The sequence below is a fragment of the Aptenodytes patagonicus genome, chromosome 12 (assembly GCF_965638725.1).
Source record: "Aptenodytes patagonicus chromosome 12, bAptPat1.pri.cur, whole genome shotgun sequence".
NCBI classification, from domain to species: Eukaryota; Metazoa; Chordata; class Aves; order Sphenisciformes; family Spheniscidae; genus Aptenodytes; species Aptenodytes patagonicus.
This window is the reverse complement of record NC_134960.1, coordinates 10,443,326-10,576,539: the sequence shown is the minus strand read 5'-3', so window position 1 is coordinate 10,576,539 and position 133,214 is coordinate 10,443,326. Positions and strand designations below refer to the sequence as shown.

At 60.1% G+C, this 133,214-nt stretch overlaps 10 protein-coding genes across 17 annotated transcripts in view; 5 read left to right on the top strand and 5 right to left on the bottom strand.

The window, feature by feature from the left end:
• Positions 1-7,023, bottom strand: part of FGFR4 (fibroblast growth factor receptor 4) — a 22,078-nt gene extending 15,055 nt beyond the window's left edge. The window contains exons 1-5 of the mRNA XM_076350364.1: positions 6,962-7,023; positions 6,759-6,862; positions 6,581-6,676; positions 5,391-5,541; positions 3,528-3,767 (exon numbers count right to left, since the gene is read on the bottom strand). Of these exons, the coding sequence (XP_076206479.1) occupies positions 3,528-3,767; positions 5,391-5,541; positions 6,581-6,676; positions 6,759-6,862; positions 6,962-7,022 (652 nt within the window). The 5' untranslated portion in view covers position 7,023. The remainder of the gene's footprint in view (positions 1-3,527; positions 3,768-5,390; positions 5,542-6,580; positions 6,677-6,758; positions 6,863-6,961) is intronic.
• Positions 7,024-7,712: 689 nt separating this feature from the next.
• UIMC1 (ubiquitin interaction motif containing 1) lies at positions 7,713-46,964 on the top strand. 3 transcript variants are annotated; one of them, XM_076350361.1, is made up of 13 exons: positions 7,713-7,763; positions 12,043-12,200; positions 19,242-19,329; positions 24,518-24,642; positions 24,970-26,127; positions 29,698-29,762; positions 32,310-32,398; positions 33,332-33,411; positions 36,715-36,883; positions 42,432-42,510; positions 44,044-44,164; positions 45,953-46,016; positions 46,472-46,964. In XM_076350361.1, exons 2-13 carry the CDS (start codon positions 12,051-12,053, stop codon positions 46,723-46,725), a joined length of 2,442 nt encoding a protein of 813 aa, XP_076206476.1. In that variant the 5' UTR covers positions 7,713-7,763; positions 12,043-12,050; the 3' UTR covers positions 46,726-46,964. The 3 variants fall into 3 exon arrangements, with proteins under 3 accessions (XP_076206476.1, XP_076206475.1, XP_076206477.1); XM_076350360.1 differs by having other exon boundaries at positions 19,239-19,329; XM_076350362.1 differs by lacking the exon at positions 44,044-44,164 and having other exon boundaries at positions 19,239-19,329; positions 46,472-46,578.
• A 1,591-nt stretch (positions 46,965-48,555) lies between these two features.
• On the top strand, positions 48,556-53,344 carry HK3 (hexokinase 3). The gene is made up of 17 exons (XM_076349620.1): positions 48,556-48,733; positions 49,059-49,207; positions 49,367-49,486; positions 49,604-49,699; positions 49,785-49,884; positions 49,966-50,149; positions 50,331-50,486; positions 50,602-50,835; positions 50,922-51,226; positions 51,303-51,442; positions 51,590-51,709; positions 51,796-51,891; positions 52,015-52,114; positions 52,242-52,425; positions 52,510-52,665; positions 52,813-53,046; positions 53,173-53,344. Exons 1-17 carry the CDS (start codon positions 48,556-48,558, stop codon positions 53,333-53,335), a joined length of 2,715 nt encoding a protein of 904 aa, XP_076205735.1. The 3' UTR covers positions 53,336-53,344.
• A 76-nt stretch (positions 53,345-53,420) lies between these two features.
• UNC5A (unc-5 netrin receptor A) lies at positions 53,421-66,988 on the bottom strand. The gene is made up of 16 exons (XM_076350177.1): positions 66,880-66,988; positions 58,284-58,505; positions 57,996-58,139; positions 57,820-57,923; positions 57,515-57,695; positions 57,233-57,400; positions 56,881-57,045; positions 56,608-56,796; positions 55,769-56,068; positions 55,586-55,673; positions 55,329-55,497; positions 55,009-55,242; positions 54,742-54,891; positions 54,493-54,657; positions 54,237-54,415; positions 53,421-54,025 (listed from the first exon to the last, which is right to left on the bottom strand). Exons 1-16 carry the CDS (start codon positions 66,986-66,988, stop codon positions 53,860-53,862), a joined length of 2,733 nt encoding a protein of 910 aa, XP_076206292.1. The 3' UTR covers positions 53,421-53,859.
• Positions 66,989-76,944: 9,956 nt separating this feature from the next.
• EIF4E1B (eukaryotic translation initiation factor 4E family member 1B) lies at positions 76,945-78,484 on the bottom strand. Of its 2 annotated transcripts, XM_076349908.1 has the most exons (7): positions 78,416-78,484; positions 78,153-78,241; positions 77,947-78,042; positions 77,747-77,810; positions 77,431-77,544; positions 77,180-77,319; positions 76,945-77,059 (listed from the first exon to the last, which is right to left on the bottom strand). In XM_076349908.1, the coding sequence occupies exons 1-7, from the start codon at positions 78,431-78,433 to the stop codon at positions 76,945-76,947; spliced, it is 636 nt and encodes a 211-aa protein (XP_076206023.1). In that variant the 5' UTR covers positions 78,434-78,484. The 2 variants fall into 2 exon arrangements, with proteins under 2 accessions (XP_076206023.1, XP_076206022.1); XM_076349907.1 differs by having other exon boundaries at positions 77,180-77,544.
• A 971-nt stretch (positions 78,485-79,455) lies between these two features.
• SNCB (synuclein beta) lies at positions 79,456-83,696 on the top strand. The gene is made up of 6 exons (XM_076349789.1): positions 79,456-79,515; positions 79,654-79,781; positions 81,277-81,315; positions 81,666-81,784; positions 82,624-82,713; positions 82,950-83,696. Exons 2-6 carry the CDS (start codon positions 79,661-79,663, stop codon positions 82,980-82,982), a joined length of 402 nt encoding a protein of 133 aa, XP_076205904.1. The 5' UTR covers positions 79,456-79,515; positions 79,654-79,660; the 3' UTR covers positions 82,983-83,696.
• Positions 83,697-84,959: 1,263 nt separating this feature from the next.
• Positions 84,960-92,090, bottom strand: LOC143165920 (glutamate dehydrogenase 1, mitochondrial-like). The gene is made up of 11 exons (XM_076349786.1): positions 92,033-92,090; positions 91,486-91,541; positions 90,924-90,987; positions 90,246-90,340; positions 89,860-90,039; positions 88,129-88,266; positions 87,818-87,955; positions 87,033-87,113; positions 86,297-86,512; positions 85,854-85,916; positions 84,960-85,219 (listed from the first exon to the last, which is right to left on the bottom strand). The coding sequence occupies exons 1-11, from the start codon at positions 92,055-92,057 to the stop codon at positions 85,103-85,105; spliced, it is 1,173 nt and encodes a 390-aa protein (XP_076205901.1). The 5' UTR covers positions 92,058-92,090; the 3' UTR covers positions 84,960-85,102.
• A 4,060-nt stretch (positions 92,091-96,150) lies between these two features.
• On the top strand, positions 96,151-100,198 carry GPRIN1 (G protein regulated inducer of neurite outgrowth 1). Its single transcript, XM_076350429.1, has 3 exons — positions 96,151-96,249; positions 97,459-97,553; positions 97,756-100,198. Exons 1-3 carry the CDS (start codon positions 96,151-96,153, stop codon positions 99,173-99,175), a joined length of 1,614 nt encoding a protein of 537 aa, XP_076206544.1. The 3' UTR covers positions 99,176-100,198.
• A 1,106-nt stretch (positions 100,199-101,304) lies between these two features.
• On the bottom strand, positions 101,305-111,780 carry CDHR2 (cadherin related family member 2). The gene is made up of 32 exons (XM_076350090.1): positions 111,739-111,780; positions 111,210-111,268; positions 110,715-110,780; positions 110,485-110,624; positions 110,163-110,216; positions 109,832-109,921; positions 109,112-109,201; positions 108,425-108,547; positions 108,204-108,347; positions 107,986-108,061; positions 107,676-107,782; positions 107,366-107,596; positions 107,119-107,274; positions 106,744-106,911; positions 106,410-106,471; positions 106,076-106,316; positions 105,733-105,969; positions 105,385-105,454; positions 104,683-105,297; positions 104,332-104,403; positions 104,005-104,054; positions 103,752-103,903; positions 103,437-103,539; positions 103,268-103,356; positions 102,958-103,032; positions 102,760-102,837; positions 102,614-102,674; positions 102,383-102,507; positions 102,138-102,251; positions 101,891-101,968; positions 101,725-101,785; positions 101,305-101,522 (listed from the first exon to the last, which is right to left on the bottom strand). The coding sequence occupies exons 2-32, from the start codon at positions 111,253-111,255 to the stop codon at positions 101,403-101,405; spliced, it is 3,894 nt and encodes a 1,297-aa protein (XP_076206205.1). The 5' UTR covers positions 111,256-111,268; positions 111,739-111,780; the 3' UTR covers positions 101,305-101,402.
• A 1,231-nt stretch (positions 111,781-113,011) lies between these two features.
• Positions 113,012-130,858, top strand: RNF44 (ring finger protein 44). Of its 5 annotated transcripts, none has more exons than XM_076350263.1 (11): positions 113,012-113,107; positions 125,904-126,083; positions 126,481-126,697; positions 127,220-127,387; positions 127,593-127,769; positions 127,972-128,133; positions 128,212-128,336; positions 128,503-128,590; positions 128,726-128,847; positions 128,948-129,047; positions 129,322-130,858. In XM_076350263.1, the coding sequence occupies exons 2-11, from the start codon at positions 125,977-125,979 to the stop codon at positions 129,382-129,384; spliced, it is 1,329 nt and encodes a 442-aa protein (XP_076206378.1). In that variant the 5' UTR covers positions 113,012-113,107; positions 125,904-125,976; the 3' UTR covers positions 129,385-130,858. The 5 variants fall into 5 exon arrangements, with proteins under 5 accessions (XP_076206378.1, XP_076206380.1, XP_076206379.1 ...); XM_076350265.1 differs by lacking the exon at positions 113,012-113,107 and adding an exon at positions 113,232-113,252; XM_076350264.1 differs by lacking the exon at positions 113,012-113,107 and adding an exon at positions 118,993-119,014.
• The last annotated feature ends 2,356 nt before the right edge of the window (positions 130,859-133,214 follow it).

Below are 133,214 nucleotides of genomic sequence, written 5' to 3'. Positions count from 1 at the left end.
GTCCTTAAAGGGAACATTTATGCGCATGTGTTGGGAACATCCTCAGTGTTATCTATCTAGAACGGGATACTTGCTATTCACTGATCCGGTTGCGCCATTCAAGAGCCGAAACTTTCCTGGGATGACAGATGGAGCATGTGTCTTCCAATCAAGTACTCCAGAGAGCCAAGGGATCATGGGGCTGTTATTCCACAGACGGGCAACAAGAGATCCCAGTTTTCCTCCTGCCCTCCCTGGCAAATTTGGCTAGGAGTCTGTCCTCACTTCAGGCAGGGTTTCCTAATACCTCTCTCTTGTAAGAAGCTCTCTAACCAACCCAGGCTCATTACCGATCCTCCTTTAGCAAAGGCTTTGAAATTAGAGATCTGAACTTTGACAGTGTCCATAACAAGTATTTTTGCTATTTTTAGATAGCAAAATTTTAGCCTAAATTTTTTAGATTAGTAATATATGCAGGGGATGCCATTATTTAACTCACCAGCTGTTAGGGCGAGTTCAGGAATATAGTCTAGGTTTCTGGAGCGTGCTGACTACATGCCAAATTTTAAGACAAGCAACCCCAAGAGAGATTAGAATGGCAAGCAGATCTCCACTGAGCCAGTCTTTAATTAAATTAAAATCTCAGTTGTTAGAGAAACGGTGTTTAATGGGTGTTAGGCATTGAGCTGAACCATCAAGAACCAAAAGCAACTGCAGGGCACTTCTACTTCAGCAGCATCCCAGAGCTGTCTGCAGAGGGAGCTGCCGAAGTGTGTCGGCTTCAGGACAAACAGAGCAAGCTTGCACAAACCCTGTTGTTCCACTTGCAAGTCAGCTGGAAGTACGCATTCAAAACTACATTTTAAGTTATATTTAAGCCATTGATTTGAGCAGCGAGGCTGGAAACACACTTAGACAAGAATGTTACTTACTGATTCTTGTGTTTGAAGCCACTGATGTGAGCTTGGTACTGCTCTATGGAGTTCAGTACTATGTTACATGTGCTGCAGGGGTACCCCTTCCCAGCTGAAACAGACATCAATGTTAGCACACACAGCTAGCCAACAACTTGGTGCCTGAGGTAGAAACAAGTGAGATAATCAATCACTTGATGTGTTAAACAACGGCTAAACAAAGACAAATAGCAAGTCAATAGCCTGACCAGGCGGGGAGGTCACAGAATCCCACTACCCCACCATGTATTGGCCAGTCACTGCGAGGGAGTCACTTAGCCAGAAAAGCTCTCCTGGTCAGAATATGGGTTTGTTTATCTATACAAACAGACGCATTTCCTAGAAACAGTTCACAATATCAGACATAGTAAAAGTCTCAGCGTTAGGACATCAAACCTGATGCTGTACTGCCTTTGCAACTCCATTTCTCTCCCAAATTCCCACTTCTCCTGACGTGTACATCTCATAACAGAAAATGAGGGAGATACTTAATTTGTAAACTTAAAGTGTTTCAATAAAAAAAGGCAGCCAGAGGAGATTACACACAATGTCCAGTTCCACAATGCAGCATTCTGCTAAGCCTTGCTGAGGTGCCAACTGAGAATATTGAGCTCTATCCTCAAGCAGTTTGGTTACAGTCAGCGTACCAGTTAACTGCAAAAAAAAAAAAGTTTCCAACAATAGTTGTACTAGACAGATCAATGGTTTTGTGTAACATGACAACTCCAGCTGCAATGAAAGTTCGCGAGGTCACAGATACCAAACAGGCAAGCATGGCAGCACAGCTCAGCACAGGAGTCTCTAACAGGGGAAAGTCCTGGCAGTTGTCCTCAAGACATTAAGCGCTCCTGAATTTTGGCTCACTGGGGAAGGGCTCTGCCTGGGAGTCTCACAAAGAAAACACTTCCTTAAGGTGAAAGAGGAGACTCACCCCAGAGGTGCAGAGCAGCGTTATCACTGAGTGAGAGGCACAACACATGATATAGCAGACATCTCCCCACCTGGCTGCTGCACCTCAGAGAGATTTCAGACTCTAGTAGGCCATTCAGCTCTCAAAACAGGGCTGGACCTGGGCAGGAAAGGGCAGAGGAGCAGTTACAGCCCTCACGTCTGCCTCCCTGCACGACTGAGGTCAAGATCTCTCTGTTGCAAATCTGGCAAACAGGCGTGTGTACAAAGTTGTCTAAACTGCACTCCTGCACCCCAAACTGGTGGTTCCTAGAGGAACTTTAAGCAGACACACACCTCGGTGTTGCACTGCAAAGAACACATCTTTACCTGCTGCCAGCCAGATCTCAGCAGAGAGAAATTTAGGGACAGGCATGGCTGTTAGCACACAGAGACAGGCAAAGAGAGCAGGAGAAAACATCCCTGACTGCAGTCCATCGCATCCGAGCAGCCCCCGATTACAGCCAGGCTCCAAAACCTTGCCTGAACGGGTTAAGCGCCATGGAGATGTGGATGTAGGCACTCCGGTTCTGCCGGCACTTCACAGGAGACATCACTCACACAGGCAAGAGCACTGCCCACCTACCCAGCCTGCCTGGGCTGGGGCTCCTGCCACTGTCAGTGCCCGAGTCACACTACAGTGGAACCATTCATCAGGCCCTGCTAATTAGGTAAAGAGCAGATGGGTAATGCTAGATACCAAGCACCTTTTCCATCTCCCACATGACTATGCAATGTGGGAGAGAATATTACTTGGATAATTGAGCCTCATTTCTCATAAGCGCTATCGGTATCTAAAGGTGGCCTGCAAAGAATAGAATAATTAATCTTCTGCTTGTGTGGGTTTTTACGATAGAGAAAGAAGCCCTTGAAGAAGATTTTAAGATGATTTGTCTGCTTATTATTTACCTCAAGCATCCAGCAGGTACTAGACTTCCTGGTCCAACAGAAGGCTGCTGGGAGGAACAAGGGAGTTTGCTGTGAGCTCCTAATGCTTTCACTGGACTCCAAGGGCTTTCATCACATAGAAGTACTCATAAGCAGCAGATCATAAACCAAATGAGTTTTAACTGTCTGCCTAAAGTTCCTCCTTAATAGCTCTCCCCCCCCCGATTCCTGCTTCCTCCAGAGAGAGTTGCATTAGTTCATCAGATGGAAGTGCCCACACAGATGCAGGAAGGCATTCAGGGAGAAATCCCTCTGGCTTTCATGTGCTTTGAAGCAGCAGGTGCAGCTAAACCTATTTCTTCCATCTTTGGCTAGTCCCCTCCGAAGACCTTTTTTTAAGCATCAAATGCCACTTTTACCTTTCCATTTTGGATGCAATCCACCTACCTAGAAACAGTACTGGCCAAAATCCCTGGATTAGCCACACAGAGAATAAAAAGGACACGTCCCCGATTAGACAACATTGCAAAACACAACCCAAAGCTTGTCACGAGTAGCTACAGTCTAAAACCTCTTTTGCTGCCAGGGGGTTACATCAACCAAATCAATCTTATGGTGTATAATCAAGATCCCTGTCACGAGCAATTCTCCCCTGTTCCCTCTGCACAGACTCTCTCTTCCAAAGACCTGTCAGACACATACTGTCGCTCTCCCACCCTGCTCTTCAGCTATTTATTAGCCTGCCTGCTGAGAACTCACCCATGAAGGACGATGCCGGTGCATCAGGGGTTCGGCCATAATGTGCCATCAGCTTGTGTTTGGTCTCCTGTTTTCTGTGCTTCTTGCCTACATAATGCTGTTTTGCCATAAGGGGGTTGTTGAAAGTGGCATGACAGAGGCTACAGAACTTGTCTGGGTCAGTAATGTCCTTGTTCTCTTCATTAGAAGACACGGTAGAGGTGGGGAGGGTAGCAGGATGTTTCTGGGGGGGCACCGCTTCTGTAGGGTGAATCCAAACTCTTGGTCAGTCACAGAAGTCAGAGGTAAAAAACAGTCACTTTATTTCCCCAAAACCCACATTAAAAAAAATAACCCACTACACCTAAAACCCAAACCTAGACAGAGAATGTAAGACATCTAGATAAATTCATGTTGCTCCTACCTCTTCCCTTAACACTGCAGAATTGAAAGGTGAGGAGTAAGACAAGTCAGAGTAGGCCAGAAAAACTTTCAGTGTTAAAAAAAAAACCACAACAGATTTGCATATTTCTCCTTAGTGGAGTTAACATAAGCATGGCCGTATTCATGCAAGAAACACTGGACATGAATGAGCTTCCATCTACTACTGTCACCACCCAGCTAGAACATGGGTACAAGCCCCTGTGCAGCAAAGGTGAGCGGGTTTCTGGAAACACTGTGCAGCTACAGGACTTGATCCTGAACCCAAGTCATGAGGAGTCTTGCCTGAGAAATAGCATGAACGGGACTATGAACATAGGTCCAATGGAGTGAATCCACACACAGAAGCAGCTCTCCCGTCTGATGGAGAAACCTGCACCCTCTCATTATGGGGTACCAAAGACCAGAGTGAGGAACCTTCTAAGGACCAGAGAGCTCCTCTCACGCTGAAACAGCAGGTACGCACCAGACCCTTTGTGCGTACATCCACCCCTTCCTGAAGGCTCCTCTCATACTCAAAAGCAAGGGCTTCAAAGAACAAAAACATCCCATGGGCCACCCTGACCCCAGAGGTGCCTCCGCTGTGTGCACACAACCCAGCAAAGCCATGAAGACACCCCGGGACGGACAGTGTCTGCCTGGAAGATCCCAGCTCGGTGCTAGCACAAGCTGCCATCCTCAGGTGCACCCAAAGGCTGCGTTTTCCCTCTGTCCTGACCAGCTACAGCACCCCAGGCTCTTGGCTGCCCCTACTTGCCCTGGACAGAGGGTCTCTCTCTCCACCCACTGGGCCTTTCCGTCTGCTAGCAAAGGGATGGGACACACAGGCAGCTGCACGGGGTCAGACCCGAGGTCTACCTGGACTGTATCCCATCATGAGAGCAGTCAACAGCAGGTGCCATGGGAAAAGCAAAAGGTCAGGACAAGTACATACTGATGCTTCCTAGCTATACTCTCCCAGTCCCCAGCCATCTGCAGCTCACAAGTCCCTGAACCTCAGAGGCTACATCTTTGTAGCTGAGCAGCCCTGACGAATTTGCCATATCGGAGTTTCACCATGGAGTTTCACTTCAGTCTCTGTAAGCTTTTAGCGAGCGTCGTATCCTGTGACAGGCATTTCTACAGCTTAACATCATGCTCCCTGAAGAGCAGCTCTCTCCTGGTCCCTGCACACAGGGATGGGTACAACGCTGCTGCAAGCTGTATTTCTCCCAAACAAAGCAAAACAAAAAAACAGGCAACTTTTAGCCAATGCCAACCCACCAAGCAAGCTGCTGAGAGAGGCCGCGTCTCTGGAGGTGCACTGCTGGCTTACTCTGTTTCACAGTAAAGAGTACACACCTCCTCACAAGAGCTTACACTTGGGGTCCAATTAACCTCTCAACTTTTTTATTGCTTGAACAGCCCCTCGGTACAACATGAAGGCGCTGCAGACAGTCATACCTTCCACTTTGGGGGACTGCTGCTTCATGTTCTTGGCATGAGTCTTGCCCAAGTAGTGAGACGTTGCAACGGCCGGAGAGGAAAAGGTCATGTTGCAGATGGGACAACACTTGTTCCTGTCTTCCCCACTGCTGCCTTCCTGCTTGCTGTCCTGGGCACACAGAATCGCAGAGTGGCTGAGGTTGGGAGGGACCTCTGCAGGTCACCTCGTCCAACCTTCTTGTTAGGAGAAGAAACGCTAAGGCTTGGGGGTCTAAGAAAAGAAGGTAATCAGAGACATTTGGGTGTTCAGTTGAAGAAGTGTGACTAAGCAGGACTTCCGTGATGCAGCATCATCCTCTCCTTCATTGGAGAGTGTTCTTGCACCAGATTACTTTTTTTAATCTGTTAGTGAACCGCTCCAGGCAGAGGGGCAGCCCTGGCCTGTGTGGGTTAAGGACAAGGTTAAGCGTGTGGCTGCCAGAATTGGACCAGACAGCCTTTTACTCTGCAAGGTGTGAACTGAGCAACACAAACATCGTTATCAGCTGGGTCATCTGCAACACGATGCCAGCAGAGCAGGCAGCAGCAGTCATTTCTAAGCCTAACCCCACGTGCGAAGGCATCCGCCTTTATCCCCCACCCCCCCCGCCGCAAATGTTGGAGAGTTAGGGATTAAAGCTGAAGCAATCATAAAAGTAGGATCTGTTTCCCAAATGAGTCATGGGGCAGACAGATGGCCAAGTGGAACGTGGTGCCTTTACTGACCAACAGGCTCCAGCTACTGGCCGAAGAAACCTAAATAAGTAAAAAAAGGATCGCTCTGGAAAGAGAATTCCAGTAGACAGTCAACCCAACGTGCTCTCTGTGACAGTAAAGGTTACACAACGATAGTCCTGACAAGTTGTCCCTCCTATTCACTTTCCCCTGTCCTTTCAAGCAAGACTATCAATAAAAGGCAACATGCATTTGTTTAGATGGGGAAGACATACTCACGGAGGCTGTTTAAATGGGAAGGGCAGCAGGAACTGTGCTCGCTGAGACAAGGCCTGGTGACACACCTGCCATCGAGCTCTTCAATTCTTGCAACGCCCTTTCCGAGTGTTTTCTTCATTTATTCATAAAGGCGCCCAGGCCACACAACAGCCTCTAGCCCAGCAGGTCCCGCTCGGCAGTATTTAGGCCTGAAGGGCTCTACGCTCTCCTCTCACCTGCTTCGCATCCAGCCTCATCTTCTTCCCGTGGGCCAGCTCCTCTCCGCCGTGGATGGACAGGTACCGCCTCACCTTGTTGGCGTGCTTCTTGCTCTGGAGAAAGCAGAGAGAAACCCGCCTGCCCTGCTGCTCAGCACCCCGCGGCGCCCGGCGGCGGCGGCTCCCCGCTCCCTACCTGGTAGTGGGCCAGCCTCTGGGACTCGGAGATGAGCAGGGCGCTGCACACCTTGCACTGGGCCTCGGTGAAGATGTGCCCGTTCTCCCGGATCAGGCGGTCCACTGCGGGGGGCACAACCGGGGCGTCAGCGGCCCGACCAGGCCGCACTGCACCTCACGGGGCCCGGCCGCCCCCCCCCCCCCTTACCCCCGGCTCCTCACCTGCCTCCTTGCCCACCGGCAGCCCCGCGGCGTCCCCGTTGCTACCCGCCCCGTCCGCCATCGCCGCCGCCGCCAGCCCCGCCCCCCCTCCGCCTCCCGCCGCTCTCGCGAGAGCCGCCCGCGCGCCCCCTTGCGCCTAGCAACGGCGGAGCGGCCTCCCGCGAGAGCGCCGCGCGTCCTCACGTGCCCGCGAAGGGAGGCGGCGGCGGCCATGTCGGTTGTGGGCAGGGCGGCGGGGGCCGGCGGCTCCTCAGGCCCGCTCGTCCGCTGGCCCTGCGGGGCCTGGTCTTTGCGGGCATGTAAACGACACGGCGGTTGCTGCGGCGACAGCGTTAAGCGTAACTTTTGAGGCGCTGAGGCTTCGCAGGCAGGGGGTTGAAGACTCCCCCCCCCCCGCGCTCGCCTCCTCCCGGGAAACCGGCGCCTGCTGCCCTGCCCGCAGTGCCCGGCACAGGGCTGAGAAAACGGCGGCAGCACCGGCACCTGCCGCTGCGCCTCAGGACGAGGCGTCGGGGCCCACAGGCCCCTCAGCGCCGGGCCCGCCGCCCGCCCGCGATATGGCGCCGCCCGCTTCGCCGCCCCGCCGGCCACGTGATGCTCCGCGAAGCCGCCGCCGCCATCTTGGGTGAGGGCAATGAGGCCTCCGCCGCCAACTTGAGTGCGGGTGAGAGACCCGCCGACCAGGGCCGGCGCGGCGGGGCAGCCCGGCGGGGAGGCAGCGGCGCCGCCGCCGCCGCCTGTCGCCGCGCAACGGGGCGGCCCGGCGGGGGCAGGGCGCCGGCCCGCGGGAGGCCCGGGCCCGGTGAGTACCTGTACCCCGCGGGGCCTGCCGCACCGCTCCGCGCCGGGCCCGCCGCCCCGGGGCTCGCCCGGGGCCCATCCGCCGCGGGGCTCCCGAGGCCGGGCGCCGAACCCCTCCGGCCTGGTGCCGTCTCTTCCCCCCGGGGGGATCCCGGGACTGACCCCCGGGACCATTCCCCGGCCCCTTCCCCCGGGGCGGCTCCAGGGCTGACCCCCCCAGGCATGCCCACCCGCCTCCGGCCCGGGTGATCCGGGGACCGGCCCCCCGGCGCCAGCCCTGTCCCGTGGGGGGGAAGGGACACCCAGTATCATTCTCCTCAAGGGCTGTTCCCAGTCCCTTGCCCTGGAGGGGACCCTGGTACTGTGCCTCTTCCCCTGGGCACACCCTGGAACTCCTTTCCCAGAGCAGTCCCCTGGGGAGGGCACCCCAAAACCGACCTCCCAGCGCTCTGCCCTGGCCCCATCCCCTGAGGCATCCCCCCAGGCTAGGCCCTGGGGCCAGCTCCTGCCCCTTCTGTTTCCCCCTGCCAGTGCTGGCTCCCTCCTCTTCTCCTGGGGCAGCCCCAGCACGCTCCCCTTGATTTACCCCACCTATGGCTGATCCTCTTCCTCCCAAGCTCACCCCCCCATCCCGCCTGTGACCCCCCATGCTTCCTCCCCAGGGTGATGCTTGTTGAGTAGCCCTGACCCTGCCCTTGTCAGTCTCCCTGCAGAGCCCTCCGTGCCCGAGGGCAGCGGGTTGGGAAGGGGACAGGAGGACCTCGGATGGGTGCTGGGGAGAGGGTTGCTCTCCCCCCACCATGCAGGGCCTGTCCTTGGAGGAGGGAGAGGTGTTGTGTGCGGGACTTGCTTAGGCTGGGCTAGAGGGAAGCTGAGCAGTTAGCATCTCCCGTGGAGCTCAGCGGCGTTTGCGGATGCACAGTGCCTGGGTGTGCGTGACCTCTGCAGTGCCTGTGTCCCTTCTTGTGAAGAACCAGCTCTATAAATGGGTAAATCCTGTAAACAGTTCCTCTCCCCCCGGGGCGCTGTGAGCCCTCGTGTCCTGCTGGTTGCAGAGCATCAGCTGGGCCCTGCGTGCCAGGTCAAGCCGAGGGTCTGGGGATGATATTTCCAAGGAGGTTTGCGGTGCTGACCTGCCTGAACACAGAGCCGCTTTGCGGTGCTGCCGGGGAGCGTCGTGCCTCTTCTTCCTGAGGTGGGGGGAGTTGTTTACAAAGCGACAGTCTGTGTCTCAAACGGCTCAGAAACTCATCCGGGGATGAGAGTCATTCATTTTTGGCTTCATTTTCAAGCATTTTTCAAGCTGTCACAGCTTGGCAGGTCTGTAGCTGCAGTGTCAAGATTTAGAATTATTCTGTCGGTAATTGCTTTCTGATTCATCAGAATGATAGATGAGAGGGAAAATGACAAATAATCATAAGTTGGGGGATCTTCAAGGATATCCCTAAAAATGTGACTGGAGAAGTGTGGCATGTGCGAGTCCCTTGTCAGGAGGTCACCTTTGCTGTCAGAGCATTTACGAAGAAATTTTCTTAAATTCAGAGTTAGAAAAAAATCTGGATAACTGGAAAACGAGTCTGTGAGCCAACCTGCAAAGGTAGTTTTAGATAATTCAGTCTTTGGCCTTTTTTGCTGAGCCTGAAAGCAGGTATCGTCACCTCAGGTACTAGCAACTCTCCTTTCTAAGAGTGCTAAAAGCAAAATACAGCTTCTGTGCTTAACTTCCCTACCTGAAGAGGGGGGGTGCACTCTGATGCGTGTTTTCTTCCCTCAGCTATACCAGCTTGTCTAATAAAAGCTATTACCGCTCTCCTACTCATAGCCTCAGACTAGCATAGCTACGAGTGATCTCTTACTTGTCTTGTTCCCTTAGTTACATTTACAGGGACTCTCTTTGCCACAAGTCCCTTCATTTTCAGAAGCGTTGTGGGAGTTGTGTGGTTACATCTCTTACATCTTTTTTTTTTTCTTTCCTTTGAATGTTGAAGGTAGGTGACTCATCATAACTCCAGCTGATATTTCTCAGTGATCTCTTATTTAGCACAGTGCATCAAGCAGAAGATGTATCGCAGAGTCAGAGGAGAGCTGGTGATACCAGCATGGATTTAAAAAAAAAAAAAAAAAAAAAAGAAAGACAGCGTGGCAGTTGCTTGTTGCTGTTTGCTTTTGTTTCGGTGGTAAAAAGGTTTACAGGCTGTCTCTCCAAAACCAGAGTGACCCTGCATAGGCTCATGTACTGGAGGCGCGGGCCTCTCCAGTGCTCCTCCCCATTGTCATGCCAAAGTGCCTAAGTGTTTTTTCTTCCGATAAGGGAGTGTTCCCCACCGCGACGGACGCCCTTTGTGGGGGCATTTCTCAGCAGTTGGGTGTGAGGCTTGGCTCATCTCTCTAGGCAGAGGGCAAAGACACCATTTGGAGCAAAAGATAAAAAATGGAGAAAGTATAATGAGGGTATTCCAACAAGAGCTGAGTTCTGCTCCAGCTGAGCTGAACAGCTTTGTTTTGCAAGAGCCAATGCTTTTCCAAAAGCAGTGCTTGTCTTTATTTCCCCTTCCTAAACAGGCAAACATTTGTGGACTGCAGTGGTGGTTGCAGTTGCTTCTGGAGCTGTGCATGCCATTAGTACAATATTCTGTCTTCAGAGGGCTCAGCAAACCTTCAGTGCAATTCATGACTCACCAGGATAATCATCTTTTGTCTCTAGGCATGTGTGTGCATGTATTTGCAGAGGAAGGGAGGCAGACAGGCTAAGGGAGCTTTCGAAGGCTGCAGATAGTAGGAAGGGAATGTATGTATTCCTCTTTCAGCCTCACCTTGCTGCCTCGGACTGTAGATGGAGCAGCGCGCTGCTGTTCTTAGCGCTGATGGGGATTTTGAACTTGCTCATTAGTATTTCTACACACAGTGGCTGTTTGCAATTTTGTGGTGTAACACAGGAGGGTTTGGCTCTATATTGGGTAATGTAGGGTCTTTGTTGCATCTTCTCTTACTCTTATTTTAGACCTAAGCAGCACATTTGAGCTATTTCAGTGATCTTGAAGGAAGGCAGAATGATCCTGTGGAAGGACACTGTTCTGGGAACTGGCCAACTTGACTTGCATTTCCAGCTCTGCCGTTCTCTGGTGTGTAACGAGGGGCTTGTTGCTGAACCGCTCCGCACATGTTTAATTCTAACTTAAACAGAGCTGATCGTGCTCAGCCTGCTTTGTAAAGCTCTTTTAGATCACAGTTCAGGAAGCACCAAATGTTTCTGTCGAGTTATTTGCCGAATGACAAATGTAGACAGGAAAGGTTGGTCTAACTCTGTGTGCTGTCCTACTGCTCTCATTCGCTGAGATCTCTTCCTGATCCTCTCGTCTGAGTCCTTTTTGATCAAAGCAGCTAATGCTTGCTGTGCATCTCTCTCCAACAGTCTATGGGCTGGCAAGGAAAGGAGATGCTGAAGTACTAGCTTGCATTGTGTGGGCACCTGCCCTCAATTGTGCTGTTCATAGAGCACTCAGGTTTGCACTAATAACGCTCAGCAGGTTCCTCCCTGCTTGTCAAGTGCCTTCTTTAATACGAATGGTTCGGGCATGTCTGTGCAGAGGACTTCCGGAGGCTGATGCTCATTGAGAAATCCAGGCTGCGAGATAAACCTGTTGTCTTGTTTCCAACCTGCCTACTGCCACTGCCTGTGTTTTCCCTTTTCGTAGTGCTGGTGCAGCCTTCCACGGAGCTGCTGTGCTGAAAGCAAAACCGCATCCTTTGAGGAACATGCCTTTCCCCCTTGTTTTCTTGAATATAAAAGCTGACAAATGGCTGTGCTGCGGTGGCTTCTTGTTCTGGCATGCAAGTTTCCACCTGATCCACTACCACAGCCTGGTTTGTTCTGCACCAGGACGGTGAGGGTGTGGGCTGAGGAGGGGAAGTCTGGGGTTGTCTTGGAGGGTGGGAGACCTGCTGTGAAGTGATGCTTTGGAGCAGTTTGCTGAAGAGCTTTAACAGGAGAAGCTAAGAGGAAAGCCTCATTGCTTTGGAGCAAGGGCATTCAGAGTGGCTTTGGTCTGTGTTGCTGTTCCCCTGAAACCCCTTTTTAGCATCAGCTATAATAAAGTATTCTTAACTAGATGAGCGGTGACTAGTACATGTGGCTCCCAGTAATGCTAAATCCACCACGCTTTGTAATAAGGTTCTAATGCCTGGGGTATTTTGCCTAAAAATAGCAAAAAAAGGATGGCTGTTAGGGGAAATCTAAATCGGAAGGAAACAAATGGCTTTAATCTTTCCCTCTGTTTCAGAGTGAAGGATGCCGAGGAAGAAGAAGCCCACAGAGGGCCTGGACTCTCGAGGTCAGGATGGGGACGAAGAGGAGGAAGAGAAGAGGAACCCAGCCAATGCCAAGAAGAAGCGCAGTTTTGTGGATGCGTTTATTGTTATATCTGACAGCGATGGAGAGGTCAGTGATCGGCTTGTGGTGTCCAGAGCCTGTGCTGGGCCTGCTGTTGCAGGAGAGTGCCTGAGCATCCCACGCTGTATGTGCCGGGGTCAGGCTTTGCACAGAGGGTATAGTGCCGTTCCTTTTCTTACATATGAGATGAATCAAATCCTATTTGACTAGGAAATGAATGGTGTGCTTCGTGAGGGTGAGTTATGAGTCTGGGATTTGATAACCAAATCCTCTCAGAACTGAATTTGAAACGTAATTTAAAAGTAACCTTTTCTCAATCCCTTTACAAATCTTTTTTTCATAATTTTTATTTGATTGATTTCCAGCTAAACCATAGAAACATGATTCTGTATTATGTGCAAATAGATAAGAAAATGATTCAGAACACAGGCTTGCGAATAGCTCAGACACAGCTGGTGTCTGATAAACTGATCCTGAATTACAGAAGCCTGAGTTTTTAACCCACTTCCATAGGGTGTAAAGGTGAACTGTGGTGTGGGTGTGCCTGGCTAAGACATAAAGGCTCAGATCAGTGATCCCTAGCGTCGTCTTACAAACATCAGCCTTACCCTAAAAGATTGAAATGTCTGTGTCTGTTACACTGGCATTGGGATGAGTGCAGGAACTCCTGCCTGGGGGAAACCCAGAGCCCTGAGAATCTGTCCTCAACTTAGTGAGGTACATGAGAGGAAATTATTAGAATCAATTTTTTTATGTATGACTGTTAAGGCTTTGCTCTGTCTTGCCAGTGGCTGGGGATCCTAAGCTGCTTTTTGTAATTCCACCATTTTCAAAAGCATTTCAGTTCACTTTCAAGCTGTAGATCTTAAATCTTTTGCTCCCACATCTGCAGCGTGCTTCTCTACAATAAGGTGATTATCATGTGAGGAGAGGAAAAGCACTAGAAATAAACAGTAAGAAGCTGTAGGGCAAATGATATTGGATGTTTTTTCTTCACATTATCTGAGTTCTTTCCCATTGGGAAATTCCCTGAAAGAAATGGAACATATGGCAGTAATAGTTCAGTGGGGTTAAACCCTTAGCTCTGCAATATGCTAAGTTAACTTCAGATGTCTGCTGCATCACTGGCCTTTATTGTGAAACCTATAAGGAAAAAAGAAATCAGCAGCTATAAGAGCTGCTGCAGTACATAAAAGATCAGGACCTGTTATTGTCTGCAATTATTCATCTCAATGTGCATGTATCTGAAAAAGAGGAAACAAACGTCTCTTAAAACACATCTATAAAAAGGTTAGGCTCCCTGACTGTTCTGTAAGTTTGTCTATAAACAATAAATTCTGATGGCATAATCGGTCATATTACAGAAAAGGATATGCTCAGAGAGGCCGTTAAAGAGCCAATTAGGTTCTGTTTAAGTGACAACAGTTCAGTCAGTTGAATGAGTGGATTTATTCAGTTCAGTCTCTTTCTTTCTGTGAGTCATCAGCTTCCAGATCCAGTGCCACAGTCTCTTGTCGTGTTGTTTTCTGCAAAATCAAACCCAAAACTGTGATTTACTTGGGATCTCAAAAAAATAACTGTCTGGCTTCTGTAACTGTCTCAGCTCTTCAGTGTACATCAAGTTGAATTTCAATTTCGAACCTTGTAACTGCTGTTCTTGCTCTAGTAAGACCTTGTTATGTGTTCGAGAAGAGATGTGGGAAGCTCAGATCAATAGCAATTTTAGAGAACAATACATTCTCAATTAATCTTGCATCTGTTAGGACATGGTTCCTTATGAATCAAAAGCTACAAGGACAATTTGGGCATCACTGATTCGATGGCTTTCTTCCTTGGCAGTCTCTTGGCAGGTATCTATAGAACAAGTCCCTGGTTCTGCTTCCAGACCAGCAGATCTTGTAGCAGCTGCACCTGGAAAGCCTCCAGCTTCTCACTTTTGATGATCTTTGGCAGACTGCCTCTCCCAGGAATTTTTCAGTCATGCTGGATTATCAAGCTCATCCATGTTATTTTGCCAAGCTTTCTTTCTTTGCTCATGTCTATGCTGTGGCATCTGCAGAGCTGCATCAGAAGGAAGTTTTCTGGACATGGGGCTTTTTGATCTCTGCTATATATAATCCTGGATTCAGGAAACACTTCTCTCTTTTTTTGGGAAGGGTCAAACAAAATAAGAACAGTCTCTCTGGCTTTGTGGAAACAAGAGGATATGACCTTCTTTGTGCAGACCGTGTCTCTGAAACACAGACATGACGAATGGACAAAGTGGTTCCTGTCTCCCCTGACTGTTTAAATCCTGCGGGGAATTAGTTGCCCACGCCAGAAGATGGGTGGTTATTCACAAATACACAATATTTCAAATAGTGCCCAAGAAAGTGCTTTCCAAGCATAGCAACTCCTGGTCTGTCTCATGAGCCTCCTTCTTGAATTGGGCTGTTGATAAAGACTCTTTGATCCCCAAGGTTTTCTGAAGCCATGTCTGAAAGGTGATTGTCACCCAGCAGGAGGCCTGGCCAGGAGTGAGCATTGAGCACAGCCAGAGGCCCAGTAGTTGTGCTAACCTGTTTGACTGATCTGCAGCCTTCAGTGCAGTTGATCCCAAAATGCTGCTGATCTGCTGTGGGACCTTTCAGAAGGGTCTGTTTTTCCTGGGTAGATCCTTTGGGAGCTTTGAGAGTACCTGCCTCCACTCGTAGAGTTTGCATGAAGTCTCACAGGCTCTTTCTGCCAGATTCATCAGCTCTGCCAGCCCTTGGGGAGCATGACAAGACTCCAGGGTGACATTGCCATCTATTTCTGCATGGCATCCAGGGTCTGTCTTCCCTTTGGTGTGGAACATCCCTTTGCCTGAGTATTCCTGTGTTTGGAGATACTTGCAGTCTGGGTAAATAGCAGCGTGTGTCAATGTTCCAGATCAGATGCTGGTTTTTGGTAGGAAGAGGGAGGTGTGTTTGGGCATTGGCTGGAATACCTGGCCACCGCCCTGTCCTGTTCTCCATCAATTGTGGCAGTGGGCACTCGTCTCGGGACCAGGCATGGCCTGAGGGGCATCTTGCTATGGAGAAGATCGTGCTGGAAACGTCGCAGCTAGGGTGGCAGTGCCCACCTCACACCGCTGACCATCCGAGTGAAGCAGAGCCACATGGGAATATCGTTGCAGCACCCTGCTGTCCCCACGGGCTCTGCCGTGGTACCGAGGGACCCGGTGCCTCCAGTTCCCAGAGGAGAAGGTAGTACGAGTGTGCTCCCAAGGAGGCTCGGCGGCTCTGCTGTGCTCACTCCTCGGAAATCAGATTAGTCTGAATCCAGGCTCCTTGCAGCCTAGTAAAAGCCCTTTTTTCTACAGAGGCCTCCCTCCCGTGTGTCAGGAACTACACATCTGGCATGAGCTCCGTTGTGTCTCGTTGTTCAAGTCTCCACTTCCAGCAGGTTTGTTCTAATGAGCTAAAAGACAGAGCAGAGCTGAAACAGATTCTGAACTGAAGTCAGAGACTAATAAAGTAGGGTGTGATATTAATTTCAGCAGCAGCCTTGGCTAGGGCCAAACGTGGCACTTCCAACATCTAATTGGCTTTTAAAAATAAATTAGTCTGGTTTTCATCTGTGTATTTCCCATGCAGGACGTGTGGTGTTTGGCTGTGCCCTATTGTTAAATGGTCCCAACTGCTGTTGAGCAGTAAAATTACCCAGACCTTTTGACTTCGCAGTCTGCACTGTTAGCTATGGAGACATTCTTCTGTAGCCTTTCCTTCCCTGAGTCAGTAGCAGCTGATTTCTGTGGTTTATGATGTGGATTCGAGGGAGCAGGATGTGGGAGGCTGGCTACTGGCTTCCATTTACGGGCTTTTAGAAGTGAGTAGAGCTGTATCTGTTTCTGCTGGCAGAGTCAGGTTTTCTTAAGTATGTGCAAAAGCATTTTTAAAATGGGAATTTGATTTCCTGCTGTCTGGTGAAACCAAGCAGGTTAAAAAAACAAGGAAGAATAGTGGCTGCCTTCCACTAGATGTGTAGGGAACTTTGGAAACCCGTCTTTTTCTTGATCTGTGTACAATACTGACAGTGAAATTGCTCATAAGAGAGCATCATAAATTAAACTGCAGAGCCTGACACACAGGAAGAGAATTTGGATTCCTTCTGGCCATTATGCTTTAAATTGACGGCAAAGGAGGAGAGACGCTATCCAGGCTGGCACTGAGCAGAGGTGCGCAGTTCCCACCTCGCCTCCGTTATAATAATTAGTTTCCCCTGGAAGTTGTGTGTTGGAGATGACCTTGTAACTAAGAGTATTGGCTGCAGTTTGGGAATATTTTAATTGATTAAGATTATTTTTGGACTAGTGATCTTATTAGAAAGGCAGTTGGTTGAGTGGCCCCCTGAGTTCCTATTATCCTTGTAGACAGATGAGCATTAAAAGGTTGGGTCAGAAAGAGCAAGCCCTGTTGCCTTCTCTGAATTTTCTTGGCCCCTTCTGTTTCCACCATCCATGCCTGCATTTATGGAGAGCATTCCGGGGCCTGCGGGGCGCTCTCCCAGCAGAGGTACAAACAGCCATAAATCCTAATTAAAAGGTATGTTTTATTTTCTGGGTTTAAAAATAAAGAAGATTTAAGAATTCTTGGGACTGAGATGTGTGTGTATATTTTGGCCCATCAGGATTAATTGGATTTGCTTCAGCGGTTCGCTGTACCGTGGCTGTTTGGTAGAATGCTGTTAAGCAATTTAAACATCTTTCTCAAATGTATCAGGTTCATACAACACATGTCCTGCAATAATTTTGCTCCTGCCAGTGTTGTAAATGTCGAGATTCTTCAGGACCCAGCACAGGGAACCGAGGCATGTGCTCAGCTGCATGCTGAAACCGGGCAGCCCGCTTCCCCTCCAAGCCCCGGCGGCATTTGAACCCTGTCTTGTCCTGTGGTGCATATTGTAAACGTGTGTCTCTCTGCACAGAGCAGACACTGGCAGCCGTGGAAAGTTTGATGTGCTCGTAAATCACATCCGTGCCCTGGAAGAGAGCTGCAGATGGGAGTGTCAGGGTTGACCTTCCGGCAAGTGCAAGAGTGATGAGGGGAAGATTGATGCCTAGAGAGAAGAGCTGGGGATTTACAGAGCCTGCTAGGATTAAGTTGCCCCTGTCTTAAGCTGGAGTAGGTTTAGCACTGTTAGACAGGGCTTTGGGGGAGAGCGGGAGACCTATTGCTTAACCTCATCCAGCATATAATCCTAGCATGATCCTGATACGATCCCACAAACTGTTCCCCGCTCCCTTAGGTGTGAGCTGACCGCAAGGTCAGCGTGGGGCTGCTGCTGCAGACCAAGGCAGGGCAACTCGGAGTAGGAGTACCTGTGGCTTATGGAAAACTGGAGAAGGGCAACATGTGAGGGCCCTGGAAGAGAGAGGATTTCACCTGCTAGGCGTGAGCTAGGCAGGCTCAGAAATAGAGAGCATCCATCTTCTAGCAAGAGAGAATCTGGCTGTGAAGCAGCATTTTGGAGACACGGGGGCAGATCTTAGAAACGGGGTACCGAAACTAGGTTGGGTGGGGAAGGGAAGGAATCAGTCAAAGGAAGAAACCCTTAGGTGTGAGCATGAGTGTGGGGGGGGGACTTGCTGACCGTGATTGCTGCCTTATTGTGAGCTGATTCTTAAATCAGTGGAAGTGAGGAATGCCATAGATATTAGGGCATGTAAAAGCTGTAATGTATTAGGGTTTCAGGAAACCACTTAATAGTATGTCTTGCAAAATCTTAGCTGGATAAATAATTCAATTTGGTCTAGATAGCAGGATTTCAATCCAGGAATGTTACTAAAAGACTGTCAGCAAAAGCTGGTGATGAACAGAAGAGAGGCTCATTTGGGGGAGATGTAAAGCTGAGGCCAAGAGGATCAATATTAGGTCTGTGTGTGTTTTAACATCCTCATTAATGATCTGTAAGAGGGAGCAAGTGGTGTATATACATTAATAAAATTTACAGATAACACTAAAGGTGGAGATGTCTTGAACAAAACTCAGCATAGAGGTGCAGTCCAAAAGACTTCAGAGGTTCAGAAACACAGGCAATAGACAGCAGAAATAGATTACACTTGAAAATAAGCAGGGTATCCATTTGCATTAAAGTAGCCCAAGCCACGTGCCCCATCTTGAAGCCCCCCTCCTGGCACAGGAGGTGGTGTGAGGCCCAAGCATGTGGCCAGTTCGCCGTGAGTCTCATGGACAGCAAACACAACCGCAGCTGCAGACAGAGCTGTGCGAACCCCCTTCCTGGCCAGGCGTGGGTCTCTGCCTGAAGCACGGGGTTTGATTCTAATCCTACCTGATCTAGAGAGACAAATTGGAAGGGGTCCAGTGCCAGCCTTTGGTGATGTGTACGCCCTCGCTTAAGCCGTTAGGACAGTAACTTGCATAAATGTGTGCTAATTAAGCCTGTGACCATGCTTGTTGCAGTCAGTATGCTTAAAGCAGCAAGCATTTAGGTTGTTCATGTGGGTATTATTCCGGGAGGCCTTGAGTCGACAAATTTCTGAAGTATTCAGGCTTCAAAAATGAAACACTGTGGCAATATAATGAGAGAATAGCACCAGGAGTAAATACAGCTGGCTCTCCTGCTCTCGAGGTACATTAGTGTGGATCCCCAAAAACAGTTAGGATTCTAGTTTTGGTCACCTAAAATTGTCTGGGCAGAGTACAGAAGCTGCGTGGCAGGAAACAGTCCTGGCTTACAGGTGTGCGATGTTCAGTTATAAAAGGGTTTTGTTTTTCTGTTTCGAGTGCTTACAAATACCAATGTTTTAGCAAGGCCAAACAAATTCTCTCTAAAATCATGGGCAGCAGGTGCAGCGCATGGTGGTGACTGGCATGAAGTCTATTGTCTCTCCTATTTCTCTGTTTATGTCAGTCTGTAACTCTTTTTGCTCGTTATGCTTATCACACAGCTTTTAATAGTTACAGAATGTGCTTGAATTATGTTTGAAATTCAAATTTCACACAAATAGAGGCTTGTTCTTGAACCAGTGTTTGTGTCTGAGTAGTTGGGGGGGAGGGGGCTGGTACATATTGTATGCACTCACCATATTTTTTTCTATTACAGCAGGAGTCAAAGGAGGAGAGTGGATTGCAAAAGAAGAGAACAAAACAGCAGCTGGATAGAACGAAGTTTGCTGCTAAGAGAAAAATTGCACGTAGGTCTCGAGGGTGGGGCTGGGGAAGTAGACTGGTGCTGAGCAGCTTCTGCTGTTTGTGTTAGAGGTTATTTCCCTGGCAGAAAGCCTGTGATGTGGCTGGGGATGCACAGTTTTCAGAGAAGACCCTTCTCAGGGGTAAAATTTGCCTTTCTGAATAGGCAGACTGTCACCTGTTTGCCCCCCAGGCAGTATGTGCACAGATGGGTGCACTTCCAATATAAGTGTGTGAGGGTGTCGGTACCTCACCGGGTTTCAAAATTGGTTGAAGCCAATCCGAAAGCACTGTCACTCACAAACTGCTTTCCTGTTCAGGCCCCTCTGCTGCTGTCTTTCCCTGAAATGTCATGATGCTCTGACCCGGCAGTCGCAGCTCAGGAAAGATCTGAGTCGCAGCTGACAGTTCTCTGAAATCATCATCTTGTGGCGCAGGGGCAGCTGGAGGAGCCAGCAACATTGGGCATCATAAGGAAGGGTGTTAAGAACAAGAGATTTGTTTTACGTCATTTTGCTGTTATATAAAGCATGGGTGCACCCACATCAACAGTGGTGTGTGCAGTTCTGGTCTCTGCATCTCAGGGACACGGTGGAGTTAGGGGACATCTGGAGAAGGGCAACCCAAGCCATGAAGGGGAGGGAGCAGCTGCCTTACGAGGAGCGACTGGAAAGCCTGGGGCTGCTCTGTTAGGAGAGGAAGGTGGGATCATAGTTCACATCAGGAAGGCAGTGCCTCAGCTGAACACAGAGCTGTTGTTTACCAGCTCCTAAAGCCAGGGTGCAGTTGGTGGAAATAGCAGGAGATAGATAGGTTTAAAACGGGTGAAGGAAAGTAATGCTTCACACAGCATGTAGTGAACTCCTGGAAGTTTTTGTCACAGGAGGTTGTGGAGGGGTCAGTACCAGCAGCTTTAATAAGGGATTAAATGCGTTCATGGACTATAGGTCTATAAACAGATGCTAAAGGGAACAGGCTGGGATGTTCCCGCTCATATTCTGCAAACAGCATTTCTGAATGCTGGGGATGTGCAAGCAGAAGGGACCACTGAGCGTGGCCAGGCTTGCCTGTACTCCCTGTACAGCACCACTTGTTACAGCAGCCAGGCAGGTGGACCATTGCTCTGCCCCAGTGGATCCACTCTCCCGTTCTTGCGCTCTGCAAGGCAGTGGTCCATCTAGGATGTTAAATTCAGAATGTTTTAAAATGGGAGAGATGTTGTCTCCTGCAAAACCCAAAGAACAAAGTGGAGCACGCCAGTGCTCCACAAGCAGCAGCAGTTGGGCTTGTCAGTCCTCAGAGGGCTTGTGTGAATTAAATTGTTTTTAATAGAGGCCTAAGGCCATAGCATGAAACAGCCTGGCTCTTTGTGGCAGTTGAAACCCACCGTGCACGTCCTGTGTTGAACAAGTAAGATAGCAAAGTCAGAGATGGGGGAAGAGTTCATTTTGGTTTTTTTTCTCCCAAAAGAAACGGAACACAAAATACAAGCTGAACCCCCCTTGGAGATGCTGTTAAAATGTGACCAAACATATGGCTAAGAACAGGGAGTTGCTGAAGTTGGATGTCCTCATTGCATCGTTGAGCACGCCGGGTTTCAGGAGCTGGTGCTGTGAGAAAGGTGTTTGGTGTGCTCCAGAAAACCCATGGGAGACAGGGCTGGCTCTCTAGCCATTGTATAATGGAGGAGTTTTGCTGCATTTCTAGATATTGAAATTCTTGATAATAGTTTTTCTCTTCCTGGGGCAAAAGCTGCCTTTTTTTTAAGTGTGCGCGTCTGCCTCCTTGAAGCGCAGGAGGCTGGGGTTGCCCGGCGCTGCTCGATCAGAGAGTGGTCGCTTGTTTAAGCCCATGTGATGGTGGGTCTGTCCTCTCATTTATGGAAAGCTAAAATTAGACTTTTGGTGTTTGCTTTTAGGCAAATTAAGATTTGAAGTAGTAATTATTTTTCTCAGTGCCTTTAAATAAATTCTTTGAATTGCGAAGCAAATTGGTCTTTTGTAAAGATTCAGTGCTTCTGGGTAGAGCAAGTTCTTTCTCCTCAAAACTGGAAAATTTCAGATATTTGCAGGCTCTGGTTATAAAGCATATCCTCCCATTTTTGCTTTGTTGTGGTTTTATTCATTTTAACCTAAAGCCATAACTAAAATATATCTGTGACGTTTCATCCTGACAGGATAAATGGAAATACAAACCCTAAAGAAGTCTCTCTCTCTTTTTCTGGAGGAAGTCAGTGCTTTAAAGCACATTTGAATGTTTTTACTGTAATTGCACTTTGGATATGTGGAAATACTGAGATCCCGCATTTCCATTATTTTTGAGTAAATCTCTTATTAGTAAGTGTTAGAACTACAACTAGTGGGGTTTTGCATTTAATTCACTTTGCAAATGTCAAAATGGAACATAAATCGCTTAGCAAATTGCTGTATTAGCATTTAAAAAGGCTCTGAAATGGTTTAATTTGTTTAGGGCTGCAATGTCTTAAAAACAGTTTCTCCCTGACCCCTCCTTCCCATCTGTGGGTTTCTTGGATGCCCTGGTCCCCGGAGAGGCACTGGGGTTCCGTGCTGCGTTGGGATGGACGTGTGGCGAGTGGATATTGGAGTGCGAGACACAGAATTCCCAGCCGGAGGTGCCAGCGCTTCCCCACACGGCAGCGGGGACGGGCTTCTGCGAGGCATGCGATGTGTGTGAGCTGAGTGTAACCGAGTGTGTCTGTCCTGACGGAGAGGGGTCGTTCCTCCCAAGGGCTGCGGGAGCCCCTGCCCTGCCGGCATGCTCCAGGATCATGGCTCGCCTCCGCTGTGCGCTCAGTGCTCGCTCCTGAAGCGCTCCAGAGGTCTGTTTGCACACACTGGTTGGGGGCTAACACAACACTTTGGATTTCTAATCATCATAAATTATGACTGGTGCAATCAACATCAAGTTTAGTAAAATGCATGGTGCTGAGAAATGATCAGACGTGGAGCACAAAATACCGTCAGCTCCCGACCGCTCGGCTTAAAGCAGGTCAGGTCTCCCAGAAGGCATGAGCAGAGCTGCTCTTTGCTCTCCCCAGTGTAATGCCAGGTGGATTTAAGCTCGAGATTTCCTCGTCTCTGGAGCACCTACTCAACTGGAACGTGCACTAAGTGCATTTTGTTTGTCGCTGGTTTCTTTGTGAGAGGCAGCATTTGTCTGGCACATTCCCTGTCCCCAGAGGGGAAATTGCTGTGCCAGGAAGGGAGAAGAAAACAAAATGTACAGTAGTAACTCGCCAGAAAATGTTTCTTTTTATTAAGCTTCATGGATGTTGATAGCCTGAACTGGTGAACACTCAGGCCCCCGTTTTAATTTAGGCATGTGGAAAGTCTTGTGTTGTGGGACACTGATCATGTGCACTGGTTTTCTTGCACATGTCAGAGTTTGCAGGACCTGGCCTGATTGCTGTGATGGTTTGGGCAGGGAAACAAATCAACACGCCCTTACTTGAATGCTTGGAAGATGTTTGCTATTGAGGAAATGCTGCGTATTACTGCTGTTCTTCGGGACGGGAGCCGCCTTCATGCACTGGGCTGTCGTGTGCTTTCCATTAAAGGATGCGGGTTTTTTTGTCCCTGATCCCTCCTGTCTGTAACATCATAGTGTGACTTTGTCCAAGGACAAAAGATCCCCACGAGCCTTGAGCGCGCTGCAGTCTGCCTTCACTTCAACCTCTTTCTTAATTTTTAAAGAAATTAAAAAAAACCCACCCAACCTAAAGTTAAGTGCTGATTTAGTAGGACATGTAAAGGAATCTACGGCTGGTAATCAGAACAGTCCAAAAATGCTTCAAATCCTGCTTGAGTGGGGGAGAACCAGCCTGCCATTAGCAATGAGCTGGGGGAAGGGCAAAGCAAAGCCTGCTGCTGTGTGGATGCACCTCAATGCAGTCGTGCTGTGGTGATGCACAGGCTGTGCTAAGACCAGTGCAATCCCAGGCTGCTTCAAGGGAGGCTTGCTGCTGTATTTTGGTGGCAGCTGGTAGGAAGAGGATGGGTTAGAAAATGGGAGCCTGCAACTTCTGAATGCATCTTTATCTAGGGAAACGTCTGTTTCTCAAACTGGCTGCAGTGAAGGCATGTTTTGTGCTTGGGCGGCCTTCCTGTTCAAATCGTGTCTCTTAAAGCTCTTCTGGCCCATCAGAGAGCAAGCCTTTTGGTTCATGCATGAGATGGCACGTGCAGGATTCTGCCTGAAGGAGGGAGCGGGTTTTGAAGGAAATCTGTCAATTTGTTTCGAGTGAGAAGATGTATTTTTCAGCTCCTGAGAGTGCTGTTGAGTTGTTTTCCAAGCTGCACTCTATTCTGCAGGCATTGTATATTTTAAGCATAGTGAAAGTGTTGGATTGAGTCTAAGTAAATAAGTGTTTTTCAAAGTAACTAACTGCTTTGTTTCTGAACAGCCAGTCTCGACTTCTGGTTTGCTCTGAGTGAGGAATATTTCAGGAAGAAATTTTCTGCTGAAATAGTGGTTACAACTGTAGGAAGCCTGTTTCCTATGCATGACTGACTGAGTGATGCAGTGGAGTGGTGATGTGAGCAGAAGTGGGATGTATGCATGTGAAAGATCCTCCATAATACCACCAAGCAAGTAACATTATCCTCCACAGAGCTTTCCACCTGCAGCTCGGGATGAACAAGATGTAGCTCTTTTGCTCTTGGGTAGGTCTCCTGTGGTATTGCAGGTATCTGCATGTCAGAAGGCAGTGAGACATGCTATTTGGCTAGTAAAAAAGTGTATTAAATAAAGAAGATGTGTTCTTTATCCTGCCTTGCTGCTGAGCCTGTCTGATATAAAAATGAGCACGCTTTAGAAATCTGTCCTTTTCCTCTCTCCTTGAACATGCGTTCTGCAGCTGTAGAGTGTGGTGTTTGATGAGGGCAAATAAAATGTCCTGTTGCAGTTAATATACCCAGGGAGTCGGAGTTTAGATTGCTGTAGAAACCCTAACTGAAGTTCCTGACTTGGGTTACTTTTTCCATTTAGTGTTGCCTGCTCTGGTTTTGGTAACACTTTTTCAGGAAAGCTGAGGTTTAGATGTTTTGCTCTGCGTTCCTCCTGGGGAGGTGGGACCCTTGGACATCTCTCCCAACATGTTGGATATATGTTGGGTGTTTACATACACCTGCAGCTGTGACTTGACATTATCCTTTTTTTTTTTTTCTGCTGTAGAGATGACTGAAGAGGAACAGTTTGCACTGGCCCTGAAAATGAGTGAGCAAGAAGCCAGACAAGTGAACTGTCAGGAAGAGGAAGAGGAGGAGCTCTTGAGGAAGGCCATTGCTGAGAGCCTTAACGTAAGTGTGCTTCTGTGAAGAGGCTTGCTAGGGTTCTTCAGCAACATTGCTTTCTGTGCTTGCTTTGCCACACTGCACAAGATAGCTAGGCGGCCTAGCTATCTCCAGTGCAAGCTGGAACTACAGCAGTCACAGAGTAGTTGTTTTGTACCATTCCTAGTGAGAGGCATAGGAAGCCTAACCTCAGCTGTCCCCTGTTTTGAGGTACACAGTTCTGATCTGGGGGGTTGTTCTGCAGTCTGGGTGATGGCTGCCTGTTTGCCGGGGGAGCCCTTGCTCTGCTGATAAAGAATGTGCCTCTCGGAGAATCAACCTTTTGTTTTCCAGAGCTGTCAGCCCTCGGACTCCTCTGATGCAACCCCTCAGTTGTCTGCAGAAGCACTGGGTGTGCGAAGCCAAAGCCATCCCGCCGAGAAAGAAGGTGCTGAGATCCTGGGAGGTCTGGCGCTTTGCCCTGACACCCCTTGCTCTGGGTGCAGCTCCCACTCACAGAGCGCCAGAGCTGATGGGAACGGACAGATGGATGTTGCCTGGAGCCCCCTGGTAGTGTTGAGGAGGTTAAGCCAGGAAATCGTTGAAAGCTCACTAGTATCCAGCATAATCGTGTCTCCGGGGAAGGGCCAGCCTGTGACAAGGTCAAGTGAAAAGCCTTCCTCACCAGCAAAAAGTGATTCTAGTAACATGTTACCCAGCACTCTCGGAGATGACCTCATCTCTTTGAGTCCCACCTTTGGCAGGGTGGCTTCAGGCTCCCGGCGACTGACACCTCGGAGACTGTTCACAAGCCCCTTCAGCTCTTCCGAAGCAACAGGCCACGAACCAAAAGAGCAGCCCCTGCCCTGCACTGGCCATTCTGCGGGAGAAGCTGGTGCCGGGAGCTCAGCCACGCCCTGGAAGAGCTGGACCGCAGAACGGTGTAGCAGCCCCAGCAGGAGTAGTGGAGGAGCAGGTACCAGGCACACATCACAGCCCGGGCACGCCGCCGAAGTCTGTGTTTCCACAGAGCAAGCAGAGCAGAATGAGGTGCCCGACAGTACCCCTGAGCTTTGCGTGCTGAATGCAGCGGAGGAGAAGCACAAGCAGGAGGAGGCGAGAGACACAGTGCACTATTACTGGGGCATCCCCTTCTGCCCCAAAGGGGTGGACCCCAACCAGTACACCAAAGTCATCTTGTGTCAGCTGGAGGTTTACCAGAAGAGCCTGAAGCAGGCTCAGAGGCAGCTATTGCATAAGAAGGAGTTTGGTAACCCAGTTGTGCCCAGTTCTTCCTTGAGCCAAAACGAGCTTGGGAAAGGAGAGCAGATAAGCAGGGAGAACGGGGTTGCTGATGATACAGAAGATGGAGACCCAGATGGGCAGAAGGAGTCTGAGAGCATCACCTGGCTCCTCCCTTCAAAGAGAAGGGAAGCAGAGAGTCCAGGGCACAGCATGGAAGAAGAGAAGAACTCCACTTCCGATGATGAACCGACCACCAGCTACTGCCAGGTAAGACCTTTGTCACTGAGCAGAGGTTGAACAGTCCCGCTCTTCTGTCCATTTTAGGATTCAGTCCCTTCTGCAAAGCAGGCACTGCTGTTTAATGCTCCTGTTAAATTTAGGGACTTCCTCCCCTAGCCACACAGCTTACTGTGAAAGGGAGAGGAAAAGTGTACAGGCTGATACCCAGCTCACAAATGGTAGGGACCATCATGCAGCCTGGCAGTTGACCATTAATGCACCACTGAGATAAAGACTTCCAGCTGACTTGTCCTTCTCAAAAGAGTGTAGCCTGGCAGCGTGTCAGGGTAGGGAGCACAGAGATGATGCTGACCACCGCCAGCTCTGGCAAACCAGCTTATAAACCCATGGCCGTGTGGGGAGCTCTGCGTTTCCCTTTGCAGACAGAAGTGTGGCTTTTGTCCTTGCAGCACAGCCTCTCCTTTTTGCACCTATATGTTCATCCGCGTCTGTACGTGCTTCATCATTGCAAGTGCTCTTTTCCCTCGTGGTCCTGCGGTTGTGGCCAGGAGAGGCTCTGCATGGTCTTCTGCCTGCCCAGAGTGATCTGTCATCACAGCAGTGCTCACTGTCCTTGTTCTGGTGGTTGGGCACCTTCTCTCCGGCTTGCTTGTTGGGTCTGCTAGACGCTAGGTGTCAGCCTCTGTCTCCGTCAGGGCTCTCTTGTTGGAGCGGAAGGCAGCTTTCTGTCACTGCTAAGTTTAAACAGATTGCTAGTCAGATGAAGTATTTATTACTGCTGTATTTTAGGTTTGTGTCAGCCTTTTCCAACCCTCATTTTTCATAATGACTTCACTCCCGGATCATTGTATAACTTTATCTTCTCTATGACTGAAGCTTCAGCTCTGTTGTTCCTGTTTTCAAGTGTATTTGATCATTTACCCTGGTGTTAGAAAGATACTTAACTTGTTTTGTGATATTTATATTCTGTCTTGTAATATTGAACACTTAGGAAAAACAACATGTCTGCATTTTCTGGTTGCAGCAAAAGTGCAGAGCAGCCTGTGCTGAAATGTGACTTTTCATGACAGTGCTTTGGCTTGGGTTTAGCAGATACAGATTTAAACAAGCCTTAAAGGTGACCTGCAGAGGAAAGAAACTGACTTGTGCCCTTTTTAATTTCTTTAGGATAGATACAAAAGACCTGAAAGGATCTTAAGGCAAACTGCTTTTTTTCTTCTGTGTCTTTTCCTTTGGAAATGGAGGTGTCATTAATCTGGAAGATTGGGGTGACTGCAGGTCTATGGAGGTGTACGCTAAAGCCCTTGGAAAGCTACAGCAGCTAGGAAGGGTGTGAACTTTTAATCAGTATTGAAAATTGTGGGGTATTTTTTTTTATATTTTCCGTTTAATGCTAACACCTAAATAATTCTTGGGGAGAAAGGAGGTTTCAGTGGTGCTGAGTGTGAACTTGTAATGTACTCATCCTGACCACAAGAGCTGTCTCAGAGAGCCATAACGTGTATGTAGATGTAGCCTTTCTGATATTTTTTAAGGTGAAAAAATAAGGAAGGAGGAGGGGGAGCAGGCTTTAAAATTTCAATCCTAGCCCAAAATTTGCCAGTCTTTTATTTACTTGAGAGAAAATAATTTCTAAATGCCCTTTCATCTGCCTTATCACTCCCAGCTTGAGAGGTTGCTCCCTTCTCTCGCCTCTCTGTGCAGTCGCACACTGAGGCCAGTGCAGGTGACTTACTTGCAAGATTGATGTGTTTGATGTTTGCTTGTGCCTTGTCTCCATTTTTTTCCTTCTATCAAATACAATTCCACCAGCAGTGACAAAGGAGAGGCCCAGAGCAGTCGTGTCCCTGGTGTGCTGCATCGCTTGGAGACCCCTGCTGCCTGTACTGCCCTGGGGCTCCCCCCGTGCCACCAGGGCTGCTTTGCTGGTGAGGACGGTGGGAGATGTTAGGCTGTGCCAAGGCTAGAAACCATCCATGGGGACTCAAAACTGTCCTCAAAAAGGCCCTGTGCCTTGTGTTGTACCAGTGAAATGAAGGTGCAAATGCTGTGCTCGAGGGAGCCTGCCTGTACCCCTGCTTTGAAACCCTCACCTGGAGTGGGCAGAGACCTTCCACCATGGCAGTGGCCAACTGCTGCGACTGTTGCCCGCAGCCATGGGATGTTTGCACAGAGCAAATCCTGGTTGTCAGATCTCATAGCCTGTGAACCTGCACTAACGAACTTCAGTGCTAATAGAATCAATTCCTTCATAGCCTTTCAAATAAGGTTAGGGGGGACTCTTGGTCTTTAAAAGATTCAGAGGGAAAAGACCCAAATCTGGAGAGTTAGAATCTGGTGACCTGAATTAATGCCATACCTTATAACATATGTACTAGGAGAAACAGAAACATGGCCCAGTATTCGTGACCAGGGCAGAGGCATTAAGATATGTACAGTTCAGGAAAAAGAGAAATAAAAATAAAGGAGGAAGTGTGGTATTTTATGTTAATGATGAGTTAGGCTGTGAAGAAATAAAGAACAGTGTAGATAAAACAGAATATTTGTGGGGGTTGGAGTCACTTTAGGGAAATCTGGCAGGAGGCTTTGTTTTGGGGCTTGCTGGGGAAGTATATCAGCCATCCAGGAGTGGAGCTGATCGAAGTTGAAACCTATGGTGGAAATCAAACTCGGAGGGTTTAATAGACTCGAGGAAGAGGGAGGAAAACCCCTTGGATTTCTTTGAGAACTAGCATGAGAAATCGCGGGCCTGACAGCAAGGACTGCTAATAAACCGTTGTAATTCCACCTGATTAGAGAATGGCAAGTGTAACGTGTACACTGAAGAAGAAGAAAGGGATCTGGGTAATGACTGGCATGTTAGCCTGACCTCAGCAGTGCATAAGGCTTTTGAACAAATTTTAAAGGAAAGAATAGGTGGAGTCGTAGAGCTAAATGAAACATGGGATAAAATGCACACGGATTTACCAGCTGTTGATTGTGCAGGTTAATCTGTTCCCACTCTTTGATGGGACAGCTGATTTCCCAGTCAAGAAAAATGCAACAGATCTTATCTGTACGAAATTTCAGAAAAGTACTTCTCATGGTCAAACATCAGCTGTACCAGCTGATCAGGTCATCCCGGCTCAGGCAAATAGATTTTAAACTGGAGTAGGCGAGGGCTGCTGGGGTGCTTGAGGGGAGTGCAAGGGTACTCTAAAAACCTTGGATTGTTTAGCCCAGCACGAATGGAGATGGAGAAGAGCTATGGTTGCTGCCTACAAGTACATCAGGGTAGATGCTAGGAACAGGCAGAGGGTGTGGAAGGTGATGGACAAGGTTGGCATGAATGAATGGCCACGGACTGTCCAGGAACATGTCTAGGCAGCAAGGTAGCAAAAAGTACTGCCAGGCATTATTGCAGGCAGCTGCTGAAACACCTTACCAAAAGGAGTGATGGAGGCAAAAAGCTGACTAGTTCAGGATGGATACTTAGCCATTTCCAGAAAAAAATACATAACAGATTGGGTGCAATGCCGTGGACAGAATCTGATGACCCAGCAGATCCCAGTTAGCTGTGTATGATGTTTTATGTAATATCAGAATTTTCCTTTCCAGGCCTCCCAGGTGCTGCCTGCAGAGGATGTGTGTGGAGACGGGGAACCCATGCAAATTGCACAGAGGTGAGGAGGATGATATCAGAGCGTGGGGGCCACGGGCTCGCTCTGCTGACGTGGGCTCTTCCAGTCTCCTTGGAGCATTTTGGGGCACAGTCTCACCAGGGCTCGCTGCTGGGCCTGGCAGCAGGGCTTGCTGGAAAGGCTGTCTGCAGTTGCTGCTGTTAGGTGTCCCTGGAAATGCATGGCTTTGGAGCAGCGTGGGAGAGAGGTGGGACACAACTGGGGAGAAGAGATCAGTTACTCTTGTTACTCTATAAAATGTGCAAGGTGCACCCTAGTACAAGGACTTGATCCTTGCCCTCTGAAGCTAATGTGACATGGTGCAGTTAAGCTGTGGAGATGGGTAGTTGAGCTGGAGGTGAGTTATAGCAATGTCATCACGTGGTCTGTCTGGGAAGGCACATAGGCAGCATGGTGGAGGGTTTACTGAATTTCTCTGTGTATTTTTATGTTCTTGCCTTACTGCTGAAGAGGAAAGAAGGGAGGAGGAAGCCAGACGGCACTGCCTATCAGCCAAAGATAGAATGCAGTGCTCCAGAAAAGCCACTTCAGCAGATGACAAGTGTGGGACAAGTCAACATGATTTTCTTCAGATTTAAGCCTACTCCTCTTTTCCTTTTTTTCTTGTCCTTCCTGTGGGATGCAATTCTGCAGCAAAGGCTCTGGGAAAAGAAGGGCAAATGGGAGAGGATTCAAGGAGCAAGTTACAAGAGAGGGCAGATAATGTCATGTCTTTAATTTGCTGGGTTTTATAGTTTAAACCTGCTTTGGAACAAAACTGCCAACTTTCCTCTGATCTAACAGCATTTGGCCTGAGCAGTTAATATCAATATGCAGAGTATGAAAATCCCTCTTGCTTGCACCTTTCTAAAAAGCTTAAAGCTCGCCTTGGGGAGCAGGAGGAACCTGCAGATGCCGTTGCTGCCGAGGCTGATGAGTCTGTGACAGCTGAGGTCGGAGCTTGTGTGTTTGCATAGAAGGCACGAGGTGTGCGCTCCGCAGCGCTGGCCTCCCGCCTGCTTAAGGCAGAAGAGGCCAGAGCTGAATATGAAAAGAGTGGGACCTCTTCCCTTTGGTGTAGCTGATGGGGTTAGTTTGGGACATTCCCCAAGCAGCCCAGGAGCTCCTGGCTGTCCCCCTTGGCGCCGGGACGCACCTGGGTGCTGCGGCCCCTCCTTGAGCAGCTGGCACATCTGCAGCAAGGCAAGAAATGGCTGCAGTCTTTGTAGTTTTGTGCACATTAAGTGTTGCCATCTGGCTCCTGGTAATTTGCCAAGTGCAGTACTCTCTCGGGTAAGGCTCAGGCACCCTGACTGGCTGGCCTCAGCAGCACTTAATAGGAAAACACAGCTCTGAGCTGTCTGGAGGCAGTGAAGCAGTTTTGGAAGCGGCAGCAGTGAGAGGAGGCTGCTTTGCTTTCTGCGGGCCGCTATGCCCGATTGTTTTATGCTTTGTGCGGAGCACGGTAGGTTGGGGTTTTAATAAATGATTATAGGCTTTGTTACCAGGAGATAGTTGGTGTAGCAAGAAATGTGGTTTGACTTCAAATTGATTAGCCCATTTTATAAATGTCATAGCAAGTTGTTTTGTGTGAGTTCTTTTGAAGTGATCCCTGATGTTAGACACAGAGTAAAACACGCTAAGCCTGGATTCATAACAAATGCTTTGAGATGCTTTATTTAGAGAGAAAAGCCACTTGTGATTTCCTATCAGAATTTTGTTATTTATCATAAATCAGCAGTGGCTGTTCTCTCCTCTCTAAGGTCTGTGGTTGAGCTTGATAAATCTTCTATTTGTCAATATGGGGATTCATGTTTTTAAAGTGTGTTCTTGCATACTTGATCAGACTAATCAGAAAGCCACGCAAAGCGCGGAGCGTGTCAGCATGGGTGCCAGACTTACTCAGCAATGCCTGCCTGTTTCAGAAAGACACTGTGCAGTGTGGGGGGAGGAAAAAAAAGGAGGAATCCGAAGGTCAAAACGAGAGGAGCGGGGCTCAGTGCTGCTTGGAGGAACTGCCACGCTAATGTTGTTAGGACTTCGCTGCAGGGAAACCTTGCCTGGTGTTGCATCTGTGCTGCTTCTGGCTGCCATGCACAGCGATAAGGAAGAAAATTAGCAGTATGAGGAGGGAGAGGGTAATGCGGGTTAAAGCAAGTCTGTGTCTTTCCTCTCTGAGGATTTCCTTCCCCAGACAGAAAGAACCACGGTGCTGGTACCTGCACAGCTCCCAAATTTTCTAAGAGTAGAAAGAATCAAGATAGTACCACAGTTGTGAGAAGGTATTTTTGCTCCCCTGACAGGAGGTAGTGACCCTTCGTGCCTTTTTGTCAAGGGCTTCTAGAAGAAAAACTGTTCCGTTTGGGGTTTTTGCTTAGGGCAGCATTTTATACCCATATTTTGCTGTTATCCTGGTCATTTCTGGCTAACAGATATTGACCACTTGGAGATTATGGCATTGTCTGCTGTTCTGAACTGCGTGAGACAGGAGGGTGTGTGCTGTCACACCTACTGGATTGGAGATTTATATTATATTTATATTTTGAACAGCATCTCCGTGTTGACCCCACTTGGCAGTAAAAGGAGCCCAGATGTTGCCACAGAAAACTCTGCTGAAGAAGAGATCTCTGTTTGCCCGGGTAAGAGGCACTTGAGAATGTTCTGAATTTTGCACCAAAAGTTACACGCTTATAAAATTCAGAGAAAAGAAGAAAATTTTCAAGTTGTTTGAACAAAATGAGATTTGTTTCTCAGCTCTGTTTTGTCAGGGCTGAAATTATCCAGGTAATTTAGTTTGATTCCCTGTTTTTGGACCCATTTCCTCTAAGACAGTTCTGTGACCAGAGATTGCTGGGGACTTGCTGCTGAAGAGACACCAGGATGTACATCGGTACAGAGGGATCACTCAAAACAAGGTGTCAGGAGTGGTCTCTTCAATGCAATCAAGAAATTTTCAGATTTTTCAGTGTCAGGATATGTGTAAAGCATAAGAGCTGAAATAATTTTTATCTTACGTTAATTAAACATGTGTGGGACCAACGAGTTTTTCTTCCTTGGTCTCTCTTACCATGTTTGAGATTTTCCAGTCCAGGGTTTTAAGTGAGAAAATTAATGAAGGGACTGCTGCTGTTCACGAGCAGCTGTAGAGAGAGACGTCATGGTGGTGCTTGGAGGCATATTTTGTTGCTACGGAAGATGTGGAGGTCTAAAGAAGGTGCGGCTGTGAGGCAGACCGCAGAACGGGGGCTCTGTTTGTCTCAATGCAAGGGAGAGCTCTGTTCTTGCTTTGTCTCCATCCCAGCAAGTGTCCCACGCACTTTTCCCGGTGTCTAGTCTCACTCCCCATGAAGCTGCAAAGCTGCGGTGGCTTTGTCCTCACACCACCGTGCTGTGACTTTTAACCCCTAATCTGGCTGTGTTGTTGCACATTGTCTGATAACATTTGTGGCAAGTCTAAAAAATGTTTTGAAACTGTGAAAACGCTGTTAAGAAACGGGCTAAGTTACATCAACAAGTGAGGAGATAGTTTGGGGGCTGTAAACCTGTACTGACATGGAGGTGTTTTTCTGCAGAGACCCAGCCAAATCCACTGGAAGCTATTGAGGTGGAGAGAGAAGAGCTCTGCTCGGGCAGCAGAGATGCACCTATGCAGGTAAAAGAGCCTGAAGTTGGGGAAGGGTCCTGTTTCCAGTCCTGCCTTCTAGACCTTGGTTCAGCTGGGCTGTGCTAGCGTTTCCCCTTGGGTAGCTGGGAGCTTGGGCTTCTGCTGTTGGGATCCTCACAATCGGTTCTCTCTTCACTTTTCTCCGCTGCTTCATAACTCCAGTCCCTTTTGGCTGGGGGCTGCGTGCAGCTGGTTCTGGAGCCTTTCAGTCCTGTAGCTGGAGAGTTGTTATCAATTCCAGCTTGTTCTTTTATACCATGTGCACTGCTGTGCTGGAGGATGCCGTCAGTGTGGACGGCAGTGCTGTTGCTTGCCCATGCTCAGAGGTATAGTGCTGTGATGGTTAGCGATGCAGAGGGACCCCAGGAGCTGTGAGGGGAGTCCTAGTAAACCTCAGTCACTCGTGTTCTGACATGCTTTTCCCTATTACAGGCCTCTGAACTTCAGTGTTTGTTCTCCACAGACCATCTCCAAGAGACTAAGAGGAGAGGTTCATCCAGAGACTGGGCTGGGATAAAGATGACATTGAAGTGTTGAGGGCTGGTGGTGGTTTGCAGTCCAAGGAGAGTGACCTGAGCCCGGGAATCTTAATTTCTGTGCAGTAATAGTTAATAGCAATAGTAAGTCTGTGGCAGGGCCATCCTCTTACCTCCCGATGCAGATGTGTGCTGTTGTGCGGCTCCTTTCCCTGTGTTGTCACACCTGCGCAGCAATTGCTTTGCAGCTGTCGCTGTACTGACATCTGACTTCAGTTCCTGCTTCTGATAAAACTCCCTTTGTCTATTAATTTAGAGAGCGATATCAAAGGGGTTGCCAAGTACTCCTCTGGCAGGGTACATGAATACAGAATCATGCAGCTCTTGACAAGAGGATTCATTTGTGGAAAGCTCATTTTGGGAGTCTGCAGCTTGTATAGTGCGTCTGCAGCTCCAGTGTCTCATTGTCACAGGCCTCTTAATAAACCAGCTTCTGCTCTCATGTGCCTTTCATTCTGCAGGTATATCAAAGCACTGCTCGGTCAATTAGAGACTGCAGCAGGGAGAGGCGGCGGTCCTGTGCCGAGCTGGGTAGCCGCAGCCACCAAAACACATTCATGACCCATTTGGCTGTGGCCAGGACACTGCCCTGTCCCTCGTGCTTTGCAGAGGGTTCCCTGGGACTCACACCTCCGCCTAGGCGGCACAAGGTGGTCAGCACAGCATTTGGGAGCGGTGCTGTGGGGCTTCCTGGGGATTGTTTGACAACATTATCGCTGGCAGCAGGTACCGGTCCAGAGCCTGCAGCCCTCCAGGAAGACGACAGAAACAGCTACCTTGTGCATCAGCAGTTAGCATGAAGTGAGCACAGACACCGCTGGGACTGACTTCTTCCTAGCAGATGCTGAGCCAGGACACAGGAGTCTTGTTGTTGAGCTCAGCCTCTAGCGTTGCTCTTGGCTGGCTGTTGGCTGGAAGTACTATGTCTTGTAGGCAATTTCCTCTGCTAAAGAGGAGAGGCAACAGCCTCTGCCTCTGACAGCGGTGATTGGTTCTGCAGTTTAGGTTTTCCAGACTGTTACAGCAAGGTTTTGTACAAGCAGTTTTGGGACCATGGCGTCTTTTGCTACAGAATGTTGCATTTCCATTTAAAATTAGTAATTTACCACCGAATGTAGGTGGGCAGGGTGGGCAGAATTGGTGATCTCCTAAGATTGCTTTAAAAATGGCAGCTAGAAGGAGCAGTGCCTGCTGTTTTTCCCATCATATTTTTTCATGTGTGTTGTCTGACTAGGATAATGCAGGTTTGATCTGATCATTCATATTTGACACATCTTGTTTTTTACAACTCTTCTGTGTGACGCCCCACGGTGAGGACTTTGCAAGAGGTAGTGACACTGAGATGTGAGAGCAGGGTACGAGTGCTAATGCTGTAAGTGATGTACTTCAACAGCCTGTGTTCAGGTGGAGGAACTCTTGTGGCAACTCTTTTGCAGAAATCCAGGGCAGAGAGCCTCCCTGGAAATGAGAGGTGTTCCTGGGGCTCGGTGCCGTGGCCTTTCAGCCGGTGTCTGGGAGAAATGCGTTTTGTGAGTTGGATTCTCAGTTTAAGGCCCAGTCCTGCAATTTTTTGCATAGCTCCTCTGAGTCAACAAAGCACCCTCCTTCCCTTTAGGACATAAAAATCAGGATCAGACCCTCATTTGGAAAAGCAAGTAATAAACCAAGTAATAGGCAAAGTGCTCCAGTGGCACTGAGCATCTTGCTGACCCCAATTACTGCTTCCCTAAAATTATACCGTTGGAGGGAAGCAGAGAGTAGTTTTGCTGCATACTGTCTACATGTCACTGCTTAGCCCTAAGAACAGAAAACTCTCCTGTATTATTTTCCTATGGGTTTCTTCTACGTGGTTAATATTTAAATAACTTTTTTTAATCATTGTGGGGGGAAGGTTCTTTCTTAAATGTGGAGAAATCTTGTAGCAGGCCTGACTAGGCAGACATCTAGTTATGAGTGAGATGGCAGCAGTCTGCTGTGTCTTGGGAACGTCAATAGTGTAGGGAGAATGCTGTATCTCCACGGGTGGGTAGTGGAGCACCTTTGCAGCTGTGTAACCAATGCAAAAAGGGAGTATTGGTAAGTGGTAATGGCACCTGGAGAACAAACACGGGCTGTGACATTTTGCCCTGGTGAAAAGCCACTGCTAGTAATTTTGTGACATGGATTTTTAATGGTATTGCCTCTCTCCTTGATCTGTGTCCCCTCTGATGACTGCTCCAGCCACCTCCTCTGGAGAGGAGGAGCTTCCCAGTGATCTCTCTGGACTCCCTAAGACCACAGCAGCCTCCTTTCATCCTGGGGGAAGCTGTGTTCCCAGACAGTGCTGCCTGTGTAGCGTGGATCATGTCCAGAAACTGATGAGCACAAGTCAGGTGGTGAACTCTTGCTTTGCCCCATGAATTTTCCATCAGTTTCACTTCTGAGCTTTCCTGATTAATGGCAGCTTTGCCATTTTTCCACGATAGTACAGGTGATGTTTGCCTTAAATGGTGTACATGGCTGTGCAGGGAGGTTTCACCATGATTCAGCAGGACATGTTGCCTTTGGAAGAAGAATTAGTTATTAGTGCTGCACAGTTTACTCAGCCAGTGGTGTTATTTCTGACTGGTATGTGGTGAAGGGAGAATAAAACTTTCCAAGAAAAACTGGGTCTATGGGAGGGTGAGTAGCTACCAGACAACACGGAGCTCTGCACCTAGCAAAAAAAGAGAAATGGCACAATTAACTGTCTGGCTAATTTTTTCTTCTTCCTTAGGCTGGTGGAGATGAAGATGCTGGCAGGACTGTGTCTGAGTGCAGTCCTACAGCTGCTGACCGTGTGTCGTGCCCGCTGTGTGACCAAGGCTTTCCAGCTACGGAGATCGAGCTGCATGCCATGTACTGCAACGGCATCATGGGAGAGGAGGCTGGCGAGGACAGTCCAGGTCTGCCAAGCACTGCTTCTGTGTGTTTGCTCTTTGTGCTCGTCCCCCTTTCCTGTTAGTTGCGGCCAGGTGCTGCAGTCTTGTCCCTCTCGGGATACTTGGTGCATGCTGTGGCATGTAGGGAGGTTTGTTCACTCTGCTTTGTTCCATCTCCGAGCCAGCCAGGAGAGTGGCATCAGAGGCTCCTATGTTTCCAGCACCTCCTGCACAGAGACATCTTCTCTCTGAGTTTGTAATTCATCACATTATTAGTCCCTTGGAAAGTGTATAAGCTGAATATTACCCCAGGATCTAGCCCTGGATGCTTCAAGCAGTACTTATAAGCCACCTCTATTGTGTGTTTTGTGAGGACCTGCAGAGCATCTGCCAGTGGTAGAAAATGGCAGACTCCTGAGCCACACAGGTGAGCGTCCTTCAGGGCTCTCGAGAAGGGATAATGTTCTGTACCACCCCAAGCATGGCCTGCGCTCTGCAATGAGTTTGACATTTGTATGTGCAAAAATGGCTTGTTCAGCTGCAAGAGATTGCAGAAAAGTTTCCTTCTTGTTCCTCTAAAATTGCAAAATGATAGCTATCGATCTGGGAGCTTGGATTTTTCTCCTTCATGTGAAGAGTGAGGCATAGAAGCATGGTCAGAATGCCCATATTAATCCTCTTTGCAGTCTTCTCCCTATCACTTTTCCATAGCCAACCTTTGTAGAGCTTAAGTGAACAAATACACCAGTTCGTTATCAACATATTCAATAAGTTATGTTTTAGCTGCTGCTTGAAATGTAAAGTCTGTGTTAGCACAATGTCAGGTAATATCAAAGTAGTAGCTTTTAATAAGATTAACTTTTCAGGTTGTGAATATATAATTTTCAGTTACATACTGGATTATTAAATGCAACCTAAATCTATGATGTTTAAGCAATTTGAGCAAATCGGAGCTAGTACAAGAACCACAACTTCTGCATTCCTCTGGCAGGAGGAAGTTTCACCATGTCATCTTAATGCAGAGTCGATGTAGTTTTAAAATACAACGTCCCTGTTATACTAAATCTTTGGGGATATGACATGGGTCCTGTCAAGATATCAGCCGCTACTCTGGCTCCTGTTACTGCTTGGTGCTGAATTTTGGTGGGGAGTTCTCTCTGCAGGCACAAACCAGCTACTAATGCAAAGTGTTCAGCTCAGGCAAATCACAAATTATCACAGTTCCTCTCCCATCCTCAACACTGATAAAGGTCTTATCTGTGCTACAAAATGGAGCACAATTTTTAGTATGCCTTTTAGCAGGTATGTCTTTGGCCCTGTGGTAATCGGGTCCCTGATGTGGCTGGACTGTGAGTATATCCATTGATCCTGGGGAATCCTGACTGTGATCAGGAAAAGGCTTTGAATTCTTTGGCAGTGCGAGGGAATTTGTTCTTTCCTTTGGTGTTGGCTTTCAGCAGGACAGAGTTCAAGGCTGGCCTCTCCACTCTGCTTCCAGACTGGTCTCCTTGGGGATGTTTGTAAGAGTAGTTATTTTGGAATTGCTACTCTGCTGTTCTGGCTTGTTCAGAACAATCCCCCCGTAAGAAAACTAGCCTGGAATAAAAGGGATTTTGGTCTACAATAATGGGTCTAAGCGGAGCAATGGTTTTGGGACAATATCACAGTAATTTGGGTTTTCTATTGCTGGTTATTCTAGTATTTTCCCTGTAGAGACCAGGCTTTATTAGCCGTAACAGTCTGTGACACCTGTGTTATTTGCACCAAGACTCTTTGCAGGACCGTGGGCTTCCTGGACTTAGAGCAGCATGTAACGCAGGGCAGGATCCTGCCTGCCTGCTGGGGCTCTGGCTTGCGGGGCACCACTTCCCGGCGGCTGTACAAAGGCAGCGGTCACCCGGAGAGGTCTCAGCTGATGGGCTGGTCGGTGGGGTTTGGGTTGAATAGGCAGGGATGATGTTTAGCTCTGAGCAGAGGCCAGACAGTAGCCTGGCACAGCTGTGCGGGTACAAAAGGACTCTGTTTCCAGGGCTGTTACCTTGGCATCCATCACTAGCACAAAATCCATAGGTAAAGCTAATGCATGGGGAGAAAAAAGAGGTGGGAGAATTGTCTTCTGAAGCAAACACCAACTCCTGTGTGGGTCCAGAAGCTGTTCTGTACTGCTGCAGCACTGTGTGCTCTTGGCTGGCTGCTGGCTTCCTCGAGAGCACAGCAACAGCGTTGTGTGAGAGAAAATCAAAGTTCTGCCCTCTAAGCCATGTCCTGATCTATTAAGAAAAGACGGCTTCAGTTGTCCTTTGGTGCACTGGGTCAGGGGTTCCTGGTCTGTCTTCGGACTTGTTAATTGGATTTACTCCTGATGTCTCTAGAATTGCAGATTATGCAGTCCTGCAGACTATAGCTGTCAGTGTTTTTTGTTTTAAAATTACAAAAGGATGGGTTCTTGCTGGTTTTACTTCTCTTCTTCCCTCTTCTAATCATGCACCGAAGTCTTTCAGTGTTATACATCAGGAGGCCAGCTCAGTCTGGCTGATATTTAAGGACAGGTTTTCAAATGAGTTAGCTGGGCAAGATGAGTTACAGTTGCTTCCCCTATGTATGTACATGGTTGCCCTGGCTGAATGCCCAGACCACCACATACCTGGGCAGTATGAAAATCTGATCATTAATTTCCATTTTCCTGTGGTCTGAGTAAATAAAAAAGAAGAGCCTGCTGTTGTGTTAGATACTGTACCAGGCTGGGAAAGGTTCAGGTCTTGGGTTTCCAGTTCAGTGACTGCTGTTAATTCCGAGTGAATGAGTGGAGCCATACAAGTGCTGTGCCAGCTCCCTCTTCCTTCATGCACTCAGCTGAAGGGCTCGCTTGTGTGAGAGGGGCTCTCTGCTGGGGTCACCACATCCATCGCCCACTGCTGCTGCCAACGCAGAAATCCGCTGGTCTCAGTCTGGAAGCGAGTCTTGGCCGCTGCTGAGTACAGCAAATAGTCTCAAGCTTTGGGACATACTCTATTCCTCTTGCCTTCCATCTACATGCTCCCAACCTCTCAGTTCCCAAGTGAGCCCAGGAAAATGAGGATTTGGTATATCCCTTCCTCCCAAAGCCTCAAATGCAACCCGATGCAGCTGTCAGTCTTCAGCAGCAGCACTAGTGCTGTTAAAAAGCTCCTGACATCAATAGAAGTGGCACTGATACCAGCAGAAAGAGTAATGGAACGGGTGCAGAGGAAAGCTTCATCGCTTCTGAGAAAGGACAAGATGATGGTGAGCCTGCCACTAATAGGATCCTGCACAAAAAGTGGTATGGCTGGTAGTGACAATGGGGAGGAAGCTGGTGGGTCGAACCGCAGGTGGGTCGTGCAGCGAGGCAAGGAGCTTGGTGACTGTGGCCTCACAGCTCCATGTGCTGAGCTGACCTGGCAGCCCCAGGAGATGCCTTGGGTGGGTGTGGTGATAATGGGGCTGTGCTGTGGAGGGTTTGCTCCTCTTCCCCAGGGTGTGAGCTGGAGCCAAGCAGGCCAAGGATGACTTGTCACCCAGAAGAAATGCCGAGCCAGGGAAAAGGTAGTTCTCGGGCTGCAGAGTGTGTCTGACCCAGCGAAGAGGATCACATCTGGGAGAGTTACAAGGCTCCTGTCAGTGCAGCGGGTCAGCACTGTTCTGTGGTGGGGATTTTCCCCATGGCAAGTGTTTTCCCGTGTTCTGAACCCCTTCCTGTGGGCGGCCAGTGTGTTTTGGCAGGGATCATACCTCACCAGCTGGGCCTGTTCTCTCTTTTGTGCCTCTGCTTCCAGCAGCACAGCTGGGGGTCTTCCCCTGGGCAGCTGCAGAGCTGGTCCCAGACATCTCTAATGGTCCCATTATGCCAGATGTGTTCACTGCTTTTGGAAGAAAATAGAACTGGTTAACACCTGAGCTGGTGCATGAGGCTCCCAAGATGGTGTTAAAGGAATATTAACGAGTGCACGCTGGTTTGGAGAGTAGCTTTCACCACGCTGTCAAATGCACGTGTTAGTTGGATTGTTGGGAGGCTGGATGGCCTGGGGGGTGGCCGTGGTTATCAGTCCTCCTCGTCAGGCTGCCACTTCAAATCTGGGCCAGGCTAAGTTAAAGAGAGACGTCCGCTTCAGGGCCTGTGAGAAATGAGCTGTTGGTATCAGTCATCGCCTACAAGACAATACCCATGTCCTAGGAAACGCTCGAGCTTATTTCTTCAGTGTGGATGTCTCCTGTCGGCCCCAACAGCTCCTGAGCATCTCGCAGTGCATTTGCTGGTCATGGCTGCAGATCAGTGATTGCTACTAAGGAAAAGGCCGTGTTGTATCACCATTGTGGATAGATACTGGGGTTGCCTAACACTCTGGAAATGGGGTTTTGCTAAAACTCTGAAGGATTCCCTTTGTTCCGCACAAAATTTTGTGCGTCCTTTTCTTTATCACAGATGATGTGCCAACAAGAACAGGTTTGTCATGCCTGTACCTTGGATTCAGGCCTTTCTCTTAAAGAGAGTATGGGAAGCAATGTTACTGGGCTGTAAAACAGCTCCCTGCATTGTCCCCTTAGCCAGCTTACTGTGACATCTGTTCTGGAGCTGGAGTCTTGAACGTCCCTGGTGAAGCAAGCTAAGCTATCGGATATGTTCCCCGAGGATCTTCGCTGGTGGCATGTCAATAGGAATACGCTGAGAGGAATTTGACTGAAAGCAACAACACTCTGACATGCTCCCTGCAGATGCCTGGAGAGCAGATTTGGAAAGGCTGCTGGGGCTTGCTGAAGGAACAGAAACTGTTGGACCCGTCATCAGCGTGCTGGTCAGCCGGGATCTCGCTAGCTACCCGCGTGTGTTGGAGCTGGCCCTTCCCTGCTGCCACTGGAGAGCAGCACCACTGATGCTTAGCCCTGGCAGAGATCTTCATCCAGAGGCCCCACAGAGCTGTACGTGGACAACAGTACAGATCACCCCCTGTTCACATGGGCAGTGGAAAAAGCAGTGAGTGTAGGCTAATTGTTGTAACCTTCCCTTTCCAGCGTGAGCTGTATCCTTCCCCAGCAGGGCTCGCTTTTCTTACCACATCTGCAGAAGGGCTGGTGCCTCTGCACAGCGCCCACCTCAGCTCTCCTTCCCCTCGAGCTCACAGTTACCACGCTCCCTCCCCTGCAGTAGACACGGGTGCTTAGTTTGGCAGGGAGCGGTGCTGTGCTGCTGGAGCAGCTGTGTAACTCTTCTCCCAGGCTGTTGCGCTGCTGTGCCTCAGCTTTAAAATTACTGTAAACTGCATACTGTTGATCCAGCTGTTTCTGGCAGAAGACAAGTTACAGTGTGAAATGGCTAGCTGGCTTCTGAGTCCAGGGAAGGTAACTTCTTCAGTATCCCCCCAGAAAAAAAGGAGAATTGGCCAGCTACCTCTTCTGCAGGAAAGAAGACCCTGCCCGATCCAGTCCAGTATTTCTTTGCCTCTACCATCACTTCTGCTGCAGCCTTGAGTGGAAGAGGTTGAAACGTATTGCATTTGGACATGATGTAGGGATGCTTTTGGGGTGGATGGCAGGTAACCCTTTGTTTTTCCTCCAGTGCTCACCCGGCGTCAGAGAGAGGCAAGAAGTAAAGCTGCCAGTGGTGAAAGCGGCCCAACATCCTTAGACATTGACAAGTAAGTAGGTATGCTTGCTCCTCCCAGATTGTTTCTGTGCTTCAGTTCTAGCTTGCCTGTGGATGTCTTTATTCCTGTATAAATGCTGGCTGTTGGCCTTACAGCAATGTTTCCCTAAGAAATTGCCTTCTCTCAGTGCCTCTTGTTGCAGTGCTGGCTATATTTATACTGAAGCAAGAGTAATTTGCTGTTCTCAGACTATTTTTGCACTAATTTCCTTTCAGCCCAATCCATGGTGGGTCAGGGATGTGTGGTCTCTGGCCGCTGTGGGGGGAACTGTAGCTAAAATGGTGCTAACTCAGCCAGTTTCTAATGGGAGATTTGAGCTTGGTAACCCTGGGAAAAGAAGAGGCTAGGACAGGGAGGCTGTCAATATGGCACCTTTAGTGATATTCTTAATTAAATTAGACTTTCAGAATAGCAGTGGCTTTGTTTAATCTCTTCCCATGCAGCCCCTCCTCCTGCCACCCACACAAAGCATCATAAGAGAGGATCTGACAGTAAAATCCCTGCTATGGAAGCAATTTTGCTGTTACAAACAGTGGATGGCAACATCACTAATGGAATTAGGCTAATTATAGAGAGGACAGCTTCTGTTTAGACACATTATCTGGGTAATCAGCACTGACTGGAAAGAAAATACGGGAAAAGTACTGCAGAGTTTTTCTCGATGGGGGCTCTCCATACACATTTTAGAGCCTGGGGTGAGTTTTACTAGGAGAGTACTGCTTATCAAACTGAACACAATGCTGCTGGGGCTGGTCCCTGGGGGCTCATCTCTCCTTGGAGATGGTCCATTCCTGAATAGCTCTCCGGGTGGATGCTCCCCTCTTGAAGAACCAGTGCCCTCTTCTGCACGGTTCGGTCCCCGCCGGGAGCTGGTGTGGAAGCAAGTGTAGCTGTGTAAAATACATGCCTGACCTTCATCTCCTTTCACCCAGGATAATTTTCTTCCCAAGCACACTCAGTTGTCCTGCGTGAGCCTGGGCATCTTCTACACAAATGAGGGGGTTTGAGGAACATGCTGTGCCAGCCCCCCAGCAGGAGCGCGTGCTCTGCATTCCTCTCCCAAGATGGCATGATGTAAAATGGAGACAGTGCAGAGAAAGACTTGATTTACTAGTCAGACAAGTTCATCCAGCCCTGGTAAAATGTCTCTCTGATTTAACACACTTCGTTTGCTTTTCAGGCAGAATTTAACTCCCCTTTGCAAAGCCCTCACACTTCATTTCTGTGGATTTTGACAGGGTGCTTTATGTCTGGGGAGAAATCAGCGGTGTTTGAGATAGTTAGATGAGCAGATTTGATTACCGTCCCGCTGCTGCAGCAGCAGGATACAGAGGAGCAGGCAGGGAAAACTGATAATCACTCAGTCTTTGCGACTGGTGCCGGCCTGACCCCACTGAGCGAGACCTGATCTGGTGACATGCCTTCTCTGTGGCGTGGCCTGGAGGAGGAAAGTCACCACTGGTGGCTGGGAGCCCGGTGCAGGGCGAATCCTAATGCAGTGCTCTGTCCTTTGCTGCCTGGCAGGTGTGAGAAGTGCTACCTCTGTAAGTCACTGGTGCCACTGCTGCAGTATCAGAGGCACGTGGACAGCTGCCTTCAGGCTGCTAGGCAAGCTCAGGGAACCAGGAGGCTGCGAAGCACCAAGGTGAGGGGCGACCCTGCAGACCGTCTCCTTTGCTTTGCACTGGGTTTGGGGCTGGGTTGGCAGCAGGAGCAGTTTCCCTGGTTGACGGGGTGAGCTGACCTGGTGTAGGATTGCCTGTCCCTGTGGGCTGCCGTGGCCAGAGAACTCGTTGCCCTCCTTCCCACGATGCTCTGCGAGAGCATGGACCGGTCCCAGGGGTGAGCTAATCCAGCGGAGCTGCCAGTAACCTCTCCAGCAGGCCGGCAGCCAGGGCTGTCCCGCTGCCAGACAGCACGCCTCAGTCCTGCAGGCTTCCTCGGCTGAATATAGATGGAGTGGAGGGCAGTGTCAGGGTGACAAGCGTATCTGACTCTATCCACAAGCCCTTTCCCATGGGGAAGGCTTTAGAGCTGGAGCAGGGAGAACCGCTCGGTGCTGGGAGCAAACTACAGCATCCCGGGAGAAACGTGGGGGAGCGACTGTGGTAGAGGTGTGCCGGGTGTGAGGGATGTGCCTTGCTAGGGGAGGTGGGAGGCAGGAGCGTGGGTAGCAGCTGGCTCGCAGTCACTTGCCAGGTGTTGGCCCCCACCGTGCTTTTTCCTGCCCGTGGTGGTCCCAGGAGAGCGCAGAGAGGGTCCTTCTGGGCCTTCCTGCTGGTTCCTGCGGGCAAAGCTTTGCCTGCGCTCAGAAATGTGATTCTCAGCATGAAGATGCAACATGATGTCTTAGTTTTGTATAATCCCTTTAATCCATCACAGGCCTCAGCCCTTTGGGGATTCAGATGCAAATGATGAGATTTCTGGTTGATTTTGGCTGGGATACAGCCAAGTGCTGTGTGGTTCAGAGTACTGCAGGGCGTGGCTGCTCCTGCATGTGACCGGCTCCGTGGGGGCTGTTTGACTCTGTCCCTGCGCCCCACAGCTGGTGGGCGTGCGGGGTCCTGCATGCAGACACGGGCACAGGGCAGGGGGGAAAGGTGCTGGAGCCAGGCAGCCCTTTGGTACGGCGCGGCAGGGCTCTGTGTTTCCTCTGGCCCTGCCTTGTGCTGAGGTAGCAGCTCACCGGGGGGAGCAGGCCATGCCTGGGCATGGGCTGGTCTGTTGGAAAGTTTCCTAGTGGCACTGTTGGGCTTGCGGGTTCCTGTCACGGCCCATTTTGGGGTGCTTTGCAGCTCTAACCCTGCAGCCGGGATGCTAGTGCCTTCTAGAACAGTTCTTGGGGCAGGGCAGCAGTCAGGAGAGGGGACTTTGTTGGGCCAGCAAGGCTCAAAGCAGCCAGGCCAAGTGGTCTTCCCTTAGCCTGCGTGACCAGCGTGGCTGCATCTTCCCGGGGGCTGAGAGGGGACACGAGATGTGCATTCTTCATCTGGCTGTGCCCTGGAGGAAGGCCCTTCCCTCCAGCACCAAGGCTCTGTGCCCTCGGACAGAGCAGGACAGGGCCTGCCCTCGGAGGCGCAGTGCTGGGGGATGTGCCCGAGCCGTGGCAGAGCCCCTGGTGCCCAGATTTCTCTGTTGCAGGCCCGTACTCAGTGGCTGGGCTTGGGGATGGCTTCCCGCACCCTGGCCTCCCTTCTTACTGGGCTCTGCTTTATCAACTGCTCTCAGCTGCCTCTGCTCGGGCACCGGTCAGGCTGGCACGGAGCAGTGCCCATCTCGTTGGTGGCTGGCCGTGCTCAGCTGGAGGCCCTGGAAATGCAGCACTGCCACTTGTGCCCAGCCTGACCCCATGGGCTGGGCGAACATGGGGCCACCCTGGCTATGGGGGTGCCTCATGGCAGCGCTGTGACGGTGGTTCTCCTCTCCTTGGCAGGACATTGGAAGGCAGGAGAGGGGACTCCTCAGGATGCTGGAGCTCTCGGAGAGCAAGTCTGCAGGTGGGAAGCTGCTTTCTGTGCCTGCCTGGCTGGGTCAGGGCTGCCCTTTCCTAGCTCTCCTGTTGTGGTCCTGGGCTGTGCTGGGACAGCAAATGCCCCTTGAAGGTGTCTGTTCTTCCTGAGCAGAGCTTAGGCTGTGGGCTTAGCTGGCGGTTGTCATCCCCCAGCTGGCTGCACACATCCCTGCCTGTGCCCGCTGGACCTCTGCCAGCACCCAGAGCCCTTGCAGGGGTAGGAGCATGCTCTGAGCCATTGCACCAAGACATGTCCGGCTTCTTGGGGGGGTGGGTGGCAGGGTGCTGCCCTCCCTGCCTGCACACCGGCGCTTCCCCCCATGGGTCCAAGGACAGGAGGAGATGAGTAGGGAGAAATGCTCTCAGCAGCACCCTCCTCCCCTTGCCCATGGCTCGCACCAGAGGGTGGCCAGGCAGGGCTGACGTGCGCTCTTGTTGCAGGTGCTGATGCGGGGACCCCCCTCGCTGGACTAGGAGACCAACAGTCCCCTCCTGCACTCTCAGCCAGAGCCAGGGAGCCGGCGGCGGACAGCCCCAACTCCCTTCGGCAGCTTCCTTTTGACGTCTCCCCTGCGAAACCTGGCGTCTCCTCGGAAGCCACGGACTGCGTGGTGGACTTGGAGCCGCACGCGGCTCTTCGCTTGGGCAGCCAGCAGCAGACCAAAGGCTGCCGGCGGAGAAAACGCAAGTTCTGAGGCCAGCGGTGCGGTGGGCCCCCCCCAACGGCGCCCCACGCCCTGGCGAGGGTCTGCACGGCACCCTACCCCTGCTTCACCTGTAGCCTTGTTCTCCCATCCCCCTTTTATATGTTTTGTACGACCTGTGCAGGGAGCGCCAGGTGGAGAAGTGACTGTGTGTTTTATAGGTGCCTGTGCAGCTTTGCTCTCTGTTAAAGAAATGGAAATATATTTATGTATGTTTTTATGAAACTGCAGCAACACGGAGGAGCTGTGCTGTCTTTCTCTGGGGAATGGGAGGCGCTGGAGGGAGGAGAGGAGGAACAGCAGGCGCTGCGTCCAAAATCACACTTCCTGAGGCCTGTCCTCGGGCTCTGGGGGGGGTGGTGGGGGGTGGTGGTGTGAGTTCAGGGACCCGCCTGGGCCGGGGGGCTGCGGGGCCTGATGCTCTGTGAACCAGCACATCAATGACTTTCCCAGCCCGGAGCTGCGAAGGGCACCTTGGTGCCAGCTGACAGCCGCAGCCAGGGGCTGCAGCGACCGGTGGAGCCACGGCCGCGGTGTCCCCATGTCCTTGGTGTCCTCCCTGTCCGCCAGGCAGCTCGGCTGTGAGCCTGGCTCCCCGTGGCAGGGAGGCCTCTGCCTGCTCCAGCCGCCGGAGGCTTCAAGGGCAGGACAGAGCCCCGGGCTGGGCCGTGGGGGTCCCCCGCTCTCCGGGAGCGTCCGTGCCCTGCCGCGGAGCCCCTCACCGGGAACGGGGCGGGGGGGGCTCATCGCTGTCCTGCTTAATTAACGGGACGAGCTGACGCAGAGCTAATTAAAATTCGGACTTAAAGCGCTAATAGGAAACGAGGGCGATGCTGCGCTGCCCGGCCCGGCGCCGCGGGGAGCGGCCCCTCCGGCGGGGGCGCCACGGGGCGGCGGGCGCGGCGCCGCCCATTGGCCGCGGCGGGGCCGGCGGCGCGGCGGGCCGGCCAATGGCGGGGCGGGGCGCCCGCGGGCGCTGCTTCTGTTGCCGGGGCAACGGCAGCGGCGTTGGCAACGGTCTCCCCGGCGCCGCCAACGGGCGCCCCTCCGCCACCGGCCCCGCAGCCATGGCCAGCCCCGAGCGCCGCGGCGCCCTGCCCCAGCCCGGCCGGTACGGCAGGGCGGCCAGGGCCTCCCGGGAGCAGAGCCCCGCCGCCCCCAGCCCGGACGCCCTACCCCGGCGGGGCCTGGGCCAGGAGGAGCGGGGCCGCCCGGCCCTGAACCGGTGAGGGGCTCCGGCCCGGCGGCGGCCGAGCGAAGTCAGGCGTGGGGAGGCCGCGGTAGGGGCCGGGGATGGGGCTGAGCAGGCTCCCCCTGCCCGCCGGGTGTCGCATCTCCCTGGGCAGGGGAGAGACCAGCCTCCGGCCTCTTGCAGGTGGAGGGGAGACGTGGGCAGGGCGAGGTGGGGGCAGCCCCCTTCTCCCGCAGCCCCCGAGGACGGCCCCGGCACCATCGCCGTCGTGGGGCACAGCTGCCTCCTCTACCCCCGGCTGCTGGGTCGCGATTGCAGTGGAAGGACACTGCAAAGTGACGATGCCGTTGAGACCACGGCCCCGTGGAGCAGGGACGCAGAGGGGAGGTGGGAGGCAGAGCCGGGGACGGGCCCCCCCAGCCCCGCTCATGTGCTTGGGCGTGGGCAGGCGTGCGTCCTGTCCTCCTGCGGGCTGGGGCTCAGCGGGTGACACGCCACCTCCCTCCACGCAGGTCCCCAGTGAGCCATCAGCTGGGCCACCGGAATGATGGTCCCACCTGCACACCGGTAAGGCCCATCCCTGCCCCGCACCCAGCAAGAGGCATCCCCTGCCCTTTAGGCCTGCCCTAATGAGCTGTCCCCAGGTACAACGAGCCCTGCTGGCGCTCACTGTCCCGCTGGAGATGCTGCAGGCAGTGAAGGGCCGCATGCTGCAGGCCATGCGCAAGGGGCTGAGCCGCCAGACGCATGCACAGGCCAACGTGCGGATGCTGCCCACCTACATCTGCTCCACGCCCGATGGCAGCGGTAAGACAACCCAGCCTGGGGACGGGCTGCTCTGCTACCTGCATCCCCGCACGCCTTGCTGGACATGGCCCTGGAGGTGCTGGGGAGGGGTGCACCAGTATCCGGCCAGTTATGGGGTCCATAAGCTGCCCTTGCGCTGCCTCTACCAGTCCCCAGTGCAGTGGCAGAAGCCAGGAGCCAGCTCCCTTATCCCCTGTGGTGGTCTCAGGCTCTCAGGAGCCTCCCCCATGGGTGAGTGACTGTCGCTGGGACAGGATGAGGAGCAGATTTGGGGGATCTGCCGCAGGGCACGTCTCTGCCTGACACCACCTCTGCTCCCCTGTAGAGAAGGGCGACTTGCTGGTGGTGGAGCTGTGCCAGAGCCATGTCCGGACCCTGTGGGTGACCCTCCTGGGTGATGGGAACCAGAGCCCCCAAGTGATGTATAAGATCTTCGACACGCCGGAGGACATCATGAAGGGCAAGGGGGAAGCGGTACGAGGAGGCCATGGCAGAAGGTGGCTGGTGCTGGGCTGCCCAGCACCACGGAGGCTTGGCAGGGCTCCAGGCTGGTGCTGGGGCTTTGGGCTGCCTCCCGCAGCCTGGGTGCTGGGGAAGGGGGAGCAGCCGGTCACCCCGGCCGTGCCTTTGCAGCTCTTCGACTTCATTGCGCAATGCGTACGCCAGTTCCTGGCTGGCATCAGCAGCCCCCAACATCGCCTCCCCTTAGGCTTCGTCTTCCCCTTCAGCTGCAGGCAGACACGGCTGGACAAGGTGAGTGGGACAATCCTGCCCCACGGCCATGGACGCCTCCTCCCCAGCACGTCATCGGCGGGGAGCGGAGCCGGCCCGGTCACGGAAGCCAACAGCTCGGCCATGTTCTCTCCACAGGCCGAACTCATCTCCTGGTCCAAGGGCTTCAGCTGCAGTGATGTGGAGGGGAAGGATGTTGTGCAGTTGCTGCAGTCGGCCATCAACAAGCAGGAGGTGGGGGGCTGTGGGGGTAGGGGGGCCTGGCTGGGGGCTGCCCCCGTGGAAGGGCTAACAATGCTCTTGCTTTGCCCCCGGCCAGCTCTACCACGTGGACGTTGTTGCCCTGATGAATGACACTGTGGGCACCATGATGACCTGCAGCATGGGGGGAGAACCCTGTGAGGTCGCCTTGGTCGTGGGTGAGCAGCGGGCACCCCACATGCCAGGGTGGTGGGTGCTGGGGGGGCTGCGCCGGTGCTCACCCCCATTGCTTCCTGCAGACACGGGCACCAACAGCTGCTTCATGGCCGAAGCACAGCAGGTGGAGATGGCGGAGGAGACCAGTGGGCGGATGTGTGTCAACACCGAGTGGGGCTGCTTCGGGGACGATGGCACCCTGAGTGACGTCCTGACCCCCTATGACCAGCGCGTGGACCAGGAATCCTCCAGCCCCGGGGAGAGGAGGTGCTCCCCCCCCCCCCCCCCCCAAAAGTGAGGGCGGGGTGCCTGGGGCTCCCTGTCCATCCCTGAGCATGCCAGGCCCCACCAACAGGAGCACATGGCCCCCTGCGACACTCCTGGGTGCTCTCAAAGGGCTGAGGGGTGCCAGGGGGGGACGACTGACCCCTGCTTGGGCTGCACACAGGTTTGAGAAGCTGGTGGGCAGCCTCTACCTGGGGGAGATCGTCCGGCACGCGCTGACTGCGCTGGCTGCAGAGAAAGCGCTTTTCATTGGGAGCAGTGTTGCCGTCCTGAGGACCAAGGATGTGCTCAAGACCCAGCAGGTCCTGGAGATCATCGAGTGAGTGTCTGGGGACCAGGAGCTGCCGCAGGTGGGAGGAGGTGGGGGTGATGGGTGGGTGCCCCTGTCCGTGAGCGGATGGCCCCATAAGCCAGTGCTGTGCTCTCCCTTGCAGCAACGAGGAAGGCATGGCCAAGGCGAGGGGGGCTCTGGAGGCTCTGGGGCTGCGGCCAAGTGAGCGGGATTGCTGTCGGGTGCAGCAGATCTGCCGGGCAGTGGTGAGCCGTGCCGCCGCACTCTGCGCTGCTGGGCTGGCCGCCATCCTCAGCCACATGTGCCAGAGCCGGGAGCTGGAGCGGTTGGTGGTCAACGTCGGGGTGGACGGTGAATTGTACCGGGGCCACACCAGGTGAGGAGGGACACGGGGCTCCTGGCAGGGTTCCACCCCAGTGGGAAGCCTCATGCCCCACCCTCACCATCTTCTTCCTCCGGCAGGTTCAGGGAGATCCTGCAGAGTGTGACAGGGCTGCTGGCCCCGGAGTGCACGGCCACCCTCCTGCCCTCAGTGGATGGGACTGGGCAGGGGGCGGCCATGGTGACAGCGGTGACTTTGCGCCTGGCTGCCCAGCGCCGTGAGGTGGACCGGCTGCTGGCCCCACTGCGGCTCAGCCGCACTGACCTGGAGCGTGTCCAGGTGCTGATGAGGCGGGAGATGGAGCTGGGGCTGGGCCGGGAGAGCAACGCCAACGCCTCCGTCCGCATGCTGCCCACCTATGTCTGCGGCACGCCTGACGGCACTGGTGAGGGCCAGGGGCCTGGGGAAGGGGGTGCGGGGAGGCCGTGGCCCCGCTGATGCCCCGTGCTGGCTACCCACAGAGCGAGGCGAATTCCTGGCATTGGACCTGGGGGGGACCAATTTCCGGGTGCTGGTGGTGCGCGTGGCACAGGACGACATCCACATGGCCAGCGAGATCTACGTCATCCCAACCGCCATCATGCAGGGCACTGGCGAGGCGGTGAGGCTGAGGACCCGTGGCCAAGGGATGGGGCAGGGGGTGGGAGTTGCCTCCCCCCTTGCTGCCCACAGGCCCGGGAGGGGGCTGGGGGACCCCCCCACGGCATCGCCCCAGCTTGGCCCCTGAGATCGTGGCCACTCTCTGCAGCTCTTCGACCACATCATTGAGTGCATCATGGACTTCCAGCTGAAGCAGGATCTGATGGAGCAGGTCCTGCCGCTTGGCTTCACCTTCTCCTTCCCCTGCCAGCAGCTGGGCCTGGATAAGGTGAGGGGGTGTCTCCGGCCCCAGGGAGATGGGGAGGGCCCTGGTACGAGGCAGCTGCCCAGCCCCTGCTCCTGCCTCTCTTGCAGGCAGTGCTGCTGACCTGGACCAAAGGCTTCAGCGCCTCGGGCTGCGTGGGGCAGGACGTGGTCCACCTGCTGCGGGAGGCTGCCCAGCGCAAAAAGGTAGGGCAGGGCTGGGGGCCCATCCCCTGTTCCCGGGGTGCTACCCTGTACCCAGGCGGTGCCAGCCCCAGGAGCCAGCTGGGTGCCACTAAGTTGCATGTGTCCCTGTGTCCGGTTTGGCAGCACTTAGGGCTGAAGGTGGTGGCCGTGGTCAACGACACGGTGGGAACCATGATGTCCTGTGGCTATGATGACCCCAAATGTGAAATCGGCCTCATCGTGGGTGAGGAGCACCTCTGCACCCAGGGGATCTCCCATCCCCTCACCACCAGCCCACCTGGCCTGGCCACAGGTTGCCAGGCACCTCTGCTGTGGGGGTAGTGGGGGTGACACCAGCACGGGGCCCGCAGGGACAGGGACCAATGCCTGCTACATGGAGGAGATGCAGAATGTGGGCACCGTGGAGGGGGAGCAGGGCCGCATGTGCATCAACATGGAGTGGGGGGCCTTCGGGGACAACGGCTGCTTGGACGACATCTTTACCGACTTCGACCGGCTGGTGGATGAGAAAACAATCAACGCGGGCAAGCAGAGGTGGGCGAGGGCCCCGGGGTGGGGAGGGGGCTGGTTGGGGGGTGGCTGTGCCCGGCTAAGGCTGCCAGGGCTGTGCCCGGGCAGGTTCGAGAAGCTCATCAGTGGCATGTACCTGGGCGAGATCGTGCGCCACATCCTACTGGCGCTGGTGAAGAAACAGCTCCTGTTCCGCGGCAAGCCCTGCCCCAAGCTCCAGACCAGGGACATCTTCCAGACCAAGTTCCTCTCCACCATCGAGATGTGAGTGCTGGGCTCCGGTGGGTTCCCTTAGCCCAGGGTGGGGGCTGTGAAGCCAGAGCCCCAGGAGGGGGCCATGCCACCTCCAGCCCATAGGATGGGGATGGTGATGGGGACGGCAGTGCTAACGGTGCTCCTGGTCCGGGGCAGCGATGGGCTGGCCCTTCGGCAGGTGCGGGCCATTCTGCAGGACCTGGAGCTCCAGGCCAGCTTTGAGGACAGCGTGCTGGTGCGGGAGGTGTGCCAGACCGTGTCCCTGCGGGCAGCCCAGCTCTGCGCCGCCGGCCTGGCTGCCGTGGTAGAGAAGATGCGGGAGAACCGGGGCCTGGCCCGGCTGACCGTCACCGTGGGGGTGGACGGCACTTTGTACAAGATGCACCCACGGTGAGTGGGGCCAGGGGTGGCAGGCACCCATCAGGGACCCATGCCCTACGGCAGGGGTCTGGGGGAGCCATGGGGTGCTCAGGGTGGGGGGCACCAGCCCTCACCCTCCCCTCCTGTTCCCCCCAGCTTCTCTCAGCACCTCCAGCAGATGCTGCGGGACCTGGCGCCCAACTGCACCGTCACCTTCCTGCAGTCGGAGGACGGCTCGGGGAAAGGGGCTGCACTTGTGGCGGCCGTGGCCTGCCGCGGGGCCGAGCCCCGGGGGCAGCCACCACTATCACCCCAATAAAGCGCTTTACTCCGCACCTCTGACTCCTGGGGGGGGACACGGTGGGGGGGGGGGGGGGTGGCACACGGCCGGGCACAGCCCCACGTAGCAATATATATCGAATTTATTTACATTCACGTCCGGCAGACCCCCCGCCCGCGGCACCGCTATGTACATAAGGCCAAGTGTAAATACTTGAATGCACTTAATACAGAATTAAAAAAACGGTCTTTACACAACACGGCACGGGGCCCGGGGCCGCCCGGCCCCACACCCAGACAGCACGACGGCACCGCACGCACGACGCACACCCAGCGCCCCCCCGGCCCCCCGCCATGGGGCTGCGGGACCCCTGGGGCCGCGCTGAGCCCTACCGCCACCGCACTGGGGGGGAGCCCGGCCGCCGTGGGGCATGGGCATCCCTCTCTCGCAAGGGGGCCGGGCAGCCCTCCCCGTGGGCTGTGGGGCAGCAGGGGCCCGGGGGCCGGCCGGGGCCCCCCCTTGCCCCATGGCGGTGGTCCCCCGGGACTGGGGTTGGGCCGCGCTCAGCACTCGGCCTCGGAGACGGCGAAGAGGGCACCGTCCTGCTTGCCCACCTCAGCCACGGCGGTGGCCAACTGCGAGAGGTTGCCGTTGGGGAAGTGCCGTGCTTCCCACAGGTTGAGGATCATGGCCGTGGGGCTGGGCTTCGAGGCGAAGAAGCTGAGATGGCTGGAGGGGGGGACAGAGGGACCACGTCAGGGCACTGGGATGGCTCCACACCCCGGGACCAGCCCCATGCTGGCCTCACCTTGGGCACCATCCCGCTCCCAGGGTCCCACAGCATTCCAGCATCCATCCATAGGTGCAGGATGAGGCCAGAAGCCCCCCGTCCCATCCGCCGTGCCACCCCGTCCCCAGTGCTGTCCCCATCCCGGGCCACCTGTCGAGGTTGAGCTTCTGGGCCAGCGTCCTCCAGTCAGCTCCCCGGGTGCCCGGCGGGTCCAGGCTGCTGATGATCTTCTGGCGGATGAGGAAGGGGATCTTGAAGGCACTGGGGCCCACCAGGGCCGGGGCGCCCACCTCACTGTCGGGGACCAGCCAGTCCGAAAACCTCGTGTCCTAGGGGAGAGCACCGCGGGGGGGGATGTGAGCCCATCCTGGCGTCACCCCTGGGACCCCCCCGGCCCTGCCCTCACCTTGGCGATGTTGAAGTTGACAGTGAAGCTCTGCCCATCGCCTTCCACCTGCCAGACCCAGATCTTGCAGGCCAGCTCGCAGGTGCTGGGGCTCAGGCGCTCCAGGGTGAAGGTGCAGTGCAGGAAGGGCTGCAGCCCGCTCCAGATGTGGTAGAAGGGGATCTCCTGTGGTGGGGTGATGGGTGGGGGGGTCAGGGTGGCAGGGACACCCCCCCATCCCCATCCCCACCCACTGGCTGGGCTCCTCACCTGGTAGCTGGCAAGGAGCTTGCTCTTCCAGAGGGAGCTGGGCATGTCATGGATGGAGAGGCGCAGGTTGTGGTAGCTGTCCTTGAAGTGCAGCACCCGGGGGGCTCCGATCAGCTGCCCCCCCAGCTGCTTCTCCAGCTGGATCACCTCCTGCCAGCACAGGCAGCGGTCAGGCAGGAGCTGCTGCACCCCAGGAGCCCAGCCCTGCCTGCATGGCCGTCACCCCGAGCCAGGATGGGGGGGTGTTGCATGGGGACCTCCCAGTACCTTGAGGACATCCTGCGTGTCGCTGAGGCAGTACACGCGGATGTTGTACTCGAGCGAGGGGCAGGCGGCCGGCGCGAACAGGACCAGCTTGAGGCGCTTGGAGGCCGCCATGCTGAGGGACTCCCCGACCAGGGCGAAGCGCCCCAGCTGCTCTGTGAAGATGTAGCAAGCCTGCGCTTCCAGCTGGCAGTAATAGAGCTCCGTGCACGGCTCGGCACCCAGCTGCAGCACATCCTGCGACACCCAGGCAGAGATGCACCCCAGACACGGGCATCCCACCGCCAACCCCGACCCCCTCGAGCCCCACGGCGGGTGCTCACCTCCCATGTGCCCTCGCACGACTGCTTCTTCAGCCGGATGCTCCAGTTCTCAGCGCTGGCCTCCACGCAGTGACCCATGGCCAGGATGGCGGGGCGGGTGAGGAGGACCCCAGGGGGGCCGCAGCTGACGATGGGGCTCAGCAGCGTCTGGCAGCCAGCCAGGGGCAGCCTGTGGCAGCGATGGGGGCAGCTGAACAAAGCCAGCCCCCCCCTCCCCAGCAGCCCCATGCCCCGGCAGCCCCAGCCACGGCACCTACCTCACCTCCTCCTGCTTGTGCAGGGTCAGGTAGACCTCATAGATCTTCCCCCGTGGGATGGCATCAGGTGGGATGAGCAGGCTGATCCCTGGGGGGGGGAGGGCGCAGGCAGCGGGGGTGAGCCCCATGGGGACCCACCCGCACCAGGTGATGCTCTGGCACCCTGTGCCCACCCCACTGTACCTGTGTTGGGGATCATGAGCCGCCCCCCCAAGAAGTTGAAGGTGCCGTAGGCCATGTTGGTGGTGCCACGGGGCAGGGAGCGAAAGTAGCTCTGGGTGGAGAGCCGGGCCACGAAGTCGGCGCCCTCGATGGCAGGCGAGCTGTGGTGCAGCGTGTGCCGCCCGGCACCCAGCGGGCTCAGCAGGTGCCCGTTGGGCAGCTGGAGCTTGGCGGGGCCGTCCTGGCGTGGGCAGAGCGAGCCCTGGTAGGTCATGGTGGCGGTGCTGAGGTCGGGCTGGATGGTGAGCAGGCTGGGGTTGTCTGCGGCACAGAGCAGGGGGCCGTGGCGCTGGGGCACAGCAGGGATGGGGAGACCCCACCAGCAATGCAGCGGCACAGCCGGCCCTGGGGGGCATGGGGCACACAGCCTCTGCCCCATGGTAAGGACCCTATGGGGCACAGCCACCCCTGGGGGTTCAAAGGGCATCGAGGCCCTGCCCCATGGCACAGACCCTTGGGGCACAGTCACTCCTGGGGTCCCCAGCGCACACAGCACCAACCCAGGGCACAGGCCCTATAGGGACCAGGGACCTTATAGGACACAGAGCCCCTACCCACAGCCAGGGACCCTATGGGGCACAAAGCACTGACCCCACAGTCAGGGACCCTATAAGATAAGGTCCCTGTTCCTATGTCAGGGATCCCATAGGGGACAGACCCCTCCAGTCAAGGCCAGGGACCCCATGGGGAAGAGAGCCTGCTCTCAGAGCCTCCCCCAGGGGGACAGCTGCCCCCCAGATCCCGAGGGACACTGTGTCCCAGCACGGCTGCACAGCCCCATCCCTGCAGCCCTCGCTCACCGGCCTTGCTGGGCTTGATGCTGACGGGCTGGAAGCCGGCGGTGAGGATGGAGGAGTCGGCCACGTCGGCATCCAGGCCCCCCTTCTTGCGGCAGTACACCAGCACCCCCACCAGCAGCAGCAGCACCAGGCACACAGCCACGGCCACCAGCCCCACGTACAGCGCCACGTCCTCTGCGCCGGGGGTGGCTGCACGGGGCAGGGCATCAGCACCCATGGGCACCCCCAGTCCCCCATCCTGGGGGCCGTCCCCGCCGTCCCTGCTGTGCTCACCATGGCTGCAGAGCTCGGAGGTGCAGTTGCGGGTGTCCAGCTCGGAGCCACGGCAATCCCGGCCCCCATTGCGTGGCGCCGGCTCCGAGCACTCCCGGCTCCGCCAGTGGGTGCACTCGGCCCCGCACACTGACCACTTGCTCCACTCTGACCAGGCGCCATCCACTGCGGGCACAGACGGGGGTCAGTGCCCTGTTGCCATCCCCCTCCCCTGCCCCGGGGCCGGCAGAGACGGACACACAGGGAGTGAGAGGATGAGACACCCGAGGGGACAGGGACGGCGATGGGTGCAGCGGGGAGTGCAGCACTGGCATGGCGGGCACAGCATCGGTGCCCCAGGCAGGGCGGGTACCTGGGCAGAGGGTGGTGCAGGCGGTTTTCTGCACGTTTTGGCCCTCACAGAAAGCCCCCCCATTGAGGGGCGTGGGGTTGGTGCAGGTCCGGCTCCGCTTCTGCCAGCCCCGTCCACAGCTGGTACTGCAGCCCGACCACTGCGTCCACGTTGACCAGCCGCCGTTCACTGGGTGGAGAGGGACCCGTCAGCACCCCGCCGGGAGGGGGGATGCAGGGAGGGATAGGACAGGGAGGGTGACACCGGGGCAGCACGGTGGGGACTGGCACGGTGGGGCCATACCGTAGACGGTGATGGCGGCAGAGGCACTGCGGCGACGGGCCACGATGTTTTTGGCCACGCAGGTGTAGTTGGCGGTGTCGGCCAGGCGGGCCTGCCGCAGCACCAGGCTGTGCTCCGGCGTCACGTAGACATTGGCGTCCAGCGCCGGGTCCACCAGCTCCTCGTTGCGCAGCCACTCCACCTGCAGGACACGGGGACGTCACTGGGTGCCCGGCCGGGCCACCCCCTCAGGGAGCACCCACGGTGGCCCTGCGGGCAAGGGGCACACCCAGCTGCATCCTGACCTGCCGGACCCAGGGGCTCACCTCGGCAGGGGGGATGCCCTCAGGAGGGCGGCATGGCAGCACGATGCCCTGTTCGATGGAGACCTCCCTGGCCATCGGCTCCTGCTCGAAGTTCTTGCGCAGATCTGGGGAGGTGCAGAGGTGAGGGGCGGCCGGGGCCAGTGCCCTGTCCCACCTGGGCCACCACAGACACTCACAGGCGATGCGCACGAAGGCTTTCTGGCTCTTGGTGGTGCCAGAGGAGCTCCAGGCCACGCACTGGCACCAGTACTCCTCCAGCCCAAAGATCTTCTCCACTTGCTGGCGGGTGACCTCGATGCGCACCTCCATCACCGGCAGCCCTGCCACCAGCGGGCGGCACGTCAGCACTGGCACACTGGGAGCCATCCCCGTGGCTCCAGCCCCATGCAACCCCTCCCCGCCAAGATCAGTGCACGTGGCTCCTCGTGACCGGCGCCAGCGCTGTCCCTCCCGCTGGCGCTCACCGGTGCTGCGGTCGGTGCTCTGCTGCGTGACGTGGTCGCCCTGGTGCACCCACTCGCCGTTGCACTTGAAGTAGATCTGGGTGGCAGGGGTGGCGCGGCAGGCCAGGCTCACCGCCTTGTTCTTCACGATGTAGACGTCCTCCGGCTCCAGCTGGAAGTGCGGCAGCAGGTCTGGGGACGCACCGGACACCGGGTTGGCCACGGTCGCGCTTTGCTGAGCACCTGCGGGGAAACGGGGGCTTGGCCACCTCCAGCGTGCCTGAGCTGGGTGATCACTTGTCCCAGCATGGCCCTGTGCCAGTGGCCCCGTGCCCCGCCGCCGCCCCCCCGCCACCAGCGATGCAGCAGCCCCCTCCCGGCCCTGCCATTCATCAGGGAGAGCAGCCGCGTGGTGGCTGCACCCGCTGAACCCGTGCCGATCCCTCATGTCCGCACTTAGCGCTAATGAAAAGGAAATGTAGTGTGACCAACAAGGGCCATTGCTCACGCCTCCCGGGGCGCCCGCAGCCCCCCCTCCCCAGCACACTGTGAGGCACCAGCCAGGGGCCGCATCCTGCCCTGTTGCGCCCTGGGGTGGCACAGGGATGCAGGGCGAGCGGTGGGGTGTGCGCCCTATGCCCTGGTGACACGGCAGGGTGGCACAGTGGTGTGCCCTGTCCTGTGCCGCTGGCACCCGCCTTGGAGTGTGCCCCCAGCACACGGGGGCTGGCTGTCCCCAGGGTGACGAGGGCGGCTCAGGGTTGTACACACATCCCTTGGGGGGTCGAGCATCCCCCAGCTTTGCTTGGGGGCTGCGGATGCCACCCACCAGGGCAGGGTCCCCACGGGGACAGCAGTGCTGGGGACATGGCTTGTGGCACAGTCCCATGGTGCCTGCGTCCCCCAGCCCGGACGTGGCCAGGTGCCCCTGCTCCCCCCACCCCGCTGGCACCCGCTGCAGAAAGAGTTAATAAACCAGGGCCCTAAATAAGCATTTGATTAACAAACGATAAAATAGCGATTGTGTCACTGAATGAAGCTGTAATTGCTGCTGCTAATTGGCTGGTTAGGATTTAATAAGCAATTAAATGGGATGGAATGCGCAGTAATTAAGTGCGTTCTTTGGCAACCGCCCGCTGCCCCCCACATGCCCGTGGGACCCCTGATGCCCATGCTCACCCTGGCCAGCTCCTGCCTGGCACAGCCGCCTGTGCGACGGGGACAGGGACGCAGGGGACATGGGGGTCCCTCGGGCCCTGGCTGAATCCCCCAGGGGGGCTCTGGGCCCTGCTGCTCCCCCCAGCTGGATCAGGCCCCTCCGAGCCAGGGAGCGGGCGCCGAGCGAGCCTGCCGCGATGCCCGCCGGGACGGGCAAGGTACAGCAGCTAATTTACGCGGGGAAGATAAACGGCCACCATAATGCGCCGGTTATTACCCCATCAGCACTTTTACAATGTCGCTGGCAATTAATTTAATTAAAACCCCTGTCGGGGATATACAGGCATTTCATATTTCACTGGTTTAACGACCCCCCCAGCCGCAGCCTGGGGCCAGCCTAGGGGGTCATGGTGCGGACAGGCGCTGCGGTACCCGGTGTGGTGCCGTCCCCGGTGCCGGCTGCAGCACGGCTCGCTGCAGCACCTGTGGCTCGCACCACTGCGCCTCCCGCTTGGGCACCCCTGGGTGCCCACGCCACACTGCCCGCACTGGCACGTGGGGCTCCATGCTGTGCTGACTGGGGGGCTGAGACGGGCAGAAAGGCAACCCAATTTATTTATTAAATACCAGGTTTGCTGCTGCACAGCACCACCACTGCCTGCCCGGGTGGCTGCAGTGGGCATGCCGGGTGAATGAGGGAGCAGTGCTGTGGGGACCGGCCTCTTAATCACACGTGAAATAAGTACAGCGGTCGCCGGCTCTGTGTCTATCCATCATGGCCGAGCGGAGGGGCATGGAAAGCCCGGGGCCAGCAGCTATGGGTGGGGGAGGCAGGATGGGCATGGAGCCCCCCCCCCAGCTGCCCACCCAACCGGGGTGTCGGGTGCCTTGTGGGCAGGGTGGGACCACGGGCAGCAAATGAAGCTGGGGACATGCAGCAAGCGGCAGAGCTGGGGGGCTGCCAGGCACCCCGCAGAGCCCCTGGGTGGGATGCTGTCCTGCTGTTTGGCACCATGCTGGGCACCAGCAGGGCTCTACACTGTGGGTGGTCATGGACAAAGCCATGCAGCACGGCCAGGAGGCCGGAGCTGGCCTGGAGCCCCGGTGAGGGAGTGGAGGGGCTGTCGTGTGGGTGCCCCATGCACCACGGGCACCCCATGTATGACAGGTACCCCACGCACCGTGGGCACTGCATGCACAATGGGCACCCAATGCACCACAGGCACCCCATCCACAACGGGCACGCCGTGCACCCCATGGCCATCCAATGCACCACAGGCACCCCAAGCAGTACGGCTATCCCAAATACCACAGGTATCACACGCACCATGGGTGCCCCACGCCTTGCGGGCACCCCACGCCCCACGGGTGCCCCATACCCTGCAGGCACCCCATGCACCATGGGCACCCTCCCCCTGCAGACACCCCCATGCACCGTGGGCCCCCCCCACACCACAGACGCCACACACAGCATGGGCACCCCTAGCCTGTGGGCGTGGGCGCAGCGTGGGCACCCTATGGGCAGAGGCCCCCCACGCGGCACCATGCCGGCTCCCGCACCGCGTCGGCCTCGCCGCTCACCTGCCGCTGCGTTGCCATGGAAACAGGCAAGATGCTTATGTCACCTTGGCAAAGGGAACCAGGGAACTTCGATGGGGATGGGGGACAGGGACCGGGGGGGGGGGGATGGTAGGGCCCCAGCCGGCCATTGTCTCAGCAGCCAAAGGGGTAATTGAGAGCATGGTTTGCTACCAGCGCCAATAAATCATGGCCGATAAAGCCAGTGCATTAAGCAGGGCTTTATTATCAATTATCCCCCGCCCACGTGGGCTAACGAGCGTGCCGGCAGGCCTGGTGAAGGGGCAGGGTGCTGGGGGCTGGGCCGGGGAGCAGGGCTGCAGCACACACCTCGGGGTGCAGAGGGCATGGGGGCACTCCACTACAGGCTCTGAGCACCTACCTTCACCCCAGCACTGCGGGACCCCCAGCCGCTCCCGGCCCCCTCCCCATGCACAGAGCCACCCCTGCTCCCTGTGCCCCCCAGCCACTGCCACCCCGGCTGGCCACAGAGCCACTCACTATAGCGCCTGGCCCCCCCAGCATCAGAAACACCAGGTGTACTGGGGTTACTCGGCAGGGAGAGACTGCAGGAATTCCTGCTTCACTGCCCAGCACGGGGGGCACTGCCAGGACCCACCACATGCCAGTGGGTGCCCCCCCAGCCTGGTCCCTCTGGTGCTCAAGGGGCTGATCCTGCACCCGGCGCCGGTGCCACGCTCCCCGGTGGTGCCGAGAGCAGCACGCCGGGCACCTCGATGCCTGCTGTGGGGAGACGCTGTGAAGGTCAGTGTGTTCTTGGCGAGGAGAGGCTGCCCGCCGGTGGCTGCAGCAACGCCAGTCCCAGCACCGGCACGCCGGTGTGCACCCGCTCAGCACAGCTGTCCCCAGGAGGGAGCAGGCAGCTGCCGGCAGCAGGAGAGCGCTCTGATGGCACGGGTCCACCCCAAATGCTGCTGCCCAGCCGGGCCCAGTGCATCGGCTGTCCCCAGCAGGGCACCAAGCTGTCCCCGGCAGCCCTGCCCCAGCCTCCCTCTGCCCCCATCCCCTGCCTGCACCCCTGCCTGGTGCCGCGGCAAGGTGGGGACCTCAACGCCAGCACCTGCCCCTGACGGCTGTGCCCCCCTCCAGGGACCTCCCCAAATCCCCACATGCTTTGCAGCCGGCAGATTCAATCCCAGCTGGCGCCCCATCCATCGCGCCCGCGCCAGGCCTGGCACGCCATTAACATGAAAGATTTCCTTGCACTTCGCCGGCGCTCAGCCTGCACCCTGGCAGCAGGTAATTAAAGCAATAATTGCTGCTGATAGCACCGGCCTAAACGAGGGAAGGGTGGGCATCAGGGGGAGGGCAAAGGATGCCCGGCTGTGCCCAGGGCAGCCTGGGGGTGCCAGCCCTGCCTGCCGCCCCGCACACAGGGGTCCCCACCGCCAGCACTTTGCTCTCTGCAGGACGCGGAGGAGGAGAGCTGGCACGACTCACCGCCATCAAAAAGCTTGTCTGAGGCTTTGAGCCGGGCACCATCCTGCCGGGAGAGGCTGGCTCTGAGCCGCGATGAGCCAGTGCTGCCCCTGGGACACCCCCAGCCAGGGGCCGCAGCATCGTGTGGCACTGCCCAGCTGCCCGCAGTGGCTCCAATGCTCATCTGGAGCATCTGGGCATCAGCAAACGCTCCCCCTGCACCCACCTTCCCACCCCACACAGCCCACACAGTGATGCCAGCCGGGTGCCGGTGCCAGCCCCGGCTGGGCAGGGAGCCAGCAGGGTCAGATGCCAACGCCGGGCAGCACGGCCCAGCTCCCAGCCAGTCTGGCGCATGGTGAGCACCGGGGACGATGCAACGATGGGCACAGAGTGCCGATGCGTCCTCTGTGCTCCAACGGGCACAGTGCCCCCAGGGGTGTCCCCACCTGCCCCAGGACCGTGTCCCCAATTTCCCAGAGCGTCCCCATGAGCCGGCCACTGTCCTGCCCCCCAGGCGTGTGCCCCACATGTGCCAGCCCCACGGCCACGGGAGAGTCTGGGCAAGCGTGTGGCAGCGTCTGGGCGCTGATTAAGCAAGCGCTCGTTATGAATGAATTAGTCAGGCGGGTTTGCATGACAATGGAGCTGCCTAATTACGGATTTGAGCTGATAATGCTCTCCCCATTACATGCAATTAGCATGTGCCAGGCGGGCAGAGCTCCCGTCGGGCTGTGCCCTCGCCCCACCCCAGCACCCACCAAGGGGGCTGCATGGCCCCAGCCATGCCCAAGCCTGGCCCACACTGCCCTGTGCCCGGGGTCTGGGGACAACAATGCCAGCAAAGGCAGCTGGGGGTGGCAGCCCCTCCCCAGGGACCATCTCTGCCTGCCTGGGGGCTACCGGCCCAGGCACCCAGTGCTGGGCTCCCTTCCCCAGGCACCCATGGAGCCAGTTCCCTCTCGGCCCCATGGCACACACAGAGCCCTGTTCCCCGCCAGCCCCGGGTGCCCACTGAGCCCCACAGCCCCCCCCCCCCCCCCAGACCCAGCATACCTGCAGGACCCGTGCCAAGCCGTGCCAGCCCCCCATCAGCAGCACTGCACGGGGAGAGGGTCCCGTCCTGGCCCCGGCTCAGTGAGGGACCAGGGGGGCACCCCCAGCCCAGCCTGGCACTGGGATGGTGTGTGGGGGACGGGACCGGCCCAGCCCCACGTGCTGGGGTTGTCGCTGGGGTCCTGAGCCCAAGGGAGCCAAGCGGATTTCCTGACTCTCCTTTAACTGACAGTGAAGAGCAAATGCTCCCGCTGAGCCCCGGCCCCGCCATGAAGAGTGTCAAGGTCACCCTCAGCCCCGCGTCCCCACCGGAGGCGGGGGGAGCCAGGTGGGGGGCTGGGGAAGGCCCCTCCAGCCACACAACAGTCATGGGTGCCAGGGTCTGGCCCCATGGCTTCTCCTCCTCCCACTCATGGGTGGTATGTGGCTGTGACGGCAGCCCCACACCCCATAATAACCCTGCGGCAGCAAGGGCTGGCTGGAGGGGGCTGGGACCTGAGACACCCATCCTGTGGGCAGGAGCCCCAGGCTGGGCAGGGTCTGGGGGAGCCAGGGTGAGCTGTGATCTGCCTGACACCCACTCGGGAGCAGCACCCAAAGAGTGGGCAGGGGGCAGGGACAAGAGATACTGGGCAACTGGGCCTGACTAGGATGAGGACAGGGTCCCAGTTTGCACCGTCTGGAGCCAGCCCACCCCAGCCTGCCCGCGGGGAGACACGCGATGCATGGAGCAGTGATGGTGCCAACAGCCAGAGCAGTGCTGGCACTGAGGGTGCACCCCTGGGTGCAGGACAGGGCATGGCGGGACATGCACGGTGCATGGTCCCTGTGCCATCATCCCTCAGGAACCAGCACCAGTCCTGGGGTGGTCCCGGGCACTGCTGACCACCCAGATAGGATGGGCGCTCAGCTGCACCCATGGCTGTGAGGTGCCCATGGTGGCACCGGGGGTGCCCAGCCTCTGATGGCACCGCCAGTGCCCCAGTCCCCTCCTGCAAGCACCTGCCAGGCTCCTCACGGTTTGATGTAGTGCCAGCCCTGCATGGCACTGAGCCAGAACAAACAGCCCTGGGCGGGCTGCGTCTGCCGCGTGCTCGCGCTGACAGCCGGCACGGCAGCTTCTTGGCCGCCCGGCGCACGCCAGCCCTGCCCGCCACCCTGCCCTCCTGCCTGCCCCGCCGAGGCACCAGTGCCCAGCCAGGCGCAGGTTGTGGGGCGCTGATGGGATGCAGCAACCTGGGGTGCCAGGCTGTGGGGCACCAAGTTGTGGGGTGCAGTGGTCAGGGGCTGCCCGCTGGAGCCTGAGGGTCCCCAGCAGCCCGGTGAAGCCAGCGGCACCATGTGGCTCACATGCAGTGAGAGCAGAGCCCCTGGCCCCGGCCAGAGGAGCTGGGGCAGGTGCCGGTGTGGGTCACACTCGCTGGGGCGAGTGCCAGCCTGGGGGCAGGAGATGCTCTGGGGCCTGGCACTGGTTGCTGCAGATGCCAAGAGGAAGGGCCCATGGCAGTGCTGAGCCAGGGGTAGCTCCGGGGAAGGACCCTGCCCCTCTGCCCTTGCCCACCCGCCAGCGCAGCAGTCGAGCTGGGCAGCCCCTGTGCCTCGGGTGCTCGCCCCGCACTGCTGCCCACAGGTGAGCCCCAGCCCTCGCTGCTGCTGTCGCCCTTCCCCTGTGGGCACCGTCAGCAGAGGAGACAGCCCACACCAGGGGTGCTCTGCCATGGCTGCAAGGCAGGGACCCATTGCCTGGATACCTCGGTTCCCGTCCCCAACCTGTGCCTTGGTGCCCCTGGGGAAGGGGCATGCCGTGCCATGCCGTGCCATGCCAGGCTGGAGCAGCACCCGGTGTGCAGAGGCCCAGCCCTGCCATGTCTGTGCTGAGCGGTGGCCATGCAGGTGGCTGGGCTCAGTCGTGCCGCGGCCGGCTGTGAGCTGCCTACCAAGCGAGCGGCGGGGACGAGCTCCTGCACCGCACTGCCCCGAGCCGGCACTGGCACCGCCAGTCCCCCCCAGACCTCCCGCCGCAGAGTCAGAGTGGGGTGACCTGGCGCACCCCCTGTCCTGTTGTCCCCCACCTCCATCTGTGGGTCACCCCGGCCCCACAGGTGCTGTGGGGACAGCAGTGCTCCATGCCCAGCTGGGGGTCCGTACCCACAGCACCCTCCATAGGGGGTCCCCTGCACCCAAGGGGTGCCCACCCACCGCGCCAGCTCTGCAGTGTCTCCCTGCAGACGGGGCCATGCTGGGAGCGCTGGGCACAGGGTCCCCGGGGTGCCCGGCTGAGAAGGATGGGTGCGGGGAGCACGGGCGCTGCACCCCCCCCGGGTGCCCACCGTGCCCTCCCAGCGCACCGAGGCCAGGCTCGGGGATGTCTCCGGTGGCGGTAGGAGGGTCGGTGGGCTGGGCCCCCAGGGTTCAGAGGGGGTGCCCCCACCCCCGGACCCTCCGCAGAGTGCACGTCCAGCCTCGCGCAGCTCCCCGCCCCCAGCCCGGTCCTTTGTCTGCAGCCGCCACTTCCAGGCTGCCGTGACATCTGCCAGCAGCCGCCAGCCCCGGGCACCCGCCGCCCGCCCGCCGGCCCCCGCGGCCCCCCGCGGCCCCCCGGCCCGGCAGCTGGTGCAGCTCAGCCCCGGGGGTCCGGCCCAGCCCGCTCCACCAGCCGCCGGGTCCTGCCCGGAGGGGCAGAGCCGGGGGCAGCCGGGCTCCGGACCCTCCGCATCTGCGGCAACACCGACGCAGCCCCGCATACCCCCCCACGCCACGGCCACCCACGCGCACCTCCGCGGGGTGACAGCACCCCTCCAGGCTATCCCCCGTGCCTCGGCCAGGTGATGGGGACGGCAGGGACCCCGTGCAGGGGACAGGGATGTTGTGCGTGGGGGCAGAGATGCTGTGCGTGGGGCAGGGAGCTCGTGCGTGGGGCAGGGACCCCGTCCGCGGAGCAGGTCCGCTGCGGACACCCGTGCCCGGGGCTGGCAGGGCCCCGGGGGAGCGGAGCGGAGCCGTGCCGGCGAAGCGGCGAGCGCCAGCCCCCCCAGCGCGGGCAGCGTCCGGGGGAGTCGTCGGCTGGGCACGCGTGTGCGGCCATGCGTGGGCATGGGGCGGTGGGCGGCAGTGCTTGTCGTGGGGCAGAGCGCACGTCCCCTGCCCGGGAAGGCACCCGGCACCCCGCGGAGCCCCCGGTACCCCACAGCCGAGCGGGGGGCACTCCGCACCGGGAACCGCCCCCTGTCCCCCCAGCGCCCCGTCCCCGGGAGGGCACCCGGCTCCCCGCAGGACGCCCGCCCGCCGCCGCTCCCCGGGTGACCTTGCCCAGCGCCCGGTGCCGGGTCCCCGCCGCTCCCCCCCCCCCCCGCCCGGTGCCCGCGGGGGGCGCGCGGTGACTCACCGGCGGCGGCGAGGAGGGCAGCGGCGAGCAGGGCACCGAGCGGCCCCGGCGCGGCGGCGACGGCGGCGGTGGCGGCGGCGGCCCGGCGGCGGCGCGGCCGCGCACCCATGGCGCGCCCCGCGGAGCGCTGCGCGGCGCGGCGCGGGGCGAGGGAGCAGGGCGGGCCGCGCTCCGCGGCGCCCTCAGCGGGCCATGGCGCCACCGGCCCCGCCACCGCCACCGGCCCGGCCCCGCCGCTGCTGCCGCCCGCCGCCGCGCCGCTCCGCTCCGCCCGGGCGCCGCCAATGCGGGGCGGCGAGCGCGGACCCGCCCGCGGAAGGGACGGCGCAACAGCTGGGCGCGCCCCCGCCGCCGCCCCCCGCCCCGCTCCGCACCCCCGGCACCGCACCCCCCCCGCACCCTCCCTCTGCGTCCCACCCCGGCCCGGCGCGGGGAGTCCGCTACCCCTCCCGAGCGCAGCAGCCCCCGGTGCGGCACCCCTGGTTTGCACGCCCCCGAGCACCGTGCACCCCTCCAGCACGGCATCTCTCTCCCCCCCTCCCCGGGAACCTCCCCCCCCCCCCCCCCCCGGCGCAGCACCCTCCTGGCACAGCACTCACCCCGCACCCCGCTCTGCCCCGAGCCCCTGCTGCCTCCCTGGACCAGGTGATGCCCAGGGGTCCCCCAGCCCAGCCTCGCACCCCACGGGTGGGTGGGGAGGACAACCCCATGAGCAGAGGGTCCTGCTGGCACCCTGCCCTGCACCCTCCAGCCACCACGGCTCCAGCAGGTGAGCGCGGTGTCTTGTGCTGGGAAATGTCACGGAAGCAGGGCCACCGTCTTGGTGGGAATGTGTGCCACCCGTGGGGCCCCACCTCACCACTGTGCATGGGGGTCTGGCTCCAAGGTCCCCCACACTCAGCCAGGCTGGCCTCTCCCAGGGGATTTGGCTCTGCCCTGGCTGCAGGATGCGGCCCCTTCCCTCCCCATGCCGTCCCCGCACACAGGGGGTGGCACAGGCACCGGTGCCACACAGCCAAGGTGCCTGGCAAGCAGCGCTGCCATCACCAGCAGGCAGATCACAGTGTGGGCAAGGGGTGGGGGGTGAAGGGGGGTGAGGCTGCGTTGGGGTGCCCGAGCTGATCCTTGAACCCCATGGGAGCCAGAGCCCACGCCGGCAGTGCCAAGCAGCCCCCTGTTCCTAGCGGTGGGGGCCGGGCGGGGGCAGGGCTGGGCAGCGGCTCTGAGTGCCGCGCAGCGATAATTTCATTAGCAGCTCCAGGAACAATTAACAACTGCTCTGACACCTTCAAGAGCTGAAGCGGGTGTGAAGCCAGCGCAGCTCTCCCAGGTGGCACCAGCTGTGCCGCGGCCTCCATCCACCCCAGCGCAGCACTGGCGGTACCAGGCAGAGCAGAGGCCATGGCCAGAACAGCCCCAGAGCAAGGCCAGAACCGTCTCCCACCATCACCCCCTTGCTGGGGACCTCTCATGCCAATATGGTTGTGCACCAGCTGTGTGCGCAGGCAGGGCAGCGCGCGCAGGGTGGCACCCATGGGTGCCGGCTCCCATCCTGCTGTGCTGCCCCAGGCAGTGCCCCGAGCCCCAGCACATCCTGCACGGGCACTGGTGGGGGCCAGCCCGCAGAGGAGACCCCTGGCCTTCCGTGGGTAGAGCCCCAGCGTGGCGATAACCACCCTCCTTCAGGCTGGTTTGTTATTACTGATGGCATTTGCATGGAAACAGGATGTTTTTACTCCTCACGGCTCCATCTGCTCCTGCTGAAGTCACTGTGCCGCACGTGAGCTCCCGGGGGGCTGCCATGGGAACCGGGGCGAGCTCCCCCGTAGCGCTGGGTCTTCCAGCCTGGGGTCCTGTGGCAGCCGGACCCCCTGGCCAGGCGCCGGGGCAGGGCAAGGAGGGCGTACCTGGTGCGGATGGCACCCATGTCCCCGGGGCACCCAGCACCCTGGGGCAGCGTGGCGGGGAGGGGGCTCGGGGCCCCCGGCGTGGCGCCAGCCCCATCTGCTCCTTGCGCCGCTCTCCCGGGACGGCTTCCAGCTCCAGCTCCTGGCACTGCGCCGGCGGTGGCAGCAACAACACTCCCACTGCCCAGGTGCCCACCACACCCTGCCTGCCCCACCACCCGCCTGGGGGTGCTGGGGGTGCCCGGTCCTGCCCCAACTTCGCCTGGTTCCCTCGCCATGTGCTCGTGACACAGAGTGCCACGCAGGTGCCGCGCCAAGGCCACACGGCATCACCCTGCGTGTCCCTCCTGCGCTGCAGGCTGGCACGGCCGGGCCGTCAGTTTGGAAGCGGCAGGGTGTGCTGACGAGTTAATAGACTCTAATTAATACAGATTGGGGAGATCACTTTCAATTCTGCTCCCTCTCCCTCTTGCCGAGGAGCTGAGGGGGTGGATGAGCCAGATCCTGCTTCACCCGAGCTCCAAGCCCCGCTGCCACCGGTGCTGTGCCAGCCTGGCCTGTGCCTATGGGGACACCTGGGAGCCCTGACCACCTGCTGGGGTGACATGAGGAGACACAGCCACAGCCGTGGGACTCGGGGGCTTCGAGGAGGAGAGCGTGGTGCCTGGTCTGGTGCCCCCAGCACGGCATGCTCAGCACCTGGGTGTCCCGCCACAGCCCCAGGGGGATGCTGGAACTGCTGGCCCCACCGGGCGCTGTAAATGGATTATTACTCAGAGTAATTAAGATGGAATTAAAAATTAATTCTCTTCTCTGGCGCACCGTGGTCATGGCTCAGCCACGTGCTGCAGCCGTTGTGCCAGGGCTTTCTCCTGAAAGAAATTGGATTGGGGTGGAGGTGGAGGGAGGGCATCACCTGGCGGGTGGCGGTACCCGGGCTCCGCCGGCTGTGGCTGCCACCTCCCTGGGGACGGCACCGCCCCGGCACTGCTCCCCCCTCACCACATGCCCTGGGCACCACATCCAGCTGGGCCAGCCAAGGCAAAGCAGCTCCCACCCATCACCGGGTCTGGCAAAGCCCCTGCCCGTGCCGTGCCTGACCTCCTGCCCAGGTCCAGCAGCCGCGGGCAAGGCCAGCCCCGAGATTTTCTAAACTCCCATCAAATATTTAAATAGGTATTTGAGCTCATGTATAATGGATCGCCTGCGCGCTGCCTCCCCATCCATTTGTGGTATTTAAGGAAGTTGAATATTAAACACCATTGTATTAGCAAAACCGCTGCCTGCCTAATTGAGTTACAAAGGGGGAAGGTGCTGACGAATAAACAATGCATAATGCCTCCCATGAGCAGGATGCGGCCAGGACCCTGGCGCCGGACAGGGACAGGGCTGTGCAGGGTGCTGGAGCCGGGAGGGTGCTCCAGCGGGGAGCGGGCACTGGCACTGCTGGTGTCGATGACAGAACCGAGGGTGCGAGGAACATGTGTGCTGTGCAAGGGACACATGTCAGAGTGTGGCATGGCATGGCATGGCATGGCATGGCACGGTATGGCACAGCACATACTGCACGGGGATGCTCGGCCACGGAGCCAGGAGCCCGAGAACAACCCCAGCTGCACGAGGAACAGAAAGATTATGAAAATGAAAAGTAAATAAATATGGATGTTCAGGACCTAATTCTGATAAGAGGATTTTCAAAATTAGCCATTTGCAAGAGTAGATTAACAGCACCCGGCGCCAGGGGCGGGAAGGGCTCCATTAAGACACGCAGCAAAGCCCGTCCCAGCACAGCCCGCTCCTTGCAGCCCCCAGTGCCCGCAGAGCCACTCCCCGCCTTTTAAGAAGACAGATTTGCTGCTGCTGTGGGGGAAAAGGGGGCAGCTGGAGGGGCCGGGGCACAGCACGGTGCCACCCTGCACACACGGGTCCTGCAGACGTGGTGCCACAGCGCCGGGACCTCACCGGAGAGTGGCAGTGGCCGGAGGCACTGGAGTGCTGGTGCCTGCGCCTGGACAGACAGGAAGGTGGGCATGGCAATGTTGTGCAGTCCGGGGTCCCCAAGGGTGTGCCTGGCACCCCCAGCCCGGGTGTGTGGTGGCTGCACCGATGGCAGCGTGGGGCTGGGATGGGGGGATTGGGGTGAATAGGTAGCGAAGCTGCTGGCTTGTGCATCCCATGGGTGCCTTGTGCCAGCCAGCACAGCAGGTGCTCCCAGACAGCTGGTGCCAATGCCCCCCTAGCAGTGCTGTGGGTGCTGGGGCGGGGGCAACCTCCGGATGCCCCCAGGGTGGCCAGGGGCAGGAGGCTGCAGGGGCTCGGAGAGGCTTTTCGCATCTTCCGGCTGGGATTTTCTATCCAGGCAGCCAAGCAGAAATCTCATTACAGCCCGGCACAAAGGCAGCGTCCCCATCCCTGTCCCCGCACCTGGCCGGGGGCTGGCGCAGGCTGGTGCAGGCACGACTGCGAGCAGCGGGAGGGTGTCCTGGACAAGGGCAGCCGACAGGGCTGAAAGGGGCCATGTGCTGCACCCCAACCCCCTCCTCAGTCCCGTGTACCCCTCAGCCCAGCCCAGGGCCTGCCAGCCCCCTCCCCAGCCTGACACAGATCCCCCCTCTGTGGTGCAGGTGGGCCAGGCATGGGTCCAAGGTGGGTGCCAGCTCCCACGGGGCCTCCAGACCACGTGTGGGGCAGGGGCTGTGAGCTCGCAGGCAGGGCAGGCAGGGCAGGGTGCAGGCAGCCCAGGCACCCCGGGTGCCCGGTGCTCCTTGCAGCAGCAGCAACAGCAGCAACAGCAGCAGACAATTAATTAGCAGGGCGGTGGCAGAGCAGCCGGCAGAGCTGTGCGGGATCGATGGGCACATCGACCGCCTGGGAAACACCAGCCCTCCCAGCCAGAGACGCGGTGCTGGGGCGGGTGGGCAGGGAGACAAGCAGGGAGTCTGGCAGGGAGCCTGGCAGCCCCCCGGCCCCACAGCTGGCTGCTGGCAGGGGGTTGGCTGTGGGCTGCAGCATCACCATCCCCTTGCAAGGTAACACAGGGGTGCACAGGGCCAGGAGGGAAAGGACAGGCACTGGTGGCACTGCCCTCCGTGTGCCCTGTGCCCCAGCAGCCACAGGGCTGGCGGCTGCTCCCCCTTGGCCAGGAGAGCAGCCGGTCCCTGTGCCACGCTGGGAGGACGTGGAGGTGCTAATGGAGCACCCCCCTTTCCCAGCTGTTGGGATGCATCTGTGTCGAGGGATGCAAAGGCTGGTCCTTCCAAGCGTAGGCTGAGGGAGCCGAGGGACGGGGCTGCGGGCAGGGGCTGCGCCGTGCCCGTGGTGGAGGCTCAGGGACAGCTTGGGCACGGTGCTTTGGGGGGGAGACAAGGCCCCGTGGGCATGTGCCAGCCAGCTGGGGGGCACCCAGGCCATGGCACGGGGCCAGCAGACCAAACCCCAAAGTGATGGTGGATGGGGGGCATAAGGCAGAGTGGCAGGGACAGCTCTGCCTGCGGCGGGGCACTGCCTGCAGCCTGCCACAGCACTGTGCTGCAGCCATGCCTGCAGGTCTGATGCCTGCAGGTCTGTGGCCACGCGGCTCCTGTCCCTGTCCCCATCCCACCCGCGCCCCCCCCCCCCCCCCCCCCCCGCCCCACCTCTGCCAAGCGGGAAGTGCCAGCCTGTCCCTGCAGGGGAAGGAGAGTGCTCAGCCGTGTTGCAGGAGCCTAGTTGCCACTGTCATGCAGATGAGAAGTGACAGCAAGGGACCCTTCTCAGGTACAGGCTCCCTGCAGCACAGGGCAGGAGATACTGTCGTCGTCGTCCCCCTCCCCCCTGCCTCTGCTGCTGGCACTGGGGACAGCCCTGCAGGCACTTAACCCCTTCCCCTCTGTGCAGACCCTCCATGCCAACCCCCCCGTGCAAACCCTGCTCTGCCACACCACACCCCCCCCCCCCCCGGTGCAAACCCAGCGCGGGTGGACAGCATCAGTACTGCCATGCCTGCCCCACACTGCAGGGACAGTGGGCAAGGAGCAGGATGGGGCAGGCACACGCTGAGGCCGGGAGCAAGACCCATGGGTGCAGCCCTTCTGCTGCGCCCTGCTGTGGCCTGCCATGCAGGAGCCTGAGCGTGGAGGGGTCCGTAGGCCCCTCGCCTCCCACTTCTCCCGCACCGGCTGCTGTCTCCGGGGAGGTTGTCATGGGAACGGTGCATGGTAGGTACCCCTCACCCTGGGTACCCCTCCTCACATGCCATGGTGTTCATGGACGAAGGGCGAGCTCAGCCTGTGCCCTCAGCAGGGCCCAGCAGGGTGGGCAAGGAGGGCACAGGGCACCTCGTGGGGGCCTGTCCCCCCGGGATGCTGGCGGTACACAGGGCTGGAGGTCCCCTGCATGCCGACGTACCCCCTGCCAGGGCCCAGAGCATCCCCATGGCCCCCGGGCAGGCAATGGGGCAGGGAGGTGGGCACAGGCACCACGAGAACAGTGTGGCACAACCCCAGCGCTGGCAGCCATGCTGCCTGCCCACTCCCACAGTGAGCCAGCGCTGCCAGTTCTTCCCTAGCCCACGTGCCATGGAGCCCGCAGCTCCTTCCCCAGTTACTTTAGGGGATTTTTAACCCTGCAGCACCCACTGGTCACAGCGGGATGGGTGCCTGCACCCAGCCTGGCACCAGGCGTGTGCTGGGGGCAGGAGGCAGGATCTGTCCTCGCTGCTGGAGCCGTCAGAGCTGGTGGCGCAGGGAGAGGCTGGGCTGGCAGCCTGCCGAGCCGAGGTGCGGACCAGCAGCGCCCGGCCCTGGCTGCATGCCAGCTGCCGGTAAGGTGACCCTGAGCAGGCGCCTGGCACCACCAACCTGTGCCACCCACCTGGAGAGGGGGACACAGGTCCCCATCCCTGTGCCAGCCCAGCGCCATGCTGCTGTCCCCATCCCCGCTGTGACCCACAGCAACCCTGGCCCCACATCCTCATCCTGCTGTGCCCTATGGGTCCCTTACCCTGCACCCCCCATCCCCACTGGACCCCACAGCACCCTGACCCTCCTGCCCCACTGCACCCCATGGCTCCCCGGGCCCCCCCATCCCTGTCCTCACCAGCCCCCCTGGCTCCAGTGCCCCCTGCCCCCACCTGCAGCCCTGCCGCATGTCTGCTGCCATCTGCCTCTCCCTTTTGATTAGTATTAATTTTTAATTATGATTATTGACAGGACTGCCAGCTCGGCTGCCAGCTGGGACAGCTGCCCAGTGTGAGACAGGCCGGGGGCAGCGTTGGCACTGCTGCGCTCACTGGATGGCTCCCAGCCACCACTGTGCCCACCCGGGGGGGTCCCCGAGTACCCCCCACCTCTCAGCACCCTCTTCCCCCTCAGGCAGGGACCCCGGGGTGCAGGAACCAAGGATGGAGACCATCATGTACCCACAGGGTGGGCTCCAGGTGGGCACCGCCAGCCCCCCACCCCTGGCCCGGCTGGGCTGCAGTGCTGCTGGGATCCCATAAAGCCACGGAGATAAATGGCCCCTATTACTTTTCCAATCAAATGAAATCCCACCGCGGCTGCATGCGAATGGCAATGAACCACGGCAGCGCGCAGCAGCTTCTGCCACCGACCCCGCCACCCCCCCCAGGTAACCTTGGCCTCCCCGCGTGGCAGGGCGCAGGGCACCCCATGAGCACAGCCCCCTTGCTGCGCCCATTGTGGGGGTGAGGAGACAGGGACAGCGTGCCAGCGTGGCACAGGGGGACTCAGCCCCAGAGCCAGGTGGGGGGCTATGAGGGGGGCCATGCCAGGCAGAGGAGCAGGTTGAAGGGGCAGAGGGACAGGCAACCCCTTGCCCTCACCCACTTCGTGCTGCTACTGCTGGGGGGGGAGGGGGGGGGCCACAAACAGGGGCCATTAACAGTGCATTGGATGGGGTCTCAGCACCCCACACACCCCTCATGTTTTCACCCCCCCCTCCAGCTTCAGGCCTGCCAGCCCCACAACCCGTGCCCCACGCGTGGCTCCTGCCTGCCTCTCACGCGGGGGGGGCTGGGGCAGCTCTGCAGCAGGGCAGGCAGGGGGTACCCTCCTGCAGGTAGGGCAGAACGGAGGGTACCCCACCGCAGGCAGGGCTGTGCCAGGTACCCCACTGCAGGCAGGGCAGGCTGCCAGCCCGGCCGTACCGGAGCTGGCCAAGGCCGGGCGAGCGGCACCATCGCGTGGCGACGAGCCGGCAGTGCAGGCAGCAGCCGGGCTGCCCGCCCGGCGGGACACGCTGCCCGTGCGGACCGAGCCCGGGCAGGGCAGGCTGCAGCCCCTAGCCCCAGCCCCAGCCGGTAGACCCTATGCCCGGGTCCCCTCTTCAGGGCCTCCCCGGCTGTCCCGCCTGCAGGCACCCCAGGCTTGGGGGTACCAGCCACCCCTATACTGCCGTTCCCCCCCCCCCCTGCCTGGCTCTGCTGTGGGGCCAGTGTGACCCGCAGCACCCCTGCCCCAGTTGCCCTACAGGGGAGGGCAGCAGGGTCCTGTCCCCCTTGTACCTGCACAGAGAAGCAGCCCAGGGCCAGCACATGATGCAAGGACACAGGGACATGGCGTGCCAGGGACAAACACCTTCCCTCTCTGGCAGCATCTCTCACCCCCAGTGCGCCTGGCATAGGGGGCAATGGGGGTAGTGAAGGGCAGGCAGGCTGCAGGCAGAGCCCTGGCACAGCTGCCCCAGGGGAGCTGCAGGGCTGTTGGCCCTGGAGAAGGGCAGCTGAGTCCCAGGGGCACAGCTCTGTGCAGCCATGGCAGCATCCCAGAGCAGGCAGGGCTCAGCATGCTCCAGCAAACCCCACAAGGGTTGCATTGCAGGCAGCCAAGGGCCCAGGGTGCCACGGCCGCACCACCTGCCTGCAGAGCTGTGGCCGGACATGCCTCAACCAACTGCAATAGCGGAGACATAGTCAAGACTCTGTCCTTCTGCAGGACCAGCTCTCTGCAAACCCCAGGTGTAGGCAGCAGCCCCAGCTGCGGGCAGGGCAGCACTGAGCCAGCACAGGCACCACACAGCAGTGGGGGGACAAATGGACCCGGCTCTGCACTCACAGGGAGGCATGTATGGGCTGGATGTGCTGCCCTCAACAGGGTGCAACGCTAGGCTGAGCTGGAGCTGCCCAGGTGCTCCTGGAGAAGAGGGATGGAGGAGGAGCTCTCTTGGAGGAGAGCTGCAGCGAGGCCAGCAGTGCAGGCAGCACGGTCAGGAGGTGAGCAGGCAGCTCCACCTCAAGAACCTTAATAGGCAGGGGAAAGAACAGACCCAACAATCAAAAACACAAATACAGGACTAAAGTACAGAGTGTGGGCTGGGTGGTGCTGGAGCAGGGCGGGGAAGAGTAAGGGGGGGTCCCTCTGCAGCCAGAGCCAGGAGGGACAGCAGAGGACATGGGCCATGGAAAGGAGGAGCCAGCAAACTCCTAGGGCTCAATGGACTGGGGCTGTGAACCTGCAGGTCTGGCACCAATAAACCCTTAGGAAGCAAATAAGCTTCATACCACCTGTGCTGCAGGTGCCTGTGGGAGGGGATGTGAGCAAACACAGCCTGAGGTGGGCAGTGTGGGGACGATGCTGTGCTGCAGCCCCAGCACTGACCCTGCAGAGACGCTGGGCAACCCTCAGCTGGGAGCTGGTCTTCCCGAGAAGGCAGACCTGTGTCCCGCTGATGTGCAGGGGCTTGGGAGAGATGGGGACCAGCTCCTCAGGCTGAGACAACCCAGAGGAGCTGGGCTCTGGTACCCTCTCCCACACCTAGGCTCGCAGGGCAGTGAGCTGTGCCTGTGCCTTGGCCAGGGGAGGACAGAGCCCAGCATCCTCCTGGGGACTATCCAGGGTCCCCCCAGAGCAGGACACCCCCACAGCCCCAGAGAGAGGGCACTGGTCCCAGGCACTGGGGGAGGCAGGGGGATACACACAGTGCCCCAAGCCCACAGTGATGGCAATGCCAACTCTGTGCTCCTGGCCCCGCTCACCCAGCAGGCAGGTGCAGGATATGGCAACACATCATTCCCCTCCCAGGAGACCCTCCCAAGTAAGGCCCACCCCAGGGTGCCAGAGCCCTGGCCTAGCCCTGGACACACAGATCATGCTCAGCTGCAGCCATTCATTGTGGGACAGGACAGAGGGACCCCGTGGGCAGCGCCCCGCTCCCCCCGCAGTCACACCACAAATTTGGTCTTGGTGAGGGAACCACTCTTGGTGGCCGTGTCCGCGTGAGCCTGGTACCCAATGGCCACCTTCTGCGACAGGCCCAGGTGCTCCTTGTAGACACGCCTGGAAGAGGGAAGGGGCTATGTGAATGGGGCAGCATCACTTCTCCCACTGGCTCCCTGCCCAGGGACCCCATTACCCCCAAACATGGCCCCACACAGCCCCCTCACAAAGCTGCATTACCCAATGTGGGTGACCCCTTCCCGGTTCTCCGCTTCCCGGGTCCAGATGGCGATCTTGTCCCCCTTGGCGCGGATGTTGATGACAGCCCCGCACACCTCATTGCTGTACTCATCAAACATCTCCCCAATGAGGCACAGCAGCTGCCGGGAGAAGGGGAGACTGGGACAGTCCCCACTGGGGCTCAGCGCTGCGGCAGGGGGAAACACCGCTGCCAGAACACTGCAGGCCAGCCCGAGCGGGGCCGCACTCACCGTCTCCAGCCAGAAACGGTCCAGCTCAGTGTGCCGCTGCTGCTTGGCCAGGGTGATGAGCCAGCGCCCGCCACGCTTGTTCTGGCTGTCCTCCCACATGGGCTCGATGCCGTCCTAGGGACAGGCAAAGGGATGGTCAGGGGCACCAAGCACCCAGCCAGAGCCAGCTCGCAGAGCTGTGAGCAGCCAGCCAGGCTTCCCCTCCCACCCTATGGCCAGGGCACCCTGCCAGCCCCACTGGCACCCAGTGTGCCCCCATAATGCTGGGTGCTGCAGGAGGCTCTGAGGAGGGACTGCAGCTGAGGGGGTGTCGCACCTTGAAGAGGGAGTAGTCGCAGCCAGATGTGAGCTTGCTGGCGAGCTGGATGTGGCTGTACAGCCTGTGCCGGGCGGAGACAAGACACAGAAGCAGGTGAGAAGTGGTGCCTCAGGGACCCCCAGCACCCTTCTCTGGCCCAGATCCCCTCACCGGGGCCTCTCCGGAGGGGGCACATTGCCCACCCATGGGACACTCACGCCCAGAAGTCCTCCACAGTGCTGAACTTGGTGACAAGGCGCAGGTTTGCCTGCCACATCTTGCTCTTGTCATTCTTGAAGAACCACAGTGCCCACCTGGGGAGGGAGGGGAGATGGGGGAGTCAGCCATGCTAGACCCCCCCCTCCAGCCCTGGCACCCCCCTCCCAGCGCTGGGAGAGGCTGCCCATGGCCAGGCCCCCCATACCTGTTCTGCAGGGGGTGCTTGCCCAGGCTCTCTGCCAGGAGCAACTCTTGCTGCTGAGCCCTCCGCCGCCGCCGATCCTCTTGCCTCCGCTGGGGAAGGAGGGACAGCCCCGAGGAGCCCCGTGGCCACCCCAGCAGGGAGCCTGCAGCCCCCCCCAGCCACCCCCACACCACAACATGGATCCCACAGCCAGGAGCCCCGAGGGGACGGCAGGGCTGCCTTAGGCTCTGCTGCTAGGCCCAGCCCACAGGGAGAACACTCACCTGCTCCCCTGTAGCCATCCTGCCCAGCTCAGGCTCCCCCCCAGCCACCCCTGGCTCTTAAGTGCCCACAGGCGGGCGGGATGAGGCAGCCGTCCCACCTGCAGCTGGTGGGGCGGGAGAGCGGTGTGCTGGGGAGGGGATGCCAGGCCTGCCCCTCCTGGGGAGCAGGGAGATGGGGTGATCCCCCCCTAGGGCAGGGAGCTGGGGGATTGAGGGCAGGGGGTCAGGGTGGGATGGGATCAGGATGGGGGGTTAGGATGGGGTAAGGTGGGGACAGCGTGGGGTGGGATCAAGGTGGTGTGGTATGGGGCAGGGCAGGATGGCACACAGATAGGGCGGGATAGCATCAGGATGGGGGGTGGGGTTGGGATGTGATGGGATGCAATGGGGAGGATGGGATCAGGGTAGGATGGGATGGGAACAACATGGGATAGGAATGGAATGGGATGGGGAGACTGTGGGATGTGACGGGGAGGGCATGGGATCAGAATTGGATGGGGTAGGGACAGGGTGGGATGGGAATGGGGTGGGATGAGGTGGGAAGAGGACATGATGAGGAGGGGATGGGGGACGGGAATGGCACAGGGACAGGATAGAACATGGAGGGGGTGGGATGGGGACAGGATGGGATGGGGACAGCCTGTAGAGAGGAAGGGATGGGATCAGGACGAGATGGGATCAGGATCGGGAGGACATGGGACAGGGAGAGGGTGGGATGGGGACGGGACGTGATGGGGACCAGGGCAAGGATAGTGTGGGGACAGCATGGGATGGGATCAGGACGGGTGGGGATGGGGAGAAGATGCGACATGATGGGACCGTCCCGGGGGTGCCGAGCCGTGCGGGGAAGGAGTCCGCGGGCTGGGGCGTCCAAGGGCCGGGGGTGCCGCTCCCGTGCGGTGCGGGGCGGGGGCGGCCGGGCACGGCCCCGCACGGCCGGGCACGGCTCAGCCCGGCGCGGCGCGGTCCCCCCCGCGCATCACGGCGCATCGCGGCGCAGCGCATCGCGGCGCGGCCCCGGCACAGCCGCACTGAGCCCGCCCCGCCGCAGACCGGCCCGGCCCGGCCCGGCCCGCCCGTCCCCGCCGCCAGCGAGTCAGGTCGGGCGGGCGGCGGGGCCGGGGCCGGGGGCGGGCGGGCGGCGGGGCCGGGGGCGCGGGGATGCGCGGGGATGCGCGGGACGGGCGGGAGCGGGGCCGGGCCGGGGCGGGGTGAAGCCGTGCGGCCTCTCCCCGCAGAGCCGCCATGGAGGTGTTCATGAAGGGCTTGTCCAAGGCCAAGGAGGGGGTGGTCGCCGCCGCCGAGAAGACCAAGCAGGGGGTGGCCGAGGCCGCCGAGAAGACCAAGGAGGGGGTCCTCTATGTCGGTAAGGGCCGGCCCGGCCTGCCTGCCCCCTGCCTCCCCCCCCGGCTAATCCCTGTCCGTCCCCTGCACGCCCCTGCCGGCTCGCTTCTGCCTGCCCTTGCCTGCTCCTGCGTTTGCCCTTGCGTCCTCCTGCCCATCCCCCTGCCGTCCCCACCTGTCCCCGGCCCCGCTCCCACCCCCGCCTGCCCCTTCCCCGCTACGGCCACCCTGCCGGCGGGGTGCCCCGGGGCAGAGGGCCGGTGCCCGCAGTGCCCTGCCCACCCCCTGCCCGCAGGGCAGGTGCAGGCAGGAGGATGGGGCCCCGCGGGCAGCGGCAGGGTCGGGGCTGGTCCCCGGGCTGAGGAGATGGGACCACCGGGGACTGGACCCCCTGCAGCTCCCGGTGGTCTGAGCCCGAGGGCCCTGCGGCTCCTCGCTGAGGATGCTCTGGGGCAGGAGCGCAGAGGGACCGTGATGGAAGTGGTGACCCCTGTGCTGGGATGTGCCCGGCTCAGAGCACAGGGGCTGGGGACACGTTTGTCCCCCTCGGAGAGGCCGTGCCCTGGAGCGCATCCCACACCATGGCTCTGCCGGCATCTCCCCTGCACCCAGCCGGCGGCTGGGGGGGTCCCTCTGTGCTGCCCCTCGGGGCCGGGGTCCATTCGGGGCCAAGTCCTAGAAGACATCGCTGGCAGGGAGGAGGCAGCTGCCGGGCAGGCTGTGTGCCCGGCTGTGGTATTGGGCTGCTCGGGGAGGGAGCTGAGGCCGCCCCTGCCTGCAGCGGGAGGGAGGGCGCAGGGCTGGGGCTCCGTCCCGCTCCGGAGGGCACTAGCTCTGCGGGAGGGCTGAGGCCCCAGGGCTGTTCCCCTGGGTGGTGGTGGGTGCCTGCCCTGGACCCCCACCCTGCCCAGGGGTGTGTGCCCTGGCCGGGGGTCCAGCAGCTCAAGGAGCACCCTGAGGACCCATCCTGCAGGAGCTGCCCAGCCCCTGCCTTCCCCGCCCCCCCTCCCAGTCACAGACACCCTGCTCCCATCCTGTGGTGTGTCCTGGCATCTGCGGGCGGTGTCGCTCTGCCTGAAGAGAACCTGGCAGGGTCAGCATGGCCACCAGCAGCACCCTGCCCAGGGCCGCTCCAGCTGTGGGGCTTCCCATGCCGTGTTGGCCCCAGCTCTGGGTATGGATCCTGGCTCCTGTGGGAGGCTTTGCTCAGTGGCACGGCTGGTGTTCACCCTGCCTGGCTGTGGCCCGGCACGGCGCTGGGCCCCGGGGTCTCTGCCCTGCCTGGCACACAGCGGTGGCCCTGTGCTGTCCCAGCCCAGGCTCCTGCAGGGACTGGAGGAGCCTTGCAGTGAGCCAGGTAGGTGCTCGGCCCCCCGGCTGCCCCGATGTGGCCAGGCTGGGGTGCGGGCATGATGCTGCCCTGGCTCACAGAGCCCTGCCAGGGTCCCGGGCATGGCATGTGGCAGAGCCCAGCCGCCGGCCCCTCTAACCCTGTCTCTGTCTCTTTCTACCCACAGGGAGTAAAACCCAAGGCGTGGTGCAAGGTGTCACCTCAGGTATGGGCCCCTCTGGCTCCCCGCCGCGGTACCCCTCTGGCCGTGAGAGTGCAGCCACGCTAACGAGATCAGAGGCTAATTGAGGGGCTGATGTCACCCAGCTAAAGCCTCTTATATAACAGGGCCCGCAACGAACGATTTGCGGCGGCTGCTCACACTCCATGCCCAGCTGCAGAGCAGCGTCCCGGCCCCCTCCCCTCCCCAGCGCCCGGACAGGGAGGTGGGGAGGGCCTGATTCTGCCCAGAGACTCCTCACCAGCCCCCCCTGGGTGGTTCAGGGCACAGTGCCATGGCTGGGCACCCCTCCCTGGCACGGGGGGGGCACTGATGGGCACCCCCGGCTCTTGCAGTGGCTGAGAAAGCAAAGGAGCAGGCGTCCCAGCTGGGCGAAGCGGCGTTCTCGGGTGCTGGCAACATTGCGGCGGCCACCGGGCTGGTGAAGAAGGAGGAGTTCCCTGCGGACTTGAAGGTGAGACCCCCTGGCCACTGCCATGCCCGCAGGGAAGCTGGCATGTCCCCAGGCTTGCTGGGGAGCTCCTCGGCTGCTCCCCAGCCCCGCGGGAAGGACCCCAAGGGTCCCCAGCTACTCTGCCTGTGCCCAGGGCAGGCAGGCGTCGCTGCCCCGAGTGTGCCGGCTGCGTGCGTGGCTGCTGCAGACGTGTGCGTGTGCGGGCTCCTGCATGGCGGCCGGCGGTGAGGGGCCGGTGGCGCATCGCTCCAGTGGCTGTGAGGTGACCTGACAGCTGCGGCAGTGGAGGGGCAGGGAGGGGCAGCGGGTTCGCATCTCGCCTCCCCCATGAGCCGTTGGCTTCCAGCTTAGCCCAAAATAGCATCAGCTGAAGAAATGAGGCCACCGCCGCCACCGCTGCTGCACGGGGGGATCGGCCGCCCTCCTTTCTCTCCTGCCAGCTGCTCTGCCAGCCCCGGGGAGGGGTTACCCAGCCCTACCCTCCCCTGCCAGGGATGCAGGATGCTCCTGCGGCCCCGCCAGTGCCTGGAGCCCGCCAGGGCCCACACGGTGCCAGCACCCATCACCTGCCTGGGGCCGGGGCTGGGAACGGTGCAGGGATGCGCACACCCAGGCCCTGCTCCCACGGACTCCTGCCTGTCACCTCCCAGCTAGGTGGACTGGTGCGTGCTCGGGGTGTCCTTGCCAGCCCCCCTCCGCTGGGCCCCCCATGTGGAGCCCCCAGCATCCTGGGTGCGTTGCTGGTCTCTGCCAGGTCCCCCCGGTCTGGCAGGGGCAGGGAGGGTGGGTGCTGCGTGGCGGGCTGTGTGCATGGGACTGACCCCTCGGTTCATCCCCAGCCGGAGGAGGTGGCCCAGGAGGCTGTTGAGGAGCCGCTGGTCGAGCCGCTGCTGGAGCCAGAGGGGGAGAGCTACGAGGAGCCCCCGCAGGTGAGGGGACAGGGTGGTGGGGTGGCACAGGGCACCGCAGAGGGCACGGGGTGCCAGCGCTCAGCGTGCTGGTGGCCATCGCTGTGCGGAGCAAAGCCCAGAGCCTGCCTGCTCCCAGGTGCCCCACGCACGCAGCCCTGCAGCCTCGCGGGCAGGCTGGCATGGGGCTGAGGGGGACAGGGGCTCCGTGCCCCACCTGAGCTCTCTCACCGACTCTTTCTTTCCTCACCCCACAGGAGGAATACCAGGAATACGAGCCAGAGGCATAATGGACCCCCGTCCTCGCCTCTTCCACCAGCAGCACAATGAACCGCCGGTAGCCCCCTGCTCCTCCCCAGTCGGCCCCGGCCGGTGCCCACGTGCCAGGGAGGAGCAGGGGTGTCCCTGCCCCGTTCGCTCACGAGTTCTTCCTCCAGTTCCGTTCCAAGGGACTGTGTCCATGTCTCCGTACCATGTCTAGCAGTGAGAAAAACCCGCCGTGTCCAAGCCCCCAAGCCCTGGCGTGTGCCCGAGCCGTGGGCATCGCCCGCAGGGGCTGGTGTGCGTGCGTGTGTGTGTGCGTCCGTGAAGCCCGGGTTTATCGCTCTGTATCCCTCCCAGCGCCATAAACCCCGGCTGCGTCCTGGTGTGTCTGTGTCTGTACAAAGCATGTTTACCTGCTCGCGGGCTGCTGTACATTTAGCTTGCACGCGTGTCCTTGTGGTTCTGCTCTGGTCATTGTGGAACTATTTTTTTTATATATATCTCTCTATCTATGGGTGGACGGGTCTTTTGCCTTTGTGAACCCTTGGCACCCAAGCCACTCCCCAGCCTGCTGGGTGGTGACGGTGCCCGCGCCCCCCTCGAGGTCCCATAGTGCCGACGCTGTGTTGTGACGTGGCATGGATATCCCCCCACCCCCATCGCTGGATGTGCAATACGAGGGCAGCTGCCAGTGACACAGCTGCCCCCGTGTCCGTGAATAAAGCCAACTCTTGTCTGTAGCTTCCTGGTCCTGGTTGTGGGTTCCCTGGGGAGAGGGGTGGCCTTGTGCTTTGGTGGCAGGGGTAGTTTTGGGAAGAGGAATGAGGGGCTGGGGCAGACTGGCTGACCCCTTCCAGCTTGGGGAGTGGGCAGGACCGGGTCCTCGTGAGGACAAGATGCCTTCCTGTCTGCTCGCTGCTGCGTCAGCAGCAGCTCACCGTGCCCTGGGCCTCCAGCCACACTCTGGCTGAGGCCTGGGGGCGCAGGCAGTGTCCCCGTGCCACCTGCCTGTGTGCTGGCTGCAGTGCTTTGCATCTACAGGTGAATGCAGGCGGCCTTTTGGGGCTGAGGACCCCAAGCCAGGATGAGGCTAGACACAGTCCTGGGCTCAAGCACTGGTTCCCTCCCAGGAGCACCGGTTCCCTCCCAGGCTGTGCTAGCAGAGGGGGTTCAGGTGCTGGGCGCAGGCTTCCCCCCGTCCTCCCTGCAGCAGGATGTGCTGCTGTTCGTAAGGTACCTCCTAGGGACGCACCCTGATCTTGTGCTAGAAGCGCAGAGCAAAGGGGAGCCTCTCCTCTGCTGTCCCCACCTTCCTACATGACCGTGGTCCCCTCAGGGGGCCGGGGACATGGCTGGCACCCGCAGCTTGCTCAGCTGCAGTGTGACCACCTCAAGGGCAGGTGACTGCCACACACCACTAACTGACGTCCACCACAGCAGGGGGTCCTGTGCCCACCCGAGCACAGTCCTTGAGCCTTCAGCTCCCCCAGGGCAGGGCCACCAGCCCAGCCTGAGTCCCCAGCCAGCCTCCAGCCCCTTGACCGCAGCACAGGCCGGCGTGAGAGGTTGGGCTGAGTCTCCCCACCATGAATATCAGATTAAATCCCCTACCCGTGGTGGCTCGCCAGCTTTGCCAGCAGAGTGAAGCTGCAGCAGTCAGCACGGACACACAACAGGTTTGCTGATGCCTGCAAATCCCTGCCCTGGCTCTGCTCCCCGTGTCTGCGCCAGTTGCAGCAGTGCTTGCAGCACCTACCGTGCGGTATTAAATGGACTGAGACAGCTTTTCCTAAGTCTGGTTGTGCCGTGGGCTGTCCCCTCCCCTAGAGCTAATTGCATTTTTTCCTTCCCTTGTCCAATTCTGCCAGCCATGGGCAAGCAGACCCAAACCAGCATCAGCACGGCTTCCTCCAGTGCCCAGGAGGCTGTAAAGGGGCTGAGGCAGCGTGGGGGAAGACAGCCCCCTGCCCAGGAGAACTGAGAGCCAGACAGCAGGGAGAGAATATGCTCAAACCAACCATTTATAGAGAACAGGGCGCACCCTCTATGCAGCACGCGGTGTCCTGGGCACCCCCTGCGCAGCAGGACTGTGACCCTCACCGTGCGGCTGGCAGTGATGCCCGGGGCAGCCCTGCCGGGTGCTGTGTCAGTAGGTGAAGCCGGCCTCATTGTACACGGTGAACACCTTCTCCAGAGCGCACAGGTAGGCAGCGGTTCTCTGGTCCAGGCCCAGGTTGTACCTTGTAGCCATGGTCATAATTTGCTAGAGAGAGAGGAGAGCTGTGAGGCCGGTGTATGCTGGGAGGGTCTGGGGGCGAGGGGTGGGCAGAGGACGCAGAGGAGGGTGCAGGCAGTGCTACGCGTGCAAGCATCAGGCCAGGCCCCGGGAGCACCCGAAGGGGAAGAGGTCACCTCCACACCAAACGACCAAGCGGGCTGTTCTGTAAGACCTGGAGCCATCTACGAGCGGGTCTGGAGATGCTTTCCCACTGCTGCCCCACAGCACTCCCCTGGGGACAGACCCTGCGCCCACGGGTGAGCTTCACGCACACCACTCGCTGCCGAGCACGGCACGCAGCCAATTCCCTGAGGGGTGGCATGAGACCCCCCCACCCAGCAGTGCCGGCACCACCCTGCACCCACTGGCTCATCTAAGCAACCCTGGAAATGGGGAACACAGGTTCAGGGGGACGGAGAGAGGGACAGGGACCCAACAGCAACAAGGGACACTGCTGAGCATGAGGCTTTACTCAAAGGGTGGACATAGCCACCACTGGGAAGATGAACCCAGGCCTCGTGCTGACCTCAGATACCCCTCAAATACAGCACAGAGCCTCTGCAGCGAGGCGAGGGGCCCGACAGCAGGGATGGGCGAGGCCAGGAGCCCGTGGAGGTACCTTGGCTGACTGCTCCATGGTGTAGGCCAGTCCCGAATACACGATGTCCTTCTCTGAGGCACCCTGAGGGGGAGAACAAGTGAATCCTTTGTGGGAAAGGATAGAGGTTGGCTCCCGAAACCCATTTATCAAACACAGCCCCTCTGCTCGGTGCAAGACCACCACAGGTGATCTAAGCTTGGCTTGCCACCTCTGCAGCTGGCTCCAGCACATGGCTCGGCTCCCAAGGGACTCCCTGCAGCACCCAGCAGCACCCTCAGATGGTAGGGCTGTACCACCATACACAGCATCTCCACTCCATCCCCTCCACTAGTAGAACGATAGCACAGGGGGTTCTGTGTGTGCCACAAGCTCAGCTTTCAGCACTGGGACGGCAGACATGAGTGTCTTGTGAATGTGAAACAAGTGAGCCAGGACAACCCTCCATGGTTGTAGACACTTACAGTCACGCGGGCCTGGAACTCTGGGGACGGGACGATGGGGATCTCCCCTCTCGCCTTGCCAAACCACTGCTCCAGGCTGTGCTGCACTGACTGCAGGAGGTGGTAGCTGGATTCCCGCTCATACTTGAAGCTGAGGCGGCCGTAGCTAACGTGGTTCAAGTTCTTCAGCCACTCGAAGAAGGAAACGGTCACACCACCTGCATTCACGTACACGTCCTGCCAAGGGCAGTACACGCTTCAGATTTGCTGCTTAGGGTGACCCCAAGACCCATGACCCATCTGGGGATCTCTCCTCCTCTGCCTTGGGTCCCTCCCCATACTCTTGGGCTCTGCCCTCAGAGACAGTCCCGAGGTTACTGGGATGGCTGAATCCTAGAGCCACGGTGGCTCTGCACTGCCTCTGAGCAGGGACACCAGCTGCTCTGGCACCTCGTGTGATGTGGCACGGTTTGCTGTTGGCCCATCAGCGGCCGCAGGACATCCCGGTGCTGGCCAGGAGTCTATCGCTGCTGCAGCCAAGAACCAGGAGGGTTCAGACGGGAAACCAGCATCTGAGATGTGCTCAGGAGCTGGGGGCAAGGCAGGGAACAGGCTGACTGAGAGAGCACCATCAACGCTGCCTGATCCCAGAGCCTGGCAGAGCCCAGCTGGATCCACATCAGTGCAGCTGACGCCACCGTATGGCCCTAATAGCCACGAGCCCACCATCTCCCCTTGTGTGTGGGGATGGACATACCGGGATGACCAGGATGTTTCTTTGCAGGAATATCTCATGTGCTGCTGGTGTAGTGGGGCCATTGGCAGCTTCTGCAATGATCTGAGAGCACAAGCAGAGCAGAGGTGAGATAGGCGGAGGAAATGAAAGAAGAAACCAGTGACAGGCTGCTTTCCCTGCTGCTGGATCCCCCCCACCAGGCCACTTCTGGTGGCAGGGGTCTGGGCGCTCACCTCCCCACTGAAGCTGTTCAGGATGAGCAAAAGCTCAGACCTCATGTTTCACACAGAATGATTAAAGGCTCAGGCTGCAAAAGACCTTGGCTGTGACAGAGTCCCAGGTCCCAGCACGCCCTGTCCCTTTGGTCCCTAGAGCTCACGGTGAAGGGAGGAAGCTGGTATTCATAGTAGTCCCCTACTTTGTTCACTCTTACCTGCTGCCTATGATTTTCAGTGTCAACACTGTGACACCCAGTACCTTCGAGGATACCATCTCCCCTGCCCTGAGGGGAGGATCTGATACAGCAATGAAGACTGAGGATGCCAGAAGAGCCAGCCAAGGTCACTCCAACAATCCTTGCTCCCTGCCAGCAAAGGGAAGGGCTCAGGTTTTCCTCTTCCCCTGAATTATGTGACCTGCCACCTCTGCCTCAGGCTCTGTCCCTCTGGCACAGCGGGCGAGCTGTCAGTGCAGTGATGTGACACCTCCCTGGGGTGCTGAGTGCCAAAAGCGAAGGTTCGTCTGGGCTGCTGTCACTCGCACTGATGCAGGGCCTGTTGGGAGTGTGCGGCACGAGCGGTCTGTACCTTTGCTTGCACCCGGGGTGCATTCTCCCTCGTGAGCTGCTTCTCAATAGCGGCAGGGATGAGGATGTCACAGGGCACCTCCAGGATGCTGCCATCACAGGGCTCTGCTTTTGGGAAGCCAACTATGGTGCCGTGGCCCTGGAACGAACAGGAGAGCCCAGCTGGGCCCAGCCTGGCAGCATCGAGCACTGCCCTCAGAGCTGGACTCTGCAGAAGGTGAGGGGCAGCCCCCTTCTCCATGGGCGTTTCAGAGACAGGCACTGACCACCCCCCCCTAAGAACAGGGGCTGGGTTGACTGGGCTTAACTCACCTGCTCATAGTCTTCTAGCTCCTTGGGGTCGATCCCTCTGGGATTGTAAATGGCTCCGTCTGTCTCCCCAACACAGACGCAGCGGGCTCCATACTCGTGCAGGTACTTCATAGTGTGCAGCCCCACTTTGCCAAAGCCCTACAGCAACAGAGAGCAGAGAAGGTCTGGAGAGAGGGAAGTCATGGGGACAAACACTGAAAACTGACCTGCCGCTCTGGTAACAGCCCCCTCTCAGGAGCTTGAGCTGAGAAGCACAAATAGGAACCCCTGATCTAGCAGTTCTTGGTGAATATTTTGGCTGGATGGAGACTAGGACCTGGCAGGACAGAGATCTCCTTGGCTAGTTAGAGGGTTGTGAAAAGCAGAGCCCATGGGATAAAGGTTTCTAGCTCAGCCTGTCTTTATCACCTCCAGAGCTCCTGGACACTATGTTCCAAGCACAGCGTGCTGTTCAGCTTCTAAGAGCCGATCTCAACAGAAAACAAATCCAGTGAGAAACAGTCCCTTGGTGGGCACCACACAGCTCCTAGGCATGATGCGAGCAATCCTCCTGCACCTCACACTGAGGGGGTGCGATTGGCTGCCATGGCACCAGCACGAGGCAGGGCCATGGGGGTAGCTCAGCTCTTCTTACGGGAACAGATGATTTTGCACTGTCTGCCCCAAAGTGCTTGCCAGCTTGGTACAGCTCCCAAAAGCAACACTGGTTCCTGAGACTGCAAAAACATCCCTCAAACACAGCAAAATTATACAAACAGTAGCCAAGGACTTCAGCCTTCTCATTCTCTGCTGCATCAGCGAAGTAGAAGGATGCGTGGAAAGGGAAGGGATGAGCAAAGGCAGGGCCATTCCTGAGGGCGCTGCGGGCAGCAGCTCCGGGTGCAGCCTCGGTTCAAAGCCTCTTCCCCGTGGCAGGGAGCTGCGTCGAGGAGCAAGCGCTCGGAGGGAAGCACAAAGTGCCGGCCACAGGCAAGACTTCAACTGCGCGGTTTCCAGTTTATTTCTCCCTTGCAGAGAGCAGTGGCCTCAGCAGGAAACAGGCAGCTGCGGGCAGAGTGGGCAGTGGATAGGGGCAGCAGGGCCTGGCCGAGAGCAGAAGCTCCTGGAGCTACAGCAGGGGGAAGCACTTCACCGCAGTTCCCTGAGCTGCAGGGAAGAGAAGGTCCTTCCTGGGAGGAGAAGGGAAAAGGCAGGGCTGGCACCCGCAGGGTCCCACCGAGCTCCCAGGTTGCTGGGCAAGACAGGCCAGCGCGGGCCAGACCCACAGAGCACCCAGAAGAGATGGGGGCTGCACCCACAAGCAGGACCTTTGCTGTGGGTAACATCATGGCTCGCTGCGGCTGGTTTGGAGGTGACAGAAACGTGACGTCACTGGGTTCGGCTCTCTCCACCCAGTCTGGCAGAGCCCCCTGTGTCCTGCCACCTCTCTGCTCTGCCTGCCGCGCAGACGAGGGTCAGTCGCAGCTTCCATTTTATGAGCAATTTCAGGCAGGATGACTACAGAGAAACCTTGGGAATGCCTGTGCGGTGTGAGCGCCACGGCATCCCTGGACCTCTGCACGCAGCAGGTCTGAAAAGCTGCTCAAACGAGTGCGAGCTGCCACAGGGTGAGGAGAGATTTGGGAGATCATGTCCAGGCAGCACTGAGACTGAAAGCTCTCCTGGAAAGGAGGGGCAGAAAGATCCCGAGGAAGTGTCCTCTTCAGAGCTGTAGCTGGGCTGAGCGCTCACCTGCAGCACAAAGGTCTTGCCGGGGAAGCCGGGGCTCAGGCCGATGCGGTCCATGTAGTCTGTGTTGGTGATGTAGTTCTCAATGCCATGCAGGACCCCCCGCCCGGTGGCAGAGTGTCGCCCGTGGATGCCTCCCTGGCTGATGGGCTTTCCTGTCACACACGCCTGGGCGTTGATGTCCTGCGAGGCCGGGATGGGGAGAGCAAAGGTTAAGGTCTCACCTGGTGCAGGTCCTCTAGATCGGACTTTCCCCAAGCCTCAGCTTCCCCCACCCTCCCCTAAGCCTCAGTTAAACCTAAAGCAAGTCACTGGCAAGGGCCTCTGGGCACGAACCCTCATAGTGCCCACGGCATCCCAGGGTCCAAACCAGCACTGTCGGAGCTTACCCGGTACCCCAGTGTGTGGGTGTAGCTGTCAGCTATCCAGGACATCTCCCGCTCCCCAGTACTGACATCAGGGGCCAGCACGTCAATCCCAGGCCCTGCGGAGGTAGAAAAATCTGTCAAATCCTGTCTTTGCAATTCAATTGCTTTGCTCCAACCAATGGCACATGCACAGCCAGGTGATTTCCACAGGCTGGTCATGTCCTTGGGCGCACCAAGGAGTCCCCTGACCAAAGTGTGGTGCTGCCCATGCCCCAGGGCCTCCCCAGCTCCCCTCAGGCATGAACGTCTTTGGCTTTCGCAGGGTCTTTGCTGTGTCCCTTCCCAACACTTTCAAGTAAAGAGGGAATGTAAAGGTCTTTGCCTTGTGACCAGCACCCACTGAGCTCTCTATCATGCGCTGAGGCAGGAGAAGCCTTCATTCCTCTCTGCAACTGCACAGGCCAGTGGGAATGGAGGGTAACGTGCAGGTGAGACCCCTGCCCAGCAGTACCTGGGGGGCAGCCTGGGCCAGCCCCGCCATGCTCAGCACCGCATGAGGCTCCCCCTGCTCCAAATTCACAGCGCAGGCAGAGCAAAGCAGTGAACAGACAGCAGAGCACCAGGGCAGTGAGCGCCACTGCCCAGTCCCTGCCTGCGAGCCACACGCTGCTTACAGAATGGGGACAAACCCACTCTCACCTATAAATCCCTTCTTGGCCATTTCTACGGTAAAATGCCTCGTTATTTTCTCCAGCTCATGTTCCTGTGCAAGAAAAACAAAACACAGTTGTTACTACAGGCCCCAGGAAAAATCACAGAGCCGCGGTACAGCATCCGGCAGCTGCCCTGCCCTGCCTGTACAGGGCACACCCTGACATCTCCAGGGAGTTAATTCACAGCGGCTGGGGACCCTGGATTGAAAAAAAGAGATGTGTGAACTCCTGGTCCCTTTGCTCACTGCCCTTCCAACCTCTCGCTGATCTGCACCTTCTCCCAGCACAGCAGGCAGCAGCAGGAGCGTCCCTACTCCAGGCTCCTTCAGTGTGTGTCTGGCCAGATGCACTCACCCACAAACCAGAGTTCACCACCCCTCTCCCCGCCCTGAGCTGCTTTTCGCAGTTGCTGGGTGAGCGTTACTCACTACAAGCATCTCCCCCTGCCTGTCAGAACGCATCGCTGTGATACGCACGGAGAGGAAGGGCTGTGCAAATGGATCGTGAGTTATGGGCTGTTGGTGGGGGAAGGAAAGGAGTGAACTCACCGAGTATTTTCTCGGATCGATCCTCACACCCGCCATGGCACCACCAAAAGGAACATCTGGAAAAAAACAGGTAAGGCAGACAGATGTTCTCTGCCTGCTCCCCTGGGGGAGAAGGCGACCACAGCAATCGTGACCTTGTTGGTGAATCCAGGCAAGGGTCCACCGCTTCCCCACGCCACACATGGCTCCCCCCTAACACCACGCGGCCTCTGCGGAGCGGAGCTGAAGGCAGGACAGGATACAGACGCTGAGCCTGCCACCAACGCCACCAGCCAGAGCTGAATCCATGACAACCCAGGCACAGAGACTGCATCTGAGAAGCACGATGCTTGACGCTCCCTGATTAACACGAACATCCCGGACTGCCAGTGGCATATTCTGCAGCCACAGCAAGCCTTGCCCTCGCACATCTGTGCCCAGAGGAACATCCTGCACTTCCAGAGCACTTCTGATTTTCAAAGCATCTAACGAGCTTTTCTGACTCACAGTATCACAGCCCCATCCCATGCCCAAGTCACCACGTGCTTTACATTCCCCTTGTACTTACCCACTACAGCGCATTTGTATGTCATTAATGCAGCCAGAGCTTTTACTTCATCGACACCGATTGAGCTGCTGAAACGAACCCCTGGGAAAGGAGAGAGAAGAAATGAAGAGTCCCTGCCTTTTTACCACAAATGGCACAGAGGCATTGTAGGAAAGGCTTTGACTCTTCTGAAAGAGCAGCATCTAGTCGCAATAGGTGATCAGCAATTGTTCCTCCAGATCACCACAGAATGGAAAGCAGGTTCCTACCGGCTGGCCATCCCACAGACACAGGCCTTTACTGTGGTGGCACCTCAAGCAGCGCAGCCGCAGCACGGCGAAAGCCTCAGGCTAAGGGCGAGGGGACAGGAGGCTGGGACCCCTCAGGCTCAGAACAGCCGTCACCGCTTGGAGGTGTGTTTAGGGCAGTGAGTATATGGTGTTTAGGATGAGGAGTCAAACGCACACAGGGGTGGCCGCCAGCCGCACTGTTCTTGTGCTCCAGTGTGAGCAGCTGGGCTGCAGCTGAGGTTGGCAAAGCTGCCTCCCCCAGGGCGCCCCTCGTCATTCTGGAGGATGCATCCGAGGGCGGCATCCTCCTGGCCACCGCCGTAGGCATCCCGGCCACCACCGTGTTAACGTAGACGCCCCCCGCTCAGGCTCCTCGCTCCCTGAGCCACGCGGGGGTGAGCCCCGCAGAGCCCCACGCGCAGGGCTGGGTAGGGATGGAGAAGCGTGTAGTGGGGCCGTGGCTCCCTGCCTCACCCCCTTTGCAGGGCAGGCGGTGCTGGCTGTGCTGGGCCCGCCAGCCCCGCACCACCTCCCAGGCGCCGCTGTCCCTGCGCAGGGGGAAGGCCACCTCCAGGACATGGCTGCAGCGCCGGATGGTCTCCAGGAGCCCGCGCACCCAGGGCAGCCCGCCCCGCCGGGCCTCTGCTGCCGCCCCCACCTCCACCATGGCAGCCGCTCGCCCGTAGAAGGCCTCCACCACGGCCAGCAGCCCGGGGGCGTCAGGGCTGCCCCCCGCCAGGCCAGCCGTGCCCCGGCACCACTGCGGCACCGCCACGGTGCCCCCCCGGCCCAGCCGCTGCCCTGCCGCCCCCAACATGGCCGCCACCACCCCGCCGCCCTGGCAGCAGCCAATAAGAGCCGCCCTGGGTGGCTGAGGGCACGCCCTTCAGCAAACGGCTCTCTGATTGGCTGATCCCCGCCGGGATGGCCGGGGGGAGGCGCTGTGGAGAGCGGAATGGGCGGGGCGGGTACTGCAAGGCTCTTCTGATTGGCTGATTCTCTGGCCGATGGGAGATGGGAAGATGGGGGTGGGGTCTGCACAGGGAGAAGGCGGCCCCCAAGGGGCGGGGCAATGCGGGGGCGGGGCCAGTTGGGGCGGGGCCAGCCAGGAGCAGGGCCTTGTGCGGGGAGGGAGCTGTGGGGCAGGGGGGCCGTGGGGCGCTCGCCCGGCTCCCGGGGCCTGCACAGCCCCACGCCGCCATCCCAGCAGTGGGGGCTGGGCCTCCCTGAGCCCCTGTCCCTGCCCGTGTCCCCCGGCTGGCCCTGGGGCCGTGTCCCCGCCTGCACCCGGAGCCCTGCCCGCACCCGGGAGCATCCAGGGCAATGCGCTCGGCCGCTGGGATGCGGTGCCCTCCCACCCTGCAGAGCTGGGGCAGGTCCACCCCAGGCACGGGCTGTGTTTCGGGTCACCCAGGGCAGGGTGTGCTGGCAGGGATCAGGTGCCACCCCAGCACCTCTGCGCTGAGGCAGCTGGGAATGCAGTGCTATTTTTAGGGTGCTTGGTGCTTTTGGATCTCCCGGTAGTGTCTGTCATCCCAAGGCACTCGCAGCTCTGGGCACCCTGTGGGTCCTCCCACCAGCAGCATGGCCCGGCCTGGGGAGGGGAGCCCGGGGGGCAGCATGGGATGCACGGCTGCGGTCGGCAATGGAGCCTGGTGCCCCCGGGTGTCCCCTGCCACTCCCATTTGCCAGCACCCCATCAGCTCTGGAGCCCGGCCTCCCTGCCCGCAGATAACGTGGGCAGCCACGTGTGAAGGCGGCGCAGCAGTGAATGGCCGCGAGAAACCCATCACCTTCCCGCTGGGCAGCCCTGGAGGGGGCACGTTCCCTGGCCAGACCCTTTTGGCTGTGTCCCACTGCTCCCCGGCACAACCGGGCACCGTCGAGACAGACGGTGCAGAGCTAAGCCTGGGCTGAGCCGTGTGCCGGCCGCGTGTGCCTGCCCGCACCAGCGTGTGCGGGCGCCAGCGGCATGCTGGCGGCTGTGGGGGAGCCCGACGCGTTCACGTGGCACTGCCCGTGCGGGCGTGGGAGGTGGGCCGCGGCGCCGAGGGAGGGGGCTGCCATGCTACCTGTGCCGGCAGCCCCCTCCACCGAGGGAGAATGCGCTTTTCAGGCAGCTGCCTGATTCCTCGCGCGCCGGCAGCGCGGGAGTGCGTTGCCAAGGCAATGGGGACCATCTTACTCATCCTCCTCGCTATTGTTCTCCTGCCAGCCCCGAGGTGCCCGGGCGGTGAGAGGAGGAGGAGGAGGCAGCTGGTCTGGGATGAAGGCTGCCTGCAGGGAGGGGAGGATGCTCCCCGCGACCCCCCCGGCCAGCCCCAGCAGGGATGGGGATGCGCTGGGTGCCGAGATGCCGATGGGGACGGGGAGAGCAGCTGTTGGCAGAGCTGAGAGCGGTGGGTGGAAGCAAATGCCAGCAGGATGCGGCCCCACAGCCCCCCACCCCATGGCAAAGTCCCGGCCAGGGGATGTGGGACATTTGGGTCTGCTCCTCTGCCAGGACTTGATCCGGCCCACGGAGCCCCTTTTCCCTCCCGGGGTCTGTGCCCAGGCTTGGGTCTGATCCCACACGGGGCAGCATGGGATGTAAACCCATACCTATGCCCCACACTGTGCTCCTCCACCACTGCAAGTGGGCAACTGGGCCCAGTCAATGCTGCGGGACTGGGACCAGCACACAGGACCATGGGTGGGGAGGAACACCTTGAGGGGGGGACACACTGATGGGTGCAGTGATGCACCCTCACACCATCCACCCCAGCCACCCATTGGGGTGCCCGGCAGTGACATGGGGGTGCCTCGCTCTACGCTGGGGGGGGTAAGGCAATGCTTTTTATTTTATTTTATTTCCATATCCTGCCTCCCTATTTTTAGCCTTCGGGGTTTTGTTCCAGCCTGGCTGTTTACTGGAAGGAGCATTTCCAACCTCCCCTGTCTCCAAGCAACCAGGTGTGCCAGCTCCCATTGTGCCTGCCTCACCCTATAGATCTATAGGGCCGGGGGGGGGAGGTGCTAACATTAACCCCAAGATGTTAGCACCTCCCCCCAGGCCCTATAGATCTATAGCTCCTGCCCCAGCGCAGACATCCCCAGGGCAGGGAGGGGATTCTGGCCCTATGGGGTGATGGGGGGCAGCTGGGGGATTTTGAGGGGGCATGCTGGCGGGTTCTGGGGGGGATGCAGGGATGCAGGCGAGGCGAGCAGGCCGCCTTCCCCCCCGCAGCGTGAGCGGGAGTGCGTGGGAAGGAGTTAGACAAAGCCTGAGCCCGGGAGCAGAGGCAGGCGCTGCCGGGAGGGAGACGGGGACGTTCTCCCCTCCCCGTCCTCCCCCACCCTTGGGCGAGGGGTGCGCGGGAGCCCACCTCCATCCCCGCCGCGGTGGCACATTGTCCCCGTCCCTTGGGCTGGTTGGGGTGCAGCCCCCCCCCGGTGATGACTGGGAGGGAAGCGGCCGTCTCCATCACCAGGTAGGAGGGGGACCGGGCTCTGTGTCGCTGTCACCCCCACCCACGGGACCCACGCTAAAGGTCGGGGACCCACGGGGCAGACCGGAGCCGGCCATGTGCCCTGCTGTGCCCGGGGGGTGCCGGGGTGACCGTCCCTGGGGGATACGGGGTGGTGCTGCTGGGGGGTGCCGGGGGGCTGTGGGGTGATGGGGCTGTCGCAGGGGTGATGTCCCAGGGGGTGACAGCGATGACCCCGGGGGGGGGTGCCGGGACCCCCACGCTCCCCGCGGCAGCCGGCCCTCCCTCGCCTCCCCACCGCTGCCCGGGGGCGCCGGGGCGGGCGGCAGCCGGGGGGAGCGGCCCGGGGCGCGGTACCGCCCCCGCCGCCGCCGCCCCACGCATGCTCGCCACCGCTGCCGCCGCCGCGCCGGAGCCGAGCGGAGCGGAGCGGGACGGGACGGGACGGGACGGGAGCGGGCGGGAGGATCCGCCGCCGCAGGTAACGGCGGCCCCGGGGCGCACGTGGTGGGGCCGGGCCGGGCCGGGCCGGGCGCTGCGGCCGCCGCCGCCCGCCCCGTGCTGGCACCCGAAGGGCGGGGGGCGGTGGCGCCGCGGGCCCCGGGACGGGCGGCGGGGGCGGCCTCCCCCCGGGCGGGGCTGCCGCGGGGGCGGCTTTGTCCGGCGCTCGGCCGGGGAGCCGGGGCCGGGGCGTGCACACGCGTGTCCCTGCGTGCGGGTGAGCCCGCAGCCATGTGCCGGCGCGTGCGTGCCTGTGCGTGTGCACACGCGTGTCTGTGCGTGTGCACGTGCCTGCGCGTGTGCACACGCGCGTGCCGGGGCTCGCAGCTCCTCCGTGGAGCGGCAGTACCGGGGCTGCGCGCCCAGCCGCGGGCCGGGCAGGGCGCCCACAGCCCCCCGGGACGTAGGGTGCTGTCCGGGAAGGTCGGGGTGCGGGGCGGCACGGCCCCCTCCCCCCCCGGGAACGGGGTGCTGCGTGGGAAGACAGGGATGGGGCGGGGGGTCATCGGCTCCGGGACCCCGGCGCTGCTGGGCGGCCGCGGGGGGGGGGGGGTCGGTGCCAGCCTGGTCCCTGCTCCTGCCGCTTCCCTTGGGGGGGGACTCGCTCCGGTCCAGCTGCGTCTGCTCAGCTCTGCCCTCTCCGGGACCCAGAAGGGGCCATGGCCGGAGGCGTGGAGTGCCCCACGGCTTTGGGACACGTGTGCTCCCAGCTGCGGAGGGACTCGCTGGCACTGGCAGAGCTGGGGGGCTCCCAGAGAACTCGGGGCTTCCCGCCATGCTCCTGCTACAGGGCTGCCCCACAGGGCTGGGGAGGGTTTGGGGCCGGTTGGGTGACACCAGCCTGTGTCCCCCCACTGTGCTGGGGTGCCTGCCTGCAGCTAGCTCTGCGCAGCATGGCTGGAGCATGACGCACCCTTGACATGGGGCGTAGGCACTGAGCTGGGGGTTCCTGTGGCCGGGGGACACACATCACTCCCAGCTCCAGGGACACTGGTCCCAGCGAGTGGAGAGAAGGGCTCGGGCTGCCCCGCACCCCTGCTGTGCCCTGCAGCCCCCCTTGGCCCCCAGGCCTGGCTCGCTCTCACCCCACGCTGCGCCCAGCTCCCCACTGGCAGGTGGGGGGTGCCAAGCCCCCCAGTCTCTCAGCCTGGTGCCCGGGGCCACGCTCCAGCTGCCGCTCTCTCTGCAGGAGTGCCTGCGCCACGTCTTCCCGCTCCTGCAGCCGCAGCAGTGCCTGGGTCCCGCTCCTGGTCCGGCCACGCTGGGGGAAGGCTGGCTTTTACGGTAGGCGGCCGATACTGTTCCTCCCTTCCTGTGGGGCCGGGCACTGGGTGCCACCACGCAGACTGTGCCAGGGCCGGTGGGTGCTCTGGGTGGCCGCCCAACCTGTTGTCACAGGTGGCATGGAGAAAAACAGTTGGCAACCAAGAGGGGCTGGGGGTCCATGCGCTGCTCCCCCCTCACTGCCCCATCCTCTCTCTTGCAGACCCGCGGTGGGACTAGCATGGGAGAAGCCTTCCCTGGGCATGGGCAGCGCTAAGGAGCCCGAGGGGCTGCAGCTGCTGAGCCGCCAGGCTGGGGCTGAGGACGCCTGCGAGCCCGGCGCCCGCGAGCCCGGTTGCCCGCTGGCAGGTGAGTGCCTGCCTGGCTCTGGCTGTGCCACGGAGGGCCATGCCATGAGGACCTGCTGCATGGTTGAGCTGGAGGCCGAGGGCACTGCAGCTGGCCCAGTGGTGGAGGAGAAGGCACCATCGCCAACAGGACCGCCTCCCGGCACACTTCTCCCGGACACTGGTGTGGAGCCAAGCGTGGCGGCAGCGACAGGGAGCTGCGGGGGACCAAGCAGTGCTGCCCCTGCCTGTGGTCCCACGGGGATAGGGGGCCCTGGCGCCCAGAAGGAGAACGCAGCCCCCCTGTCCCCCCTGCCCGAGCCCTGCCTCAAAGTGCCCAGCAAGGACGCAGGGAGCACACCGGCTCCTGCCAAACACGTGGCATTCGTGGAGCCCGCTGCGGGCGCCGGAGCAGCTGAGCTGCCAAGTCAGGAGCAGCCTCAGGGTGGCACAGGGACATCCCTGGGCACTGCACCCCAGCCAGGGCGCGGCGAGGCTCCCAAGCACCCCCAGGGGGGCACGGCAGCCCCCCCCAGTGCCAGCACTGCAGGGAGTGGGGGCCGAAGTGAGGCAGGGCCGAGTCCCGCTACCCTGGGCCAGGGCAGAGCTGAGGGGAGCCCAGCCGGAGATGCGGATGCCGGGAGCAGCCAGCAGCCCCGGACAGCCAAGCTGCTCTGCGAGTCCTACTCCTTCGAGGTGACCCCACCGCAGGACACCGGGATGCAGGACACGGGGACGCAAGTGGACAGCCGAGTGTCCCTGGTGTCGGTGGCCTTGAGCCCCATGAGCCCCCCAGGCGGGGCTGCTGCCTTCACCTTCCCCAAGAGAGAGCTGGGCTCTGCTGTCCCCCCGCGCCTGGAGCCCTCCAAGAAGGACGCGGAGATGCAGGTGTCCATGCCCGTGGAGACCCGCTCAGTGGCCACCGGGCCCATGACGCCAGTGGCCAAGTCCCCACAGGCCTCGTACCCTGAGGTGCATGTGAAGGGGACGGTGGTGGAGGAGGCTCCAGAGCCCATCCGGGAGGTGAGCTGGGACGAGAAGGGGATGACATGGGAGGTGTACGGGGCCTCCATGGAGGTGGAGGTGCTGGGCATGGCCATCCAGAAGCACCTGGAGAAGCAGATTGAGGAGCATGGGCGGCAGGTGGTGATGACCCCACAGAGCACCCGCACCGGCTCTGTCAAGGGAGCCCCCCGCAAAGGCGAGGCCAAGAGGCAGCCCAGCATCTTTCGGGCTCTGCTGCAAAATGTCCGGCGGCCCCGGTGCTGCTCCCGTGCTGGCCCTGCCATGGAGTGAGCCGCTGTCCACGCTGGCGGGGCAGGGGTGCCATGGGGAGGGGTCCCTGCCCTGGCATCCCAAGACACCCACTGCCGGTGTGTGGGGCTCCTGGGGCCGGGGTGGGCATTGATGGAGCACTGCTTGCTGGGGCAAGGTGTTTCCTTTGGTGGGGGTCCCCCTGCCAGCCTGGGGTCCCCCTGCCAGCCTGGCCCCATGGAGGTGTCCTGGGACATGAGGCTGGTGCCACGTCTCTGTGCTTGGTGGCTTTTTTTAGCATGAGGAAGCATGAGGCTCCTTCCAGCTGGAGGCAGCTGCTCCTGGGGCATCTACTGCCTGTGGCACAGGTCTGGTGACGGCTCAGGGTGGGCATGGGCAGGTCGCTGCTGGCTCCCCTGAGCTCTGGCCTGGCTTGTGCCCTGGGCAGCAGCGTCGCTCCCTGTGCTGGAGAGACGCTGGCGCATCACGGTGACACCGCTTCGCCTGCCCAGGGCTTGGCCACACTCTGACCAGCCCACTGCTGTGCACACGCAGGTTCCCTGTGGCTGCCCAGGGTGGGGGCATTCAGCCCAGCCCGCCACAGCCCTGTCCTCTCTGCCCTGCTGCTGTGCCGTGGGTGCCCTGGAGCTGGGAGGACGTGACCACGCGGGGCACCAGGACAGATCTCAAATGAGAGAGACTGGGGCCAACCACACCTGCAGTGGAGAGCCGCTCGTCCCTGTCACTGTGGCTGGAGGCACTCGGGAAGTCTGTCCCCATGGCCCCCCAGCCCCCCTGCCCAGGGACCTTCCTGGGGGCAGTCATCAGAGCCCAGAGCACATCCTCGCCACGGCTGGTGGTGGGGATGAAACCTGCCCTGCCGCCGGGCCTGTCCAGCCTCCCCAGTGCTGGAGAGGCCCTGTGTGTGGGGGACGTGGGCACGGGTCCCTCCAGCCCCGCTGGCTACTCTCCCCCACGGCAGCTGGGGATGTGCTGGCTGCAAAGCGCTGCCACTTTATACAGCTGGGGTTTTACAGGGTGGGGGGGAGGGGGGCTTTTATTGAACCGTGTTTGCATTTTTGGAGCTTTTTAAGAGACACTTTCAGCTGTGCGCGACCTGCCTGGAGCCACCTCCTTCCCTGGTGGCCTGCGGGGCCGTGACCCTCTTTTCAAACACTTCTCCTATGTTGCCTGTGCCCCGCCGGGCTGGAGAGCATCGGGAGCAAAGGGTCGGCGTGCAGGGGGGTGAGCATCCCTGCGGCTGGGTGAGCATCTCCATGGCCAGCAGCACCGTGGCATCCCACTGAGATGTGGGACCTGGCCCCGTGCAGAGGGACCGGCCCCACAGTGCTGCAGCGAGGGGGGGCCCAGGCCTGTGCCCAGCGTCTGATGGCAGGAGGCTGCAAATGGGGGGTGCTTGGGGAGCTGCACCATCCCCTCTGGGCAGAGGTGCAGGAGGGCTTGAGGTGCCGGGGGCACCAGTGCAGCTGCTTCCCCTCTTTAAGGGGCAAGTCTTGGCCCCCCCCCAAACCCCCATCCTGGGGGTTGTTTTGCCCCTGCGGGGCTGTCTCTTGCTCTGGGAGAGTGCTGTGAAGGGCTCACTGAGGCGCCAGCTTGCAGCCAGGACTGCAGCCAGTGCCCGCTCTGTGCCGTGGTGCTCACTGGGAGCCAGCTCTTCCCTGTGCCTTGGGCTGTGGGAGCAGTGCCACGGCCACACAGGGAAGACCAGGAGCCCTGGGGCATCCTGCCGCCACCCTGTCCCGGGCTGTCCCCCACCTCCAGCCCCTCGCTGCCGAGCTGCGGCACACCGGCGCTTCGAATTCATCACATACTTTTTTTTTTTTCCTCTTCATTTCTTTTTTTGGGGGTGGGGGGGAGGAAGGGGGCGGGAGGACCAACCTGTCAATGTGGATGTTGGGTAATAAAACCTTGCACAAACCTCTGCGCGGGGCTGCCTGCACCTCCCTCCCCCAGGGCTGAGCGGGGCCAGGGGCCAACAGGGCAGCCCAGGGAAGGGTCCCGGGGACAAGAAGCCAGGCTGAACCTTGCGGTGGCAGTCTCCTCCCCTCCAGTGCCAGCCTGGCCTGAAACCAGCACCTTGTGCTGGAAGAGATGACCCCAAGTTGGCTGAGCCCCCCAGGCAGATGGGCTGATGGCCACAGGACACTGTGACCCGCGTGGAACAGGTTTATTGCCAGCCTCTGAACACAACATCACCAAAGCAGCTGCCTGAGTCCCGCTCCGGCCCCACTGCTTCCTGCGCGCCCGCTCACAAGTCCGTGGTGGTGAAGGTCGTGTTGATGTACGCTGTTTTGGTGGGCTCCTTCAGGTTCAGGGCGGCCACCAGCACCTCCTCGTCGGTGGGGTCTGTCAGCTGCGCTTTGCCCTGCTGCAGGAGGAGAGCGTGGTCAGAGGGGATGGGGACAGGGACACTCCCATCCCTCCCAGGAGCTGGGGGCTGTCAGGGGGATGGAGAGGAAGCAATATGAGGGGTCCAGGAGCTCCATGAGGTGTCCACAGCAGAGAGGAGGGGACGTGGGGTGTGGTGGCAGAACTCCCTGCTGGGCACCAGCAGCTCTTTGCACACTTACCATGGCCTTGAGGTTGTTGTCCCCAGGTGCATTTACTGTGTTTTCATCCAGGGAATTCACACTGTTGAGAGTGGAGGGTGGGGGGTAGAAGAGGGCCCAGGCACTGGCAGAGTGGGTATGCAGGGTGACGGCCTGGTGGCCTTTGGGACCTGCCCGCAGAGCTCACCTGGCCACAGAGCTGGAGTCCTCGTGGAAGCCCAGGTCGTGGGAGGGATCGAGTGAGAGGTTCAGCATGGGGTTGGCCCTGGCCAGGGATGGGTGGCAGGTGAGTGACTGTCCCGTGGGGCTGCGGGGTCAGCCCGGGGCAGCCGTGTCCCCCAGGCAGGAGGGGTGTGACAGCAAGCCCTGCAGCCCCTGGGTGTGGGGACATGCCTGGGCTCTCCCCTCCTGCCGCAGGGAGCCCCCCCACTCACCCCTCTGCATTGTACTGGTTGGTCCCAGGGATGCCAGCTCCCTGTTGTGCCATGGCAGGGCTGAACGTCGTGGCCACCTTCAGAGCCTTCATTGCACTCAGCTTCCTCTTGTAGCTGCAAAGCCCAGGGATGGGGTGGGTGAGAGGGGCAGGGGAAAGCTGGGCTGTGGGGTGGGGTGGGCATGAGCAGGATAGAGGGTAAGGATGGGTCTGGGGGTGCCGGTGAGGATGGGGGCAGTGCGGTACCTCCTAGTGGTGAGAACCAAGACCAGGGTCATGATGAGGATGAAGATGAGCAGGAACGCTGCCAGCCCTGCGATGATGCCGATCAGCTCCGTCTCCCTGGTGGGCTTCACCACCTCCCCGGGGCCCTGGCGCAGAGCAGGGGTGAGGGCACAGCCCCAGCCAGTGGACTCCTCCCCAGCCCCACACAGGGCTGGTGCCCTCTCCCTGTGCCCCTTGCCCGGCCCCACTCACGATGACAGCCAGGCCCAGGATCACCAGATCAGCCAGGCCCCGTGGGTCAGACTGTATGAGCCTGCCGAGGAAAGCAGAGGCATGAGCGGCTGGGCCGGTCCAGGCGCGTGGCAGTGCCCATGCACGGCCCCCGCCCCGGCACACACATGCTCAGCTGGTTGACGTCCAGGGCAGTGCCATTGCTGTAGACAAAGTACGCCTCCATCACTGACTTGGCTTCCACCCTGCGGGATCAAAGAGATGGGGTGAGCGGGGTGTAGGGCACGGTGCCCTGCCCCAGGGTGACCCCCCCTCCGATGCCACCGCCACGTCCCCTTCCCCACCACCTGCATGGCCCCACTCACTGGGAGGCACGGGTGTCCTCTATGCTCCGGATGGCCACCACATAGACCCCTGCCTTGGTCACCGTAGTCAGGGCCCTAGGAACAGGACGGATGGAGGGAGGCTGGGCCGGGAGTCCTGCCGCTCTGCTCGTGGGCATGGGAAGCGGCTGGACCCCCTGCAGCCCCTGGCTCTGGTAAGGACCTGCCTGCCCCGGTCCCTTTCATGGTCCATGAAGCTGGGAGACATGGTCGGTGGGTCCTGGCCTGCATCCTTGTGTCCCCTGCTACACAGCCGTGCACCTCCCCCCTCCCACAGCCCGACACTCCTTACACTTTGATCTTTTCAGAGTTACTTTGGACTTCATCCACTGTTGTCGTGAACTGGAGGCGAACACGGTAGCTCTGATCCACCGCGAAGATCTGCACGGGAAGAGCAGGGGTGAGCAGGGCTGGGCAGGGTGCAGGGCATCCCCGGACAGGGGGATGGGGGTGACACTCACATTCAGCACGGTCTGTGCTGTGTGTGCTGGCACCTCGCTGTCCCGAGCCTCCACTGTCACCTGGTACTGCCCCTTCAGTGAGCCATCGAGGTTGCTGGCCACCCTGCAAGGATGGGGACATCAGCGATCCCATGGGACATCCCCGCGAGGGCACCGCCATCCCCCAAGCTCCACCCTGCCACCATGCCCAGGGCAAAATCCTGGGATGGCTTTGTCCCTTTGCCAGCCTGTGCTGGCCCTGCCTGCACCTCTGCCTTGCAGCAGGCAGGAGCCGAGCCGCATTCCCCCCACCCTGGCCCAGACCCATGGCCTCACTGGATGCTTCCAACGTAGCTGTCCTGCTCAGGTGTTGTCACCACCTTGAAGAGGTTCTTGAAAGGCCGGCTGACCCCGTTGTCTTCCACGAGCACCACACTGACAATGGAGAAGGTGATGGTTCCCCTCAGCCCTGAGTCAGCATCTGTGGCCTGCAGGGACAAAGCATGGCAAGAGCACGGATGGGAATGGCCACTGCCTGCCCATGGCAGGGACAGGCAAGCCCCAGCTCCACAGACTGGGAGCTCCTCACCCTCACAGTAGCCACTTGCAGGTCCACAGGAGAGATTTCGGGGACAACCACTGCCAGGGACAGACAGACAGATGGACAGCACGGTCATGCTGGTGTACAGCCAGGCTTGCTGCAGACCCCATATCCTGCACAGCCCAGGGGCTCAGCAGAGCTCTGAGCATCCCCCCACTGCCCTCGGCCCCACAGCCTTCATGGAAAACATCGAGTAACCCCAGCCTGGCCCCTGCACCTCTCACAGCCCTGCCCTGGCTGGTGGAAGGTCCCCACCTTCCCCCACATGCAGGTGCGGAGCGGAGCCCACAGAACGCACCAGCCCTGTCTGCTCACCAAAGGTCTGCAAGATGGGCAGGAAGAGTGGCGTGTTGTCGTTCACATCAGTGATGAGGATCCTCAGGGTTTCTGCAAATGTCCCAAAAGCAGACATTGGTGACATCTCCAGTCACCAACAGAGCAGCCCTGCAGCACCCTCCTCTGCTGCCCATGGGAGCCCCATCTTCCCAGCAGGCTCAGGTCCCTGTAGCAGGACCAAAAGAGCTGGGGGGACACCCTCCCTCCATCGCCAAACTGCCTGGCTCCTGCCCTGCTCCCCACAGCTCCTCCTGGGAGGTGGGGTAGAGGCAGGTCCCACTGCCCACCGTGCCCAGTGGTGGTGGAAGGAGTGGGGAGTGGGTGCCGTACCATTCCGGCTGTAGCGGTTGCCCTTCTTGGTGTACAGGTCTTCAACCCGTAGCGTGAGCACCACCCTGTCACACAGCTCGTAGTCAATGTCCGAGCTGTTCACCAGCACCAAGCCATTGGGTGCCAGCACAAACCAGTCCCAGCACACCTCCCCAGCGCTGCTCGCCCCCTTGAAGCAGGTGACTGCCAGCTCCTCGAAGACCAGCGAGTGGTTGGTGTCTGGGTCGGAGGCAACCAGCGTGTGGACCAGACCCTGCTGCGTGCCGTTCTCGCTCACGTGCACATCCTGCAGCGAGGCTGGCAGGATGGTGGGGGGCTCATCGTTGATATCTAGGATGTGGACCACCACCGAGACGTTGGCAGTGTCCCCCATGTTGTCCGCGGCCGTGTTTTCTGCCAGTACCACCAAGAAGAAGAACTTCTGCTGCAGGGTGTCATAGTCCAGGGACATGTCGGGGTCCACTGACAGCTGCCCACCATAGTACCCTGGCCCCAGGTGGGACGAGCGGATCAAGAAGTTGCTGGAGCCACTGCCCCTCTGAAGTAGGAAGGAAATGCGGGAATTGATCTCCGTCCGGTCAGCATCTGTGGCCTCCACCTCACCCACGAGGGACCCTGCAGGTGGAGACAGACACTCAGTGGCCAGTGGGCACTGACTCTGGGGCACCGCTGGTCCCACGAGCCTGGCCACGCAACTTCTACCTGGAGAGTCTTCAAAGACTGAGAACTCATAGGACTGGTTGAGGAACATGGGTGCGTTGTCGTTCGTGTCCTGCAGGAGATAAAGTCCATGGTTGTAGCCGCTCCAGGAAACAGGGTCCCCCACAGCAGGCGGGGGACAGGAGCGTGGACACGTGCCTGCCCACAGGCAGGAGGCACACAAGCCCTCTCCTGCATCTCTGCATCAACTGTTCCCTCTGCCCCCACAGAGAATGTGGGGACATGGTGCCCCTGCCATGGCCAGGGATCTCACATCCCCTCCCTGCCCTTACATCCCAGCTCCAAGCCTCCACCTGCCCCAGCGTGTCCCCGCTTGTGCCCAGGGCTCACCCCCACAGTGATGGTGACGTTCACCGAGGTGTGGAGCCTCGGCACGCCGTGGTCATACACCTCCACTGTCACCACCACCTGTCCCCGTTCATCTTCCAAGGCCTCGCGGTCCAGTGGCTCCTTGCTGTGCATCTCACCCGTGGCTGCATTGATGGTGAAGTTGTTGCTGAATGGTCCTGGCAAGATCTTGAAGCCCAACTTGCTGTTGCGGCTGCCAGGCTCGTCGTTGTCGATGGCCTGAAAAGGTCAGGGGCTGGAACGGGACTGTCCGGCACCTCGGGGACAGTCCCTGCTCCTCTCCAACAGTCCCCCCATCATCCTCTCCACCTCCAGCAGCGCATACCTGGATCTGCGTTCTGACATTCTGCCCCTCTTCCACTGAGATGAAGTAGGAGCCAGTGATGATGGGCGCCATGTCATTGTCGTCCAGCACAGTGATCTCCAGCACGGTGGTGCCCACCAGATTGCCTCCATCCTTGGCCTGGAGGTTGGCGTAGTAGATGGAGCGAGTCTCCCGGTCCAGCAAGCTCCCATTCTGCACCAGCACTGCCCCGGTCATGGCATTCACCGTGAAGATTTTACAGCTATGGCACACACGGAGCCGTCACCAGGGCTCAGGCCTGGAGCCCCCTCGCTGGGATGATGCCCCAGTCGTGGCTGGCCATGCCCCTACGTACATGCTCTCCGGGAGCAGCTGGTAGGTGATCTGGCCCAGGACACCGCTGTCCGGATCATAGGCCTAAAACAGACAGAAAGAAGCATCCGGTCAATCCACCTCAGTCCCCAGGGCAGTGATGAGTCTGGGGCACCAGCTGCTGGCAGTGAGCACGCCAAAAACGTGGCCCTGATGGACATGTGGTCCCACACCCTGTGTGCCCGCTGGTACCGTCTCCTTCCCATGTGCATGGAAAGACCAGTGCCCTCAACATGAGCTGCACCAGCAGTGCCAGGCATGCCCAGCGCCCTGCTTGGGGGACATAAGCTGTGCCCGCTCCCTGCCCAATGCCTGACCGTGATGTTTGGGGAGATGATGGTGCCAGTAGGGCTGTTCTCCATCACGCTCAGGTTGTAGGTGCTCTGGGGGAACTCGGGGATGTGGTCATTGCTGTCAATGAGATCGATGGTCACAGTGGCCGTGGAGCAGCAATCCGTGGGGTTCCCCATGTCATTAGCAATGATCTGCAGGATGGAGAAAGGACAGTGTCTCGCATGGGTTCCCAAGCATGAGATAGAGACCTGTAATACTCCAGCCCAGGTCCTCTGAACGAAACAAGGTGCCAGGGCAGAGCCATGTTCTGCTTTGGCTTTTGAACCCTGCAGGAGAAGGGCTGTGTCCTCTCTGTGCCCCAGCATATGCAGGGAGCAGGGACTGTCCCCATGGCGAACCTGCACCACCATGACATGGCTTATCTCATAGTCCACAGAGGATGGGTCTTGCACCAGGAGCTGGACCTCTCCTGTGCCCACAATTTTTGTGGGGGAGACAGTGAAGGCGCTGGCATTCGGACCCTGCAGGTAGAGCTCATAGTTGCTGTTGATGCCCTGCCGGGGAGAGACACACAGGAGTGAGGGTGGGTAGTTCAGCCAGGACAGGCACTTGCACCCCAGCCCGGCTCCCTGCACAAGCTCCCACCTTGTCCGGGTCATGGGCAACGATGCTGAGGTTGGACACGGGCAGTCTGGAGGAGGAGTGCTCTATGATGTTGCCCCTGAAGTTGTTCTGGGCACTGGTGGAGAAGTCGCAGCTGGGAAGGGAGCAGTGGTAGAACTGGGGCTTGTTGTCATTGACATCGGTCACCATGACTGCCACCATGGTGCTGGCCTGTGCCACCTTGCCGTGGATGTCCAGGTTCTTCTCACGCGCCTGGGCAGGAGGAGAGAGTGGGTTGGAGGGGCCCGGTGAGAGGAAGAGGATGGGGTTCCCCTTGCTGCCTCCTACTCACCGTGACTTCCAGAAGCACTTCCTCGCTTGGCAGCTGCTCACGGTCCAGGGGCCCACTCACAGTGATGGTGCCCGTTGTGGCACTGATAGCAAAGGGGACACTGGCATCTAGGGCAAGGGAACATCAGGAACCAGCTGCAGCCACTGGGAAACGCAGGCCTGGCCCTCTCTCTGCCAGCAGGGCAGGCTGGCAGCGCCCGGGAGCCCAGAACCAGTCCCCATGGTGCCCCTTGCTTCCAGATCACTCCCCCTGCCCATCCCACCCTGCCACTGCTCACCCCCTGCCCATCCTGCCCTGCTGAATCACTCACTGGTGATGCTGTAGGAGATTTCATCATTCACCCCCGTGTCTCTGTCCACGGCGGTGACAGTCAGCACAGTGGTGCCCTGCAGGGACATGGCCATCAGGGCAGAACCCATGACGTCTCCAGCTGCCCCCATGCCTGGTGGTCCAGACACCCTGGGGCATCAGAGCCCCCAGGGAGGGCCAGGGGTAGGGACATGCCGCTGGGGCAGGCGGGCTCCTTACCAGGGTGCAGTTCTCCGGCACAGAGCCGGAGTAGGGCTCGTTGAGGAACCGTGGGTCCAGGTTGGGCAGGTCACGTATGGTCAGGGACAGGTAGGTTGAGCTCTGCTGGAAGGTCAACACGTTGTGCAGCAACCCCCCGCCATCCTGGGGAGCAGAGCACCCATTAGTCCCATGGCACCCTTACCTGGCAGCCCTGCGCCCCCAGCCCGGCTGGCTCCCACCTTGGCAAGGATCTTGAGCTGGTAGAAGGTATTCGTGGCATAGTCCAGTGAGCCATTGAGCACCACGCTCCCGTTGGGTAGGATGTAGAAAAGCCAGTGATTCTTCCCGCTGTCTGGGATCACCTGGGCAGGGGGCATCACCCCGTGTCACCAAGGCAGGGAGCAGAGGTGCCCCAGCAGAGATTGGGGCTCAACCCCCATTCTACTGCCAGGCTTGGCCCACGGGACGTGGGGACCCCCTACCACATGGCTCATCCCCAGCTTGCAACTGTTCAGCACCTTGCACCCGTTGCCCAATGGGTGCAGAGCCAGCACTCCTGACCCGACACATACCCCTGCTCCCCCAGAGCCATGGGGCTGCCCCCAGCCGGGTCCCCCAGCACCTCTGCCCCACAGAGGTAGCTCAGGGGTGGATTTCAGGTATGGCATGCCCCACTGCGATGTACTGCTGCTCTCCAGCAGGCATGAACCCCTCCTTGGTGCCGGGGAGCGGGCAGGCTCAGCCAGGGGAGATGCCAGGGCCTGCCCTGGCTCATGCAGTCGAGCCACATCATCTTCCCGTTGGCACAGAGCACTTGCTGCAGAGGTCCTGGGACCCCCAGTGTTTTCCCGGCCCCCCACACCCCAGCACACTGAGCCCCCGGCCAGGGCAATGCCTGGGGTGTTGGGGCTCAGCCCTGCACTCACCTCCTCAATGCTGTAGCTGACTTTGGAGGCGTTCCCGGTGTCGCTGTCATTGGCAAACACAGTGTAGATGATGCTGTTGAGTTTCGTGTTCTGGGCACACAGAGGGGTGGGTGGTGGTGGCATTGCCCGGGAGAGCAGAGGGGGTGGTGCTGGGCCCAGCCCCTGCCAGCCCTGCTCTGGGGTGCCCTGGCCCCGCAGGGCTCCAGGGGCTGCCCAGTGCCGTGGGCCATGCAGGGATGAGCTGCTGCCCTTGCTCACGCTGGGCAGAAGCCGGATCCCCCCTGCCACCCTCCTGGGGCTCCCTGGGGGCAGGGGCTGCACCCCAGCCCTGTGGCTGCCAGAGGGGGGTCGGACTCAGCCCCACACCCCTTCTGCACCCTGATTCGGCCTCATCCTGGCCCAGGCTGAGTGGCAGCTCGGGCACTCCCTGATAAGAAACTCGTCACAAGGGCAGAGTCCCAGCCATGCGCCAGCGCCTCGGACTGGCACAGAGGCACCCACCGGGAACTGCCCCGGCACGGAGCGCTCCCAGGTCAGCCTTGCCAGCTGCACCATTGCCCCACGCCCAGGCACACCGTCACCGCATGCCCAGGTGTGGGGTCACCCCGTTCCCAGTGCACTGTTGTCTTGCTGCCGGCACACCCATGCACCATGCACACAGGAGCCACCCAGAGCTCCTGCCCTGCTGCCCACAGGGGCCGAGAGGTCCCAGGAAGGTACCTCAGGGATGAAGGTTTCATACGGCAGGTACTGGAAGACTGGGGCGTTGTCATTACGGTCCTCCACGATGATCGTGAGCTTTTTGGAGACCTACCAGGTGTCAGGGAGGGCACAGGGTGAGTGCGGGAGATGGTGCGTGGCAGAGCTGGGTACAGCTCTGGCACCCTGCGCCCCCTCAGCTACGAAGCCAGCCAGCATCACCCACCCCTGGGCAAAGCCCACCTCCAGGTCCCTTCCCCACCGAGCCTTGTCCACAGCCCCTCTGAGACCCTACTCCCCTCCCCATCCCCATCACCCGCTGCAGCCAGCCAGCCCGTGCCCTGGCACTCACTGCTTCATTCTTCCCATCGAACACCTTGACGATGATGGTGAACTTGGGCAGGAGCTGGAGGGACACAAGGCAGGACTTGGTCAGGGCCAGGTGGAGCTTGATCCTTGGATGGCTGAGCCCCAGTGCCCTCCCACCTGCCACCCCTGGGTGGGATGATCCTCCCAGACGGCTCTCCCACCTGGAGCCGGGCTTTGAGGCCAGGGAGTGACCCACAATACCGCCATGTGTAGCTCTCCCACAGAACTCAGGCTCTGCCCTCCGTCCCTGTCACCCCAGATCCCCCAGCTCAGGCAGGGACATCTGCCCCGGTCTCTGCCCTCACCTCACGATCCAGGGAGTTCCTCAGTGTCACGTTGCCTGTCTGGGCATCGACAGAGAAGTAGAAGGCATCTGGCCCACTGATGCTGTAGGTGAGTGGGTCTCCATCTATGTCAGTAGCCATCAGCTGGAAAGCATGCTGGCCTGGCAACACAGGCAGCATCAGCCCCTGCCCAGGGCCCCCCCGGCCACTCCTCCTGCACCCCGGGGCCTCCCTGAGGCTGCCCCACTCACCCAACTCCAGGTCCTCGGGCACGTAGACGACGGTCATGTTGAAGAAGGGGACTGTGTTGCCTGAAACTACAAGGAGGAGGTGTGCTGAGCACCATGCCTGCGCCAGGCTCTGCCCGCACCCTGCACCCCCATGCTCGGCAGCACCTACCTAGCTCCAGCCCCAGCTCCCTGCTGTAGTTTGGGTCTCCAGGGGAGGCAGGGGAACCCACCACCCCTCACCTTCCTCGTGCTCATCCCACACCTCCCACCTCCAGACCATGCTTGACCTCCAGCTGCAGCACCCATGCTGGGTGCCATCCCCGCTGCCCAGCCCCCTGCCTGCTCTGCCTTTCCCTGGGGCAGCAAGGTTGCCTTGGGTCTCCAAGGTGCCAACGGGCTGGGCAGCTGTTCTGGTGGTCCCAGCTGCCCTCAGGGAATTTGGAACAAGTGTTGGGGGCTGAAAGCATCTCCAATGCCTCCTGCCCACCTGTGCCAGCTGCCAAGCAAAGTCCTCACCTGCCACCAGGAAAAAGGGGAGCAGCACCAGCGAGCGCCACGCCATCCTGCCAGCGGGCCTGTGGGCACACACCAGACAACCAGAGCCTTGAGGCTTGTGGCCGCCTGCTCCCACCGGTCCCCCCAAACCCTTCCTGGGGAGCAGCCCCTGGGGCAGGAGGGGCTCTGGTGGGGACAATCCCCTCCGCTGAACTGGGCTGGTGAGCAAGCACAAGGCTCCATCCTGCACCCCCAGGCACTGGCTCTCTGGGGACATGGCATGGAGGGACAGGGTTGGCCTCCAGGTGCCGGAGACCATGGGGATGCTTGGAGACCCCAGGAGCCTCTCCTGGGCATGGCTGGAGGCTCCATCGCTCGGGCTCAGTGGGGCCACCCCAAGCAGCACTTGGAGCCCAGGAGCAATCCGTGACACAACCGTGGTGTCCCCCTCCTTGTGCCACAGCTCGTGGGCAACCCCACAGTCGACAGACACCCCCACCTCCCCCTGCGATGGACCGTGGGGGCCAGGGTGGGGGCCGACATCCCTTACCTGTGGCCACGTCGCTGAGGATGCTGCCGGGTGGGCTGCTCTGCACTCGCACCCTGACACTGCCAGAGACCTTTGCCTCCTGCAGTAAACACGTCCATCAATTATTAACTGCAATTAAGGGGTGAGAAATCGCTCTCTCATCTTCCTTATTCCTTGTGCTCATCCCCCAGCTCCTGCCCAGCCCAGCCCCACGCTTGCTCCCCAACCCCACCTCCCCAGGCCCCCACGTTGGGTGCCGTCCCCCAGGATTCAGCCACCCCAACCTGCACCCATGGGACTCCGGCTCCCAGGAGGGATGCAGTGCCTGTGGGGATGCAGAGGGATCCTGAACCACCCCAGGGGACTGGGGAGGGGCTGGGGAAATGCCCCGCATCCCCTGGGCTGGGGACACCAGGGTCTCACCAGGACAAGGGGTGGGCACCAACCCCGTGGTGTGGCTACCAGGTTGGGTGCCTGGGGCCCTCTGCACCCCCCTGCCACCCGCTCCCCTCCCCGGGTGCTCGGCCCAGCCTCCCTGACCTACTTCAGACCCACTGGGGACAAGGGTGGATTGTGCAGCTCCGCTCAGGCAGAAGAGGGCTGGGAGGTGGCAGGGGGAGACACGAACGGCTCTGGGCCCGCGGGACAACTGCCTCCATGGCCCTGGCCCCCCTTCGCCCCTATTCCCTGGGGAACCCATGGGGTCTGGATGCCCGGGAAGCTCTGGGCTTCCCAGACGCCCAGCCTGCTCTGAGGTCCCATCTCACCCCACACCTGGGTCAGGAAGCCCCCAGAGAAGGGGCTACAGGGGGCCAGACTAGGACCCCCCCGCAAACCCCTCTAGGTCTGGTCCAGGATCCCCCAGCCCCTGTTAAGGCTGCCCCGGGGTACCCCTGGGGCCCCCCAGCGCTGGCCCAGGACAAACCCCCTGAGCCCCCCGGGGCTAGTGCTGGACACACCTCTGCAAACCGCCCTGGGCTGTCCCGGGAGCCCCCCAGACCTCCCAAGGGCTGGCCCGGGACATCTTCCCCAGCACACCCCCGGGCCGGCGTTGGGGTGCACTGCCACTTGGAGCATTACGGCCGGAGAGCCCCGCCGCGCGGTTTCGGCGGCGCCGCTCTTGGGCGCAGTACGGCGGTGGGGGGGGGGGGGCAGGCGCGTCCATCGGCGCGGCGCGGGGGGCGGCGCGGCGCGGCCGGTTCCATCAGAGCGGCGGGCGCGGGGGCGCCATGAGGCGGGGCTGAGGCCGGGCCGAGGCCGGAGCGGGAGCGGCACCGGGACGGACACCGAGCCCGGCGGGCCCGGCCGCCGCGCCATGCGAGCGGGCTGAGCGGCGGGCAGGGCCGGGGCAGGCACCGAGTGGCCCGCAAGCGCCGGGGACGCGCCTCCGGTAGGTACGGGGCGCGGCGGCGGGCCTGGGCTATGCGGGGCAGGGCCGGTGCACCGGGGGCGGGCGTGACCGGTGCACCGGGAAAAGGCGGCGGGCAGGGCCCGGGGCCTGGGGAGGGCAGGGCCCGGTGCACCGGGGGAAGGAGGTAGGTAGGGCCGGTGCAGGGGGGCGGGAAGGCCGGCCCCGGTGCACCGGGGAGGGCGGCAGGCAGAGCCGGTGCCGGGCGCAGGCAGGGCCCGGTGTGAGGGGGGCGGATGCACGGGTCAGCGAAGCCTGGTGCGACGGGTGAAGGAGCGAGCGGGGCCCGGTGCGCGGCGGCTGGGCCGGGCCCGCTGCGCCGTGGCTTGGAGGGGGCGGATGGCCGGGGCAGGCGGGGTCCCGGCGCACCGGGGCCGGGGCCGAGCGCAGGGCCCGGTGCGCGGGGGTGGTGGCTGCATGGGGCACCGGGGCTTGGAGGAGGTGGCCGTAAAGGGCAGCAGGGCCCGGTGCACCGGCAGCTGCACGCCGGCGGGAGGAGCCCCCGGTACTCGGGGAGAGGGGGGGTCGCGGCAGGGTCTGCCTGGGGCACCGGCGAGGGCGGCGGAGCCGGAGCCCTGCCGCCCCTCGGGGTCTCGCCAGCAGAGCGGGGCTGCCCCCAGGCTGTCCCAGCCGTAGCCCCTTCTCGGGGGGCTCCTGCATCCCCGGCTGGGCGTGAGTCGGTGGCTCCTGCCGAGGCTGGTTCTGTGTCCCCGCCTCGCTGGACACCCCGGGGATGCTCCGTCCGCCGCTGCCGAAGCCTCCGGGCCCTGCTGCCTGACCCGGGGTCGGTAAGCAGGGCCTGGCTCGGGGTGAGCCCCCGAAGCGTGAGAGGGGATGGGAGGGGAAGTGGCGAAACTCTTCAGAAAGTTGTAAGTGGAGAAGAGGTAGGAAACAAATAAGCCCCAAATGACGGGGCGGTGGCACCCAGCGCGGTGGGACAGGCTGTGCCACTGACCCTGCGGTGTGTGTGCTGGCAGCGCGGGCTGCGTGCGGGGCCCGTGGCAGCCCTGTCCCGCAGAGGACGTGTAGGACCGAGCTGTGGGCAGCTGGGGTGTGCTCTGGGGCTTGCTTTCCCGGGCAGGAGTTGAGCCCCACGGGCAGTCTGCGACCAGGCGGGTGCTGTCCCTCTGCACAGGGACAGCCCCTCTTCTCAGGAGCACAGCTTGGTTTTTGCGCTGGCATCTCGGCCGTAAGCTCTGCACCGGCCCTGTGCTCCAGCACAGCCGGCCATGCGTGTCTGCAGCTCCGGAGCTTGTCACTGTGCTCGCCTCCTCACCGTCCTGTGTCACCGCCTCGCTCGGTCCCTCCGCCACCTGCGCCCATTTCTGCTCCACTGCTGGCTCTGATGCCCCAGGACCCTGAGTCCCCCCGTGTGCAGCGGTGGGGCCGTGCCCTGGGGAGATGCTCAGGGCACAGCCCGGTGGGGCAGGTCAGTCCCCGAGGCCGGGAGCCCCGGAGGAGGAGCGGGCGCCGGCCTTGCCGGCTGTCGGAGGGGAGCAGGCTGCGTCTGATGTCACTGCGGTGCATGGTGGGTAATTATGCACGTTGCAATGAAAATAATAAGGCCGGCTCCATAGCGGTGTCTAAAAATACTGCTAATGCGGAGTGCCTGCCGGGTGCCTTTGTTTGTCACCTTTGGGTGTCTGCTTTGGGGCTGGCTGGGCGGCGGGGGCCATGCTCTGTGGCCTCACACCCCTTGGGCAGTGGGTTTGGTTTAGCAAGTGAACTGCGGCCCCTCCGCTCGGGCAGTGGTGCCAGTGGAGCCGGGGCAGGTGTTGGCATGGGAGGTGAGGCGGGAGCCACCTGGGTGCGTTTGAGAGGCTCTGTTGTCACCCCCCTTGTACAGAGCCATGCAAGGAGTCGTGGTGGGGTGACAGGGCTTTGTCCCCCTCAGCCTTGTTTGGAGCTGGGCACTCTGACATGTGGCTATTCCTGTGTCCTAGCTACCTGCCCTGATGTCCCCTGGCAGGTACCAGCGTGCTGGCCTGCCCGCAGGCAGGTTGGCGGAGATCGGGGTTCGGGCCCAGGCAGTGTGGTCTGTTTGTCGCTGGCATTGTGCGGCCGAGGCAGAGCTCTCTGGGGTCGGGGCTGCTGGGCCTTCTCCCTGGGGCTGCCTCTGTGGCGTGTCCTAGCGTCGGCAGGATGGGGACTGTGGCATCTTGCTGCTTTCTGGCTGAGCAAAGGCGGGAGGGAGGGATGGATGCACGTCTGGAGCCGAGGGAAATGGTGTGCTGGGTGACACCTGGGCGCTGGCCCGGGGCAAGGGCTGCCCGGGGTGCTGATCTCCGCTCTGCGGGCAGGCAGGCGCTCTGCCCGTCCACTGTCTGTGCAGCTCTTGCTGCTGCTGTGGTCCCTCCATCTGCTGCCAGGAGCTGGTAGCTCCCCGCTGCAGCGGAGGGAGAGGCTTGCAGGGGTGGCGAGAGCCATCTGGAGCCCCGGCTGCTCCAGCCACCGGCCTGGCACACTCGTGGGGGGGAAGGTGGCGTGTGGCAGGGCAGCAGCGGAGGGCCGGGAAGGGCAGGAAACGGTGAGCCTGTGCGCTCGGGTCTCCACGATGTCTCTTCCACTTTGTCCATGGGGAGGTCAGAGCGGTGGCGGCTTCTCTTGGTTCCCAGTTGATGCTTGCGGAGGGCTCTGATTCCAGCCGTCAGCTGCGAGAGCTCAGCCTTGTCCCTCTTCACCTTGGAGAGGCATCACCCTGCCTGTGTGCTGGGCTGCCTTGCCTTTAGGGTCATGGCTACGTTTTTGGTGCCCCGTGCTGGGCCCTCCCTTTGCTGGAGGGGGAGCATCGCTGCTGCCTCTGCTCTTGCCAGGCACTAAATCTGACCTCTGAAGCCACGCGTGGCAGTGACGTTCCCTTGAGCGGTAAAACACGCCATCCCTACCTGCCGTGCCGTGTGGCTCCCCTTTGGTGAGCGAGGAACAAAGAACAGGGAGAGGAGACTGCGAATCTCCATTGATTTGCACCGTGGAAGCTGCCTGCTGCATGTTTGCGTCTGCCTGCCTGGGACCAGGGCTCTGCGAGGGGAATTGATCAAGCTGTAAAACCCAGAGCCAGCTAATGAAATAGGGACTATAGATTTTTATTTTAAATGGAAGAGAGTTTAGGGGAGATTTAATTATCCCTGTTTTATGGACCTGTTAGAGGAATGAAATAACAGCCGGCAGGTAGGGCCCGGGCTTCAGCTCGCAGCACTTCTTCCAGGTGTGTGCAGAGCTGGCAAAGTCCTGCCACCCCGGGGCAGCAGCAGGGAGTGAAGTGAAGTCGCTCAGAGCAGAGCAGGACGGGGCGAAGTCCTGCTTGTCCTGCCAGGTGTCCTTGCTTCCTCGGTGGGAGTATCTGTGCTGAAATAGCAGCGGGCCTGGCCCTGGGGAGGTGGGCTCCTAGCCCAAACGGGCTGGTGTAAGAAGAGCTCTCCTTGTCCCTGGGGCTTGGTGTTGGCCTGTCCTTGTGCTGGTGAACATCGGAGAGTTCGGGAGCCCCGTGCTCGGTGGGCTGTTTCTCCCCAGGTGTCGTTTCCCCAGGGCCGCGGGCACCGAGCTCTCGCTGAAGCCTGTGAACCTGCACAGAGCGTGTGGGGTTTGTAAATGAGAGCTGCAGAGCACTGGGATTTGCTGGGCTTAGCTGTGTGTCGGACACAAGCTGTAACACTGTCACTACAGCCACTCCTACTGTGTGCATCCACTTCACCGTCACGTGAGGCTGGCCGCGGGGCACGGCTGGGGAGGTGGTGGCTGGGCAGCCGGTGGCAAGCGGCACGATGCTGGTTTTTGGCAGAAAAGCGTGGAGCTTTTGGGTGCTTTTGGTTTTTCATCTCTGAATCAAGGAGCCGGTGCACGGTGTTTTCTCACCATCCCTTGGCTCCCTGCTCCGGGCGAGCTGGAGAATTGTGGTTTGTCACCTGCCCTGTGTAGGTGAATGGTTGGCCAAGGGATTTGCATACCCACCAGGCAGGCGCAGCACACAAAGTGCCAGTTTGATGTGTCAGAGGCTGTTTAAATGTCCGAGGAAGCTGCGGGTGCTGGGGAGCACTCCCAGAGGCCCTGTGACGTTGGCTTGGCAGGAACTCGGGAAAGCCAGGCCCTGAGCCCTGCGGTCACCAAGCCGCACGAGGATGTTGCGTGGTTCCCTGGGGACAGGTCAGTTCTGGCGAGGAGCAGTGTGGATCCGTGCTGTTGGCTTGCAAGGGTGCTGGGAGAAGCCAGCCTGCCAACTCTCTGGGCAGCAGAGCCACCCCAGGGTGCTTATCCTTTCCTTTGCCCTTGCACCTGCAAGTCCTCAGCCTTTCAGGGCAGGAGCCATTTCCTGGAGGGCACGAGCAGCCCATGGGGGCTGTGTCCAATATGGGATATCTGGGTTTTCTGGAGCGGGGTGGTTTGGGAGGGCTTACCGCTTTGCTGCGTGCATGGCAGAAGGCGAGGCGAGCAGTGTCCCCAGCAAGCAGCGCTTGTGACAGGCTTTGGGAGTATTATTTTCCAGCTGCAGCCCGGTCCCTGGAGACCTGGCCTCACTGGCTGCAGAGCTGTAGCTGTGGGCTTTCCTTGGTTACCCTGGAAAGCAGGACGAGGGATTTCAGCTCAGCCATGCAGAGTGGAGGACTGGCCTGCGATGCTGTGTGCTAGGAGCTGCTTCCTCTCAGGTGAGCCTGCGTGGTGGTGACCTCTTGCTGTCGCCCCCAGGAAGGGAGGGCCTGTGGTCTGGTCCTTCCTCCCCCCAGCCTGGCAGCACTGAGCCGCGGTCCCCTCTGGCAGGTTGTCTTTTCCCTGCTGTGCTGGTGGGGCTCCCTGGCTGTGTTTGCATTTTGAGTTGAGTGTCTTAGTTGCTTTTCTCTCTGTGCCTGCGCTTTGGGAAAGTGGTGAACAATAAAAATCTGCCGGCGAGAGCTGTAGCAGAGGTCAGCCAGCTCCTGTGCCCCAGGCTGCTCTGTTGTCACCGCACAGTCGCTCTTTGTACACAGGGGCTGTCAGCTTGGAAGTCATGTTTTTGCTCTTAAAACCATCCCCAGGCACTGGTGTGGGGTTCTCTGAGAGTGATGTACTGGAGAGGTATTGCAGCAAGCCTCCTCTGCACTTAAGGCAGTGGTCACTGCTTGTTTGGGTGCATCTTGTAAGCAACCTCCTGGCAAATTTTAAATCAAGGACAAAAGAGGGTAAATGGTTGCTGAAAATCATTAATTTCTCTGAGCTCCTTTCTGAAAATGATCATTGCAGGTTGTCGGTGTCCCTGCAGGCTTCTTAAAATGCAAACCAAAACACCCAACCCAACTTCCTGACTGTCACTAGCGCTTTCAAGAGACGCTTCATTTTGCTGAGCGGTAACGAAATTGCTCTTTGCCGTCAACCAGCTTCTGGCTCTGCCCGTATCCTTTCGCTGGAGCCGTGACGCCAGACACTGCCGCTCTGCCTCCTGCGTGCTGGTGGCAGAAGGGCAATGGGGAGGGGAGGCAGAGGGGTCCAGCCTGAGCCCAGCTGGCGGAGCAGTGGAGAAGGTGTCTGGAGCCCAGCCCCTCCTGCCCTCGGCCGCTCGCTTGGCAGATGCTATTAACACTGTCCACAGCATGTAGAGAGCGAGCTGGCCTCGGCAGGATGCTTGTGAAGAGGTGGTAGGTGAGCTCAGAACTCCCAGGGACACTGTGTGGTGATGGGGAGCGGGGCTGGAATCCCTGCTCCCTGGGCTGGCTCTGCCCAAGGAGAGATTGGGTCTCTTTTTAGGAAAGAGCTGTCTGAAAAGAGAACCGCCGTGTCTCATGGTAGGAAGGAAGGGGAGGACTGGGGAGGCTGTCCAGACAGCAGGTTGGGGACGGACATGGTGGCGTTCGCTCTTCTCTCCCTACCCACGTGCAACTGAGCTGCGGAACCGGCTGCTGCGAGATGCCAGGACAGACAGAGGTGAGTGTGGTTCAATGTGCCTCTGTCCGGGGGAGAAGAATCCACCCAGGAGAGCAGAGGACACGACCCATTGCTTGATGCTGCTGAGCTACCGAGGTACCCAAGCTGGACCCGGCTGCTGCACCAGCAGCCTTCTGGTCATGCTATTCAAGTTGTGCCGGTGTTACTAGGGCAAATGAAGGAAGGTAGAGATATCTCTGCAGATTATTTACCCTCTCCTGAGGAAATGAAGGCTTGTGCAAGCTTACTGTTTGTTTGCGAGTCTTCTCCACTCCGCTTTGAACTTGCTGGATGGTGTCAGTTGTGGTAGGTGCCAGGTGTGGTAGCTGTCTCAAAGGTCTCAGCTTGCTACAGGCTCTGGCTCGTGGGGAGGAAGATGCTGGTAGTTCTCCCTCTGCAGTGCAGCTCTGCCTTGCTATTAGACATCAGAGAATCCACGTGGGAGAGATCGACAGGAAACCGGGCGTTATCAGTTCCGCTGCCTGTGCAGCTACTCGCTCCTCATGTCAGCATCCTCCACGTGTGTGTGGCTGGAGGCGTTTGACGGGAGTGCTGTCAGTCTGGGGGTGTGAGTGGGTGGTGTGTGATCACGGCAGAGGCGTCCTGCCTCCGCTGCCAGCAAACTCGGCTCCACCAGGGTGTGCGGAGCCAGGAGGGAGCTCCTCGCCCCCCCCATCGCCCCAGCAGAGAAGCGCTTCACCCTGCGGTAGCTGCTGATATTGGGGTGTCCCATGTTCCCTGGTGCTTGTGTCGGGCCTTGGGTAGGGTGGGGACACTCTGGCTGCCTCCCCTGCAGCCTGGGAGCTTCTGGGTGCTTGGTGCTGGTTTCTTCCCACTTGTTTTCCAGGCACTGGGGAGGGAGGCGGAAGGATCTGGGGCCTCTTCCTCTCCCTGGACTTGGGGGAGAGGCCGGGGAGAGCGTGGAGGCGAGCCGTTGGCATGCTGGGTGTTGGGGAGAGGATGGGGCAGAGCGTGCCTCCAGTGGGAGAGGTGGTCACACCACTCGAAACACCCCGGCTAATCCTGTGACAGACCTGACCTATATATGGGGCAAGGGAGGCAGCACGTCTGTGGCAGCAGATGGTGTCTTAAAGAGCCTGGGCCCGGGGAGGCTTTGGTTCTGCCGGCCTCTGGCTCTCGCAAGGGAGAGGACAGGCTGCCCGTTGGCTGCGGAGCAGCTGGGTCCAGCCCGAGCAGCCCCCACAGGTAGAGAGCTTTCTGAGGCTGCTGCCTGGCACGGGGGGTCCTACTCACCTGGGGTGTCACAGGTCTCAGTGGCTGGACTGGGGACCCCTTCTCTTGGCCCAGAAGCACTGACCAGTGCTGCTGTCTGTGGCTAGCCTTACTGTAGCATCGGAGGAGCGTCGCTTGGGGTCCTCACATGGCTCTTCCAGGCAGAGTAGACCTGGGGCAGTGTGATGTTGGTGGCTGTGTTACTGAGATGGCGCGGGGCAGATGTGTGCTGAGCTGCTTCCACATGGTCTAACCTGCGGCTGGACACGTGGTGCCCCGTCCTCGCAGGAGCTGGCTGGGCAGGCTTGGCATGGCTGCACGTGGTGTGGCTGGACCCGGCTCTGCCACAGGAACCGTCCAGCCTGGCTGGGCAGGGAGCACAAACAGCCCCTCACCGGCGAGCCATGCTCCATTGATGGCTTCCCCCAACGCCGTCCTGAGGACATCGATAGCTGCTGGCCGCAGGGGAGCTGGTGACGCTGGAGCGGGGAGGGAGGGAGTGTCTGCACAGATATCCACCATCTGTGGCCTCTGCCTGCTGCCGATGCTCTGCCCAGGATCAGACCATGTCCTGGCAGCCTTGTGAAGGTGCAGTGCTGCCTCTGCCCACAAATAGTGGCAAGGTCAAAGTGCAGAGTGCTGTTTTCCTCCTCTTCCCTCTAGTCCCCAGCTCTTGAAGCAAAGAGGCTGTAATGGAGCAGACCTTGAGGGTGATCGTTCAGGTCTCGGCTGACGATTCAGTCCTTTGGCTGTTTCCTCCTGGGGTGCCTGTCTGAGCACGTGGTTCTGACCCTGTCATAGGTCTGCCCCATGCCCTGCTGTGCCGCTTTCCTGTCCTGTGTGTCCCCTACCATGGGGACAGAAGCAGTTGGCTATGGTGCTGTTGACAGTCATGGCAGATGGAGCTTGCTCCAGGATGCTCCATGTCCCGGGGGATCCTCGAGGCTGGTGTGGGTCCTCATGTGCACCTGGATTCGGGGTGAGGAGGTGAGAGCCAGCAAACTGGCCTTGGGAGGGGCCTGGAGGGAGCTGGGCACGGGGCTGGGATGGGACAAAACTGAATCTGACAGCTCATCGCAATGATGAACCTATTGAATTGTTAAATCGTTGCCACTGATCTGAGGTTTTCTTTAAAAGGGGTGATGTTACAAATTAATTAGCTCCCTTTTGGTTGTTAGCACTTTAAAGCCTAGCTGTCAGGGGAGGGCTGGTTTATAGGCATTACATCAGAGCTGCCGGCTGGCTCGCTCGCCTACCTGGGAATTTCTAAGTGTGCGTTGTAACCCGGGGAAGTTTGGCTCGGATGCAGCATCTGGCTTTCAGCGAAGCCGCTGCGATGTGCTCTCCTGAGCACAGGGGTTTGACTGGCGCTGAACAGTGCTGCCGGGGGCATGCGGGGAGCCGGTGGCACAGCCTCTGGGTGTGCAGCTCTTGCTGCTAGCTGCCAGCTGAGCGACTTGCTCGGCTGACCTGCAGGTGTGCCTCCTGGAGACACTCCGAGGAGTCCCTGCTCCTTGTTTAATCGAGGGGAGAGAGCAGGAGGCTTTTCTGAAGCAAAAGAGGCTTTTCTGGTGCCTGGAAATTCGAACTGGGTAGAGGTGCCCTGGGAGAGCTGCCTGTGCCTGGCAGGCTGCCGGTGCGGGTGAGGGCTCCGTGCCGTGCTGAGCGGGAGGGGAACAGCTTCTCCATCCTCCCGTCCCAGCGCAGGAGGGTGCTGGGGACCCGAGCTCCTGCCTTCACCTTCCCCCTGGCCCGGGCTTTTCCGCCCACCTGGCAGCGGGAGCACGGCGGCACGGCGCGGGCTGGCCGGGAGTGCCCAGGCACACGGTGCTGCTGTCGCCACGGCCCGCCGGGCTCACGGAGCTGCCAGCCCGGTGGGCCGGGGGCCGGCGGGCCGGGAGCGGTGGCGGGCTGGCAGTGGCGGGCGAAGCCGCAGGTAAGGTGCCATCTCGGCCTGGCCCCCCGTCGCCGCGGTGCCCGTACCAGCGGGGTGAGGAGGCGGCGCGGCCGGTACCGGGGCCGGGCCCCTCGAGGGCGGGGGGCGTCTCGGTCCGGCCGGGCCGCCCCCAGGCCCCGTTGCTAGGGGCCCCCTCTCCGTGGAGACCGTTGCTAGGACACCGCCCCCCCGGGGGGGGGGAGGCCGGCGCTGCCCCGCGTGGCGGCCCGGCCCCGCGCCTCCAAGATGGCTGCGGAGCGTGACACGCCTGATCACGTGGGTCGCGCGCGCGCCGCGCCGCCCCCCCTCCCCCTCCCACCAGCCGCGCGCGCCCCCGGGGCCTCCGAGTGTTGTGACTCGGTCCGGTGCGTCCCGCCGCCGCCGCCGGTTCTTAAAGGGGCAGGCACCCCCCGCGCCCCCCGGCCCGGCGGCGGTTGCCGCGGCGGCCCCGCCGCCCCGCGCCGCGGAAAACAAAGAGGCACCGGAAACAGCGGCGGCGGGGAGGGGGCCGGCCCGGCGGGGGGCGGGAGGCGGGAGGGAGGGAGGGAGGGCCGGCGGCGGGCGGGGGGGCAGGCCCGGGCCCGGCGTCGGCGAACAAAGAGCGGCGGGAGGGGGCGGGGGCGCCGCAACGGCACCGGAGCGGCGGCCCAGGCCATCGGTGCAGGTAGGTGCGGGCGGGGGGGGGGGGGGGGGCGGGAGCGGGGCGGGGGCCGCCCCCCGGACCCCCGGCGGCACCTGCCCCGGGCGACGGCGGCGGGGCCCGGCGGCCGCCTTTGTTATTGCTTTTGTTTGGCGCCGAGCACATGGCCCCGGAGCGGCCGCTCTTAAAGCCACAGCTCCGCGCCCGACCCGGCACCGGCGGGGCTCCGCTGCTGCGGCGGGGGGCGCGGGCTGCCGGCCGGGCGGTGCACCCGCGGGGGGGCTGCAGGCTGGGGTGCGCTCCTGGGGTGCTGGTGGCTGGGGCGCCCCACTGGGGCGCTTGCAAGGTGGGGTGCCCCGTCGGGGTGCTGCACCCGTCGGGGTGCTACGGGATGTGCCGCCGTCCCGGAGACCCCGGGGGCTGGGCTCGGGTTTGGGGTCGGGGTCGGCGGGGCGGCCCTCCGAAGGGGCTGCCGGTGCAGCGGGGCCGGCGGTGACCCCGCTCCCGGGGGAGCTGGCGGCGCTCGCGTGGGAACGGCGGGGAGGGGACTGCGGGGGGACGGGGGAGCCCGGGGTGCCGGGACGGAGCCGGCGACGGGTGGCACCGGGGTGGCAGGACCCCCGGGGAGGCGATGGTGGGGCGGGCGGCTCCCCCGGCAGCCCCGGAGCCCGGCTCTGCCCGAACAGATGGCACCGGGCGTGAGCGCTGGCGCGCTGCTAACTTTGTTCTCGGCGGGGCCCGGGAGCCGCCTCGCCCCCCGCCCCGCTGCGGGGCCCGGGGTCCACTTCGCTCCGGGGCTGCGGTGGCCTCCACGGGGTCACGGTGACCCTGCCCGGGGCGGCTGCTGGCTCCCAGCCATGGGTGCGAGGGAGGGAGCCGGCTGCGCCCGCGTGGGACAGGAGGATGCCGGTTGTGGCAGGACGGGGGGCCATGTCAGCCCCGTGCCCCTCGGCCACCACCATACGGGCGAGTCGGGGATGTCCCACCTGCGGGAGATGTGTCCTCAGGGTGCCATCCTGGGGTGCTGGGAGCCCGAGCGAACAGGCGAGCCCCAGCATGGCTTTAGTGTCCCTCTGCGGAGGTGCTCCCCGTCCCCAAGCCCATCGCTGCGGTGTCTGGTCTGGAAGGTGCCCGCCGGGTCACGCAGGGGTTTGTACCACGTGTGCTCTGAGAGTGAGGATGCGGAACTGGAAGCAGTAACACCTCGGGGAGGCTCCTGGGGAGTGGGGTTAAACCTGGGCTGCTGCTGCACCCCGGCCCCCAGCCCGCTGGCGGGGCACCTGGGCGGAGGCTCGGGGGCAGAATAAAACACTCGTGGGGCAAACCCCCATCACTGAGCACGGCCTCTTCCCCGGCAGTAGCCGCAGACAGGCTCCTGGGGTGCTCAGCCTGTGGCTTTGGGGTTTTTTTTCTTTTCCCCCCAAAACAGAGAGAGAAATTTGCTTTCAGCTTCTGAAATGGTATGGTGGGTGGGGGTGAGGTTAAGAAGAGACCCATGTGTGGCATAGGGCTCGCCCCGGTGACTTCCCACCGTGGTTGGTGATGCCTGTCACCCGGGCGTGATATTGCAGCTTTTCCCTGCTGGGGTGAGACACCCTCCCCCCAGCTTTCTCCTGGGGCTGAGCAGTGCTCCCCGGGCTCAGAGTGCCCTTCCTGGTGCCGGCGTGCCTCTACCATGGGCACCGAGGAGGAGGAAGTAGGGCTGAAGAAGGAGCTGCTTTGGGAGGGCACACCACCAGCCTGCAGGCGAGCTGGATTTAGGGGCACGTGGGGTGCAGTGCCCAGGCCATGGCTGCTCCCACTTGCTGGCCATGGCTGTGGAGGCCGAGGGAGGCTGGCAGAGGGGCCTGCTGGGCAGCGGGAGGGTGCCTGGGGGAGGCCTCTCTGGGGGCAGTTGGACACACATGGAGCCAGGGGAAAGCCCTTTTGGGGCCAGGGGAACCAGAGCCTGGGGAAGCGCAGCCCCGCATGCAGATGTCTCCTCTGTGCAGTGCCAAGCTTCACTGGGGCTGGGGGGCCGAACTGTGTGGTGGGAGGGGGGCTCTGGCATGGGGACACCAGCCAGGCTGGGTGTGGGAGGGGAGATGGGGCAGGGCCCGGGGCAGTGTTCCCACTGACCCCCTGCCTGTGGGGGTGGATGGGGGAGCAGAGCTGCCTGCCTGGCTTCAGCCGCAGCCCATGCCTGTCCCCACCCGCACGGGGATGTGTGGCTGTGCCCTGTATGCCTCAGGGAGTTGACGTGCACAGACTGAGCCAAAGCAGGGCCATGAGCCCCGCTGTCCCCTGCCAGCCCCCTGTGCCTGTCACTGGGGCGGCAGCATCAGCCGGAGTAGGACGTGCAGGAGCCCAGCAAGAGAGAGCAGCCCCTAGAGCAGCACTGGAGCCTGTCTTGGCCAAGGACTTGCTGGAAACTCCCCATGCCATGGTTCAGGCTCCCCGTCAGCCCACGAGCAGCCTGGGACGCTGCTGCAGCCACAGGGCCCTTCGCTGCTTGCTTTTCTCTGTGCCAAAAACAAGTGCTTCTCTCTCATTCAGTGTCCCTGTCTTGCATGGGGGGTGGCTCTGGCCATGCAGTGGAGGGACAGTAACTGGGGGGGGGGCAACACACAGGCTCTTCCTAGCCCCGCCCCCCCCCGGGCTGTATCCAGCCCCAAGAGGTGGGGTGGGTGCAGGTCTAGGTTCTGGAGTAGCAAGAGCTCCAGTCACCAGCATTACCATCCCCGCGGGGAGGGAGCAGCAGGCTGAGCCATGCTGGAACAGTGGCGCTGGGGTAGCTCAGAGTCACTTGTACAGTGCGGGTGGCAGGGCTGGGCATGGGAAGGGTGGCCTGGCTCCCAGCGTGGAGGGGGCATGGGCAGCAGCCAGGCAGGCTGCAACGCCCCCCCCAGCCTGTCAGCGGGTGCAGCGGCTGCCCCGGCCTCACTCTGTGCCTCTCCTTCCTTCCTTCTCCCACGGCAGGTGGTGGGGGAGTGGGCTGGGGTGGTGCTGCCCAGGCCTGGGGCGTGGGGAGGATTCGGTGCTCCTGCAGCCCTGTGCGGCTCCAGGGGTTGGGGTGCCGTGACCCGCTGTCCTTCTCACAGGATCCAAGGTGCTGGTGTCTCGCCCTGCCATAGTCTGAGGTCTCACGTGCCCATCCGCCTCCCAACGTCACCAATGCGACCATGGGAACTGGCAGTGAATAGGCGGCCACCCTCTGCCCCTTTTAACCAGCACCGTTTCTCGGGGGGACCCTGCAGCAGCCCAGACCACCTTCGGCGAAGGTACGGGGCGCAGGGTGGTGGAGAGCCCTGTCACCTGTGGTGTGTGGGGACGCGGGGCCAGTTCCGTGGTCCTGCTGGGGCCAGCCACCAGCTCCTGAGGGGCTTGGGGGGGAGATCGCGGCAGGGAAGCATGTCCACCTGGCCCGGCCAATGGGTCCCCAGGGAGCAGGGGTCCCTTTTGTGCTGAGGACACAGTGGGGGGACACATGCAGGGTGAGCAGAGGAGCTGGTTCTGGAGCTCCCCAGCCAGACAAGGAGCCTGGCCTGGCATGATGCTCTGAGCATCTCACCCTGGGAGCTGGGCTGTGACCTGCCTGCGGCTACTCTGCCTGGGGCTGTGGTGCCCCTGGCCCGGGGGTCACTCCTGCTCTGTTTCTTTCCTGCGGTGGCCCCGCAGCCCCCCTGCCAGGCGTCAGTGGGGACGACGCGACCGACCTCTGGCAACCCTGCTGGGCCAGGATGAGCCCCAGCTGCACCCTGCCTTCCCCCAGCAGCCGCACATCCCTGTAGATGAGCCCCGCGCCTACGCTCTCCCCAGCACGCCGCCACGAATGCTTCACCCGGCCGCTCACCCGCCCCACCAGAACCCATTCATGGTGGATCTGCATGACCAGGTAGGTGCTGCAGCCCCCAGCCCCAGTCCTAAGAGTGACCCTATGGTGGCCCCAGGCTGGCGTCTGGGGCAGTGGTCCCAAGACATGTCCCTGGGTCCCGTCTGGCCAGTTGCTTGCTGCTGAGAGCACCCAGCCCTGAGGCTGCCAGTGCTCGTCTGCTGAGCACTTAAACACTGGGGTCCCCCTGCCAGTTTGGGTGTACCCAGGGTAGTCCCTGCTCCCAGGGGCTGGGGACAGTCCCCTCATAGGGATGTTCATGTCACAACTGTCACCATCGTCCATGGTAGCAGTGCTGGGTTGGAGGCCGTGCCAGCCTGTCTGCGGGGAGCAAAGAGGGGTCTAAAAGCCCCCTCGAACCCAGCCTGCACTCGGCCCCCCTCCTCTGGCCACACCAGTGGGATGGAGGTGCCAGGCGGTTGTGTCCCAGCGCTGGGTGCTCAGTGCCTTGCTGCCACCCTGCCAGGATGGGGACAGCTCAGCCGGGGCTGTACCCTGACTGTGCCCTCGGTGCCTCGTCCTCAGGTGCACCAGGGACCCGTCCCTCTCTCCTACACGGTTACCACTGTCACGACGCAAGGCTTCCCCATCCACGCCGGCCAGCACATCCCTGGGTGCAGCACCCAGCAGCTCCCAGCATGCTCAGTGATGTTCAGTGGACAGCACTACCCGCTCTGCTGCCTCCCACCCCCGGTGAGTCACGGCGGGGGACACCCACAGGGGACACCTGGGGACAGCCTGGGCTGTGGGTGCCCAGAGGTCACGTGGGTACCCAAGCCCACTGGAGTGCAAGTTTCTGGGGGTACAGGGTCTGTTGGAGGCCTTGGGGAGGGGGCAGGGGTGCAGCCATGCCCACGGTGGGTGTCTGACTCCCATTTTTCTCTCTCTCCCCCCACAGCTGATCCAGGCATGCGCCATGCAACAGCTCCCCGTCTCCTACCAGACGTTCCCCCCTATCATCTCCAGCGACCATTACATCCTGCACCCCCCCCCGCCGCCAGTGCCCCCCCACCAGCCACCCCACATGGCCCCCCTGGGGCAGTTTGTACCTCTCCAAGCCCAGCACCCACGCATGGTGAGTTGGGGTGGGGGTACGGGCTGAGGACATGATGCGCCCTGTGGCCCAACGAAGACCACCTTGAGGTCTTGTCCTTCTGCAGCCCCCATGGGTCTGAGCTGTGGGTGATGGGTGGGATGTCCGGGGTGCCTCTGTCCTGCTAGTGTCAGGGGGGGTGTAATTTGGGACACCCCTCCCAGCCTAACTGTTTTCCCCACAGCCTCTGCAGAGGATAGACAATGACGTGGACCTGCGAGGGGAGCAGCACCCCATTGCGGGCTTCACGTACCCCCCGTCCCACCACGCTCCCACGCTGTCCCCCTCCGTGCCGCTGCATTACCTCCCCCATGACCCGCTGCACCAAGAGCTGCCATTCGGCGTGGTGAGTCCCTGTCTTGTGGAGGGGTGGGGGGATGCTATGGGGCTGGCACGGATCTGAGCACCCCGTCTCTCCCCACAGCCATACCCCCACGTGATGCCTCGGCGGCTGAACACCCAGCGGTACCGGCTGCAGCAGGCGCTGCCCCCCCCGCCCCCCCCTCCGCCGCCCCCCCCGTACTACCCGAGCTTCCTGCCCTATTTCCTGTGAGTATCGGGGTGGATACAGTGGGGCGCGTGGGGCAGGGGTGACACCGTGGATGGGGTGCACAGAGGCACGGCGTTGGTACAGGTGGTTCTGCCCCCCTGAGGATGCCAGGGCGGAGGTTGGGGTTTGCGGCCCCACGCCGACCGCCCCATCCTTCCCCCCCAGCTCTATGCTTCCCGTGTCGCCGACAGCCGTGGGGCCCACGATCAGCCTAGACCTGGACGTGGATGATGTGGAGATGGAGAATTACGAGGTGAGTCAGCTCTGCTTCCCCGCGGGGTGACAGGATGGGGGGGTTGGGGATTGCTCTGCCAGGGCAGGGAGAGCCTGGAGGGGTGCTGTGCCGGTGCATGAGCTGAGCTGAGCTGGCCTCTTTGTCTCCCTCCAGGCGCTGCTGAACCTGGCCGAGCGGCTGGGGGAGGCCAAGCCGCGGGGACTCACCAAAGCAGACATCGAGCACCTCCCGTCCTACCGCTTCAACCCTGAGAGCCACCAGTCCGAGCAGACCCTGTGAGTGAGCCCCAGTCATGGGCGGGGGGCATGGGGTGCCCGTCAGGGGCCGGGAGCTGCGGGTGCGCAGCAGGGCTGGGCTAACAGCTGCCTCCCCCAGGTGTGTCGTGTGCTTCAGCGACTTTGAGGCCCGGCAGCTTCTCCGTGTCCTGCCCTGCAACCACGAGTTCCACGCCAAGTGTGTCGACAAATGGTTAAAGGTACTGCCCGTGCCCATGCCTGCTGCGGGGAGCGGGGCGGCTTCTTGGGGTGCTGCGGGTGCAGGGCACTGCCTTGTGGGTGGCCTCGGTGCCATGTAACGCATGATACACTGGGAGCAGGCGCCAAGCACTGTGCTGGGCTGGATCAGGCACTCCCGGGTTGTGGCACGCTGCGTGGTGCTTCCAGCCCTTGGTGGTGGGGTAGGGGGGGCCCTGGGTGCAGCTAGTGCCGTAGGGTGCCTGCTCACTTGCCCCTGTCTCTCCTTGCCCGTAGGCAAACCGCACGTGCCCTATCTGCCGGGCAGACGCGTCGGAGGTGCAGCGGGAGGCGGACTGAGGCTGGCGGGCACTGTGCCGCGCAATTCGCTAGAGGACGAGGACGCCGGGCCAGGGGCGGGGGCTGCTGCCCGCTGCTAGGGCCTGACCCTGCGCTTACCCCCCCTCCCCAAAGCCTCTCCTCGGATGTGGTGAGCATTGAGCAGTCTGGGCTCCCGGCCAGCCCTCCTCCTCCCTGCCGGGGCATGGACTCAGCCGGACGCCTGCCCGCTGCGCTCCCAGGGCCCCGAATCGTGTTGTGCTGGAGGCGGGAGGTGTGTGGCCGTGCCCTCCGCACTCCAAAGACGCTGTTGTTGCTCCCATCACTTTCCAGGTCTTTGTACTCCGCTAGGGAATTAGTGTTTTTTCCCTTTGTCACTTACTTTTTTTTTTCATGGTAGGGTTTTTTTTTCCCCCCTGTTTCCTTTCCTTTTCCGTTGTGTTTTTGGTTCCATGGCCGTTTGACCCAGTCGCGCGCAGGCGGCTCCTCCCCTTGGCGTTGCTCGCAGAGGATGCGGGGAGGAGAGAGGAGGGAGTGCCGCGAGTTTGATGCCAGCGGCACCCCGAGCCGGAGCGCCAGGCCGGCCCCGGGGGGCAGCTGGAGGAGGTGGCCGGTGGAGCATGGCCAAGGTGGGAGACCAACAGCCCCGCGGCGTGGCCGGGGCAGGAACACCTCCGTCCCCGCTCCCGCACACAGCCCGGCGTGGCCCCTCTCTCGCCTCGGCTGCCCTGGGGAGCCCCAGAAGGTTATGTCTGCTTGGGGTCTTTCCCCAGTGGGAGGACGGTGCTGACGCGGCCCCGGCCCCTCTCTCCGTTCATTCCCCCGTGCCTAGCCTATGCAGCACCTGGGGCCGGGCCATGTGGCGTCCTGCAAGGCAGCCAGGCCCAGCCCCGTCCCTGCGGCCATGGGCGTGTGGTGTCCCTGGTGTGCCGCCCGGCCCCTGGCTCCCGCTGTTGTTTCTCTGTTTCACCGCCGTAAATTGAAATAGCCCTGCGCCCCCGTCCTGCTGGCTGGATGGTGTGGCGCAGTGCCCCTGGCTGGTGGGCAGCAGGGGGCTGGCCGGGCTGCGGCGGGTGCCCCCTGGCCCCCGGAGCGGGGGGTTTTTATCCATAACCTTGTGGTGTATTTTCAGTGCTACCCGTGGCCCTGCCCCGGCTGGCGCGGGGGGAGCTGTGAGCAGCCCCCCGCCGTTGTATCCCCCCCTGCCAGCGCGGGGCCAGGCGGGCGGGCGCCCTGTCGGCGCGGGGCCGGGAGAGAAGCTGCTGCCACGCCACCGCCCGGCTCCAGCAATCCCGCGTGGCCGTTGATTTTGCATGATTAATTAGCGAGGAGGGTGACGGGAGGCAGTGGCGGGGGGGTGGTGGTGAGAGGACCGCCTTCCCCTCGCAGCGCGTTGTTGCTGACGCCTGGGAGCCTCCGAGCGGACGCCAGCCCTATGTAAATGTTCACAAATATGCATGCATGTCTGACCAGCTTGGAACGTGGTCTTGGCTACGTCTAGCCGGCTGTGGGGTGAGGGGGGTGGGGAGAGGGGTTTTTGTGCTCAGCTGATACTGCCATGCACTGTACTGCACATGTCCGCAACGCCACAGCAGGACCGTGAGACTTTCAGGGCCGTCCCCGCGGGGTCTGCGCCCCTCCGAGCGGGAGGCGGCGGCCGGGGGGCGCCCGCGGCGGCGGCGTGTGCAAGGGGACGGGGTGGGAGGGTGGTGGGGGGGGCCGCTCCCCGCGGGGCGGGGGGCAGGCGGCAGGCGGCGGGGCTGGCCCCCGGCAGCGGCCCTGGCCGCCACGCTGGGGCTGGGCGCGAGGCGAGGGGCCGCGCCCGGCAGGTGGGGGGGCGGGACGGTGCTCCCCGCGCTGCTACGCCATAGGTCCGGGGGCGCGGTGCCAATCACCGGGCTGCTGAGGTAGGCCCGCTCTCGATTGGCAGAGGGCCGCGCACCGCCTCCGCCAATCGGCGGGCCTGTCCCAGCACGCCGGTGGGCCGGCCCCGGGCTCCGCCCAGCCAGTCGGGCACGGGGGGGCGGCCAGCGGCGCGTCGCTATAGGCCGGCTCCCCCGTGCCTCCCTTTCCCAGCCTCTCCGGCGGCCGCCCTCCGCGCGAAACGTCGAGGCTGAGGGCCCCGGCCCGGCGCCACCAGCTCCGCCGCGGCGCGGGCGCTGGCACCGCTGGGCTCGGTGCCCCTTTGGGCAGGACCCCGGCCCCCTCCCCGTCCCTCGCTCAGTGACAGATAACCAAAGGAGTCCCCGTGCCGCGCGGCGGCCTCGCGCCCCCGGAGACGCCCCCCTCCTCCCCTCCCGCCCTCGCGGTGCCCAGGGAGCCAGGAAAGCCTTACGGTCCTTTGACGGCGACTCGAAAGCTCACAGCTCGTGTGCTGCAGAATTTATTCCAATGAGCAGCTAAAAGTATCATTTAAAAAAAAAATAACAAAAAGAAAAAATTACAAAAAAAATACTAAAAAACAATTATTTAGGGTGTTTGTGATTGCTGACTGCGCTGTAGATACCACTGTTTACCAATGATTTCCTGTGGTGGGATAGTGGACTGTTTACTGTTCTATTATACCAGTCCCCGGGCCCTCCGGTGGGACTCCCGCGGCCCCCGCGGCTCCCCGGAAGGTGCTAGGACGTGTGTTCTGTGTTAGAAAGTTTTTATATATATATATATATATATAAATATATATATATAATTTTTTTTGCTCTGTTACTTGCACATTTTACAGTTACCTCATTTTTCCCATGTATGTATTTGAAAAAAGGCTAATATATAGAAAAAAAAGGTTCTTAAAGCTCTAAAAGTGTTTGTTTTTTTTCCATTCCATTGGAATCATATTGGTTTTGTAGCATTTAACATAACTAGTATGTTGTATTATATATATGTGTATTATACTGATTGAAATTTTTAACAGATTTGTACTTTTTTTAAAATGAAAGTTGCTAGTTCTGCTTGACCAAGTAGTGCAATCATTATTTTTTTTAATGTTGTGGCTGATTTTGAGAGGGATATTCACTAATAAATGTATGATGTATACCAACACGCTGTGCCCCAGCTCTTGTCACGGCGCGGGCAGGTGGGGGCTCGAAGGGGGCCGGGGTGCCCCCGCTGGGTCCCCCTGGGGGGCTGAGGCCAGGCTAACACTCTGGTCAGGGATGGGGGGGTCCCCAGGCCATCACGGAGCAGGTGGAGGGAGGGTGCAGCAGCTGGAAGAGCCCAGAGGGGCTGCTCAGAGGAGAGCCCAGGAGAGCCCAAGGGTGGAAGCAAGAGCTAGCTGGGTCCTCTGCCACAGAGGGGTCTGTGATCCAGCAGCACCATGGACACCCCTCGCTCCCACCCGGAGATCCTTCACAGCTTGCACCAAGATGGAAAGTCCTGGATGCCATCCCGGCACAGCGCATCTTTCTGGGGGGCTCCAGCAACACCAGGGAGGCAGCTTCCACCTCTCCTACAGCCCAAACTTCCAGCATGCCCACGCCCAGCCAGGGAAGGGGTGACCCCTGCACTCCCCTGGCTGGGTGGGAAACCAGCCCAGCCTGGCTGACCCCAGAGGACCTCAACAGCCCCAGGCTGGGCCCTTCACACTGAGCAGAACAGACACATCCACCCTATGTGCAACAGAGGGCAGAAGCTCTGGCTCCCCAAGGCTAAGAGCAAGGTTGCTACTCCCCAAACCATGCTGCTCCAGAAGGCTCCATGGCCAGAAGTGGAAAAGCTCTTCCTTTGGGAGGAAAATGATCTCTTCTCCCTGTTGAAAAAGCCATGCCAGGCCCTGGAGCCACCAGGAAAGGAGGCTGGTTTACTACAGCTTGCAGGCTTCAGAATTGGTGGGGGCGGAGAGAGAGCTCCCTGCTCCC

Coding starts and splice junctions, on each gene's coding strand:
- UNC5A (XM_076350177.1), bottom strand. CDS start 66,988: ATGGGTGCGCGGCCGCGCCGCCGCCGGGCCGCCGCCGCCACCGCCGCC. Junction 56,797..56,880: donor CTCCGAGCTCTGCAGCCATG/GTGAGCACAGCA, acceptor TGCCCCGTGCAG/CCACCCCCGGCGCAGAGGAC. Junction 55,498..55,585: donor CACAAGCAGGAGGAGGTGAG/GTAGGTGCCGTG, acceptor TCGCTGCCACAG/GCTGCCCCTGGCTGGCTGCC.
- SNCB (XM_076349789.1), top strand. CDS start 79,661: ATGGAGGTGTTCATGAAGGGCTTGTCCAAGGCCAAGGAGGGGGTGGTC. Junction 81,785..82,623: donor AGTTCCCTGCGGACTTGAAG/GTGAGACCCCCT, acceptor GTTCATCCCCAG/CCGGAGGAGGTGGCCCAGGA. Junction 82,714..82,949: donor GCTACGAGGAGCCCCCGCAG/GTGAGGGGACAG, acceptor CTCACCCCACAG/GAGGAATACCAGGAATACGA.
- RNF44 (XM_076350263.1), top strand. CDS start 125,977: ATGCGACCATGGGAACTGGCAGTGAATAGGCGGCCACCCTCTGCCCCT. Junction 127,388..127,592: donor TCTGCTGCCTCCCACCCCCG/GTGAGTCACGGC, acceptor CTCCCCCCACAG/CTGATCCAGGCATGCGCCAT. Junction 128,337..128,502: donor AGCTTCCTGCCCTATTTCCT/GTGAGTATCGGG, acceptor CTTCCCCCCCAG/CTCTATGCTTCCCGTGTCGC.
- GPRIN1 (XM_076350429.1), top strand. CDS start 96,151: ATGCTCGCCACCGCTGCCGCCGCCGCGCCGGAGCCGAGCGGAGCGGAG. Junction 96,250..97,458: donor GGGAGGATCCGCCGCCGCAG/GTAACGGCGGCC, acceptor CTCTCTCTGCAG/GAGTGCCTGCGCCACGTCTT. Junction 97,554..97,755: donor GGGGAAGGCTGGCTTTTACG/GTAGGCGGCCGA, acceptor TCTCTCTTGCAG/ACCCGCGGTGGGACTAGCAT.
- LOC143165920 (XM_076349786.1), bottom strand. CDS start 92,057: ATGACATACAAATGCGCTGTAGTGG. Junction 87,114..87,817: donor CACCCCGGGTGCAAGCAAAG/GTACAGACCGCT, acceptor TTGTGCTCTCAG/ATCATTGCAGAAGCTGCCAA. Junction 86,513..87,032: donor GAAACATCCTGGTCATCCCG/GTATGTCCATCC, acceptor TGCCCTTGGCAG/GACGTGTACGTGAATGCAGG.
- HK3 (XM_076349620.1), top strand. CDS start 48,556: ATGAGCTGTCCCCAGGTACAACGAGCCCTGCTGGCGCTCACTGTCCCG. Junction 51,227..51,302: donor CGGCACGCCTGACGGCACTG/GTGAGGGCCAGG, acceptor GGCTACCCACAG/AGCGAGGCGAATTCCTGGCA. Junction 53,047..53,172: donor TTGTACAAGATGCACCCACG/GTGAGTGGGGCC, acceptor TGTTCCCCCCAG/CTTCTCTCAGCACCTCCAGC.
- CDHR2 (XM_076350090.1), bottom strand. CDS start 111,255: ATGGCGTGGCGCTCGCTGGTGCTGCTCCCCTTTTTCCTGGTGGCAG. Junction 109,922..110,162: donor TCGATGGGAAGAATGAAGCA/GTGAGTGCCAGG, acceptor GACACCTGGTAG/GTCTCCAAAAAGCTCACGAT. Junction 106,472..106,743: donor TCATCTCCCCAAACATCACG/GTCAGGCATTGG, acceptor TGTCTGTTTTAG/GCCTATGATCCGGACAGCGG.
- EIF4E1B (XM_076349907.1), bottom strand. Junction 77,811..77,946: donor ACTGTGGAGGACTTCTGGGC/GTGAGTGTCCCA, acceptor CGCCCGGCACAG/GCTGTACAGCCACATCCAGC. Junction 77,060..77,179: donor GAAGGGGTCACCCACATTGG/GTAATGCAGCTT, acceptor TCCCTCTTCCAG/GCGTGTCTACAAGGAGCACC.
- UIMC1 (XM_076350360.1), top strand. CDS start 12,051: ATGCCGAGGAAGAAGAAGCCCACAGAGGGCCTGGACTCTCGAGGTCAG. Junction 29,763..32,309: donor CCCATGCAAATTGCACAGAG/GTGAGGAGGATG, acceptor TATTTTGAACAG/CATCTCCGTGTTGACCCCAC. Junction 33,412..36,714: donor GCAGAGATGCACCTATGCAG/GTAAAAGAGCCT, acceptor CTTCTTCCTTAG/GCTGGTGGAGATGAAGATGC.